At 56.3% G+C, this 125,474-nt stretch overlaps 1 protein-coding gene and 1 non-coding gene across 2 annotated transcripts; both read left to right on the forward strand.

The window, feature by feature from the left end:
- Nucleotides 1-2,593: 2,593 nt before the first annotated feature.
- On the forward strand, nucleotides 2,594-119,811 carry LDLRAD3 (low density lipoprotein receptor class A domain containing 3). The gene is given in 7 exon segments (XM_068166824.1): nucleotides 2,594-2,685; nucleotides 44,012-44,158; nucleotides 63,358-63,483; nucleotides 69,931-70,065; nucleotides 113,714-113,913; nucleotides 113,915-114,063; nucleotides 119,393-119,811. Coding segments are annotated over 7 exon segments (1,125 nt in total). The 5' UTR covers nucleotides 2,594-2,651; the 3' UTR covers nucleotides 119,727-119,811.
- On the forward strand, nucleotides 95,410-95,481 carry TRNAP-AGG (transfer RNA proline (anticodon AGG)). The gene has a single exon. It is a non-coding gene; the product is annotated as a tRNA-Pro (tRNA).
- Nucleotides 119,812-125,474: the final 5,663 nt, after the last annotated feature.

Genomic DNA, 125,474 nt, shown 5'->3' on the forward strand with positions numbered 1-125,474 from the left:
GAAACCGTTCCTCGGCCCCACTGCTGGAAACTGGTTCCCATGCTGACTTCCACGTGGGAATTAGCTATCAGGGACTTAAGAGGAGCTCACTCCAGATATTCAAAGAGAAGTCTTATTTCAAATAAAAAAAAATATTCAATTCCATCCTTCCAAATGCTGTGAAATCCTCACAGAGCAATCCTCTCCAGCTCCCGTGGCTGCATGAAATGTGCCTGGAAAGGATTCTGCTGGGAACGGTGGTTTTGTGCAGATTAGCTGAGCATGCTTTCAGAAAGTCATTCCACAGCTTTTTTTCCCTCTTACAAACCAGCTTTGATTCCTAGCTGCATTACCTCCTGCACTAAGCCTTCCTCTTCAGCTATTAAATACAGGCTGCAAGCTTTTTAGGGAGCTAAACCTTTATCCTGTAGCCATGCAGATCTACTGGGCACATGTACACAGGGGAATCATTTGCAACCACAAGGTACCACACGAGGAACAGACAGTGATTTCCCCATCAAAGCAGTGCAGCTGAGGTGGGTTTTCACACTTCTGGTCATTAGACACTGCCTAACAATGCTCCTTAAAACAAGGGCTGCTCCTCTTCCCATCACAGCCAAGTGGGAGCTCCTGGGCTGAAAATGCTTTCAGAGCTTTGCATGGATATGAAAACCCATGGGCTGGCTGCAATGAAAACATCACAAGGCTTCCAGTTGGAGAAGGAAGATGCATCAAAAGGAAAGGGAGGCTTTCAGAGAGCTAAATCCCCCCTTCCTTATTGCAGAATTGATTTAGTTGGGAGAGACCTTGAAAATAGAATAGAATAGAATAGAATAGAATAGAATAGAATAGAATAGAATAGAATAGAATAGAATAGAATAGAATAGAATAGAATAGGTTGGAAGAGACCTTCAAGATCATCCTGTCCAATCGAACATCCAACACCACCTAATCAACTAACCCATGGCATCAAGCACCCCATCAAGTCTCCTCCTGAACACCTCCAGGGATAGTGACTCCACCACCTCCCCAGGCAGCCCATTCCAATGGGCAATCACTCTCTCTGTGTAGAACTTCCTCCTAACCTCCAGCCTAAACCTCCCCTGGCACAGCCTGAGACTGTGTCCTCTTGTTCTGGTGCTGCCTGCCTGGGAGAAGAGACCAACCTCTCCCTTCAGGGAGTTGTAGAGAGCAATAAGGTCACCCCTGAGCCTCCTCTTCTCCAGGCTAAGCAACCCCAGCTCCCTCAGCCTCTCCTCACAGGGCTGTGCTCCAGACCCCTCCCCAGCTTTGTTGCCCTTCTCTGGACACCTTCCAGCAGCTCAACCTCCTTCCTAAACTGAGGAGCCCAGAACTGGACACAGGACTCAAGCTGTGGCCTAACCAGTGCAGTGTCCAGGTGCAGAATGACCTCCCTGCTCCTGCTGGCCACACTGTTCCTGATGCAGGCCAGGATGCCATTGGCCCTCTTGGCTGCCTGGGCACACTGCAGGCTCATGTTCAGCCTACCATCAACCAGCACCCCCAGGTCCCTCTCTGCCTGGCTGCTCTCAGCCACTCTGACCCCAGCCTGTAGCACTGCCTTGGGTTGCTGTGGCCAAAGTGCAGAACCTGGCACTTGGATGTGTTCAATCTCGACATCCAGTCCAACCATTCTCTAACTCTACCAAGTGTAGGGCTGACCCATGGCCCTCAGCACCACACATCCGCCTCTTTGAAACACCTTCACCAGCGATGGGGATTGAACCACTTCCCTGGGCAGCTTGTACCAGCATCTGAGAACCCTTTCGGTGAGGAAGTGTTTTCTAACATCCAGCCCCAACATGCCCTTGTTTAGAAGGGGCAGAGACAGCATTTGTGTGCCTCACGAATTACAGAATCAATGAGGCTGGAAAAGACCTCAGAGATCATCAAGTCCAACCTACTACCTAACACCTCCTGACAACTAGACTATGGGTTCAAGTGGCACATCCAATCCATTTTTTAACACCTCCAGGGACAGGGACTCCACCACCTCCCTGGACAGCACATTCTGGGCAGCACAGCTCTGACCCAGACTCTTCCAGGCATCACTAAAGGGCCCACGCCTGCTGCTGCAGGGCAAGGGGAGGATTCTTTACACGACATGCTGATGACACCGGGACCCTCCACGCCCCGCACAACCGGCCGTGGGTATCTGACGGGCAACTGGCTGGAGAAAGACGAGGACCGCAGCCGCGATTAGCTGCGGGCAGCCCGCCGCTAGTTCGCCAGCATCGCCCTGCCGGTGCCACCAGCCAGGCCGGCACAGAGCCGCCCGCAGGACCGGCGACAGCCGTGCGGCGAGAGCCCCGGGGCAGGCAGGGCCTGCGGGCGCTGCCCGGCAAGGACTAGGGCCGAGCTTCGCGGCTCGGGCTGCTGGCAACGCCCCGGTCACCGAAGATCGCGGCGGGACTGCCCGGCGGGCCCGGGCCCCGGCGTGGCTGGGGGCGCGGCGGAGCCGGCGGCGGCGCGGGAGGGCGGGGGGCGGTGGCCAGCAAGCGTGCACGGCGGCGGGGCGGGGCGGCGGCGGGCACCGCCCCCGGGCCCTGCGCTCCGCCCCCCACCCGCCCTCCGCCCCCGGCCGCAGGCTCCGTCGGGGCCGGAGTGGCGGAGCAGCTCCGAAAGTTTGCGGAGCGGCCGGCGCCGGGGCCATGTGGCTGCTGTGGCTGCTGCTGGGCTCTGCGGGTGAGTGCGGGCGGCGGCGGCGGCGCGGGGCGCTGCCCGGCAGCGAGGGGGGCGTGCTCCGCTGGGCGCGGGAGGGCGCCGGGGCCTCCTGCTTCCCCCCGCCTCCCCCCGGCAGCTCGGTGCGGGCCGGGCCGGGGGCCGTCGCCAGCCTCGCCTCCTCTCCCCTCCCCCTGGTGGGCCCTGCTCGGGGCACCGCCTGCCCCGCTGCGTGCTGGGTGGGCCGTGCCGAGCCGAGCCGAGCCGTGCCGGGTGGGAATGCCCGCGGCGAAGGCGGACTCGGCTGTCCGTTCTCCTCTCTCCCTCCCTTCGGGGTGGGCCCGGCGCCAGGCGAGCGGCTCGGAGGGTTCAGCGGGGCCGGAGGCGCCGGGGCGGCTGTTGGGGTCGGTCGTCCCTGGGCCGGAGCCGGGCGTCGAAATCGCGGCCGGGCCGAAGGCAGCATGGCGCCGCCGGTGCAGCCCGCGCCGGGCCCACCCGCGCCCCCTTCCCCCTCGCCGAGGCCTCTCCGGGGCGGAGCAGGCTGGGGGCAGGTTCTTGCACGGCTTCACCTGAGGTGCCGAAGGGGCACCTCCCGTTCTCGATTCGCACTCCCTGTGCAGAGCCTTCCCGGCCGTCGGCGCACGGCGGGCAGAGCCGGAGAGCCGCTGCCGCTCGGGCGGCTCTGCTGCAGGTGTGAATTGCCCCTGCCAGGCGATGCCATGCCGCCAGGCGATGCCATGCCGCCAGGCGATGCCATGCCGCCAGGCGATGCCATGCCGCCAGGCGATGCCATGCCGCCAGGCGATGCCATGCCGCCAGGCGATGCCACGCTGCCAGGCGATGCCACGCTGCCAGGCGATGCCACGCTGCCAGGCGATGCCATGCTGCCAGGCGATGCCATGCCGCCGGGCGCCGCTCCTGGCAGCGTGCGGAGCCCGCTGCCGTGGCGCCCCAGCCGCCGAGGCGGTGACACCCGGTGGGTACGGCGCGGATTAGCCATTGCAGGCGCTTTTCTTGCTTATTTCACCACACCTCCCCCACACCCCTCAGAGTGTTTGTTGTCAGGAGGAGCTGATAAGTTTCACGGCTTCCACGATAAAAGTTTGCGTGGATGGGAAGGAAGGTGAAGAGTAACAGGATCTGAACTGCTTTGAAATTCTGCCCCTGTGCTCAGCGCGGGTGAGGCCACACCTTGAGTCCTGTGTCCAGTTCTGGGCCCCTCAGTTTAAGCAGGTTATTGAGACTCTTGAAGGTGTCCAGAGAAGGGCAACAAAGCTGGGGAGGGGTCTGGAGCACAGCCCTGTGAGGAGAGGCTGAGGGAGCTGGGGTTGCTTAGCCTGGAGAAGAGGAGGCTCAGGGGCGACCTTCTTGCTCTCTCCAACTCCCTGAAGGGAGGTTGTAGCCAGGTGGGGGTTGGTCTCTTCTCCCAGGCAGCCAGCACCAGAACAAGAGGACACAGTCTCAAGTTGTGCCAGGGGAGGTTTAGGCTGGAGGTGAAAATTTCTTCCCAGCCAGAGAGATTGGCCACTGGGTTGTGCTGCCCAGGGAGGTGGTGGAGTCACCATCCCTGGAGGTGTTCAAGAAGGGATTGGATGTGGCAGTTGGAGCCATGGTTTAGCTGACAGGAGGTGTTGGGTGACAGGTTGGACTTGATGATCTCTGAGGCCTTTTCCAACCTTATTGATTCTATGAAATTGCCTAACTGCAAGCTTCAGCTGCCACGGCCATGAGTTTTGTGTGGATGTGGGTACCTTTAAGCCTTTTGGGTATCTTTTGGGTACCTCTTTTAACAGCTCTTTTTTTTTCTTTCTTTTTTTAATGAAAGCTTCCAGCCAAGCTCAGGTCCGTGAGGATTGTGTTGCCTTCTTCCTTTTCATTTCCATTTCACTGCCGAAATTCTACCTCGTTACTCTAAGCAAGGCACACATTCCCGTGTGCTGAGTGTGTCTGTTTGGAGTGTCACCCTCAGGTGAATAGAATAGAATAGAATAGAATAAACCAGGTTGGAAGAGACCTTCAAGATCATCAAGTCCAACCTATCATCCAGTACCACCTAATCAACTAAACCATGCAACCAAGCAGCCTATCAAGTCTCCTCCTGAACACTTGGTGCCATGGGTTAGTTGTTTAGGTGGTGTTGGATGATAGGTTGGACTCGATGATCTTGAAGGTTTTTTCCAACCTGGTTAATTCTGTATCCTATCCTATCCTCCAGTGATGGTGACTCCACCACCGCCCCAGGCAGCCCATTCCAATGGGCAATCACTCTCTCTGTGTAGAAATTCTTCCTAACCTCCAGCCTAAACCTCCCCTGGTGCAGCCTGAGACTGTGTCCTCTTGTTCTGGTGCTGGCTGCCTGGGAGAAGAGACCAACCTCTGCCTGTCTACAACCTCCCTTCAGGGAGTTGGAGAGGGCAATGAGGTCTCCCCTGAGCCTCCTCTTCTCCAGGCTAAGCAACCCCAGCTCCCTCAGCCTCTCCTCACAGGGCTGTGCTCCAAACCCCTCACCAACACGGAGGATTGTGTGCTACAAGCCCTGATCTTCACACAGGAAGGTTTCCCTGCCACCTACTCCCCTGCTCCACCTCAGCCTGGGGGCAGTGGCTGAGGAGCCCTTGTTTCTCCTGTGGACCCTGGGGCTTGCCCAGGGGCTGCCTGACGGGTATTGAAGACAGAGGCTCTGCCTTTGGGGCAGATTCAAAGAGTTTTCTGCCACTTTATGTTTTGTTTTCAGCTGTGTTCTGCTCTTCTTGCGAAGAATGGGGTCTTCAGGGATTTGGTGTTGTAAAGGTTGCTTCCTCTTGTATATTTTGGCAGCCCTGCACACTTCCCACAGGCAGAGTTGGTTTGTTTCTGCATGGCCTTCACTCTGGTTTGCATTTTGGTTCTGCTAACTCCTGCAAACACTTCTTTTCCTCTCCAGTCTTTTTTTGGGTACAGATGGGAAACCTTGAAACCTTGGGGATCAGTTTCAGCGAGCAGAAGCTGAACACTGCGTAGAGTCTCTGTCTAAACAGTTGCTCTGTTGCCCCACAGAAGGAACTCTTGCCTGGGATTGTGTCTGAAGATTTGCAAGGCAAAGTTCCCTGTTTTATTTGCATCTTTATTCCTAATATTTGGAGTTGGATCAAATAGTGCCTTCACTGCATGGGAAAGGTTTTATCTGCACCTGAGCTGCACAAATCCAGGCTGGGTGCAGAGTGGGTTGAGAGCAGCCCTGAAGAAAGAGACTTGGGGCTGTTGGGTGCTGAGCAGCTCCCCAGGAGCCAGCAGTGCACTCCTGCAGCCCAGCAGGCAGCTGTGTGCTGGGCTGCAGCCAGAGCAGTGTGGGCAGCAGGCAAAGAGAGGGGATTCTGCCCCTGGACTCTGCTCTGATGAGACCCCACCTCCAATCCTGCCTCCAGCTCTGGTGTCCCCAGTGTGAGAAGGACACAGAGCTGGTGGACAGAGTCCAGAGGAGGCCACAAAGATGATCCAAGGGCTGGAGCAGCTCTGCTGTGAGGCCAGGCTGGGGGAGCTGGGGGTGGTTAGCATGGAGAAGAGAAGGCTCCAAGGGGGACTTAGAGCTGCCTTGCAATACCTGAAGGGATCCTGCAGGAAGGCTGCAGAAGGATTTTCCATGAGGGTGTCTGGAGACAGGCCAAGGGGGAATGGTTTGAAGCTGAGGCAGAGCTGGGTTAGACTGGAGCTGAGGAAGAAGTTCTTCAGTGTGAGACTCTGGCACAGGCTGCCCAGGGAGGCTGTGGCTGCCTCCTCCCTGGGGGTGTTGAAGGCCAGGTTGGATGAGGCCTTGAGCAGCTCAGTCTAGTTGAGAGGTGTCCCTGCCTAGGGCAGGAGGTTGGAGGAGATGTCTCTGAGGTCCCTTCCAACCTGAGCCCTTCTGTGAGCTTGTTACGGCTGGCAGTGTGAACTTACACCAGCCTGGTTAGTTTCACTCTACCCTTGAATCCCGTGATGGATCAGGAGGAGACTGTGGCTCTGAAGTGTTAACCTCTGTTCCAGATGAGCTCCCTGCTTCCCTTGCTTCCCTCTTCCAGTCCCCACCTCGTTTCAAGTCTCATCAGGCTGTGGGGTGCATGCACACACATGCACACCCAGTGTCTTTCATCTCTCGGTGCTCTTGCCAGTGTAAGCAGGTCGTGCTCAGCTCTGATCCCCTCCTGCCGCCCTGCTTGTGCCCTGCTCTGACCCAGTGCCCAATGCTTTACTCTGGCTCGGTGTCAGCCCATCCAGGAGTTCCTGGACGTGGGCTAGGTCCTGCAAGGATTCCAGTTGGCAGCTGAGACTGTGACGTTGTTCTGGGGCTCAGGTGATGTGGGAGAAGGTTTGTCAGTCAGGAAAGAGGAGCTGGGTGTTTACCTGCCCGCGCAGTTTGTTGTACTTGAGCGCCGCCAGACGAGCTGTGTGCGGCCGGATCGCCCCGGGGCGCCGCAGGCACCTCGGAGCTGGGTGCAGCACTGGCACGTGAACAGGCCCTCAAAGAATGTCAATGGATCCATGTGCCAGTGGAGGCCAGGGGCAAGCAGAGTCCCTCAGGGATCAGTCCTGGGACCAGGCTTGTTCAACATCTTTGTGGGTGCCATGGACAGTGGCACTGAGTGCACCCTCAGCAGGGTTGCTGATGACACCAAGCTGTGTGGTGCAGCAGGCAGCTGGAGGGAAGGGATCCATCCAGAGGGACCTGGACAGGCTGCAGAGGTGGGCACAAGCCAACCTCAGGAGGTTCAACAAGAGCAAGGGCAGGGTCCTGCAGCTGGGTGGAGGCAATCCCAGGCACAAATGCAGGCTGGGCAGGGACTGGCTGGAAAGCAGCCCTGAGGAGAGAGCCTTGGGGGTGCTGGGGGAGGAGAAGCTCAGCAGGAGCTCTCAGTGTGCACTTGCAGCCCAGAAAGCCAACCAGATCCTGGGCTGCAGCAGGAGAAGTGTGGCCAGCAGGGCAAGGGAGGTGATTCTCCCCCTCTGCTCAGCTCTGGGGAGACCCCACCTGGAGTCCTGCCTCAGTTCTGGAGCCCCTATGACAAGAGGGATGTGGAGGTGCTGGAAGGTGTGCAGAGAAGGGGCAGGAGGATGAGCAGAGGGCTGGAGCACCTCTCCTGTGAGGACAGACTGAAGGAGTTGGGGCTGTTCAGTCTGGAGAAGAGAAGGCTCCCAGGTGACCTCATTGTGGCCTTCCAGGATCTGAAGGGGGCTCCAGGAAGGCTGGGGAGGGACTGCTCAGGATGTCAGGCAGGGATAGGACTAGGGGGAATGGAATGAAGCTGGAGGTGGGGAGATTCAGGCTGGAGGTGTTTAAGGCCAGGCTGGCTGAGGCTGTGGCCAGGCTGATCTAGTGTGGGGTGTCCCTGCCCATGGCAGGGGGGTTGGAGCTGGATGATCCTTGTGGTCCCTTCCAACCCTGACTGATACTATGATAGAAAAAGGAACCCCCTGACAGCCATGGTGCTGTGCTGTCACTGTGAGACAAAATGTTTGCCTTTGTTTTTCTTTGTTATTTGTGTTCAGAGAAACCCAAATCTAATGAATAGGTTTTGAACAGTTTAGAGAGCGGGAGAGAAGTCACACATCACAGAATGTGAGGGGCTGGAAGGCACCTCCAGAGATCATCTAGCCCAACCCCCTGCCACAGCAGGAGCATCTAGAGCAGGTCACACAGGAGCACATCCAGGTGGGGTACGAATATCTCCAGGGAGGGAGACTCCACAACCCCCCTGGGCAGCCTGCTCCAGGGCTCTGTCACCCTCACAGGGAAAAAACTTTTCCTCCTGTTTCCATGGCACTTCCTCTGCCTCAGCTTCCACCACTGCCCCTTGTGCTGGCATTGGGCAGCACCCAGCAGGTCACAGTATCACCAAGGTTGGAAGAGACCTTAGAGATCATCCAGTCCAACCTGTCACCACAGACCTCATGACCAGACCATGGCACCAAGTGCCACATCCAATCCCCTCTTGAACACCTCCAGGGATGGGGACTCCACCACCTCCCTGGGCAGCACATCCCAATGACCAATGACTCTCTCAGTGAAGAACTTTCTCCTCACCTCCAGCCTAAACTTCCCCTGGCACAGCTTGAGACTGTGTCCTCTTGTTCTGGTGCTGGGTGCCTGGGAGAAGAGGCCAACCCCCACCTGGCTACAACCTCCCTTCAGGTAGTTGGAGAGGGCAATGAGGTCTCCCCTGAGCCTCCTCTTCTCCAGGCTAAGCAACCCCAGCTCCCTCAGCCTCTCCTCACAGGGCTGTGCTCAAGGCCTCTCCCCAGCCTTGTTGCCCTTCTCTGGACACCTTCAAGTCTCTCAATGTCCTTCTGAAACTGAGGGGCCCAGAACTGGACACAGGACTCAAGGTGTGGCCTAACCAGTGCTGAGCACAGGGCACAATGACCTCCCTGCTCCTGCTGGCCACACTCTTCCTGATGCAGGCCAGGATGCCCTTGGCCCTCCTGGCTGCCTGGGCACACTGCAGGCTCATGTTCAGGCAGCTGGCAATCAGCACCCCCAGGTCCCTCTCTGCCTGGCAGCTCTCAGCCACTCTGACCCCAGCCTGTAGCTCTTCCTGGGGTGGTTGTGGCCAAAGTGTCCTTCCTGAAGACCTATGAAGTCCTCAAAACTCAGTGATAGGACAAGAGGCAATGGTTTGAAATGAGAGCAGAGCAGATTGAGATTGGATGTGAGCAACAAGTTCTGCACCAGGAGGCTGCTGGAGCCTTGCGAGGGGTTGCCCAGGGAGGGAATTGAAGCCCCATGCCTGAAGGTGTTCAAGGTGAGGCTGGAGAAGGCTGTGAGCAACCTGCTGTAGTGGAGGATGTCCCTGCTGAGTGCAGGGGGGGGATTTGGACTGGATGACTTCTGGAGGTCCCTTCCAAGCCAAACCATTCTGTGATTGAGGGCTTTTCCAACCAAAACAGTTCTGTGGGTTATGATTCTGTGGTTTGAACCTTAGGGTTTCTCTGTGTCCAGAATGATAGTTCTTAGACCTGTCATGTGGATTGGTGGTTGGGTTGGTTGGTTGGTTTCTTTAGTCGAGATCCTGACTGATGTTTTGCTCTCCCTGAGTGCCATACCCTGCTGTGCATCCCTGCTGTTGGGATGTAGCCATTCACCTGCTTAGTTGATTATTCCTCACAGCTCCTGGGGTGCGTGCTGGGGGCAGATTCCTGGCTCAGGGCTCTTTCATTGGAGGTTTTTAGATGGCAACCACAGAAGGGCTCAGGTTGGAAGGGACCTCAGAGACACCTCCTCCAACCTCCAGCCATGCCCAGGGACACCTCTCAACTGGACTCAGCTGCTCAAGGCCTCATCCAACCTGGCCTTGAACACCCTCAGGCAGGAGGCAGCCACAGCCTCCCTGGGCAGCCTGTGCCAGAGTCTCACCCTGAAGAACTTCTTCCTCAGCTCCTGTCTAACCCTGCTCTGCCTCAGCTTCAAACCATTCCCCCTTGGCCTGTCTCCAGACACCCTCATGGAAAATCCTTCTGCAGTCACGTCAGGTGAGGTAGCCTGTGTCAGACAGTGGCTTTGGAAGCTGCTGTCTGTGTTGGATGAATAGTTCAGCTTTCCTGTGAGGCTTTCTCTCTGGTTTTGTTAAAATGCTGTAAAGTTGTTGCGGCAAGGAGGCTGTGGTGCTGTTAAATGTAAAGTTGTGAAGCCAGGCTGCTGAGAAAGGCTTTGTGCTGAGATTCCTGCAGTCCATGAAGTCCTTGCCCTTGCTTTATGTGTTTTGCACAAAGGTAGCCCTCCAGTTGTTAAGGAGTCAGATGATGCTGATAGCTGCAGACAGAACACAGTGGCTTGCCAGATCACAGCTCACAGGATGTTAGGCATTGGAAGGGACCTCTGGAGATCATCCAGTCCAACCCCCCCTGCCAGAGCAGGAGCAGAGAACCCAGCACAGGTCACACAGGAACACATCCAGACAGGGCTGGGAAGGCTCCAGGGAAGGAGACTCCACAACCTCTCTGGGCAGCCTGCTCCAGGGCTCTGGGACCCTCACAGGGAAGAAGTTCCTCCTCATGCTGAGCTGCAACCTCCTGTGCTGCAGTTTATATCCATTGCCCCTTGTCCTATCCCAGGTGCAGCTGAGCAGAGCCTGTCCCTGTCCCCTCCCTCCTGACCCCCAGCCCTCAGCTATTGATAGACATTGATCAGATCCCTCTCAGCCTTCTCCTCTGCAGACTGAACAGCCCCAGGGCTCTCAGCCTCTCCTCCCCAGGCAGTGCTGCAGTCCCTTCAGCATCCTCGTAGCCCTCCCTTGGACTCTCTCCAGCAGATCCCTGTCCCTCTTGAAGTGGGGAGCCCAGAGCTGGATGCAATATTCCAGGTGAGGTCTCCCCAGGGCACAGCAGAGGGGGAGGAGAATCTCCCTGGCTCTGCTGGCCACACTCCTCTGAATGCAGCCCAGGATCCCCTTGGCCTTCTTGGCCCCCAGGGCACATTGCTCCATGACATTGATCCATGTCAGCTGAAGACTTGCACTGTGATGAGCAAAGATCTTCATGGTCTTCGTGCTCCATCCAAGTGCTCCTTTGTATCTTGTGTTTTGTAGCCGGTGCTTGGAGCTCTGGGCTGCAGGCATCTCAGCAGCTCCTTTGGCAGGCTGAAGGGACCTCATGTGGTCTGTTGTTACCCAGAGGTGTGGAAAGCTGAGTGCTAATGGGAGACCTGGAGTCACAGTATTACAGTATCACTAAGGTTGGGAGAGACCTAGAGGATCATCGAGTCCAACCTGGACTCGAGTCCTTAAGCACAGAGTCCCTGGATCGTTTGGGCTGGAAGGAACCTTTCAGGGTCATCAAGTCCGGCTTGCCTGCAGTCAGCAGGGACAGAACATGACAGGAAGAGCGAGGCAGCTCCTTGGGTGTTCTGAATTCATGCTAGTAGCTGTTTTTGCTTACTAGCATCTTCCTCTGAAGTGCTTAGAGGAGTCAAAGGTTGGTAGATGCATCATTGCTTGGAATCTTTGTCAATCTAAGCTGTACTTGGCTTTGCTCCTGAAGAGCTGACCTTACTTTGAGTATGCTTGGACAGAGTTGGGTTGTCAGGGTGCTCTTGCAGCCCAGAGCCAGCCCTGTCACAGTCTCACAGTGTCACTAAGGTTGGAAGAGACCTCAAAGATGATCCAGTCCAAGCTGTCACCACAGACCTCATGACTAGACCATGGCACCAAGTGCCACATCCAATCCCCTCTTGAACACCTCCAGGGATGGGGACTCCACCACCTCCCTGGGCAGCACATCCCAATGACCAATGACTCTCTCTGGGAAGAACTTTCTCCTCACCTCCAGCCTAAACCTCCCCTGGCACAGCTTGAGACTGTGTCCTCTTGTTCTGGTGCTGGGTGCTAGAGAGACCAACCCCCACCTGGCTGCAATCTCCCTTCAGGGAGTTGTAGAGTGCAATGAGGTCTCCCCTGAGCCTCCTCTTCTCCAGGCTAAGCAACCCCAGCTCCCTCAGCCTCTCCTCACAGGGCTGTGCTCAAGGCCTCTCCCCAGCCTTGTTGCCCTTCTCTGGACACCTTCAAGTCTCTCAATGTCCTTCTGAAACTGAGGGGCCCAGAACTGGACACAGGACTCAAGGTGTGGCCTAACCAGTGCTGAGCACAGGGCACAATGACCTCCCTGCTCCTGCTGGCCACACTCTTCCTGATGCAGGCCAGGATGCCCTTGGCCTTCTTGGCCCCCTGGGCACACTGCTGGCTCATGTTCAGGCAGCTGTCAATCAGCACCCTCAGGTCCCTCTGTGTTTGGCAGCTCTCAGCCACTCTGACCCCAGTCTGTAGCTCTGTCCTCCCAGAGCAGAGGCCAGGATGCTGCTGGCTTCCGGGATGCTGATGTTAGTCACATCCCTTAGTGAAGTGCTGGCTGGTTGTGAGGGCAGTAAAAGCCTGGATGGAGTTACAGGTAGAATTGCACAAGCCCCAGATGCTGTGAACTTACAGACATGTCACTCCCATTGCCATCAGCCCAAGGTGCTGAGTGTTGAGCTTGCTCTTTATGAAACCACATCCCTTTAGAATGCCTTCTGAGGAACGTTTGCTTGCTGGCCCTGCCCTGAAAGCTGAGATCTGCCTCTGCTCATGAACCCTTTGCAGCCTTCTGGATGCCCTGGCTTTGAACATCAGCAAGAGTGAAGATAAGAGAGAAGGGAAGCTGTGGAATATTTCTGCCTCTGAGCTCTGAAACAACTTCCAGCATCTCTGCTTTCACAGGCAGGTGGAGAGCTTCCCCCGAGGTCTGCAGGCGCTGTGAGGGCTTCAGCAGCCAGTTTTTGCTGCCCTGAAACAGAAGCCACCAGGTCAGCCTGGCTTCACCAAGGGCAAATCCTGCCTGACCAACCTGGTGGCCTTCTATGAGCAGGTGACAACATCAGTAGCTGAGGGGAGAGCAACTGATGTCATTTCCCTGGGCCTGAGCAAAGCCTTCGACAATGTCCCACACCACATCCTGGTCTGCAGGCTGGTGACACATGGGTGTGATGGGTGACCACCAGATGGATAAGGAACTGGCTTGGTGGCCAAAGAGTGGCTGTCCATGGGCCCATGTGCCAGTGGAGGCCAGGGACAAGCAGAGTCCCTCAGGGATCAGTCCTGGGACCAGGCTTGTTCAACATCTTTGTGGGTGCCATGGACAGTGGCACTGAGTGCACCCTCAGCAGGTTTGCTGATGACACCAAGCTGTGTGGGGCAGCAGACAGCTGGAGGGAAGGGATCCATCCAGAGGGACCTGGACAGGCTGCAGAGGTGGGCACAAGCCAACCTCAGGAGGTTCAACAAGAGCAAGGGCAGGGTCCTGCAGCTGGGTGGAGGCAATCCCAGGCACAAATGCAGGCTGGGCAGGGACTGGCTGGAAAGCAGCCCTGAGGAGAGAGACTTGGGGGTGCTGGGGGAGGAGAAGCTCAGCAGGAGCTCTCAGTGTGCACTTGCAGCCCACAAAGCCAACCAGAGCCTGGGCTGCAGCAGGAGAAGTGTGGCCAGCAGGGCAAGGGAGGTGATTCTCCCCCTCTGCTCAGCTCTGGGGAGACCCCACCTGGAGTTCTGCCTCCAGCTCTGGAGCCCCTATGACAAGAGGGATGTGGAGGTGCTGGAAGGTGTCCAGAGCAGGGCCAGGAGGATGAGCAGAGGGCTGGAGCACCTCTCCTGTGAGGACAGACTGAAGGAGTTGGGGCTGTTCAGTCTGGAGAAGAGAAGGCTCCCAGGTGACCTCCTTGTGGCCTTCCAGGATCTGAAGGGGGCTCCAGGAAGGCTGGGGAGGGACTGCTGAGGATCTCAGGCAGTGATAGGACTAGGGGGAATGGAATGAAGCTGGAGGTGGGGAGATTGAGGCTGGAGGGGAGGAGGAAGTTCTTCCCCATGAGAGTGGTGAAGCCCTGGACTGGGTTGTGCAGGGAGGTGGTTGGGGCCCTGTCCCTGGAGGTGTTTAAGGCCAGGCTGGCTGAGGCTGTGGCCAGGCTGATCTAGTGTGGGGTGTCCCTGCCCATGGCAGGGGGGTTGGAACTGGATGATCCTTGTGGTCCCTTCCAACCCTGACTGATGCTATGATACTATACTATGAATCTAGGTGGTGCTATGGGTGACCCTTTGCTGGCAGGGGGTTGGACTGGAGGATCTTCAGAGGTCTCTTCTCACCCCCACAGACCTTTCTGTGCCTCTGTGATTATAGGTCACAGAATTGTTTGGCTTGGAAGAGGCCTTTAAGGTCATTGAGTCCACCCTTCAAATTAAGACCACCATGGCCATTAAACCACATCCCAGTGTGCAGTGAGCATGCCAGGAGTCTCCTTCTGACCAAAGTGATCTGACTGGAGTGTAACAGTCCTTGAAAAATGAAAAGGACATGAAGAGGGGAAGGAGCTCAGGGTGTTTGTAACCAATACAAACCAGCAGTACCCTAAAAACCTGCTGTGAGAAGGGTTAAGCTACTGAGTTGCAAGCTTGAGGGCCTGTGGTGTCAGCTGCCTTTGGCTTTGGTTTTCCCCTGTAAGGGTTGGTGATGGCTTCACACTTTGGTTTTGAGACTTTCTTTTTCATTTCCACCTTTTCTCTTATAAAAAAACTTCTGAGTGTTCTGCTGAGCCCCTGTGAGCTCCTGCTGGCCTGTGGCCTGTGCTGCTGAGCCCCCTCCTGCTGGCCTGTGCTGCTCTGCTGAGCCCCCTCCTGCTGGCCTGTGCTGCTCTGCTGAGCCCCCTCCTGCTGGCCTGTGCTGCTCTGCTGAGCCCCCTCCTGCTGCCCTGTGCTGCTGAGCCCCCTCCTGCTGGCATGTGCTGCTGAGCCCCCTCCTGCTGGCCTGTGCTGCTCTGCTGAGCCCCCTCCTGCTGGCCTGTGCTGCTCTGCTGAGCCCCCTCCTGCTGGCCTGTGCTGCTCTGCTGAGCCCCCTCCTGCTGGCCTGTGCTGCTCTGCTGAGCCCCCTCCTGCTGGCCTGTGCTGCTCTGCTGTGCCCCCTCCTGCTGGCCTGTGCTGCTCTGCTGTGCCCCCTCCTGCTGGCCTGTGCTGCTCTGCTGAGCCCCCTCCTGCTGGCCTGTGCTGCTCTGCTGAGCCCCCTCCTGCTGGCCTGTGCTGCTCTGCTGAGCCCCCTCCTGCTGGCCTGTGCTGCTCTGCTGAGCCCCCTCCTGCTGGCCTGTGCTGCTCTGCTGAGCCCCCTCCTGCTGCCCTGTGCTGCTGAGCCCCCTCCTGCTGGCCTGTGCTGCTCTGCTGAGCCCCCTCCTGCTGCCCTGTGCTGCTCTGCTGAGCCCCCTCCTGCTGGCCTGTGCTGCTCTGCTGAGCCCCCTCCTGCTGGCCTGTGCTGCTGAGCCCCCTCCTGCTGGCCCGTGCTGCTCTGCTGAGCCCCCTCCTGCTGGCCTGTGCTGCTCTGCTGAGCCCCCTCCTGCTGGCCTGTGCTGCTCTGCTGAGCCCCCTCCTGCTGGCCTGTGCTGCTCTGCTGAGCCCCCTCCTGCTGGCCTGTGCTGCTCTGCTGAGCCCCCTCCTGCTGGCCTGTGCTGCTCTGCTGAGCCCCCTCCTGCTGGCCTGTGCTGCTCTGCTGAGCCCCCTCCTGCTGGCCTGTGCTGCTCTGCTGAGCCCCCTCCTGCTGGCCTGTGGCCTCTGCTGCTGCCCCCAACACAACAGGGACGTGGAGGTGCTGGAGAGGGTCCAGAGGAGGCCACCAACATGATCAGAGGGCTGTAGAACCTCCCCTGTGGGGAGTTGGGGCTGTTCAGCCTGCAGAAGAGAAGGCTCCAGGGAGACCTCAGAGCAGCTTCCAGTACCTGAAGGGGCTCTGGGGGAGCTGGGGAGGGACTTTGGACAAGGGCTGGGAGTGACAGGCCAAGGGACAATGTCTTTGAGCTGGGAGAGGAGAGACTGAGAGTGGAGATGAAGAAGAAATTCTTTAGAGTGAGGCTGGGGAGACTCTGGCACAGGCTGCCCAGGGAGGTTGTGGCTGCCTCCTCCCTGGAGGTGTTGAAGGCCAGGCTGGATGAGGCCTTGAGCAGCCTGGGCTGGTGGGAGGTGTCCCTGCCCGTGGCAGGGGGCTGGAACTGGCTGCTCTTGAAGGTCCCTTCCAGCCCAGCCCGTTCTGTGTATCTCTGAATAGCTCCAGCGACCTTACTTCATACTTCAGTTAGCGACTCTCTGATTCAGTGTTGTGTCCATTAAGGCTCAGAGCACCAGAGCCACTTTCCTGCCTCCTCCTAGTTTCCATGAAGTGTGGAAGCAATGTTTTGCCCTGCAGCTGGAGGGGACTTTGAGATGTCTGTGCTTTGGAGCAGCTGAGATGTACTGGTAGGCATTTCCTGGAGAACATTTGATTCAGAGGTCTTGAATGTAGGCTCCTTTGAGGTAGGGCCTGAAGTGTTTGTCTCTTAGTTCCACTGAGAGCCCACCCGAAGTCAGCAGGTCCTGGATGACATTGGTTTGCACCTTTTCATCCCCCTCCCTTTTCAGATGCAGGCTGGAAAGCTTTTGCTCTCCTTATGCAAAGCTGCACATGAGTGACAGCAGAGCTGCCCAGCCTCCCCTCCTGCAGCAGTGCTGATAACTTTCAAGCTTTCAAAGTGAAAGGCTCTCCACTTATTAATGACTTCAACGTGAGTTAGAGTTCAGTGTCTAATGAGATTGGGTACCCTTAAAACTTCTAATGGGATCCTTGAACATCTGCCAATGGACTGTGGAGGCTTCCTGATGAATTGTTTTAATGGAGCTCTGCCTTGCTATTTGGTTAAGGGTCCTCAGGGTAGCCTCAGGCTGCTTACTTTCCAATTTCCCTGTGTTATCTGTAGATAAATGTCCACCTTATTGGAGCCTAATGGCCAATTAGCTGAGTCAAATGAAATCTGAAAACACAAAAAGCAGCTCTGATCACTGGCAGGGTAGTCTTGGCCTAAGGGAGGCTGAATAGAGGGCTGCTGGCTGCCCCTGCTCCCTTCCTCAGCCCCTAAGGCACAGCTGAGCCAGATCCTCCCTGCACTCTGTCTGCTTCCTTTCTCTGCTCAAGGAAGGGGCAAAATGATGCAACCCATTTCTGGAAACACTTCCCCATTCAAGAAGCCTTCAGTGTAACTTCCTTTGGGGCTGTATCAGAGAGAGCCCTGTGAGCTGTGTCAGATCCTGCTCAGATGCAGGCCACCTGACTTGGACTTCTCCATCACCTGATGCTTCTCCCTGGACAGAAGCCTGTCTGACGTGGGGGACCTCACAAGGACAGCCACCTCTGGGAAGCCACTCCTGGCACCTTTCCCAGCCTGGCCCTTGATGGGACATGAGCTGGGTGTTGGCAAGCATGACCCTTCATGAGCTGCTTTCCACATCCTGTGAGGAAATCTTGGGCTGCATCCAAAGCAGTGTGGCCAGAGATGGAGAGAGAGGATTCTGCCCTCTGCTCTGCTGTGTGAGACCTCACCTGCAGGGCTGTGTCCAGCTCTGGAGCCCTCAGCACAGCAAGGACATGGACCTGATGGAGAGGCTCCTGAGGAGGCCACCAAGATGGTCAGGGGGCTGGAGCAGCTCTGCCAGGAGGCCAGGCTGAGGGAGCTGGGGGTGTTCAGGCTGGAGAAGAGAAGGCTCCAGGCAGCCCTAAGAGCAGCCTGCCAGGACCTGAAGGGGGCTCCAAGAAGGCTGCAGAGGGACTGTTGGCAAAGGCCTGCAGGGACAGGAGCAGGGGCAATGGTTTGGAATGAGAGCAGAGCAGATTGAGATTGGATGTGAGCAACAAGTTCTGCCCCAGGAGGCTGCTGGGACACTGCAAGGGGTGGCTTAGGGAGGTGGTTGAGGCTCCATGCCTGGAGCTGTTCAAGGTGAGGCTGGAGAAGGCTGTGAGCAGCCTGCTGTAGAGGAGGATGTCCCTGCTGAGTGCAGGGGGTTGGACTGGATGCCCTTTGGGGATTCCTTCCAACCCAACCCATTCTGAGAAGATAAACTTGGTACAGATTTAGTAAATATTGCAGTGCTGTTTACTTCAGTGTGGAAGGTCTCTGGGCTATTGTTCTAGAAGAAATGTGCCATTGAAATGCTGGAACAAATGTTTTGATCAGAGAACAGTTTGAGCTCAACTGTCAGAAGGAAGTCCTAGCTTCAGCAGCTGTACCAAGAGCTACTCATTGCGTGTTGCCAGGGCAGAGTCACTCTGGATGCCTTGAAATGCACAAATTCACCATCTGGTTTTAAAGAACCTTCCTAAATTGTTCAGCTTGAGGCTGGTGAGACTCTGGCACAGGCTGCCCAGGGAGGCTGTCCATGCCTCCTCCCTGGGGCTGGTCAAGGCCAGGCTGGGTAAGGCCTTCAGCAGCTGAGTGCAGCTGAGAGGCCTCCCTGCTTATGGCAGCAGGTTGGGGGAGAGGTTTTTTGAGGTCCCTTCCAACCTGAGCCATTCTGGGAAATAAGAGGACAGTTAATATCACAGCATCACAGAACTGTCAGGGCTGGAAGGGAGCTCAAGGCTCAGCCAGCCCCAACCCCCTGCCATGGCCAGGGACGCCTCACACCACAGCAGGTTGCTCACAGCCACCTCCAGCCTGGCTGCAAACACCTCCAGGCAGGAGGCTTCCACCACCTCCCTGGGCAACCTGTGCCAGGCTCTCACCACCCTCATGGGCAACTTCTTCCTCACATCCAATCTCAATCTCCCCACTTCTAGTTTTGCTCCATCCCCCCCAGTCCTATCCCTCCCTGACACCCTCACAAGTCCCTCCCCAGCTTTCTTGGAGCCCCCTTCAGATCCTGGAAGGCCACAATGAGGTCTCCTGGGAGCCTTCTCCTCTCCAGCCTGCACAATCCCAACTCTCGCAGGCTGTCTCCAGAGCAGAACAGCTCCAGCCCTCTGCTCCTCCTCCTGGCCCTTCTCTGGACGCCTTCCAGATCCTTCCTGGCACAGAGGCTCCAGAACTGGCCCCAGAGCTCCAGCTGTGGTCTCAGCAGAGTGGAGCAGAGGGGCAGAATCCCCTCCCTGGCCCTGCTGGCCACACTTCTCTTGCTGTAGACCAGGCTCTGGGCTGCAAGTGCTCACTGCTGGCTCCTAGGAGTCCCTCCCCAGCTTTCTTGTAGCCTCCTCCAGATGCTGGAAGGCCACAAGAAGGTCTCCTCTGAGCCTTCTAGTTATGTAGATTACTGAGTTGGGGACAGCTTGAAGAGAAGCCCTCCCCAGCAGGGCCAAGATGACACACTGCTCTCCTCCAGACTAGAGCCACCTAAGCAGATCCCTTCCTCACAGAGGCAGCAGAGAGAAATGCATCTTATCCTTCCTAACTGAGGATTGCATTGCTGCAACAGCAGCCTGAGGGCAACTTCATTTTTGGCTTCACAAACATATAAGACTGAAGGAATCATGCTCAGTGGCACAGGAGATAGAATAGGAGAAAATAAAGCAGGTTGGGAAAGACCTTGGAGAGCATCAAGTCCAACCTCTCACCCAGCACCACCTGATCACCTCAACCATGGCACCAAGCAGCCAGGCTCTGCCTAAACACCTCCAGGGATGGGGACTCCACCACCTCCCTGGGCAGCACATCCCAGTGGCCAATCTCTCTTGCTGGGAAGAACTTTCTCCTCCAGTCTCAGGCTGCACCAAGGGAGGTTTAGGCTGGAGGTGAGGAAGAAATTCTACACAGAGAGAGTGATTGCCCATTGGAATGGGCTGCCTGGGGAGGTGGTGGAGTCCCCATCCCAGGAGGAGACTTGATGGGGTGCTTGGTGCCATGGGTTAGTTGATTAGGTGGTGTTGGATTGGTTGATGGGTTGGACACCATGATCTTGAAGGTCTCTTCCAACCTGGTTTATTCTATATCTATTCTATAACTACCTAAAAGGTGGTTGTAGCCAGGTGGGGGTTGGTCTCTTCTCCCAGGCAGCCAGCACCAGAACAAGAGGACACAGTCTCAAGCTGTGCCAGGGGAGGTTTAGGCTGGAGGTCAGGAGACAGTTCTTCACTGAGAGAGTCATTGGTCGTTGGGATGTGCTGCCCAGGGAGGTGGTGCAGTTGCCGTCCCTGGAGGTGTTCAAGAGGGGATTGGATGTGGCACTTGGTGCCATGGTCTAGTCATGAGGTCTGTGGTGACAGGCTGGACTCGATGGTCCTCGAGGTCTCTTCCAAGCTTGGTGGTACTGTGAGGCTGTGATACATCAGTTATGGATGCCTGGGGCGGCCCCGCGGGGTAGGGGGCATTAGCAATCATTAACAGAGAAGGGACACCACAGCCGCGGGAAGCAGTGTAATGTGATCTTGTGAGACATCTGTGGCCGGCCCCAAGGCTCTCTGCTCTCCTCCGGTTCCCCCCACCCCCTGCTCCATATTGCTGCCCTTGCCCAAGGGATCCTGCCTGCCGGCTGGGCTGTGGCACAAGTGCTGCTCCCGGGGCCCAGGCTGCCGGCCCTGAGCCAGGCTGCTCTCTGACCTGGGGCTCTGCTGGGCTCCTCCAGGGGGGTGACACAGGGCTGCCGGTTTGGAGGGCTCAATCTGGGACTACCTCAACTCTGAAGCCAGCATCTGAGGTGCAGGGCAGTCACAGGCTCACAGGGTGTTAGGGGTTGGAAGGAACCTTCAAAGATCTTCCAGTCCAACCCCCTGCCAGAGCAGGAGCATGGAATCCAGCACAGGTCACACAGGAACACATCCAGACAGGGCTGGGAAGGCTCCAGGGAAGGAGACTCCACAACCTCTCTGGGCAGCCTGCTCCAGGGCTCTGGGACCCTCACAGGGCAGAAGTTCCTCCTCACGCTGAGCTGGAACCTCCTGTGCTGCAGTTTCTATCCATTGCCCCTTGTCCTATCCCAGGGTGCAGCTGAGCAGAGCCTGTCCCTGTTCCCTCCCTCCTGACCCGCAGCCCTCAGCTATTGATAGACATTGATCAGATCCCTCTCAGCCTTCTCCTCTGCAGACTGCACAGCCCCAGGGCTCTCAGCCTCTCCTCCCCAGGCAGTGCTGCAGTCCCTTCAGCAGCCTTGCAGCCCTCCCTTGGACTCTCTCCAGCAGATCCCTGTCCCTCCTGAGCTGGGGAGCCCAGAGCTGGATGCAATATTCCAGGTGAGGTCTCCCCAGGGCAGAGCAGAGGGGGAGGAGACCCTCCCTGGCTGTGCTGGCCACACTCCTCTGAATGCAGCCCAGGATCCCCTTGGCCTTCTTGGCCCCCAGGGCACATTGCTGTCCCATGCAGACCTTGCTGCCCAGCCAGTCAAGGTTTCCGTGCTTGTAGGCAGCCTGCAGGGCTGTCCACTTGGTAATCTTGCTGAGGAGTGTGGTAGGGACAGGGCAGCTAATACAGAGTGGAGTGGTCCTGGCCTCCCCTGGCTGCTTGTCTCACTGTGAAGAGCTGATGGCATAGGTGGGAATTCCAGGTGTGAAGGACGAATTCTTTCCCCTAAGGTGGCTTTGCTGCATTAGGGATGGGAACTGTGCCTGTGTGGTGTTACTGACAGCCCTGAGTGGCTAGCAAGAGCCTTCTAAACCCAAGCCTGAGTCCCTTGGCTTTCACAGTCTCACAGTATCACCAAGGTTGGAAGAGACCTCAGAGATCATGGAGTCCAACCTGTCACCACAGACCTCATGGCCAGACTATGGCACTAAGTGCCACATCCAATCCCCTCTTGAACACCTCCAGGGATGGGGACTCCACCACCTCCCTGGGCAGCACATCCCAATGACAAATGACTCTCTCAGTGAAGAACTTTCTCCTCACCTCCAGCCTAAACTTCCCCTGGCACAGCTTGAGACTGTGTCCTCTTGTTCTGCTGCTGGGTGCCTGGGAGAAGAGACCAACCCCCACCTGGCTGCAACCTCCCTTCAGGGCTGCAAGCTCACACTGCTGGCTCCTGTCCAGCTTCTCCCCCACCAGCACCCCAAGTCCTTCTCTGCAGGGCTGCTCTCAATCTCATCCTCCCCCAGCCTGGACTGATCCCTAGGATTGCCCTGAGCCAGGTGCAGGACCTTGCCCTTTGCCTTGTTGAACCTCCTGAGGTTCTCCTCAGCCACCTCTCCAGCCTGGCCAGGTGCCTCTGGATGCCTCCATCCTGTCCTTCAGACTTAGCAACTGTCCAAAACCCTGAGTGCTTCAGGTCTTGGCTTTCCAGGTTACAGCCTGTGTGGTGCTTGAATGTGTGCAAAGGAATTGCTTAGGAAGCTGGGGGAATGGGAAGGGGCCTGCTGCTGCCCCATTCATCCCTTTTAGAGGGATTAGAAGTGTCAGTGGAATGAGTTGTGTTTATTCATGGAGCTTCCCACTCCTGCCTTTGCAAGGACCATTCCTTCCAACAAAAGAGCAGTACTGCTGCCTAAGCAGAAAGCAAAGGCAGCTGAAGTCCTTTCCACCTGAGGCAGAGCTGGACAGATGGTTTCTCCTGCAAGCACTCCAGTTTCATGGCCAGTAGCAGTTAAATTATTGATGAAGTATTGCTGAAAGAAGCAGATCTTGACCACTGGCTATCCTCTTTCCTCTCTGCTGGTCACCATGGTCACAGGAGGAGGGGAGAAGGTGAATGAAATCCAACAAGGACAAGAGTAGAGCCTGGCATCTGTGAAGGAACAACCCCATGGAGCAGTGGAGGCTGGGGGCTGACCTATGGGGAGCAGCTCTGGGGAAAGGGCCCAGGGGGTCCTGGTGGACAGCAGGATGCCCATGAGCCAGCCATGGGCACTTGTGGCCAAGAAGGCCAAGGGCATCCTGGGCTGGATTAGAAGGGCTGTGGTGCACAGCTCCAGAGAGGTTCTCCTGCCCCTCTACACTGCCCTGGTCAGGCCACATCTGCAGTACTGTGTCCAGTTCTGGGCCCCTCAGGTCAAGAAGGACCTCAGGGAACTGCTTGAGAGAGTCCAACCCAGAGGCACAGAGCTGCTGCAGGCAGTGCAACATCTCCCTGTGAGCACAGGCTGAGGGAGCTGGGGCTTGGAGCTGGGAGCACAGGAGCCTGAGGGCTGCCCTCAGTGCTGGGGATCAAGATGTGCAGGGCAGTGCTGGAGGACAGAGCCAGGCTCTGCTCAGGGGTGGCCAAGGGCAGCACAAGGGGCACTGGGGGCAAGCTGGAGCAGAGGAGGTGCCAGGGGAACAGAAGGGAAACCTTTGTGGCTGTGAGGGTGCTGGAGCCTGGAGCAGGCTGCCCAGAGAGGTTGTGGAGTCTCCTGCTCTGGAGCCTTTCCAACCCCCCCCGGCTGTGTTCCTGTGTGAGCTGCCCTGGGTGCTCTGCTCTGGCAGGGGGCTTGGACTGGGTGATCTCTGGAGGTGCCTCCCAACCCCTAACATTCTGTGAGGCTGTGATGCTCCTTGCATGTGAAGCAGTGTGAGATGCAGGCTCCTGTCCAGCTTCTCCCCTCCCAGCACCCCCAGATCCTTCCCTGCAGGGCTGCTCTCAATCTCATCAGGCAGCCCAAGCTGTTTCTGATGTTTGCTAGCTCTCCCTCTCTTTTTTGTCCTCATGTTCTTCACTGGGTCATGCACCCTGAGTTAAGGTTCCACCTGCCTGGGGGCCCTCTCTGTGCCCAGGCAGCAGTGCTCTGGGCTGGAGCCTCTGTGGAGCAGGGAACCAGATTTGGTGACACTGCCCTGGTGCTCTCGCTGCAGCATCAGCCCTGCCCTGCCTCTCCCCAGCAGCATCTTTCCCCTTGACAGAAGGCTTTTGTGCTCTTGATTTGCTTGCAGCAAGCAGCATCAGGGGCAGGCATGCAGCACGCCCTGGGTCACTTCATCCTCTGTGCAGAGGTTTATTATTACTGTGTAAAAGCACATCCAAGGGCTGGGGGTGAGTGGGAGGGGGAAAGCAGGCTGCAGGGAGGGAGGTGGCTATAAAAGCTGTTATTTTTTCACTTGAGGTGATTACTTCCTGGGGTTCTGGTGGTGATTGTGGGAAATTCCTGCCTTCCAATAAACAACCATCTGTGTTGAGTGCAGGGGGTTGGGCTGGATGCCCTTTGGAGCTCCCTTCCAACCCAAACCCCTCTAGGGTTCTGTGATCTTTCAGCATATTTACTGCTGGGTTCAGGGTGAGAAGACCTCTGCAGCTCAATGAGTCTGCTGGAGACCTGTGCTGCCTTTGCTCTGTGTGCACTGTGCCTTCTGTGGCAGGATTGGCTGGGTGCATGCAGTGCCCCTGGGTGTGCATTTCACCCTTACCAAGGAGTTAAGCTCAACCACTAAGGAGCTGAGAAATGCCAGCACAGCCATGGGAGCAGTTCAGAAGAGTGAGTGGGGTGGGGAAGGGGTTAGGTGGTTGAGGCCCTGTGCCTGGAGCTCTCCAAGGTGAGGCTGGAGAAGGCTGTGAGCAGCCTGCTGTAGTGGAGGATGTCCCTGCTGAGTGCAGGGGGTTGGACTGGATGCCCTTTGGAGCTCCCTTCCAACCCAAATTATTCCATCATCAGCAGTGATCTCCAACACACAGTTGAGATCTAAAGGCTGCACTGTGGCTTTTTGTGTTCTCAGTACTGGGTGGATGAAAACTGGCTGATTTTAACCCACCCTGGTGAGCCTTGGGAATCAAAGCTTGTTGAAAGTTGTTGTTCTGCAGCTCTGCTATGTCCATGTCTCTCTTACTGCAGATGGAGGAGGACTGGCTCCCTTTCCACTGGAAAACTCAGAGGTGCTCTGAGTTTGCTCTGCTCTGTGTTTTGTCAGAGAATCACAGAATCAGCCAGGTTGGAAAAGACCTCAGAGCTCATCCAGTCCAACCTCTCACCCAGCACCTCCTGACAACTAAACCATGGCTCCAAGTGCCACATCCAATCCCCTCTTCAACACCTCCAGGGATGGGGACTCCACCACCTCCCTGGGCAGCACATCCCAATGGCCAATCTCTCTTGCTGGGAAGAACTTTCTCCTCACCTCCAGCCTAAACTTCCCCTGGCACAGCTTGAGACTGTGTCCTCTTGTTCTGGTGCTGGTTGCCTGGGAGAAGAGACCAACCCCCACCTGGCTACAACTTCCCTTCAGGGAGTTGGAGAGAGCAAGAAGGTCTCCCCTGAGCCTCCTCTTCTCCAGGCTAAGCAACCCCAGCTCCCTCAGCCTCTCCTCACAGGGCTGTGCTCAAGGCCTCTCCCCAGCCTTGTTGCCCTTCTCTGGACACCTTCAAGTCTCTCAATGTCCTTCTGAAACTGAGGAGCCCAGAACTGGACACAGGACTCAAGGTGTGGCCTAACCAGTGCTGAGCACAGGGCACAATGACCTCCCTGCTCCTGCTGGCCACACTGTTCATGATGCAGGCCAGGATGCCATTGGCCTTCTTGGCCCCCTGGGCACACTGCTGGCTCATGTTTAGGCAGCTGTCAACCAGCACCCCCAGGTCCCTCTCTGCCTGGCTGCTCTCAGCCACTCTGACCCCAGCCTGTAGCTCTGCCTGGGGTTGCTGTGGCCAATGTGCAGCACCTGGCACTTGGATGTGTTCAATCTCCTGCCCTTGGCCTCTGCCCATCTGTCCAGCCTGGCAAGGTCCCTCTGCAGAGCCTCTCCACCCTCCAGCAGATCAACTCCTGCCCCCAGCTTGCTGTCAGCTGCACATTTACTGATGACTGACTCAATGCCCTCATCCAGATCATCATTCAAGATGTTAAAGAGCACAGGGCGCAGCACTGATCCCTGGGGCACAGCACTGGTGCCTGGCTGCCAGCTGGCTGTGGCACCATTCACCACCACTCTCTGGGCTCAGCCTCCAGCCAGTTCCTAACCCAGCTCAGAGTGCTGCTGTCCCAGCCAGGGGCTGACAGCTTGGCCAGCAGTTTGCTGTGGGGGATGGTGTCCAAGGCCTTGCTGAGGTCCAGGCAGACCACATCCACAGCCTGCCCCACATCCACCAGGCAGTGCTCTGGGCATGGAAGGAGATCAGGTTGGAGAGGCAGGATCTGCCCTTCCTAACTCCATGCTGGCTGGGCCTGAGCCCTTGGCCATCCTTCAGGTGCAGTTATTGCCCCCAGGATAATCTGCTCCATCACTTTCCCTGGCACTGAGGTCAGGCTGCCAGGCCTGGAGTTTCCAGCTTCCTCCATCCAACCCTTCTTGTGGATGGGGACCACCTTGGCCAGTTTCAGTCACTTGGGACCTCTCTGGTGAGCCAGGGCTGGAGGGAAATGCTGGAGAGGGCTTGGCAGCTCATCTCTCTCCGCTCGGCCTTGGCTCCCATTGTCCTCTTCCAAGGCTTCTCCTAATTTTAACTGTTGCTTTGGTGTGTTGTTTGGGAAAACATTCTTGTTCCTCTTCCAAGATTTTTTTGGCTTGTTTAGGAGCCTCAGGAGAGAGGTTTCAGGCCTTGGTTTGTGTTCCTAGGGCAAGACTTCAAAGCAGGAGCTGAGCTGCCTTGCCGGGGCAGGGAGCCTGCAGATCTGCCTGTTGCTGACCCGATTGACGTCGTGGTTATCTGTCAGCCATCTCCTCTCACTTGGAAATCAGCTCAGTGCTGCTGAGTGAGGGGTGAGGGCTGTTGTTGTGTGTTGTTCAGAACATTGTTGCTGTTGTTTATGTTCCCTTGGCCTGCATCCTGGCCTTGCTTGGCCTCGGCCCTTTCACAGAGCCTCGCATCCCAGCTGCGTTTTGCTGGCTCCTTCCGAGGTGTGGCCTTTCCATGCAGGCACGGAGCCCAGGCTGTCCCCTTGGTACCAGCACCACAGCTTGCATCCCTTTCCTGATGTGCTCTGCCCACATGCAGCCAGCCCCTGGTGCAGAGCTTACTCTCCTGATCTCCTCAGGAGGGTTCTGTTAGCTCCCCTGGTTGTGTTGTCTCCGCTGTGCTGCCGTGTTTCCAGAGCCCTGTGCCTTCTGTCTTCAGCAAACCTTTCCAGTGGGCAATCAGTGGCAGGGCAGCAGTGTGGGACACCAGCCTTCACCACCTACACACTTGCTGGGCCACACAGCTGGCTCTGACAAGCAGCTTCCCTTGCTGGGGAGGACTTTGATATGCAGCTGCCAAGACAATTGTTGCTCTGGAAAGCTTCCCTGTGCTGCTTGAAGGAGGAATTGTGGCCCAGCTGTGTCTGAGTGATGTCTTCTGGAGGTGAAGATGGCAGGAGTGTTGGAGCTTTAGCTTATCTGGTTGAATCATAGAGTGGATTGGGCTGGAAGGGACCTCCAGAGCTCATCCAGTCCAGCCCCCTGCACTCAGCAGGGACATCCTCCACTACAGCAGGTTGCTCACAGCCTTCTCCAGCCTCACCTTGAACAGCTCCAGGCATGGAGCCTCAACCACCTCCCTCCCTGAGCAACCTCTTGCAGTGTCCCAGCAGCCTCCTAGTGCAGAACCTGTTGCTCACATCCAATCTCAATCTGTTCTGCTCTCATTTCAAACCATTGCCCCTGCTCCTGTCCCTGCAGGCCTTTGCCAACAGTCCCTCTGCAGCCTTCTTGGAGCCCCCTTCAGGTCCTGGCAGGCTGCTCTTAGGGCTGCCTGGAGCCTTCTCTTCTCCAGGCTGAACACCCCCAGCTCCCTCAGCCTGGCCTCCTGGCAGAGCTGCTCCAGCCCCCTGAGCATCTTGGTGGCCTCCTCAGGAGCCTCTCCATCAGGTCCCTGTCCTTGCTGTGCTGAGGGCTCCAGAGCTGGAGGCAGGCTGTTTGTCTTTTCTTCCCTCCTTATCAATGAGCCGTTCAAGAGCAGTGCTCAGACTTCTTCCTGTTGAAGAGAGCAGATAAGATTCCACTTGGAAATCTTATCACTGGGTGGATGTTGGCCATGAGTGCATTTCTCTTCCCCTCTCTTATCAGCAGAGTAAGCAGTGAGATGAGGCTGCTGGAGGAAGGGTTTCAGCACTGGGAGCTGTTGTAGCTAGAGGACTGTAAACATCTCCCTGGCTGTCATTGGTGTCCTTTTAAGTTTCCAGTCAGCTCCCTGATGAAAAATGATTTGGTTGCTGCAGTGGCTCAAGCCCAGCAGGCAGAGCTGCTGTGGCAGCCCTCAGCAGTCCTGTTTGTTAGAGAGCATTGCAGGTGTCTCTGTTGGCAGTAGGCTTCCCTGCAGCAGCTCTGAAAGTTGAGTGCTGCTCCTCTGCCAGGGTGGTGGCAGGTAGCAATCTGAGCATGGGCTCTGCACATCCAGGATCTTCTGCAGTCACACCTGGAGCAGGGTTTGATGGAAGGATTTCAAGCTGGTGCTAGCCTGGGAGGTGAGGCACAAACCTGAGACTGTTTGCTTTCTTGTTACTCTCTTTGGGCCTTGTGGAGAGTTCCAGCTGAGTCTCCAGGTGACTGGTACCAAGTGACCCAACAGGGAATAGAACAGGATTAACCAGGTTGGAAGAGACCTTTGAGATCATCCAGTCCAACCTCTCACCCAACACCATCTGATCAACTCAACCATGGCACCAAGTGCCTCATCCAGGCTCTGCCTAAACACCTCCAGGGATGGGGACTCCACCACCTCCCTGGGCAGCACATCCCAATGGCAAATCTCTCTTGCTGGGAAGAATTTCTTCCTCACCTTCAGCCTAACCTCCCCTGGCACAGCTTGAGACTGTGTCCTCTTGTTCTGGTGCTGGGTGCCTGGGAGAAGAGACCAACCCCCACCTGGCTACAACCTCCCTTCAGGGCGTTGGAGAGGGCAATGAGGTCTCCCCTGAGCCTCCTCTTCTGCAGGCTAAGCAACTCCAGGCCCCCCAGCCTCTCCTCACAGGGCTGTGCTCCAGACCCCTCCCCAGCTTTGTTGCCCTTCTCTGGACACCTTCCAGCAGGTTCAGGCTGTGAGAGGTTGGAGAGATGCAGCAGTGCTGTCTAGGGGAGGACAGCTGCTGCTCTGGGTCATGAGTTTTAGCAGAGCCAAGTTAAGCCTCCTTCCCTTGCTTAAAATGAGGCTTTGGAGGCACAACTGTCAGCCTCATCTGAGGCTCTTCCTGGTGTCAGACACTCGTGCTTTTGTTCTCCTGACACTAGTTATGGGGTTACTTGGTTTGCTGTCTCTTCAAAGCATGCTCTGAATCTGTCCAAGAGGAGGATAATTACTTAACTGTATCACAAGGGTGCTGCAGAGAAATCCATCCCCAGAGGCAGCCAAACCTCTGTTCTGAGATGCTAAACCCAGTGCCCTGTTCTGTCCTCTGTAGGTGTCTGTAGTTTGTGAGGTGCCCTCTGAGGTGACTTCCTGATGTACTTTGCTGTGGGGTAGTTGGGCTGAGCTGATGTCTCACATCCTTGTTTCATGAAGAATCACAGAGTGGTCTGGGTTGGAAGGGACCACCAGAGGCCATCCAGTCCAACTCCCCCTGCACTCAGCAGGGACATCCTCCACTACAGCAGGCTGCTCACAGCCTTCTCCAGCCTCACCTTCAACAGCTCCAGGGCATGGGGCCTCAACCCAAATCTGCATCTGCTTGTTTCAAGTCCTCACCCTGTCCCTGGTGCACCCCAAACTGACAGCATGCCCTGCAGTCTGCTGTGTTAGCTATGCAGGGGCAATGGTTTGGAATGAGAGCAGAGCAGATTGAGATTGGATGTGAGCAACAAGTTCTGCCCCAGGAGGCTGCTGGGACACTGCAAGGGGTTGACCAGGGAGGTGGCTGTGGTCCCATCCCTGGAAGATATCCAAGGTGAGGCTGGAGAAGGCTGTGAGCAGCCTGCTGTAGTGGAGGATGTCCCTGCTGAGTGCAGGGGGTTGGACTGGATGGCCTCTGGAGGTCCCTTCCAACTCAGACCACTCCATGGTTCTATGGCTTGTCTAAGCAGCCCATTCTGTTTCTCTCCTCATCCTGCTCTCAAACACATCCCTGGCTTGCAGCTGCACAGCAGCTAAGGTGGTGAAGAATCTGAGTGTGGAGCTGATGTGGAGATGGTAACTGGCCAGCTTTCCCCTGTGATGTCTCCAGGGGCTCCCTGTGGTGGTGGTGGTGGTGAGCAGGCTGCCTGCTGTTCAGCTGCAGTCCTGGGGGTGCTGGGGCCTTGTGTGTGGAAGATCAGAAGGACAGTGGCAGGCAGCAGGCCAGGTGAAATGATTAGAGCAGAGCCACTGCTCAATAACCTGTCAGCCCCAGCTGTGGGATGTGTTCTTTGTGTTTCAGAGTTCCATTCTGGACTGCATTAACTTTCTCTTGGAGCACCTGGAGATAAGAGCCCAGCTCTTCTGAGAGTGAGGAGCTTGTGGTTAGGGAGAATGTTTCCATCCCAGAGGCTGTTCCTTGTTGGCAGCTCTGTGTCAGTGCCTGCTCCCATTCAGAGCAGAGCAATGGTGTCCATGCTCTGCTGAAGACTGCTGAGGGGGGAGGAGCTGGAGAGCAGTTCTGGCTTTGGAGTCTCATTCTTGCTGTAGGGGTTGGGTGGATGAGTCAGTCTGAGCTGCTCTTGTGCTGGGAGTGATCTTCAGAGGGGTGAGGACAAGCAGGAGGGGGAAGCTGTTGTGTGAAGATAGCCATTGCCTGATGTGGCCATTCCAGTCAAGAGGAAGAGGCTGGGGGGCATGCACTGGCTGCTTTGGCCATGAGCAGTCCAGGAATGGCTACTAACCAAAACTAGGGGCTGACTCCCCTGCCTTGGGAAGGACCCTAAAACATCACTCCCCAGAGGGTAAAAAGGGCTGAGGTCCATCCTGCCTTTGTTCTTCCCTGGAGCAGCCCAGGTGCTGCTTGGAGCCAACTGCTTGCCTCCTTCAAGGAAGGAATCAGACTCATCCTTGCTGCTGCCAGAGTTCATGCATGAGCTCTGCATTCTTCAGCCAGTGTCAGCTTGGCCTGCTCAGGAGGCTGGAGCAGTGTGTGAGGCACAGGAGGTCATCTCCTCCTTTGCCCCTACCCCTGTTTGATTTCTGTGTAACCACAGCTCCTGGTAGCAAGCAGTTGCAGGGATATTCATAGTCCTTGTGGCTGCAAAAGCCCTTCCACATCCTCCACTCCAACCATTCCCTAGCTCTGCCCAGGCTGATGCTAAGCCATGGTCCTCAGCACCACTCTCTGCCTCTCTGAAATACCTCCAGGGATGGGGATTGAGCCACCTCCCTGGGCAGTCTGTGCCAGGCTCTGTGAACCCTTTGAGTGAAGAAGTTTCTTCTAATGGCCAACCTCAACCTCCCCTGGGGCAACATGAGGCCATTTCCTCTCCTATCACTTGTCCATGCAGGAGAAGAGACCAATCCCCATCTAGCTCCAGTCTCCTTTCAGGGAGCTGTAGGGAGCAGTGAGGTCTCCCCTCAGCCTCCTTTTCTCTCAGGCTAACCAACCCCAGCTCCCTCAGCTGCTCCTCTCCAGCCCTGCTCTCCAGACCCTTCACCAGCTTCTCTGTGCCACTCAATGTCCTTCTTGTACTGAGGGCCCCAAAACTGAACCCAGGACCCAAGGTGTGTCCTCAGCTGTGCTGAGTACCTGGGGACAATCCCTGCCCTGATCCTGATGGCCAAACAATTCCTGATCCGGGCCAGGCTGCTGGTGGCCTTCTTGGCCACCTGGGCACACCTGGCTTACCTTCAAGGGCTGTTGACCAGGCCTTTCTCTGCTGGGCACTTTGCAGCCACTCTGCCCCAAGCCTTCCTGGGGTGGTTGTGACTCAAGTACCGGACCCAGCAGAGCCTGGGACCAGGAAGACTTTATTCTGTCCCACTGAGGTCAGCCTGCCCTCAGTGCCAGGCAAGGCTATGGAGCAGTCATCCTGAGTGCAATCACACAGCACTTACAGGATGGCCAAGGGCTCAGGCCCAGCCAGCATGGAGTTAGGAAGGGCAGCTCCTGCCTGACCAACCTGATCTCCTTCCATGCCCAGCTGACTGCCTGGTGGCTGTGGGGCAGGCTGTGGATGTGGTCTGCCTGGACCTCAGCAAGGCCTTTGCCACCATCCCCCACAGCAAACTGCTGGCCAAGCTGTCAGCCCCTGGCTTGGACAGCAGCACTCTGAGCTGGATTAGGAACTGGCTGGAGGCTGAGCCCAGAGAGTGGTGGTGAATGGTGCCACAGCCAGCTGGCAGCCAGGCACCAGTGGTGTGCCCCAGGGAGCAGTGCTGGGCCCTGTGCTCTTTAACATCTTCATTGATGATCTGGAGGAGGGCATTGAGTCCATCATCAGCAAATGTGCAGCTGACAGCAAGCTGGGGGCAGGAGTTGATCTGCTGGAGGGTAGAGAGGCTCTGCAGAGGGACCTTGCCAGGCTGGACAGATGGGCAGAGGCCAAGGGCAGGAGATTGAACACATCCAAGTGCCAGGTGCTGCACACTGGCCACAGCAGCCCCAGGCAGTGCTCCAGGCTGGGGTCAGAGTGGCTGAGAGCAGCCAGGCAGAGAGGGACCTGGGGGTGCTGGTTGATGGTAGGCTGAACAGGAGCCAGCAGTGTGCCCAGGTGGCCAAGAAGGCCAAGGGCATCCTGGCCTGCATCAGGAACAGTGTGGCCAGCAGGAGCAGGGAGGTCATTCTGCCCCTGTACACAGCACTGGTTAGGCCACACCTTGAGTCCTGTGTCCAGTTCTGGGCTCCTCAGTTTAGGAAGGAGGTTGAGCTGCTGGAAGGTGTCCAGAGAAGGGCAACAAAGCTGGGGAGGGGTCTGGAGCACAGCCCTGTGAGGAGAGGCTGAGGGAGCTGGGGTTGCTTAGCCTGGAGAGGAGGAGACTCAGGGGAGACCTCATTGCTCTCTCCAACTCCCTGAAGGGAGGTTGTAGCCAGGTGGGGGTTGGTCTCTTCTTCCAGGCAAGCAGCACCAGAACAAGAGGACACAGTCTCAAGCTGTGCCAGGGGAGGTTTAGGCTGGAGGGGAGGAAGAAGTTTGTCATAGAGAGATTGGCCACTGGGATGTGCTGCCCAGGGAGGTGGTGGAGTCCCCATCCCTGGAGGTGTTTAGGCAGAGCCTGGCTGAGGCACTTGGTGCCATGGTTGAGTTGATCAGGTGGTGCTGGGTGAGAGGTTGGACTTGATGCTCTCCAAGGTCTTTCCCAACCTGCTTTATTTTCTCCTATTCTATCTCCTGTGCCACTGAGCATGATTCCTTCAGTCTTATATGTTTGTGAAGCCAAAAATGAAGTTGCCCTCAGGCTGCTGTTGCAGCAATGCAATCCTCAGTTAGGAAGGATAAGATGCATTTCTCTCTGCTGCCTCTGTGAGGGAGGGATCTGCTTAGGTGGCTCTGGTCTGGAGGAGAGCAGTGTGTCATCTTGGCCTTGCTGGGGAGGGCTTCTCTTCAAGCTGTCCCCAACTCAGTAATCTACATAACTAGAAGGCTCAGAGGAGACCTTCTTGTGGCCTTCCAGCATCTGGAGGAGGCTACAAGAAAGCTGGGGAGGGACTCTTAGGAGCCAGCAGTGAGCACTTGCAGCCCAGAGCCTGGGCTGCAGCAAGAGAAGTGTGGCCAGCAGGGCCAGGGAGGGGATTCTGCCCCTCTGCTCCACTCTGCTGAGACCACAGCTGCAGCTCTGGGGCCAGTTCTGGAGCCTCTGTGCCAGGAAGGATCTGGAAGGCGTCCAGAGAAGGGCCAGGAGGAGGAGCAGAGGGCTGGAGCTGTTCTGCTCTGGAGACAGCCTGAGAGAATTGGGGTTGTGCAGGCTGGAGAGGAGAAGGCTCCCAGGAGACCTCATTGTGGCCTTCCAGGATCTGAAGGGGGCTCCAAGAAAGCTGGGGAGGGACTTGTGAGGGTGTCAGGGAGGGATAGGACTGGGGGGGATGGAGCAAAACTAGAAGTGGGGAGACTGAGATTGGCTGTGAGGAAGAAGTTGTTGCCCATGAGGGTGGTGAGAACCTGGCACAGGTTGCCCAGGGAGGTGGTGGAAGCCTCCTGCCTGGAGGTGTTTGCAGCCAGGCTGGAGGTGGCTGTGAGCAACCTGCAGTGGTGTGAGGTGTCCCTGCCCATGGCAGGGGGTTGGGGCTGGCTGAGCCTTGAGCTCCCTTCCAGCCCTGACAGTTCTGTGATTTCTTCCTCCTCTCCTATTGCTGTTTAAGTTTGTGCTAGGTTGGAGTCCTCTTCACTCTCTGCTGTTTCTCTCCCCTCCTTCTGGCTGTGCTGAGAGCCTGCAGACCTAGGGGATGTATTTTTGGTGTGTGCTCTAGCAGCTGCACTTGGAGACAAGCAAATGTGGGGGCTTTAGTGAAATGCCCAGGCCCCCAAATATAGACTGCAGCCAGGCAGGCTGGGGGCTTCAAGGGAGCCCGTGCCTGGCTGGCCTGCTGCCCATGGTGCTGCAAGGAAAGAGCAAGTGGTGGCTGGGGTGACTGAGGGGATTAGCTTCAGTGCAGGCTCTTGCAGGGCTGGGTTCAGAAGTGCATAGCTGGGGGATTTAGAGGAAAGGGAGGACAGCAGGAGCTGGAGAGCAGGGTAGGGCATTTGGGGGAAGAGATCCTTTCCCTGTGGTGGTATTTGGAGAGTCACAGAAACAGGCAGGTTGGAGAAGCCCCTCAGGATCCCCAGGTCCTACCCAGAACCCTGCTCTGCAAGGCTCACCCCTAAGCCATAGCCCCAAGCAGCACAGCCAAACCACCTTGAAACACAGCCAGGCCTGGGGACTCCACCACCTCCCTGGGCAGCACTTTCCAATCCCTGACCACTATGGATGGGAACAAGTTTTCCCTACTGTCCAGTCTGAACCTCCCCAGGGGCAGCTTGAGGCCATTCCTCTTGTTCTGTCACTAATTCCCTGTGAGCAGAGACCAGCAGCAGCCTCTCCACAGCCTCCTTTCAGGGAGCTGTAGGCAGCCAGGTCTCTTCCAACGAGAATCACAGAATAGAATCATAGAATCAATGAGGTTGAAAGAGACCTCAGAGCTCATCAAGCCCAACCTGCACCCAGCAGCTCCTGACTACTGAACCATGGCTCCAAGTGGCACTGTGACACTCCCACCTCACTTGTTGGCACTGCCCCTTGTCCTGTCCCTACAGGCCTTTGTAAGCAGGGCATTGACTGCACAGTTGAAGCTGATGGAGTGGAAGCTGGAGGGTGAGCAGCTCCTTGGCTGTAGGCTGCTTTGCCTGCTGTCTCAGTGCAGGAGCACTTGGAGCACCTGCACTGCAGTGGGGCTGTCAGCCTGCCCATGCCACTAGCCCTCCGAGCTTCTCATGTTGCAGAAGCAGGGCACTGCTCAGGCAGTCTGAGTGAGGGGAGGGGATGATGGGGCTTAAAAGTGTTCAAGGAGATTTCAGTTGTCAGATGGCACTTGCATCAGGAACAGTGTGGCCAGCAGGAGCAGGGAGGTCATTCTGCCCTGTGCAAAGCACTGCTTAGGCCACACCTTGAGTCCTGTGTCCAGTTCTGGGCTCCTCAGTTTAGGAAGGAGGTTGAGCTGCTGGAAGGTGTCCAGAGAAGGGCAAGAAAGCTGGGGAGGGGTCTGGAGCACAGCCATGTGAGGAGAGGCTGAGGGAGCTGGGGTTGCTTAGCCTGGAGAAGAGGAGGCTCAGGGGAGACCTCATTGCTCTCTCCAACTCCCTGAAGGGAGGTTGTAGCCAGGTGGGGGTTGGCCTCTTCTCCCAGGCAAGCAGCACCAGAACAAGAGGACACAGTCTCAAGCTGTGCCAGGGGAGGTTCAGGCTGGAGGTGAGGAAGAAATTCTTCCCAGCCAGAGAGATTGGCCATTGGGATGTGCTGCCCAGGGAGATGGTGCCTGGAGGTGTTGAAGAGGGGATTGGATGTGGCACTTGGTGCCATGGTCTAGTCATGAGGTCTGTGGTGACAGGTTGGACTCGATGATCTCTGAGGTCTCTTCCAACCTTGGTGATACTGTGAGACTGTGATAATCACTGTCAGGTGTCCTTTGCTTGTGACAGATGCCTTAGGTGCTTTGTTGTATCCTCTGCTACATCCTGGAGGGATGCTTTTCCTCTCTGCTGGCATGGCACTGTTCATGGAATCACAGGATTGTTTGGGTTAGAGGAGACCTCCAAGTTCATGCAGCCCAGCCATCAGCCCCACACCACCATGGCCCAGGTGCCATGGCCACACATGGCACCAGGCACGCTGGCTCCCCACCTGCCTGGGCAGGCTTTGCCAATCCCTCACCACCTTTGCAGGGGAGAAATTTTGTCTGATCTCTGGCCTGAACCCCTCCTGGTGCAGCCTTTGGCTATTTCCCCTCATTCTGTCACCTGATCACCCGAATCACAGAATCACAGAATCAATAAGGTTGGAAAAGACCTCAGAGATCATCAAGTCCAACCTGTCACCCAACACCATCTGATCAACTAAACCATGGCTCCAAGTGCCACATCCAGTCCCCTCTTGAACACCTCCAGGGATGGGGACTCCACCACCTCCCTGGGCAGCACATCCCAGTGGCCAATCTCTCTTGCTGAGAAGAATTTCTTCCTGACCTCCAGCCTAAACTTCCTCTGGCACAGCTTGAGACTGTGTCCTCTTGTTCTGGTGCTGGCTGCCTGGGAGAAGAGACCAACCCCTACCTGGCTACAACCTCCCTTCAGGGAGTTGTGGACAGCAAGAAGGTCTCCCCTGAGCCTCCTCTTCTCCAGGCTAAGCAACCCCAGCTCCCTCAGCCTCTCCTCACAGGGCTGTGCTCCAGACCCCTCCCCAGCTTTGTTGCCCTTCTCTGGACACCTTCCAGCATTCTGACCCCAGCCTGTAGCACTGCCTGGGGTTGTTGTGGCCAATGTGCAGCACCTGGCACTTGGATGTGTTCAATCTCCTGCCCTTGGCCTCTGCCCATCTGTCCAGCCTGGCAAGGTCCCTCTGCAGAGCCTCTCGACCCTCCAGCAGATCAACTCCTGCCCCCAGCTTGGTGCCTGCTCCTGTTCAGCTTCTCATCCATCAGCACTCCTGAAGAACCTGAAAGTGTTCAAGTCCATGGGACCCAAGGGGATACACCCATGGGTGCTGAGAGAACTGGCAGAGGAGGTTACTAAACCCCTCTCCATTGTATCCCAAAAGTCCTGGCAGTCTGGGGAAGTCCCCACAGACTGGGAAAGGGTAAGAAGGAGGAACCAGGGAACTCCAGGCCAGTCAGTCTCACCTCTGTGCCTGGGAAGATCATGGAGCAGATCCTCCTGGAGGCACTACTGGCTCAGAAGAATAGTGAAGAGGTGATTGGGAACAGTCAGCATGGCTTCACCAAGGGCAAATCCTGCCTGACCAACCTGGTGGCCTTCTATGAGCAGGTGACAACATCAGTAGCTGAGGGGAGAGCAACTGATGTCATTTCCCTGGGCCTGAGCAAAGCCTTCGACACTGTCCCACACCACATCCTGGTCTGCAGGCTGGTGACACATGGGTGTGATGGGTGACCACCAGATGGATAAGGAACTGGCTTGGTGGCCAAAGGGTGGCTGTCCATGGGTCCTTGTCCCAGTGGAGGCCAGGGACAAGCAGAGTCCCTCAGGGATCAGTCCTGGGACCAGGTTTGTTCAACATCTTTGTGGGTGCCATGGACAGTGGCACTGAGTGCACCCTCAGCAGGGTTGCTGATGACACCAAGCTGTGTGGGGCAGCAGACAGCTGGAGGGAAGGGATCCATCCAGAGGGACCTGGACAGGCTGCAGAGGTGGGCACAAGCCAACCTCAGGAGGTTCAACAAGAGCAAGGGCAGGGTCCTGCAGCTGGGTGGAGGCAATCCCAGGCACAAATCCAGGCTGGGCAGGGACTGGCTGGAAAGCAGCCCTGAGGAGAGAGCCTTGGGGGTGCTGGGGGAGGAGAAGCTCAGCAGGAGCTCTCAGTGTGCACTTGCAGCCCAGAAAGCCAACCAGAGCCTGGGCTGCAGCAGGAGAAGTGTGGCCAGCAGGGCAAGGGAGGTGATTCTCCCCCTCTGCTCAGCTCTGGGGAGACCCCACCTGGAGTCCTGCCTCCAGTTCTGGAGCCCCTATGACAAGAGGGATGTGGAGGTGCTGGAAGGTGTGCAGAGAAGGGCCAGGAGGATGAGCAGAGGGCTGGAGCACCTCTCCTGTGAGGACAGACTGAAGGAGTTGGGGCTGTTCAGTCTGCAGAAGAGAAAGCTCCCAGGTGACCTCCCTGTGGCCTTCCAGGATCTGAAGGGGGCTCCAGGAAGGCTGGGGAGGGACTGCTGAGGATCTCAGGCAGGGATAGGACTAGGGGGAATGGAATGAAGCTGGAGGTGGGGAGATTGAGGCTGGAGGGGAGGAGGAAGTTCTTGCCCATGAGAGTGGTGAAGCCCTGGAATGGGTTGTGCAGGGAGGTGGTTGGGGCCCTGTCCCTGGAGGTGTTTAAGGCCAGGCTGGCTGAGGCTGTGGCCAGGTTGATCTCAGTTGTCAGATGGCACTTGCATCAGAAAGAGTATGGCCAACAGGAGCAGGGAGGTCATTGTGCCCTGTGCTCAGCACTGGTTAGGCCACACCTTGAGTCCTGTGTCCAGTTCTGGGCTCCTCAGTTTAAGAAGGACATTGAGAGACTTGAAGGTGTCCAGAGAAGGGCAACAAGGCTGGGGAGAGGCCCTGAGCACAGCCCTGTGAGGAGAGGCTGAGGGAGCTGGGGTTGCTTAGCCTGCAGAAGAGGAGGCTCAGGGGAGACCTTCTTGCTCTCTCCAACTCCCTGAAGGGAGGTTGTAGCCAGGTGGGGGTTGGTCTCTTCTCCCAGGCACCCAGCACCAGAACAAGAGGACACAGTCTCAAGCTGTGCCAGGGGAAGTTTAGGCTGGAGGGGAGGAAGAAATTCTTCCCAGCCAGAGAGATTGGCCACTGGGATGTGCTGCCCAGGGAGGTGGTGGAGTCCCCATCCCTGGAGGTGTTTAGGAAGAGCCTGGCTGAGGCACTTGGTGCCATGGTTTAGTTGATCAGATGGTGCTGGGGGATAGGTTGGGCTGAATGCTCTCTGAGGTCTTTCCCAACCTGGTTTAATTCTATTCTATTCTATCTTTCTATACAAACTAATGATTCTGGGTAGCTGCTGGAGGTTGAACTCCCCTCATAACCATGAATGGCTTCTGCCTTGCATTTCAGTGCTGTGGCTTCTTAGCCAAGTGCACTGAAGTCTGCTGTGACCTTGCTGACAGCATCCTTCTGTTGGCCTTCTGCTGCCTGCACTGCTTAACCTGAAGTTCATAAGTAAAGAATAGTGAAGTTCAGTAAGGCAGAATGCAAGGTCCTGCAACTGGGTTGGGACAACCCTAGATCACAGTCCAGGCTGGGGGAGGATGAGATTGAGAGCAGCCCTGCAGAGAAGGACTTGGGGTGCTGGTGGATGAGAAGCTGGACAGGAGCCAGCAGTGTGAGCTTGCAGCACAGAAGGCCAAGGGCAGCCTGGGCTGCATCCAAAGCAGTGTGGCCAGAGATGGAGAGAGAGGATTCTGCCCTCTGCTCTGCTGTGTGAGACCTCACCTGCAGGGCTGTGTCCAGCTCTGGAGCCCTCAGCACAGCAAGGACAGGGACCTGATGGAGAGGCTCCAGAGGAGGCCACCAAGATGGTCAGGGGGCTGGAGCAGCTCTGCCAGGAGGCCAGGCTGAGGGAGCTGGGGGTGTTCAGCCTGGAGAAGAGAAGGCTCCAGGCAGCCCTAAGAGCAGCCTGCCAGGACCTGAAGGGGGCTCCAAGAAGGCTGCAGAGGGACTGTTGGCAAAGGCCTGCAGGGACAGGAGCAGGGGCAATGGTTTGGAATGAGAGCAGAGCAGACTGAGATTGGATGTGAGCAACAAGTTCTGCACCAGGAGGCTGCTGGGACACTGCAAGAGGTTGCCCAGGGAGGTGGTTGAGGCTCCATGCCTGGAGATATCCAAGGTGAGGCTGGAGAAGGCTGTGAGCAGCCTGCTGCAGTGGAGGATGTCCCTGCAGGGGGTTGGACTGGATGGCCTCTGGAGGTTCTTTCCAGCCCAAACCATGCTGTGATCTGGAATTTTTTTAGGCTCAGCTTTTGAATTGCTCTTCTGGGTGCATGATCTGCATTGGTAGCTATCTGTGATGTGGATGTGGAGTGAGTCAGATGTTGCATGTCAACAGGAAGGAGCATGATAAGGTAACTGTCCTCAGTGGCTGGACCTGCAGGAGCTCCAGGCCCCGAGTGTCAGCAGTGCTAAAGAGCTGTGCAGCCTCTGAGGAACACAGCCTTGTCGCATCCTCCCAGCCACTTAGCAGGGCTCTCTGCTGGCTGCTGGGGTGGCAGAGGAGGGGCAGAAGTGTTTGCTCACGTCTGCTGTCACCACTCTGCCTTCTTTCAGCTGCTGGGCAAACACTGGCAGGTCCAGGAGGTGATGCAGAACCCAGCTCCTGCCTGTTCCTGGTCCCTCTGATTCTGTTTCCACAACACATTGCAGATTTGAGGAGAGTGAGAACACATCCCTGATGTGCTGGAAGCAAACCTGGGGTGGGTTTGCATGTGCTGAGGGGATCAGGAGAGAGAATGAATTCATTCATTGCAGTGAGGAGCAGGCTGTGTGCCTCCTGTGTCGGGGGCTGACTGAGTGCCCCTCTGGCCTCCCAGCTGCTTACCAGCCTGCAGCAAAGTCCTTCTCTTCACAGCTGGAAAGCCTTAAGCCACAATCCATTGCAAGTATCCAGTGGGAGATGTCAGGATTCCCACAGGAAGGATGCCAGAGGTTTGGCAGTGAAGAGTTCACACTTCCTCCTTGGCAGTGGATCCTCCTTGCAGGGAGACTGAAGGCACTCATGAGGGCAAGGAGCATGGAAGGCTCTCATCCTTCCTGCTCCAGACCTTGGGCAGGGGCACTGCCTGCTCTCAGTGCTTCACATTCTGGTGAGGAGGCAGCAGTGTTCCCAGGGTGCTGCTTCATGATGTGCAGTTCTCTGCTGTTCTTTCAAGGCTGATGGAATAGAATAGAATTAACCAGGTTGGAAAAGACCTCAGAGCTCATCCAGTCCAACCTCTCACCCAGCACCATCTGATCAACTCAACCATGGCACCAAGTGCCTCAGCCAGGCTCTTCCTAAACACGTCCAGTGATGGTGACTCCACCACCTCCCTGGGCAGCACATCCCAATGGCCAGTCTCTCTTGCTGGGAAGAATTTCTTCCTAACATCCAGCCTAAACCTCCCCTGGCACAGCCTGAGACTGTGTCCTCTTGTTCTGGTGCTGGTTGCCTGGGAGAAGAGACCAACCCCCACCTGGCCACAACCTCCCTTCAGGGAGTTGGAGAGAGCAAGAAGGTCTCCCCTGAGCCTCCTCCTCTCCAGGCTAAGCAACCCCAGCTCCCTCAGCCTCTCCTCCAGGGCTGTGCTCCAGACCCCTCCCCAGCTTTCTTGCCCTTCTCTGGACACCTTCCAGCAGCTCAACCTCTTTCCTAACCTAAGGGGCCCAAAACAGAGATCCTTGAGCTGCTTTGCTGAATGCAGTGTGAAGTGCTCAGACTGCCTTCTCCTTTGCTGTGTTCCCCCTGATCCTGTTTCAGTGAGTATTAAATATTCAGGAGCTGACGTTTCCTGGAAGTGGCTGCTCCAGCAGATGGATTTCCCTTGCTCAGTCCCCATCAAAGTGAAACACGAGCCCCTGTGCTTTATTCAGCCCAGATGGCCTGCTGCTTCAAGTGAGCAAAGTGTGGCAGTGAGCATGGGCCATTTCCTTCCCCTCCCTGCCTATTTAACTGAGCACAGCCCCGTGGCTGAATGCAGCACGGGTCAAGGAGCCTGCAGGGTACATGTGTCAGCTCTTGGGAAGCCAGCGCTGCTGGGCTGAAGGGAATTCTGGCCCTGCCAACAGGCAGCATTGCAGGATGGCTGCACAAAGCCTGACAGCTCCCTGAGCCTTACTGGAGAAGCAGGCAGGGACCATAGTATCACTGTATCAGTCAGGGTTGGGAGGGACCACAAGGATCACCCAGTTCCAACCCCCCTGCCATGGGCAGGGACACCCCACACTAGATCAGCCTGGCCACAGCCTCAGCCAGCCTGGCCTTAAACACCTCCAGGGACAGGGCCCCAACCACCTCCCTGCACAACCCAGTCCAGGGCTTCACCACTCTCATGGGGAAGAACTTCCTCCTCCCCTCCAGCCTCAATCTCCCCACCTCCAGCTTCATTCCATTCCCCCTAGTCCTATCACTGCCTGAGATCCTGAGCAGTCCCTCCCCAGCCTTCCTGGAGCCCCCTTCAGATCCTGGAAGGCCACAAGGAGGTCACCTGGGAGCCTTCTCTTCTCCAGACTGAACAGCCCCAACTCCTTCAGTCTGTCCTCACAGCAGAGCAGCTCCAGCCCTCTGCTCATCCTCCTGGCCCTTCTCTGGACCCCTTCCAGCACCTCCAGATCCCTCTTGTCATAGGGGCTCCAGAACTGGAGGCAGGACTCCAGGTGGGGTCTCCCCAGAGCTGAGCAGAGGGGGAGAATCACCTCCCTTGCCCTGCTGGCCACACTTCTCCTGCTGCAGCCCAGGATCTGGTTGGCTTTCTGGGCTGCAAGTGCACACTGAGAGCTCCTGGTGAGCTTCTCCTCCCCCAGCACCCCCAAGTCTCTCTCCTCAGGGCTGCTTTCCAGCCAGTCCCTGCCCAGCCTGGAGTTGTGCCTGGGATTGCCTCCACCCAGCTGCAGGACCCTGCCCTTGGTCTCGTAGGGTTGAGCTGGATTGGTGCTTTCCATATCTGTCTTGTGCATGTCCATGATGCTGCTCCTCCTCAAGGGTGTGCACAGGGCACACACTTAGGCATGCAGCAAGCTGGGTGCCAAGGGGCAGGAACATCTCGTTCCTGAGTGGTGGCAGCTTCACAACACCCTCATGAAGGCTTCAGGCTTGGGGCAGAGTGGCTGGAAACTGCCCAGCAGGGAAAGAACTGGGGGTACAGGTTGACAGCTGGGTGGAGATGAGGCAGCAGTGTGCACAGGTAGCCAAGAAGGCCACCAGCACCCTGCCCCAGTGCAGCAATGGTGTGGCTGGACCAGGGCAGGCATTGTCCCCTCTACTGGGTGCTGGTGAAGCCACACCATGAGTACTGGGGCCAGTTTTGGGGCCCTCACTCCAGGGACATTGAGGGGCTAGAGCATGAACAGAGAAGGGCAACCAAGCTGGTGAAGGCTTGGGGTAACAGGGCTGGTGAGGAGCAGCTGAAGGACCTGGGGTTGTTTAGTGTGGAGAAAAGGAGGCTGAGGGGAGACCTCATTGCTCCCTACAGATCCCACAGATTCTCTACAGAGGAGAAGGTTCCAGGGAGACCTCAGAGCAGCCTGCCAGGACCTGAAGAGGGCTACAAGAAGGCTGCAGAGGGGTGAAGGCTGCAGAGGGATGATGAGGTTGAGAGCAGCCCTGCAGAGAAGGACTTGGGGTGCTGGTGGGGGAGAAGCTGGACAGGAGCCAGCAGTGTGAGCTTGCAGCACAGAAGGCCAAGGGCAGCCTGGGCTGCATCCAAAGCAGTGTGGCCAGAGATGGAGAGAGAGGATTCTGCCCTCTGCTCTGCTGTGTGAGACCTCACCTGCAGGGCTGTGTCCAGCTCTGGAGCCCTCAGCACAGCAAGGACAGGGACCTGATGGAGAGGCTCCAGAGGAGGCCACCAAGATGGTCAGGGGGCTGGAGCAGCTCTGCCAGGAGGCCAGGCTGAGGGAGCTGGGGGTGTTCAGGCTGGAGAAGAGAAGGCTCCAGGCAGCCCTAAGAGCAGCCTGCCAGGACCTGAAGGGGGCTCCAAGAAGGCTGCAGAGGGACTGTTGGCAAAGGCCTGCAGGGACAGGAGCAGGGGCAATGGTTTGGAATGAGAGCAGAACAGATTGAGATTGGATGTGAGCAACAAGTTCTGCAGCAGGAGGCTGCTGGGACACTGCAAGAGGTTGCCCAGTCTGAACACCCCCAGCTCCCTCAGCCTGGCCTCCTAGCAGAGCTGCTCCAGCACCCTGAGCATCTTGGTGGCCTCCTCTGGAGCCTCTCCATCAGGTCCATGTCCTTGCTGTGCTGAGGGCTCCACAGACGGACACAGCACTGCAGGTGAGGTCTTAGCAGAGCAGAGGGGCAGATTCCCCTTCTCCTGCGTGGGAAAGAAGTAAAACACTAACTCAGGAAACAAGAAGTGGTGCCAGGCACCCTGCTCAGCACCCTGACAGCCTGAGGACAAAGCAGCCTGGGCCAGCACCGCTCGGTCTCCCCCTCCTGCCGCTGGTCACCGGCTCAGCGGCCCCCGTCGCTGCCTTGTGCTGCAATGCCCTCTCACCTTCCCTCTCTTTCTCTCTTTGTCACAGAGAGCCAGCTGCTGCCTGGGAACAACTTCACAAACGAATGCAACATCCCTGGGAACTTCATGTGCAGCAACGGGCGCTGCATCCCCGGGGCCTGGCAGTGCGACGGGCTGCCCGACTGCTTCGACGACAGCGACGAGAGGGAGTGCCGTAAGTCATGGAGCCAGCAGGGCTGGAAGGGACCCCAAGGGACAGCCAGGCCCAACCCCCTGCCATGGGCAGGGTCACCTCACACCACAGCAGGTTGCTCACAGCCACCTCCAGCCTGGCTGCAAACACCTCCAGGCAGGAGGCTTCCACCACCTCCCTGGGCAACCTGTGCCAGGCTCTCACCACCCTCATGGGCAACAACTTCTTCCTCACAGCCAATCTCAATCTCCCCACTTCTAGTTTTGCGCCATCCCCCCCAGTCCTATCCCTCCCTGACACCCTCAAAAGTCCCTCCCCAGCATGACCACTGGAACAGGTTGCCCAGGGAGGTGGTCAAGGCTCCTTCCCTGAAGATTACAGAATCATAGAATCAATAAGGTTGGAAAAGACCTCAGAGATCATCAAGTCCAACCTGTCACCCAACACCATCTGACCAACTAAACCATGGCTCCAACTGCCACATCCAATCCCCTCTTGAACACCTCCAGGGATGGGGACTTCACCACCTCCCTGGGCAGCACATTCCAATGGCCAGTCTCTCCTGCTGGGAAGAACTTTCTCCTCACCTCCAGCCTAAACCTCCCCTGGCACAGCTGGAGACTGTGTCCCTTTGTTCTGGTGCTGGGTGCCTGGTAGAAGAGACCAACCCCCACCTGGCTACAACCTCCCTTCAGGGAGTTGGAGAGAGCAATGAGGTCTCCCCTGAGCCTCCTCTTCTCCAGGCTAAGCAACCCCAGCTCCCTCAGCCTCTCCTCACAGGGCTGTGCTCCAGACCCCTCCCCAGCTTTGTTGCCTTTCTCTGAACACCTTCAAGTCTTTCAATGTCCTTCTTAAATTGAGTGGCCCAGAACTGGGTATTCCAGGTGAGGCTGGAGGAGGCCCTGGGCAGCCTGATCTAGCTGGGGATGTCCCTGCTGACTGCAGGGAGCTCAGACTGGATGAGCTTTGGAGGGCCTTTCGGCCTGGACCATTTTATGTTCCTCTACCAAGCAGATTCCTTGCCCCTTGTCCTTTCATGCCTTCCCTCTTCCCCTATTCCTTTACTCCCTTTGCTGTCTCCTCTTTGCAAGCCCATCTCTGTTAACAATCTCCCTTTGCTTGGGGGCTTTTCCTTGCTCTCCCACGCTTGCCAGCATCCCTTCCATCTGTCACCATGCCTACATCCTCGGTGCCCTGACCCCCCCATGGCTTCAGCACTCCTCCTGCCAGCTGTCTGGGTGCTGCTCAGTGCACAGAACACTTCTCCTGCTCCTGCCTTCTGCTGTGGCAATGTGATGACAGAGGAGCTTTATCCAATTTTATCTGAGGAGGAAGGTTGAGGGAGGGAAGAGGCTGACCCAGTGCCTTCTCCTTGCTGCAGTAAGAACTCTGTCTTCTCAGAGCATCCCCTGGGCTTTTCTCCCAAGCCAGTTAAGTGAGCTAGAAAAACAGAAAAGAAATGAAATTGCCCATGGCAGAGCTTCTGGTTTGTGTTTGCAGCTCCCTCTGGTTTGGGTAATCTGCTCTCATCATTGAGTCATTGGTGCCACAGCCAGCTGGCAGCCAGTCACCAGTGGCATCCCCCAGGGATCAGTACTGGGCCACATCCTCTTTAACATCTTCATTGATGATCTGGAGGAGGGGATTGAGTCAGTCATCAGCAAATGTGCAGATGACAGCAAGCTGGGAGCAGATGTTGGTCAGTGAGAGGGCAGAAGGGCTCTGCAGAGGGACCTTGCCAGCCTGGACAGATGGGCAGAGGCCAACAGGATGGCATTCAACAAGTCCAAGTGCCAGGGGCTGCACTTTGGCCACAGCAACCCCAGGCAGTGCTACAGGCTGGGGTCAGAGTGGCTGAGAGCTGCCAAACAGAGAGGGACCTGGGGTGCTGACTGACAGCTGCCTGAACATGAGCCAGCAGTGTGCCCAGGTGGCCAAGAAGGCCAAGGGCATCCTGGCCTGCATCAGGAAGAGTGTGGCCAGCAGGAGCAGGGAAGTCATTGTGCCCTGTGCTCAGCACTGGTTAGGCCACACCTTGAGTCCTGTGTCCAGTTCTGGGCTCCTCAGTTTCAGAAGGACATTGAGAGACTTGAAGGTGTCCAGAGAAGGGCAACAAGGCTGGGGAGAGGCCTTGAGCACAGCCCTGTGAGGAGAGGCTGAGGGAGCTGGGGTTGCTTAGCCTGCAGAAGAGGAGGCTCAGGGGAGACCTCATTGCCCTCTCCAACTCCCTGCAGGGAGGTTGTAGCCAGGTGGGGGTTGGTCTCTTCTCTCTAGCAACCAGCACCAGAACAAGAGGACACAGTCTCAAGCTGTGCCAGGGGAAGTTTAGGCTGGAGGTGAGGAGAAAGTTCTTCACTGAGAGAGTCATTCATCATTGGGATGTGCTGCCTGGGGAGGTGGTGGAGTCCCCATCCCTGGAGGTGTTGAAGAGGGGACTGGATGTGGCACTTGGTGCCATGGTCTAGTCATGAGGTCTGTGGTGACAGGTTGGACTTGATGATCTTTGAGGTCTCTTCCAACCTTAGTGAGACTGTGAGACTGTGACTCTCCCAACATGGAGAACCCTTCTGTAGTTCAGTCCTGCTGGCTCTGCTGGATTGCTCAGCAGCCCCTGGAGCCCAGTGGCTGTCAAGCAGGCTGCTTCTAAATGTAAGTGGCCTTTTAGCTCCTAGTGCTGTTGTTTAGCTGGCAGATGGTTGGTGATGCTGTGCTGCTGGGGAACATGATTTGGCATCAGGCTTGGTAGAGTTCAGTGAGGGGTGGATTTGTCCCACCAAACTGAGTTGTGATGCTGGTGGATTCCATGTTTCTAATGGCAGCTGAGGCTTCTCTGGGCAGTTGGGAGAATCTTTAACAGCAGGACTTTCTAAGGCCTCCTAAATCCTGCTCTGGTGGTGTACCAGGCACACCTGAGGTTACTGCTTGAACTGATGGAGGCAGAAGCTGCATGCTGTCAGCCACTCTCATCTCTCTTATCATGTGGGGAAGAGCCAGAATGGCACAGAATCACAGACTCACAGAACTGTCAGGGCTGGAAGGGAGCTCAAAGCTCAGCCAGTCCCAACCCCCTGCCATGGGCAGGGACACCTCACACCACAGCAGGTTGCTCACAGCCGCATCCAGCCTGGCTGCAAACACCTCCAGGCAGGAGGCTTCCACCACCTCCCTGGGCAACCTGTGCCAGGCTCTCACCACCCTCATGGGCAACAACTTCTTCCTCACAGCCAATCTCAATCTCCCCACTTCTAGTTTTGCTCCATCCCCCCCACTCCTATCCCTCCCTGACACCCCAGAGCAGAGGGGCAGGATCCTCTCCCTCCACCTCTGGCAATGGGCACTGGCAGCCCAGAAGGCCAAGGGCAGCCTTCTGGGCTGCCAGTGCCCATTCCTGGCTCCCTGTCCCAGGCCTGATTTCTGCCCCCTTAGAGGTGTCCCAGACCCCTGTCCCTCCCTGACACCCTCACAAGTCCCTCCCCAGCTTTCTTGGAGCCCCCTGCAGATCCTGGAAGGCCACAATGAGGTCTCCTGGGAGCCTTCTCCTCTCCAGCCTGCACAACCCCAACTCTCTCAGGCTGTCCTCACAGCAGAGCAGCTCCAGCCCTCTGCTCCTCCTCCTGGCCCTGCTCTGGACACCTTCCAGCCCCTCCAGATCCTTCCTGGCACAGAGGCTCCAGAACTGGCCCCAGAGCTGCAGCTGTGGTCTCAGCAGAGTGGAGCAGAGGGGCAGAATCCCCTCCCTGGCCCTGCTGGCCACACTTCTCTTGCTTCAGCCCAGGCTCTGCTTGGCTCTCTGGGCTGCAAGAGCTCCCTGATGGCTCCTGCTGAGCTTCTCCTCCCCCAGCACCCCCAAGGCCTTTTCCTCAGGGCTGCTCTCAAGCCAGTCCCTGCCCAGCCTGTATCAGTGCCTGGGATTGCCCTGAGCCAGCTGCAGGACCTTGCCCTTGCTCTTGTTAAACCTCATGACTCTGGCTTGGGCTCCCCTCTGCAGCCTGTCAAAGTGCCTCTGGATGGTTCCTTTCCCTCCAGCCTGTCAGCTGCACCACACAGCTTGGTGTGGCTGCTGGACTTGCTGAGGCTGCCTCAATGCCACTCTCCTTGTTGCCAACAAAGATGTTAAAGAAGCCTGGTCCCAGTACTGATCCCTGAGGGAAAAGACAGGAACCTGAATGGAAAGAGCCTAGAAATGTGTGCTTGCATGATGGAAAACACTGAGGCAGTGGCTTGCCTTGGCTGCTGACCTCTGATTCCTTCCTGCTGCTGTATTCCTTTGGGGCCAAGAGCTGCAGACCACTTCTGGCAGGGCTCTCTCCTTGTGATTCAAGAGTGGGCTGGCAGTGTTCTTAGTGAAGCTCATCAGTCACTCTGTCATCTTTGTTTGCTCTTTTCTTTGCTCTTTCTCCATCTTTCTATTAGATTACTCCAGGAAGAACAATGTGAAGGCTGAAGATGGCTTTTGTCAGCTAATGAGCAACAGCTAGTGGGGAGATGGCATGTTGCTGCCTTTGTCAGCTAATGAGCAGCAGATGGAGGGGATTCAGAGCATGGCACATCATCCCTGCTAAGTGCCTGGCATGACAGCAGCCAGAATCACAGGCACACCAAATGCCCAGAGCTCTGCATTGCCCTTCCTGGCTCTTCTGAGAGCCATTTCTTCCACCCCACGTCTGTGTGGCCAGCTGTGAGCATCTGGTGGCACCCAGCAGAGTAGCTGTGCCCATCCAAGAGCTGAAGGCTAGGAGAAACCCTGGGCAAGGATGGCCTTGGGCTGCTGTGTTCTCCGGGTAGCAACGTCTGCCTCTCACAGGTTCCTGGTTGCTGCAGTTGCTCATTCAACTCAAACCAGAAGGTCAAGCTGGGTTCTGAGGCAGAGCTGAAGGCTGTGTGAGGGCAGAGTGTGGGGGGTTGAGCACCAGGGCACCAGCCAGGCCTGCAGGAACATGCTGCCAGCAGCCTGCTGCACTGGCCAGAGCCAGCTGGCCTCTGCAGGAGCAGCTGCAACTCAGGTAGCAAAAAGTTCATTTTGTTAGCTGCCTCTCCCTGGTGTCACTGGGGTCAAGAGAAAGGAAACAGCCAACCAAGCCCAAGAGAAACCCTCTGCTGGTTGAGCATAGAGCCCTACAATCATAGAACAGTTTGGGCTGGAAAGGACCTCCAAAGGGCATCCAGTCCAACCCCCTGCACTCATCAGGGACATCCTCCACTACAGCAGGTTGCTCACAGCCTTCTCCAGCCTCACCTCCTGCACCATCACTGGGCAACCTCCTGCAGTGTCCCAGCAGCCTCCTGGGGCAGAACTTGTTGCTCACATCCAATCTCAATCTGCTCTGCTCTCATTCCAAACCATTGCCCCTGCTCCTGTCCCTGCAGGCCTTTGCCAACAGTCCCTCTGCAGCCTTCTTGGAGCCCCCTTCAGGTCCTGGCAGGCTGCTCCTAGGGCTGCCTGGAGCCTTCTCTTCTCCAGCCTGAACACCCCCAGCTCCCTCAGCCTGGCCTCCTAGCAGAGCTGCTCCAGCCCCCTGACCATCTTGGTGGCCTCCTCAGGAGCCTCTCCATCAGGTCCATGTCCTTGCTGTGCTGAGGGCTCCAGAGCTGGAGGCAGGATGTTTGTCTTCTTCCCTCCTTATCAATGAGCCATTCAGGAGCAGTGCTCAGACTTCTTCCTGTTGAAGAGAGCAGATAAGATTCCACTTGGAAATCTTATCACTGGGTGGATGTTGGCCATGTCCTTTCTATATTGAGGGCTCCAGAGCTGGACACAGCCCTGCAGGTGAGGTCTCACACAGCAGAGCAGAGGGCAGAATCCTCTCTCTCCATCTCTGGCCACACTGCTTTGGATGCAGCCCAGGCTGCCCTTGGCCTTCTGTGCTGCAAGCTCACACTGCTGGCTCCTGTCCAGCTTCTCCCCCACCAGCACCCCAAGTCCTTCTCTGCAGGGCTGCTCTCAACCTCACCATCACATTGTTCCCTCTCCCCGTTTGAGAACTCCTCACCAGACAAATGTTTCCTGCTCCCTCTGGTGTTCACTTGCAGCAGGTTTTACTCCAGGCTCTCAGGGTGGAGGGTGGGTGGGAGAGCCTGTGGGAAGGTGTTTGTAGCAAGCACTTAGGTGCAGTTGTGGGTGAGATACAAAGGGGCTGTTCAGAAGCATGCCAAATGAAACCCACACTCTGCAATTAGCAGCCTGAGCTTCCTCCCTGAGTCTTTTCCTGTGCTCTAAAACCTTTCAGCTGAGAAACTGAAGCTCTTGCAGCACAAAGGCAGGTTGGGTTGGTTTTCATCTTCAGCCTGGTGCTTCAGGTGCACTTGGGGTGATTTCATTACAGCCAGTTTCCTCAAAGGAGGTGCTTTGGAAACAACTCTGTCTATTAAAAGCTCCACAGCCCCCTGGAAGTGAAGTCATGGGAGAAGCTCTTGAGAGCAAGAGCTCTGCAGTGCCCTGCAGGAAGAAGGATTCCAGTGAGGCCTGCATGGCCTTCAAACTCCTGTCATGTGCCTAGAAAGCTCTGATGAGGGCTTGCAGACTCCCTTGCCCTGCCCTCTTTCATGTGGGGTAGATTTCAGAAGGCAGCCTTTGGGTTTGCTGCTGCTCACTGCTTGGAAAACAGTGAAACTTGCCCTGGTGTCTGCCCTTGCTCAGGGGCTGCACCTCTGTGAGGTCCTGAGCTGCACATACAGAGAGGCACATTCTGGAGCCATGCTTCCCCCTTAGGAAGTCACTCAGTTAAAATGCACAGGATTTATCAATCAGTCTCAAATGGTAGGGGTTGGAGGGCACCTCACAGTCTCACAGGATCACCAAGGTTGGAAGAGACCTCAAAGATCATCCAGTCCAACCTGTCACCACAGACCTCATGACCAGACCATGGCACCAAGTGCCACATCCAATCCCCTCTTGAACACCTCCAGGCATGGGGACTCCACCACCTCCCTGGGCAGCACATCCCAATGGCCAATCTCTCTTTCTGGGAAGAACTTTCTCCTCACCTCCAGCCTGAACCTCCCCTGGCACAGCTTGAGACTGTGTCCTCTTGTTCTGGTGCTGGGTGCCTGGGAGAAGAGACCAACCCCCACCTGGCTACAACCTCCCTTCAGGGAGTTGGAGAGAGCAATGAGGTCTCCCCTGAGCCTCCTCTTCTCCAGGCTAAGCAACCCCAGCTCCCTCAGCCTCTCCTCACAGGGCTGTGCTCAAGGCCTCTCCCCAGCCTTGTTGCCCTTCTCTGGACACCTTCAAGTCTCTCAATGTCCTTCTGAAACTGAGGAGCCCAGAACTGGACACAGGACTCAAGGTGTGGCCTAACCAGTGCTGAACACAGGGCACAATGACCTTCCTGCTCCTGCTGGCCACACTGTTCCTGATGGAGGCCAGGATGCCCTTGGCCTTCTTGGCCACCTGGGCACACTGCTGGCTCATGTTCAGGCAGCTGTCAATCAGCACCCCCAGGTCCCTCTCTGGTTGGCAGCTCTCAGCCACTCTGACCCCAGCCTGTAGCACTGCCTGGGGTTGCTGTGGCCAAAGTGCAGCCCCTGGCACTTGGACTTGTTGAATGCCATCCTGTTGGCCTCTGCCCATCTGTCCAGGCTGGCAAGGTCCCTCTGCAGAGCCCTTTTGCCCTCTCACTGACCAACATCTGCTCCCAGCTTGCTGTCATCTGCACATTTACTGATGCTGGACTCAATGCCCTCCTCCAGATCATCAATGAAGATATTAAAGAGCACAGGGCCCAGCACTGCTCCCTGGGGCACAGCACTGGTGCCTGGCTGCCAGCTGGCTGTGGCACCATTCACCACCACTCTCTGGGCTCAGCCTCCAGCCAGTTCCTAACCCAGCTCAGAGTGCTGCTGTCCCAGCCAGGGGCTGACAGCTTGGCCAGCAGTTTGCTATGGGGGACGGTGTCAAAGGCCTTGCTGAGGTCCAGGTAGACCACCAGGCTCAACAGGATCAGAATCACAGTGTCACCAAGGTTGGAAGAGACCTCGAGGATCATGGAGTCCAACCTGTCACCACAGCCCTCATGACCAGACCATGGCACCAAGTGCCACATCCAGTCCCCTCTTGAACACCTCCAGGGATGGGGACTCCACCCTGGGTAGCCTATTCCAATGGCTAATGACTCTCTCAGGGAAGAACTTTCTCCTCACCATTACAAGGCAGAACAACAGAGCACAGGACAGAACTCAAAGCTCATCTATACATCTGCAGTCCCATTAACTCTTTTGAGCAACAACACAGCCCCAGGGCTCTCAGCCTTTCTTCCCTAAAGAATCCTCCAGACCTCCCAGCATCTTTGTGGTCCTCCACTGGACTGCTCCAGTAGTTCCCTGTCCCTCTTGAGCTGGGGAGTCCAGAACTGGACAAAATGCTGCAGTTCCAGGCTCACCAGGGCAGTGTAGAGGGGGAGGAGACCCTCCCCTGACCTGCTACCCGGACTCTTCTTACAGCACCACAGAAACCATTGACCTTTCTGTCCATGAGGGCACATTGCTGGCTCCTGGGGAACTTGCTGTCCACCAGCACTCTCAGGTCCTTCTCCCCAGAGCTGCTCTCCAGGACTGTTCTCTGCTGTTAACCAAACTCATTCTGGTGAGGGTCTGACTGGAGGTGCTTGCTCCCACCTTTCCTTATGCTCTGCTGTGAGTGCAGCCCAGTTTGTGCCTTCCACACACCTAGGAATAAGCAACCAGATCTGGCAGCCACTTAGAGAGACAGAGGAAAGGTCTTGCAGAGACAATGAGCTGCCAGCCTCTCCTAGCTGTGCAATGACTGCACAGCTGTTGAGCTGAAGGTGTCCTGCCTGGGCAGAGTTGGTCTAATGAGCAGCTTCCATGTCCAGGAGCAAAGGGCACACAGGGGCTCTGCCTGCTGCCCTTTTACCAAGGAGTTCCAGACTCCAGAAGCAGAGCTTCATGCCCTGAGGCATTCCTCATGCAGTGGGGCTGCCCAGTTCACAAGGGATTGTCTTGACCACTTCAGATCTCCTAGAAAGACAGAAGTGGGACAGGACCCACAGTGGGACTAATTCCACTGGTTTGGAATGAGAGCAGAGCAGATTGAGATTGGATGTGAGCAACAAGTTCTGCACCAGGAGGCTGCTGGGACACTGCAAGAGGTTGCCCAGGGAGGTAGTTGAGGCCCCATGCCTGGAGCTGTTGAAGATGAGGCTGGAGAAGGCTGTGAGCAACCTGCTCTATGGGAGGCTGTCCCTACTGAGTGCAGGGGGTTGGACTGCATGAGCTTTGGAGCTATTCTAGCAGAGCTTGCACCCTGCAAGGACCATGGCAAGGAAAAGCTGCAGTCAAAGCAGCTGTTGGGTGTTTCACAGAATGCTTGGGCCTGGAAGGGACCTGGAAAGCTCATCCAGCCCAAGCCCCCTGCCAGAGCAGGAGCACCCAGAGCAGGTCACACAGGAACTCATGCAGGCAGGTTTTGAGTATCTCCAGAGAGGGAGACTCCACAACCCCCCTGGGCAGCCTGCTCCAGGCCTCTGTCACCCTCACAGGGGAAGAACTCTTCCTCCTGTTCCCATGGCACTTCCTCTGCCTCAGCTTCCACCACTGCCCCTTGGGCTGGCATTGGGCATCCCCCAGCAGAGCCTGGCTCCAGCCTCTGGGCACTCAGCCTGCACAGCTTTGGCAACAGCAAGGAGGTCACCCTCAGGCTCCTCCTCTGCAAGCTCCAGAGCCCTCAGCATCCTCAGGCTCTCCTCACAAGGAAGATCTTCTACTCCACTAATCATTTTTGTGGCTCTGTGCTGGACTCTCTCAAGCAGTTCCCTGAGGTCCTTCCTGAGCTGAGGGGCCCAGATCTGGACACAGTACTCGAGGTGTGGCCTAACCAGTGCTGAGTCCAGGGGCACAATGACCTCCCTGCTCCTGCTGGCCACACTGTTCCTGATGCAGGCCAGGATGCCATTGGCCCTCCTGGCTGCCTGGGCACACTGCAGGCTCCTGTTCAGCCTACCATCAACCAGCACCCCCAGGTCCCTCTCTGCCTGGCTGCTCTCAGCCACTCTGACCCCAGCCTGTAGCACTGCCTGGGGCTGTTGTGGCCAATGTGCAGCACCTGGCACTTGGATGTGTTCAATCTCCTGCCCTTGGCCTCTGCCCATCTGTCCAGCCTGGCAAGGTCCCTCTGCAGAGCCTCTCCACCCTCCAGCAGATCAACTCCTGCCCCCAGCTTGCTGTCATCTGCACACTGACTGATGCTGGACTCAATCCCTTCACCCAGGCCATCAGTTTAGGTATATGTGGTGTTGTACATAAACCAGGGGAAGAGCTCTGGGCAGAATTCTGCTCATAACTTATCTTCACTGAGTGCTTTTAAGTTGTCTCCTTTTTGTTCCTCTTCTCTCCTTGCAGGCCAGGACATTTTATTGTGGGTAGGGGACTGAGAGGGGGTTTAATCAATGTCTGTAAACCTCTGAGGGCTGGGGGTCAGGAGGGAGGGGACAGGCTCTGCTCAGCTGCACCCTGGGATAGGACAAGGGGCAATGGATATAAACTCCAGCACAGGAGGTTCCAGCTCAACATGAGGAGGAACTTCTTCCCTGTGAGGGTCCCAGAGGCCTGGAGCAGGCTGCCCAGAGAGGCTGTGGAGTCTCCTTCCCTGGAGCCTTCCCAGCCCTGTCTGGATGTGTTCTGTGTGACCTGTGCTGGACTCTATGCTCCTGCTCTGGCAGGGGGTTTGGACTGGATCATCTTCGAAGGTCCCTTCCAATCCCTAACACCCTGTGAGCTGTGATCAGAGTTCTTAAGCAAAGCTGAATATTAAAGAGTGCTTGAAAGGAGCCTCTGCATCAATGGGAGAGGCACTTGCAGGCAGCTGCTGATCTCTTTGTCACTTCCTCAGCTGGCTCTCAAAGGTGGCATGGCACACCACAATCCCCTCTTGTTTTCACTGCTGCTTAAGCACCCAAATACTTCGTGGTTCTAATGAGATTCCTAATGAGGTGACCTGTGCCTCTTTGATTGCAGAGGTTTCCACAGGAGCAGTGGCAGTGCAGGAGCCACTTACAGCTGATAGCTTTTGAGACAGGAGGATCGAGAGCCTTTGTGGTGCTAATTAGTTACTGCTCTTGATGGGCTTCTCCAGATGGGGGTCACTAAATAGCTGGGTTGAAGAGCCTGGAATCAGACAGGTTTAAGAGCTGCATGCAATCAGTGGCAGAATCAAAAGATCAGGCAGCTGGCAGGCCAGGCTGGGGTGAGAGCTGAGAGCCCATCAGGTGCAGTGGAATGGGTTGGGTCGGAAGGGACCTCCAAAGGATAGCCAGTCCAACCCCCTGCAGGCAGCAGGGACATTAGAGCAGGTTGCCCAGAGCCCTGTTGAGCCTCATCTTAAATATCTCCAGACATGGGGCCTCAACTCCCTTCATGAGCAACCCCTTGCAGTGTCCCAGCAGCCTCCTGGTGCAGAACTTGTTGCTCACATCCAATCTCAATCTGCTCTGCTCTCGTTTCAAACCATTGCCCCTGGTCCTGTCCCTCACCATCCCTGGAGGTGTTTAGGAAGAGCCTGGCTGAGGCACTTGGTGCCGTGGTTGAGTTGATCAGATGGTGCTGGGGGATAGGTTGGACTGGAGGATCTGTGAGGTCTTTCCCAACCTGGTTTAATTCTAGTCTAGTCTATTCTATTCTGCCCCAGGGCTGTCCTGCCTCTGAGCAGCCTGAGGAGATGCACAGCTCCTGAAGCTGTGCTTCAGTGCTGTGGTGCAGCTGCTGGTGTGGAGTTTGTCTCTTTGGAAGCTGTTATTTTTCTCCAGCTTGCTGAAGGAGCAGTAATTTCTAAACCAATACTTCCCTTGGGGAATCTCTTCACTGGGTGGCTGAGGCTGAATGTTTGTTCCTGGGCTCACTTCTGCCTGTCTGATCTCCTTTCTGATGATGTTGAAGGACTGAAGTGAAGCTTTCTAGGCTGGGGAAGCTTCCTTTCATGCCTTTCTCTCTGGCCACTGATGCACAGCAGTGTAACTCTGAGGTGCTTTCTCTTTCTGTCCCTTTCAGGGGATGCACTTTCCTCTTCATGGCATCAGACTCCATTGGCTCTTTCCTTTCAGCTTTGCCCTTTCTCTCTTGCTGTGACTGTGGTGTAAATCCTGCCCAGGGATGGCTGATGGTTTGTGGCTTTGGGTGTTTCCAGTGGGGCTGATTTTGCTGCTTTGAACAAACCAGCTGAAACTTGCTGCCTTGCAAATGCAGCTCTTCTTAGGCTCACTGGCTCAGAGTTTACACTAACAGCTCATGGTGAGCAGTTCTTTCACCTAAGGAGTTAAACAGAGAGCAGAGAGTGTTCCAAGGAGTTGTTGTAGGTGCAGTGAGGGCTCTGCAGCTGCCTCTTTTGGATCAAAACTTACTGCATTGAGTAGTTGGTTTGTAGGTCTGCAAAAACGCTGAGGAGAGCAAAGCATCCCTTGATGAGGAGAGGCTGAGAGCCCAGGGGCTATTGAGCCTGAGGAAGAGCAGCCTGAGAGGGGATCTGAGCAATGCTGAGCAAGAGCTGAAGGGAGGAGATCTTGGGGCTGGGCTTGTTCATTGGTGCCCAGTGACAGGACAAGGGGCAGAGGGTATAAACTGGAACCTGGGATGTTTCAACTGAACAGTGGGAGAAGCTGCTTTGGTGTGAGGGTGCTGGAGCCCCTGGAGCAGGCTGCCCAGAGAGGTTCATAGTAGTATCAGTCAGGGTTGGGAGGGACCACGAGGATCATCCAGTTCCAACCCCCCTGCCATGGGCAGGGACACCCCACACTAGATCAGCCTGGCCACAGCCTCAGCCAGCCTGGCCTTAAACACCTCCAGGGACAGGGCCCCAACCACCTCCCTGCACAACCCATGCCAGGGCTTCACCACTCTCATGGGCAAGAACTTCCTCCTCCCCTCCAGCCTCAATCTCCCCACCTCCAGCTTCATTCCATTCCCCCTAGTCCTATCACTGCCTGAGATCCTGAGCAGTCCCTCCCCAGCCTTCCTGGAGCCCCCTTCAGATCCTGGAAGGCCACAAGGAGGTCACCTGGGAGCCTTCTCTTCTGCAGACTGAACAGCCCCAACTCCTTCAGTCTGTCCTCACAGGAGAGGTGCTCCAGCCCTCTGCTCATCCTCCTGGCCCTGCTCTGGACACCTTCCAGCACCTCCACATCCCTCTTGTCATAGGGGCTCCAGAGCTGGAGGCAGGACTCCAGGTGGGGTCTCCCCAGAGCTGAGCAGAGGGGGAGAATCCCCTCCCTTGCCCTGCTGGCCACACTTCTCCTGCTGCAGCCCAGGATCTGGTTGGCTTTCTGGGCTGCAAGTGCACACTGAGAGCTCCTGCTGAGCTTCTCCTCCCCCAGCACCCCCAAGGCTCTCTCCTCAGGGCTGCTTTCCAGCCAGTCCCTGCCCAGCCTGCATTTGTGCCTGGGATTGCCTCCACCCAGCTGCAGGACCCTGCCCTTGCTCTTGTTGAACCTCCTGAGGTTGGCTTGTGCCCACCTCTGCAGCCTGTCCAGGTCCCTCTGGATGGATCCCTTCCCTCCAGCTGCCTGCTGCCCCACACAGCTTGGTGTCATCAGCAAACCTGCTGAGGGTGCACTCAGTGCCACTGTCCATGGCACCCACAAAGATGTTGAACAAGCCTGGGCCCAGGACTGATCCCTGAGGGACTCTGCTTGTCCCTGGCCTCCACTGGCACATGGACCCATGGACAGCCACTCGTTGGCCACCAAGCCAGTTCCTTATCCATCTGGTGGTCACCCATCACACCCATGTGTCACCAGCCTGCAGACCAGGATGTGGTGCGGGACAGTGTCGAAGGCTTTGCTCAGGCCCAGGGAAACGACATCAGTTGCTCTCCCCTCAGCTACTGATGTTGTCACCTGCTCATAGAAGGCCACCAGGTTGGTCAGGCAGGATTTGCCCTTGGTGAAGCCATGCTGACTGGTCCCAATCACCTCTTCACTATTCTTCTGAGCCAGTAGTGCCTCCAGGAGGATCTGCTCCATGATCTTTCCAGGCACAGAGGTGAGACTGACTGGCCTGGAGTCCCCTGGTTGTGGAGTCTCCTGCTCTGGAAAGATTCCAAACCACTCTGGGCCTTGTGGCCCTGCTGTGGGTGACCCTGCTTTAGCAGGGGGCTTGGACTGGGTGATCTCCAGAGGTCCCTTCCAACCACCTCCATGCTGTGATTCTGTCTTGAACTGAAGACTGTTGGGTGGATTTCATCCTGGGAATAGAATTTAAGTAGATAGGAAAAAGCAAGCAGAGGAAGTGGTGTTCCCCATGACACCCTGTGAGAAAGGCCTGGGAAGCCAGCTCCCTGAGCCAGCAAGAGATGCATTTGCCTTCCCTACTCAGCTAACTGAATGCCTGCAGTTGGTGCTGCATTTCCCTGTGAGAGCTGAACTGAAAGTACTGTGGGGTCCAAACAGCAATTAACAGCACAAGCTTGGAGCACAGCCCTGTGAGGAGAGGCTGAGGGAGCTGGGGTTGCTTAGCCTGGAGCAGAGGGAGGCTCAGGGGAGACCTTCTTGCTGTCCACAATTCCCTGAAGGGAGGTTGTAGCCAGGTGGGGGTTGGTCTCTTCTCCCAGGCAGCCAGCACCAGAACAAGAGGACACAGTCTCAGGCTGTACCAGGGGAGGCTTAGGCTGGAGGTCAGGAAGAAATTCTTCCCAGCAAGAGAGATTGGCCACTGGGATGTGCTGCCCAGGGAGGTGGTGGAGTCCCCATCCCTGGAGGTGTTTAAGAAGAGCCTGGCTGAGGCACTTGGTGCCATGGTTGAGTTGATCAGATGGTGCTGGGTGAGAGGTTGGACTGGAGGATCTCTGAGGTCTTTTCCAGCCTGGTTGATTCTGTATTCTAACTAGCCCCAAATAACTGTTAGTATTAACTAGGCTAGGACTTAGCTCAGCTGTTGGCCTGAACAGGATAATATCTTGCATTTATCCTGCTTGTATTCCATAGTGTTATGATGTGAGCAACAAGTTCTGCACCAGGGGGCTGCTGGGACACTGCAAGAGGTTGCCCAGGGAGGGAATTGAAGCCCCATGCCTGGAGGTGTTCAAGGTGAGGCTGGAGAAGGCTGTGAGCAACCTGCTGTAGTGGAGGATGTCCCTGCTGAGTATTCAGTATTCAGTATGCCTAAGGTTGGAAGGGACCTCAAAGATCATCGAGTCCAACCTGTCACCACAGACCTCATGACTAGAGTAGGGAGGACACTACTGCCCACTGCAGGCTTGAACTCACAACCTTCCCATTAAGGGTCTTAATGCACTACCAACTGAACCATCGTGCAGGGGGTTGGACTGGATGCCCTTTGGAGCTCCCTTCCACCCCAAGCCTGTCTGTGATCCTGGTGTACATTTGTGTTACCTGTGAGGGTGCTGAAGACCTGCAGAAAATGGATGTGTAGAGAGCATCAGCTGGGCTCCTTGCAGAGGGGGAAGCTGCCTTTTTGCTCAGGAAGAAATGAATTCTTGTGCTTTCCATAGGAGCTTTAGGAGTAATGACTAAACAAGACTTGCTTGAAGGGCTGGGGAGGGCTGTGCCAGAGGAGAGGGAAGATGATGTCACATGGAAAATAAAGCAGAAGTCCCCCAGTGGAGGTCTGCAGGGCGGAGGGGACGTGCCTTGGACTCAGCCATGCCTGCTTGCTCTTGTTCCCTGCATTCATGCTCACCATGTGAGAAATGCATCTGTCTGGAATTGGAGCTTGGAAGAGAGAGTCCTGCTGGGGAGTCAGCCTTGGCTCTGCTGAGCAGCCAGGGGCGCAGGCAGCCAATCACTGCGCCTCGGAAAGGCCCTTCTGGCTTCCTGGCTGCCACTGCCAGTCTGGACTGCCATGGGGTTGTGCATCAATCATGGCTGTCCCAAACAGGCAGAGCTGCAGCTGGCTTTCCTTTGGTTTTCTCCTGGACAGCGTGGGGGAGCTGGGGGTGTTCAGCCTGGAGAAGAGAAGGCTCCAGGCAGCCCTAAGAGCAGCCTGCCAGGACCTGAAGGGGGCTCCAAGAAGGCTGCAGAGGGACTGTTGGCAGAGCCTCAACCTTTGCTGGTGTTTAGTGTTTGTGGCCTCAGCATGACACAGAGCTGCAGGTTGAGGGTCAGCTATGACTTCTCCAGCTAGACCTTTGCCTCTGCGAGTTGTCTGCTGCCTCAGGACTCGCTGAGGTGTCTACCTCCTGGACTTATGGAATGGAATGGAATGGAATGGAATGGAATGGAATGGAATGGAATGGAATGGAATGGAATGGAAATAGAATAAACCAGGTTGGAAGAGACCTTCAACATCATGGTGTCCAACTTATCATCCAACCCCACCTAATCAACTAACCCATGGCACCAAGCACCCCATCAAGTCTCCTCCTGAACACCTCCAGGGATGGGGACTCCACCACCTCCCTGGGCAGCACATTCCAATGGGCAATCACTCTCTCTGTGTAGAACTTCCTCCTGACCTCCAGCCTAAACCTCCCCTGGCACAGCCTGAGACTGTGTCCTCTTGTTCTGGTGCTGGCTGCCTGGGAGAAGAGACCAACCCCCACCTGGCTCCAACCTCCCTTCAGGGAGTTGGAGAGAGCAATGAGGTCTCCCCTGAGTCTCCTCTTCTGCAGGCTAAGCAACCCCAGCTCCCTCAGCCTCTCCTCACAGGGCTGTGCTCCAGACCCCTCCCCAGCTGTGTTGCCCTTCTCTGGACACCTTCCAGCAGCTCAACCTCCTTCCTAACCTGAGGAGCCCAGAACTGGACACAGGACTCAAGGTGTGGCCTAACCAGTGCAGTGTACAGGGGCAGAATGACCTCCCTGCTCCTGCTGGCCACACTGTTCCTGATGCCATTGGCCCTCCTGGCTGCCTGGGCACACTGCAGGCTCCTGTTCAGCCTACCATCAACCAACATCCCCAGGTCCCTCTCTGCCTGGCTGCTCTCAGCCACTCTGACCCCAGCCTGTAGCACTGCCTGGGGTTGCTGTGGCCAATGTGCAGCACCTGGCACTTGGATGTGTTCAATCTCCTGCCCTTGGCCTCTGCCCATCTGCCCAGCCTGGCAAGGTCCCTCTGCAGAGCCTCTCTACCCTCCAGCAGATCAACTCCTGCCCCCAGCTTGCTGTCATCTGCACATTTACTGCTGATGGACTCAATGCCCTCCTCCAGATCATCAATGAAGATGTTAAAGAGCACAGGGCCTGGGGCAATGATGTTTGGAATGTCTTCTGTGCCCAGGGGAGTCAGACACTCTTGGGTTTTGTGACCCTCTGCTTTAGTATTTTCCCTCCCCCATTTCTAAGTTAGTGAAATTCAGGTGGACCTGTAAGGGACAGTTCCAAGTAATTGCTTGTGAAAAGTACAGACTTGTACTCCAGAGCAGAGAGCAGTTTAGTTCTGGTTGGAGAGGAAGTCTGACTGGTTTGAAGTTTGAAAGGTTCAGGGTTGGGAGGTGGAAGGTTTGAGGGGTTGGGAGGTGGAAGGTCTCAGGGGTTGGGAGGTGGAAGGTTTGAGGGGTTGGGAGGTGGAAGGTCTGAGGGGTTGGGAGGTGGAAGGTTTGAGGGGTTGGGAGGTGGAAGGTCTCAGGGGTTGGGAGGTGGAGGGTTTGAGGGGTTGGGAGGTGGAAGGTCTCAGGGGTTGGGAGGTGGAAGGATTGAGGGGTTGGGAGGTGGAAGGTCTCAGGGGTTGGGAGGTGGAAGGATTGAGGGGTTGGGAGGTGGAAGGATTGAGGGGTTGGGAGGTGGAAGGTCTCGGGTTGGGAGGTGGAGGGTCTCAGGGGTTGGGAGGTGGAAGGTCTCAGGGGTTGGGAGGTGGAAGGTTTCAGTCACTCTGGAAGCCCTACAGAACTGGAGGAAAGCTCAGCCTAGGTAAGGTGAAAGCTCGCAGACACCCGGCAGCAGTTGAATGCAGAGCTTGCAAGGCCCCCTCTGCTGCTGCCCCCCAGCCTGTCCTGCTACCAGAGCATCTCTCTGGTGGGTTGAAAGTTTCCCCCAGCAGGCACTTGGCAGAGCAGCTCAGCTGGAAGCAAATGAAGCTGTATTTACAAGCACAATCTGCAATGGACTGCAATGAGTATGTCCAAAATACACAATATCTGCAGACACTTACAGCTGTTTACAGTCTATAGACAGCACTGCACCCCCCTGGACAAACCAGGGGTGCCAGCAACAGCTTCCCCTCCCTGCTCCCCACCCTCCTGTTCACCATAGAGCAGAGTTGTTGTTTGTTGGTACTTAGCCAAACCCAAGCAATGCAGCCAAGGTCAGCCAAGAGCCAGCAGAAGCACCAGCCAGGGGGAGGGAGTCCAAAAGAGGGAGAGTTAGTTCACCAGCTTGTGTTTGTTATCCCTCCAATGGGATTGTTTAGAGCTCATCATCCTTTCCCTTGTGGCACCCAGTGGGGATTTGTTTACATTCTACTACTTTCCCTTCAAGATCTGTGCAAAACTTTCAAGGCACAGCTTGTTGGCCACAGCAACCCCAGGCAGAGCTACATGTAGGCTGGGGTCAGAGTGGCTGAGAGCAGCCAGGCAGAGAGGGACCTGGGGGTGCTGATTGACAGCTGCCTGAACATGAGCCAGCAGTGTGCCCAGGGGGCCAAGAGGGCCAAGGGCATCCTGGCCTGCATCAGGAACAGTGTGGCCAGCAGGAGCAGGGAGGTCATTGTGCCCTGTGCTCAGCACTGGTTAGGCCACACCTTGAGTCCTGTGTCCAGTTCTGGGCCCCTCAGTTTCAGAAGGACATTGAGAGACTTGAAGGTGTCCAGAGAAGGGCAACAAGGCTGGGGAGAGGCCTTGAGCACAGCCCTGTGAGGAGAGGCTGAGGGAGCTGGGGTTGCTTAGCCTGGAGAAGAGGAGGCTCAGGGGAGACCTCATTGCCCTCTACAACTCCCTGAAGGGAGGTTGTAGCCAGGTGGGGGTTGGTCTCTTCTCCCAGGCAGCCAGCACCAGAACAAGAGGACACAGTCTCAAGCTGTGCCAGGGGAGGTTTAGGCTGGAGGTGAGGAGAAAGTTCTTCCCAGAAAGAGTAATTGGTCATTGGGATGTGCTGCCCAGGGAGGTGGTGGAGTCCCCGTCCCTGGAGGTGTTCAAGAGGGGACTGGATGTGGCACTTGGTGCCATGGTCTGGCCATGAGGTCTGTGTTGATAGGTTGGACTTGATGATCCTCGAGGTCTCTTCCAATCTTGGTGATACTGTGAGACTGTGAGACTGCCAGAATCTCTGATCCCTGTAAATGATTTCCCTCACCTCTGCCTTCTCCTGTCTCCTCTTCCCCCAGCAAAGGCCAAGTCCAGGTGTGGTGCCACGTTCTTCCCCTGCGCCAGCGGGATCCACTGCATCATCGGCCGCTTCCGCTGCAACGGCTTCGAGGACTGTCCCGACGGCAGCGACGAGGAGAACTGCAGTGAGTGCCAGCTGCCTGCACTGCAGCTCCCTGTGTGCCCACTTCTGGGCCTCTCTGCTTAAGAAAGATGTTGAGATGCTCAGATGTGTCCAGAGAAGGGCAACAAAGCTGGGGAGGGGTCTGGAGCACAGCCCTGTGAGGAGAGGCTGAGGGAGCTGGGGTTGCTTAGCCTGGAGAGGAGGAGGCTCAGGGGAGACCTTCTTGCTCTCTCCAACTCCCTGAAGGGAGGTTGTAGCCAGGTGGGGGTTGGTCTCTTCTCCCAGGCAAGCAGCACCAGAACAAGAGGACACAGTCTCAAGCTGTGCCAGGGGAGGTTTAGGCTGGAGGTGAGGAAGAAATTCTTCCCAGCAAGAGAGATTGGCCACTGGGATGTGCTGCCCAGGGAGGTGGTGAAGTCACCATCCCTGGAGGTGTTCAAACAGAGACTGAGGCACTTGGTGCCATGGTTTAGTTGATCAGATGGTGTTGGGTGATAGGTTGGACTTGATGACCTCAAAGGTCTTTTCCAACCTGGTTAATTCTGTGATCCCCTCTAATCCCCCTTGGAAAGGAAGCCCTCCTCAGCCTTTAGTCTGCCAGTCACATCTTCCCCCTGTGCTTCTCACCTTGTGAGGGAGGCTGAAGAGAGGTGGGGGTTGGTCTCTTCTCTGTAGTAACAAGCAATAGTAAGAGAGGAAATGGCCTCAGGTTGCACCAGGCGAGGCTCAGGGTGGCCATTAATAGGAACTTTTTCACTGGAAGGGTTCTCAAAGCCTGGCACAGGCTGCCCAGGGAGGTGGCTATTCGAATCCCCATCCCTGGAGGTGCTTCAGAGAGGCAGAGATGTGGTGCTGAGGGCCCTGGCTTTGCACCAGCCTGGAGGTGTTTAAGAAGAGACTGGATGAGGCACTTAGTGCCATGGTCTAGCTGGTTAGATAGGGTTGGGTGACAGGTTGGACCTGATGATCCTGGAGGTCTCTTCCAGCCTGCTTGATCCTGTGATTGTGCTGGGGTTTGCTGCGAGGTGCAGCTCAGCCTCCTTTTGTATGTAACATCCATGGGATACTTCTTCAAGCCCCTTTGTAACTCTGAAATGAGATTTAGGCTGCTTGGATGCTTTGCACAGCTTCTCTGTACTCCAATCTACAGCTCCCTGAAAGGAGGTTGTACTGAGCTGGGTGATGGTCTCTTCCCCAAAGCCGAATCACAGAACTGTCAGGGCTGGAAGGCACCCCAAGGCTCAGCCAGTTCCAACCCCCTGCCATGGCCAGGGACACCTCACACCACAGCAGGTTGCTCACAGCCACCTCCAGCCTGGCTGCAAACACCTCCAGGCAGGAGGCTTCCACCACCTCCCTGGGCAACCTAACCAGTAACAAGTGAGAGGGAAGGTTTAGGTTGGCTATTGGAAGGAGTTGTGAGGCACTGGAGCAGGCTGCCCAGGGGGTCTGGTGGAGCCTACATCTCTGGAGGTGTTTAGAGAACATGGAAATGTGACACTATGAGCCATGATTTAGTGGGCAGGATGGTGCTGGGTCAGTGGATGGACTTATCTCTTCCAACCTTTAATGATTCAACTTGGGCAAATGTTAAATAGGACTTTAAATGGTTTAGGTTTTCTTTAGCTGTTCCCTGTCACTGAAGAATATGAGTGGAGCCCTCAGCACAGCAAGGACATGGACCTGATGGAGAAGCTCCAGAGGAGGCCACCAAGATGGTCAGGGGGCTGGAGCAGCTCTGCCAGGAGGCCAGGCTGAGGGAGCTGGGGGTGTTCAGCCCGGAGAAGAGAAGGCCTCAGGGATGACTCCCACAGCAGGCAAAGGTCACCTTCCATCCAGGGGCACTGCTGCCCTTTGCACAGCTCAGCCTAGCATGGGGCTGGAGGCAGAAGCTGGCAGCAAATACTTGCTCATCCTCTTGTTGGAGCAGGCTGATTTTTTTTCCTCTTAACGACATTTTAAAGGTCAAGAGGAGGACAACAGACACCAGCTTTCAGATAGAACAAGAGGGGTGATCTTTACAGTGATCTATCACAGCTGCTTCTGGGAGGACTTCCTTTGGTGGTGGTGTGCTTTTGCCTGCAGCATCCTGCCCTGGATTAGCAATGGTGTGACCAGCAGGAGCAGGGCAGGGATTGTCCCCCTGTACTCATAACTGCTGAAGCCACACCTTGAGTCCTGAGGTCAGCTGTGGGGCCCTCACAGGTCCTCAAGAAGCACACTGAGGTGCTGGAGCATTTCCAGAGATGGACAGTGAGGTTGCTGAAGGGTCTGGAGAGCAGGACTGGTGAGGAGCAGCTGAGGGAGCTGGGGTTGGTTAGCCTGAGAGAAAGGGAGGCTGAGGGGAGACCTTCTCACTCTCTACAACACCCTGAAAGGAGGAGGCAGCCAGGTGGGGGTTGGTCATTTCTCCCTAGGAACAAGTGATAGGAAGAGAGGAAATGGCCTCAAGTAGCCCCAGGGGAGCTTAGGGTTGGAGATTAGAAGAAACTTCACTGAAAGGGTTCTCACAGGCTGCCTGTGGAGGTGGCTGAATCCCCAGCCCTGGAGGTATTTCAGAGAGGCAGAGATGTGGTGCTGAGGGCCCTGGCTTAGCACCAAGCTGGGTACAGCTAGAGGATAGTTGGGCTCAGTGGTGTGAAAGGGTTTCTTCAACCAAAACCATTCTGTGCCTCTGTGAACACTTTTTGAAGGCACCATCAGTTGTGGGCCTAGAGAGTCTGGTTTGGCCCCTGGGGAGAGCATGGAAGGAGAGAACCTCTCTGTGAAGCCAGTGGAGCTAGAGAGAGATGACTGAAGGCTAAGGGAATGACTGGTGTCTCATCCAGCTGGCAGCCAGGCACCAGAGAGGGACCTGGGGGTGCTGGTGAACAGCAGCTGAACATGAGCCTGCAGTGTGCCCAGGCAGCCAAGAGGGCCAATGGCATCCTGGCCTGCATCAGGAACAGCAGGAGCAGGGAGGTCATTGTGCCCCTGTGCACTGCACTGGTTAGGCCACACCTTGAGTCCTGTGTCCAGTTCTGGGCTCCTCAGTTTAGGAAGGAGGTTGAGCTGCTGGAAGGTGTCCAGAGAAGGGCAACAAAGCTGGGGAGGGCTCTGGAGCACAGCCCTGTGAGGAGAGGCTGAGGGAGCTGGGGTTGCTTAGCCTGGAGAAGAGGAGGCTCAGGGGAGACCTCATTGCTCTCTCCAACTCCCTGAAGGGAGGTTGTAGCCAGGTGGGGGTTGGTCTCTTCTCCCAGGCACCCAGCACCAGAACAAGAGGACACAGTCTCAGGCTGTACCAGGGGAGGCTTAGGCTGGAGGTGAGGAAGAAATTCTTCCCAGCAAGAGAGATTGCCCATTGGAATGGGCTGCCTGGGGAGGTGGTGGAGTCCCCATCCCTGGAGGTGTTTAGGAGGAGACTTGATGGGGTGCTTGGTGCCATGGGTTGGTTGATTAGGTGGTGTTGGATGATAGGTTGGGCACGATGATCTTGAAGGTCTCTTCCAACCTGGTCTATTCTATTCTACTTGGGGCTATGCTTCAGCAAGACAGACTTTGGCAGAAGTGCTTTAAGCCTCCTTGAGGTGGTGGCCTGAGAAGTGGCAGGGCTCAGGTGGCAGTGCTCATGAAGCTGGTTATAAATGGCATCATTTCTCATCAGCTTGTAAGGGTGGAGCTCCAAGAGGACCTTACAGCTGCTGCCGCTCTGCTCCCCATTTCTCTTGCTGTTTCCTGGCATGTCCAACTGCTGTGCTTAGGCAGAGGAACTGCAGGTCCTGAAGTGACCTGGGAAATGAAGGTGCAGTGCTCCTGGGCAGCAGTGGGAGCCCAAAGGAGGTTCATCAGGGTCATGATAGACATGGCTCTGTGGAGCTGGAGGAGCTGGGTCTGTGTTTGTCACACAGGTTGTGTGCTTTAAAGGTTGATGGTGTGTTTTAAAGACTCTTTAAAGGCAGACCTTCCTTTAAGGAATGAAAATCAGGGAGGCAGTTGGTGTTTGGGAGCTGTAATCCCCTTTGTTAGTGTGGCAGAGGAGCACTTTGAAGCAGCCAAGGCATCTCAGCAGCTCCTTTTGAAGGTCCCCGAGTGGAAAGCTGGGTTCTGGTTCAGTCGCCTCATTAACAACGCTGGCAGGAGCTCACAGCACAGTGCCAGAAGTGATGAAGGGACAAAGAGACTGATTGGTGAGGAGATACTAGAAACTGCTGAATTATGCACCTCTCAGCTGAACAAGGGCTCTCTTGGAAGGTGTGCTGCACTGGGAGGGTGCAAACATTGCTCAGGGAAGGATTACCCAAAGCAGCGTGGCCAGCAGATGGAGAGAGGGGATCCTGGCCCTCTGTCTGAGAGGCCTCACCTGCACTGCTGCGTCCAGCTCTGGACAGGAAGGACAGGGGACCTGATGGAGAGGCTCCAGAGGAGGCCACCAAGATGAACAGGGGGCTGGAGCAGCTCTGCCAGGAGGCCAGGCTGAGGGAGCTGGGGGTGTTCAGCCTGGAGAAGAGAAGGCTCCAGGCAGCCCTAAGAGCAGCCTGCCAGGACCTGAAGGGGGCTCCAAGAAGGCTGCAGAGGGACTGTTGGCAAAGGCCTGCAGGGACAGGAGCAGGGGCAATGGTTTGGAATGAGAGCAGAGCAGATTGAGATTGGATGTGAGCAACAAGTTCTGCCCCAGGAGGCTGCTGGGACACTGCAGGAGGTTGCCCAAGGAGGTGGTTGAGGCCCCATGCCTGGAGCTCTCCAAGGTGAGGCTGGAGAAGGCTGTGAGCAGCCTGCTGTAGTGGAGGATGTCCCTGCTGAGTGCAGGGGGTTGGGCTGGATGCCCTTTGGAGCTCCCTTCCAACCCAAACCCCTCTAGGGTTCTGTGATCTTTCAGCATATTTACTGCTGGGTTCAGGGTGAGAAGACCTCTGCAGCTCAATGAGTCTGCTGGAGACCTGTGCTGCCTTTGCTCTGTGTGCACTGTGCCTTCTGTGGCAGGATTGGCTGGGTGCATGCAGTGCCCCTGGGTGTGCATTTCACCCTTACCAAGGAGTTAAGCTCAACCACTAAGGAGCTGAGAAATGCCAGCACAGCCATGGGAGCAGTTCAGAAGAGTGAGTGGGGTGGGGAAGGTGGGGGGAGGGGGAAAGAGAGAAGAAGAGGTAAAATCAATCACTGCCTGGCAGTTCTCAGCTGAGGTTGTTGGCTTAGAAGGGGAAATTTCAGCTCAGCTGAGTTTCCTGTAAGTGGGGAGCACCAGGCAGCATTGGTGGCAGGCAGTGCTCCCTTCCATATGCCTCCAGCATCAGCAAATGCTCAGCACCCAGCAGTCATCCTGGCAGGGACTCATGCAAGTGAACAGAAGGCTTTCACAACTGTGGGTGGACTGAGTCCCTGCTAATGGTGATGGATCTTGCAGGCATTAGGAGCTTCATGTCTCCCTGTTTAGAGAGACAGGGTGGGTTTGGTTGCCAAGCAGGCTCAGGAATGCTGACCAGCAGCTGAGTTGTGACCTGCTGCTCATTGCCTAAGGGCTGTTTCCCTGCCTGGGTGAGAGAAGTGCTGTTCAACATCTTCATCAGTAACATTGATGAGGGGACAGAGAGTCTGCTCAGCAGGTTTGCTGATGATCCCAAACTGGGAGGCTTGGCTGAGACAGCTGAGGCTGTGCAGCCATTCAGAGAGACTTGGACAGGCTGAGAGCTGGGCAGAGAGGAACCTCATGAGGGTCAACAAGGATGAGAGCAGAGTCCTGCACCTGGGGAGGAAGAATAAACTGCAGCAGGACAGGCTGGGAGGGGATCTGCTGGAGAGCAGCCCCCTGGAGAAGGACCTGGGAGTGCTGGGGGGCAGCAAGTTCTGCATGGGACAGCAATGTGCCCTGGGGGCCAAGAAGGCCAAGGGGATCCTGGGCTGCATTCAGAGGACTGTGGCCAGCAGAGCCAGGGAGGTTCTGCTCCCCCTCTGCTGTGCCCTGGGGAGACCTCACCTGGAATATTGCATCCAGTTCTGGGCTGCCCAGTTCAAGAGGGACAGGGATCTGCTGGAGAGAGTCCAAGGGAGGCTCCAAGGCTGCTGAAGGGACTGCAGCACTGCCTGGGGAGGAGAGGCTGAGAGCCCTGGGGCTGTTGAGTCTGCAGAGGAGAAGGCTGAGAGGGATCTGATCAATGTCTATCAATAGCTGAGGGCTGGGGGTCAGGAGGGAGGGGACAGGGACAGGCTCTGCTCACTGTGCCCTGGGATAGGACAAGGGGCAATGGCTATAAACTCCAGCCCAGGAGGTTCCAGCTCAGCACGAGGAGGAACTTCTTCCCTGTGAGGGTCCCAGAGCCCTGGAGCAGGCTGCCCAGAGAGGTTGTGGAGTCTCCTTCCCTGGAGCCTTCCCAGCCCTGTCTGGATGTGTTCCTGTGTGACCTGTGCTGGATTCTCTGCTCCTGCTCTGGCAGGGGTCTTGGACTCATCCTCAAAAGTCCCTTCCAACCCCTAACCTCTGCCTTTCTCTCTGCAGCAGCAAACCCCTTGCTGTGCTCCACTGCCCGCTTCCACTGCAGGAATGGTCTCTGCATTGACAAGAGCTTCGTCTGCGACAGCCAGAACAACTGCCAGGACAACAGCGACGAGGAGAGCTGCGACAGCCCCCCAGGTAGGACAGGGCCCCTGCCCTCCTCACACACCCAGCAGCCTCAGGAGCAAGTCTGACTGCTTGTGTTGGCTTGCTGGGTGCTGGCTGGAGCTGGGTGCTGGTTGGAGCTGTAACTGAAGTCTAAAAGCCCCAGTGGCAGCAGATTGAGATTCTTCCCCTTCCCTTTCATGGTAAAGGAAACCAAAGAGCAGGTAGGGAAAAGGAGAGGAAAATTAATGAAAGAAATGCTCTGGAATCAATTTGGAAGTACAAGATAATAGAATAGAACAGGATTAACCAGGGTGGAAAAGACCTCAGAGAACATCCAGTCCAACCTATCCCCCAGCACCATCTGATCAACTAAACCATGGCACCAAGTGCCTCAGCCAGGCTCCTTTTAAACACTTCCAGGGATGGGGACTCCACCACCTCCCTGGGCAGCACATCCCAATGGCCAGACTCTCTTGCTGGGAAGAACTTCTTCCTCCCCTCCAGCCTAAACCTCCCCTGGCACAGCTTGAGACTGTGTCCCTTTGTTCTGGTGCTGGGTGCCTGGGAGAAGAGACCAACCCCCACCTGGCTACAGCCTCCCTTCAGGGAGTTGGAGAGAGCAATGAGGTCTCCCCTGAGCCTCCTCTTCTGCAGGCTAAGCAACCCCAGCTCCCTCAGCCTCTCCTCACAGGGCTGTGCTCCAGACCCCTCCCCAGCCTTGTTGCCCTTCTCTGGACACCTTCAAGTCTCTCAATGTCCTTCTGAAACTGAGGAGCCCAGAACTGGACACAGGACTCAAGGTGTGGCCTAACCAGTGCTGAGCACAGGGCAGAATGACCTCCCTGCTCCTGCTGGCCACACTGCCACTGGCTTTGTTGGCCCCCTGGGCACACTGCTGCCTCATGTTCAGCCTACTGTAATTTTTTAACATAGTTTTTTTTAACAAAAAGAAAGGTGATTATTTAATCAAACCTTCACACAGCAGCAGCAGGTTAGGTTTACAAAGGTAAAGGAGAAGGATAGATAGGAAAACATACAAAACCAAGCCCAGATGGCCTTGTATTACCTGGATGCAAGTGGATTCAGTTCCTTAGAAGAGCCTGGATGCAGCTTGGACAGTCTCACAGTATCACTAAGGTTGGAAGAGACCTCAAAGATCATCGAGTCCAACCTGAGGTAGGCCACCACCATGTGGGCAAATGCAGGAGGCAGCAGCAGCAGATCAACTCTCTCTTGAGCAGGTGATGCAGGGCAAAGAGAGAGCAGTAAAAGAGCAAGTGCCAGGTGCTGGACTTCAGTCAGAACAACCCCAGGCAGTGCTACAGGCTGGGGTCAGAGTGGCTGAGAGCAGCCAGGCAGAGAGGGACCTGGGGGTGCTGATTGACAGCTGCCTGAACATGAGCCAGCAGTGTGCCCAGGGGGCCAAGAGGGCCAAGGGCATCCTGGACTGCATCAGGAAGAGTGTGGCCAGCAGGAGCAGGGAGGTCATTGTGCCCTGTGCTCAGCACTGGTTAGGCCACACCTTGAGTCCTGTGTCCAGTTCTGGGCCCCTCAGGTTAGGAAAGATGTTGAGCTGCTGGAAGGTGTGCAGAGAAGGGCAACAAAGCTGGGGAGGATTCTGGAGCACAGCCCTGTGAGGAGAGGCTGAGGGAGCTGGGGTTGCTTGGCCTGGAGAAGAGGAGGCTCAGGGGAGACCTTCTTGCTCTCTTTGACTCCCTGCAGGGAGGTTGTAGCCAGGTGGGGGTTGGTCTCTTCTCCCAGGCACCCAGCATCAGAACAAGAGGACACAATCTCAAGCTGTGCCAGGGGAGGTTCAGGCTGGAGCTGAGGAGAAAGTTCTTCCCAGCAAGAGAGATTGCCCATTGGAATGTGCTGCCCAGGGAGGTGGTGGAGTCCCCATCCCTGGAGGTGTTCAAGAGGGGATTGGATGTGGCACTTGGAGCCATGGTTTGTTTGTCAGGAGGTGCTGGGTGAGAGGTTGGACTGGATGAGCTCTGAGGTCTTTTCCAACCTGATTGATTCTATGGTTCTGTGTCTGCGTCTGCCCTTTGGACAGGCTTGCTGGGCAGGATGGGGGGGAGTGGAATAGACTACCTCTGACCCAGGGGACTGCTCCTCCTGCGAGGAGGTTCTCTCACTCTACCCACCTGGATCAAGTTTGGTTTGTGCACCTGGGGCCTGGGTTCTTTGAGCCTCCATGGAGGATGGGTGTAACCCAGCACAGGCTGGGCCTCCCTCAGCCTGCAGACAAGGAGGGTGAAGCATGGGGAGTGTGAATGCATTGCCCACTGTGCTGAGCAGACAGCTGTGCTGTGCAGGGCAGGGAACATGCCTCACTGACTGAATGCCTTCCCCAAGAGAGAGATTGGACCTGGAGGGTCAATAGTAAACCTGCTTCAGCAGCCTGTCTGGCTTCCAGTCAAGTAAATCCATGTGGAGCCAAGGATGAGGAGGAGAACAACATTTTGTGTTTGGCAGTTGCTCCTCATTGAGTCCTGTGAAAGGGCTCAGGACAAAATCCCTGACTTGTTTTTTCTTGTTGACTTCTGCTGGAAGTCTGCCTGCAGTGCTCCTCAGCTTGCTTTTCTGTTCTCAGTGCCATGGTGCTTTAAAAAGCCTGAGCCACCTGAGCTTAGCCCCTTCTGTGTGGTGGGCATCACCTGCTGGAGCTGCCTGAGAGACTACTGAGAGGTCTGAGTAGGCAGAGGCACAGCAGGATGCTGCTGGCATGAACAGACAGGATCAGGCTGGTTGGTGACTCAGGGCTTGGGAGGGCTGGAAAACAACCTGCAGACCACTTGCCATGTGTGCTGGGCCTGATTTCTCCAGGTTGAGGGAGGCTGTCCAGCCTGTGTGGCTGAGAACTGGCAAAGCCAAGGCAACCTTGAGTCCTCATGTCTCAGGTAGGTCAAAAAGAGTTGCTGGAGGGAGAGGCAGGGAGTCTGCTTGTGGCATCTGTGTCAAGGACTTGCATTTCTTCTGGCTTACTAGTCAGGAGGTGTTGGGTGACAGGTTGGACCTGATGATCTTTGAGGTCTCTTCCAGCCTTATTGATTCTGTGCTTCTAAAAAGTAGGGGTGGGGGCTGTTTGCAGGGGAGATGCCATGTGCTTGGGCCTAGGAGAGGAAGCTGCTGGAGAAGAACAGAGGAGACATGAGGAAGAAATCCTTGACACAGAGAGGGCAGGGAGACACTGGAACAGGCTGCCCATGGAGGTCATGGATGGCCCCTCCCTGGAGGTGTTCAAGACCAGGCTGGATGAGGCCTTGAGCAACCTGGGCTGGTGGGAGGTCCATTTGTCTATCAGCAGCTCTGCTTCCCTATCTTTGAGATCTCACATGACTCACACAGGGTTTCTTGTCAGTTCAGTGCAAGCTGGCTGAGGCTTCCACATCTCCAGCAGCCTTAATAGCTTCCCAGACCTGACTTGTTCAAAATGCTGTTCAGACATGGCCTGCTTAATCCTTCCAACGTTTCCCTCAGGTATTTAGCATATCTAAGTAGTGTTGCAGAGGTGAACAAAGAACTCATAGCACTTCATTTATTGCTGAACATTGCTGCAGAGGGCTTTGAGCTGGATGGGGGGAGGGTGAGACTGGAGACAAGGAAGGCGGTGAGGGTAGAGAGACACTGGCACAGGTCGCCCAGGGAGGGCTTGTGGGTGCCCCCTGCCTGGAGGTGTTCAGGGCCAGGGTGGATGAGGCCTTGAGCAACCTGGGCTGGTGTGAGGTGTCCCTGCCCATGGCAGGGGGTTGGAACTGGGTGAGCTTTAAGGTCTCTTCCAACCCAACCCGTTCTGTGACGAGAGAGAAAGCAGGGTGTGAAGGAAGGAGAAATTGGGGAAGCTGAAGGAGAACTATTTTAATATATAGCTGCAGTGATGATTTGGTCCTTTGTGGAAGAGAACATGATTGTGAGCTTAACAGGACAAGAAAGGCTCTTGACAGCTCTGAGGGGGGAGAGGGAAAGCACAGCACAGCAATGCCACCAGAGCAGAGCTGTTGGCAGTGTGATCTCTCACTCTCCTGTGCCACTCTGCTGCCAAGCTCAGGAGCTTTGGCTCCACAGGGAAGGGCTGAAAGGGTCACCCTGCTGAATTGTCTAGGAATACATAGAATAAACCAGGTTGGAAGAGACCTTCAAGATCACCGTGTCCAACCCATCAACCAATCCAACACCACCTAATCAACTAACTCATGGCACCAAGCACCCCATCAAGTCTCCTCCTGAACACCTCCAATGATAGTGACTCCACCACCTCCCCAGGCAGCCCATTCCAATGGGCAATCACTCTCTCTGTGTAGAACTTCTTCCTAACCTCCAGTCTATACCTCCCCTGGCACAGCTTGAGACTGTGTCCTCTTGTTCTGGTGCTGGCTGCCTGGGAGAAGAGACCAACCCCCACCTGGCTACAACCTCCCTGCAGGGAGTTGGAGAGAGCAAGAAGGTCTCCCCTGGGCCTCCTCTTCTGCAGGCTAAGCAACCCCAGCTCCCTCAGCCTCTCCTCACAGGGCTGTGCTCCAGACCCCTCCCCAGCTTTGTTGCCCTTCTCTGGACACTTTCCAGCAGCTCAACCTCCTTCCTAAACTGAGGGGCCCAGAACTGGACACAGGACTCAAGGTGTGGCCTAACCAGTGCAGTGTCCAGGGGCACAATGACCTCCCTGCTCCTGCTGGCCACACTGTTCCTGATGCAGGCCAGGATGCCATTGGCCCTCCTGGCTGCCTGGGCACACTGCTGGCTCCTGTTCAGCCTACCATCAACCAGCACCCCCAGGTCCCTCTCTGCCTGGCTGCTGTCAGCCACTCTGACCCCAGCCTGTAGCACTGCCTGGGGTTGCTGTGGCCAATGTGCAGCACCTGGCACTTGGATGCGTTCAATCTCCTGCCCTTGGCCTCTGCCCATCTGTCCAGCCTGGCAAGGTCCCTCTGCAGAGCCTCTCTACCCTCCAGCAGATCAACTCCTGCCCCCAGCTTGCTGTCAGCTGCACATTTACTGATGCTGGACTCCATCCCCTCCTCCACATCATCAATGAAGATGTTAAAGAGCACAGGGCCCAGCACTGATCCCTGGGGCACACCACTGGTGCCTGGCTGCCAGCTGGCTGTGGCACCATTCACCACCACTCTCTGGGCTCAGCCTCCAGCCAGTTCCTAACCCAGCTCAGAGTGCTGCTGTCCCAGCCAGGGGCTGACAGCTTGGCCAGCAGTTTGCTGTGGGGGATGGTGTCCAAGGCCTTGCTGAGGTCCAGGCAGACCACATCCACAGCCTGCCCCACATCCACCAGGCAGTCACCTGGGCATAGAAGGAGGAGGACCAAAGATCTACTCCTGTCAGAGCCTTGGAGAGGGAGGTGTGCCTGCCCCTGCCCCCTGGGTAGCCCCTGGGCTGCTCGGTGGGCTCCCCGGGGCCGGTGCTGGCACGGGGTCTGGGGGGGTGTTGGTGGTGCCTTGCTTTTCAGGGGCTTGGCTCCCAAAGCTTAAAGCAGCAGTGTTCTCTTGCAGAGCTGTGCTGGCTGCTTCCTCCCCAGACTCGTTGGCTGGCTGGCCTCCAGGCTGGTTGTTGTCATGACAATCTGCTGCTGGAAGGGCCTGTCAGGCTCCGGGGGGGAGAGGGCTGGGCTGGGGGGAGCTGTCACTTCTGCCTTTGTCTTGGGGCCTTCTGGAAAAGTCAGATCAGGAAGAGGGTTAGGCAAAGGAACTCTGGCTCATGCTCTACGAGCCCCAGACAAGGACAAAGGAGCTCTCTCTAATCAGGGTTGGTTTGGGGGCCTTTGCATTAAAAAGAGCCCCAAACCAAAGCAAGAGAGCAAGGAGAGGGTTGGGCAGCAGAGGTGCCCAAGGGGAAAGGCAGCTGTGGGCAGCAAGCCTGCTTTGCACTCTGGCAGCTCACAGCCTTCCTGCTGCCTGTAAGTGCACACTGCTGTGTAGCTCACAGAGAGGATTAAACAGCCTCATGTGCTCAGCTTCCCATGGGAATGGGAATGACCATTCCCTCTGGAGTTTGCAGAGCTGGGGATCTCTGTCCTGCCTCCTAAACACACCAGCTCCTTTGTGTTCCTGGGGAAGTAGAGGCTCCCCTGGACAGTCTTTCATTCCTCACATTCCTTCCTGGAGCAGATCTAATTACTGTAATGAAAATGAGCTCTGTGTTAAGGCAGTACCCAAGAATGCTGGTGGTGGACCAGGAGGGGCTGGGGACTGACCTGTTGGAGGGCAGTTCTGGGAGAAGGCCCTGGGGGTCCTGGTGGACAGAAGGATGCCCACGAGGCAGCCATGGGCACTTGTGGCCATGAAGGCCAATACCATCCCAGGATGAATTGGAAGGGCTGTGGTGAGCAGGGCCAGAGAGGTTCTCCCACTCCCCTGCCCTGGTCAGGCCTCATCTGGAGTACTGTGTCCAGTTCTGGGCCCCTCAGGTCAAGAAGGACCTCAGGGAACTGCTTGAGAGAGCCCAGCCCAGAGGCACTAAGCTGCTGCAGGCAGTGGAACATCTCCCTGTGAGCACAGGCTGAGGGAGCTGGGAGCAGAGGAGCCTGAGGGCTGCCCTCAGTGCTGGGGATCAAGATGTGCAGGGCAGTGCTGGAGGCCAGAGCCAGGCTCTGCTCAGGGATGGCCAAGGGCAGCACAAGGGGCACTGGGGGCAAGCTGGAGCAGAGGAGGTGCCAGGGGAACAGAAGGGAAACCTTTGTGGCTGTGAGGGTGCTGGAGCCTGGAGCAGGCTGCCCAGAGAGGCTGTGGAGTCTCCTGCTCTGGAGCCTTTCCAACCCCCCCTGGCTGCGTTCCTGTGTGAGCTGCCCTGGGTGCTCTGCTCTGGCAGGGGGCTTGGACTGGGTGATCTCTGGAGGTGCCTCCCAGCCCCTAATACTCTGTGAGTCTGTGATTAATTAGAAGTGTGTCTAGTTAGGGACAGAGCTGAGCACCTCTGCAGGGTACTCTCAAATCAAGACAGAGGTTTTCTCCCCCCAGGCTGTGTTCCTACCCAGTGTGGTAGCTGTAGTTCAGTGTATTCCACTGCAGTCTGATTGCCCTTGCCTGCTATTTTCCTGCCTAAACCTGTGGTGATTGAGCAACCACTCAGCTTCTGAAGCACTCTATGGTAGTGTCATTATCTCCATTTAACAGAAGGGGAATAAGGGGCATTGCATTGGCTAAATGAGGTGCTCCCAGAAGGGAGACATCCTGGCTAGCAGGAGCAGGACTTCATCTCCTGGCTTGGAGAGCAGCACTCTGAGCTGGAGGCTGAGTCCAGAGAGTGGTGGTGAATGGTGCCACAGCCAGCTGGCAGCCAGGCACCAGTGGTGTGCCCCAGGGAGCAGTGCTGGGCCCTGTGCTCTTTAACATCTTCATTGATGATCTGGAGGAGGGCATGGAGTCCAGCATCAGTAAATGTGCAGCTGACAGCAAGCTGGGGGCAGGAGTTGATCTGCTGGAGGGTAGAGAGGCTCTGCAGAGGGACCTTGCCAGGCTGGACAGATGGGCAGAGGCCAAGGGCAGGAGATTGAACACATCCAAGTGCCAGGTGCTGCACATTGGCCACAACAACCCCAGGCAGTGCTACAGGCTGGGGTCAGAGTGGCTGAGAGCAGCCAGGCAGAGAGGGACCTGGGGGTGCTGGTTGATGGTAGGCTGAACATGAGCCTGCAGTGTGCCCAGGCAGCCAGGAGGGCCAATGGCATCCTGGCCTGGATCAGGAACAGTGTGGCCAGCAGGAGCAGGGAGGTCATTCTGCCCCTGTACACAGCACTGGTTAGGCCACACCTTGAGTCCTGTGTCCAGTTCTGGGCCCCTCAGTTTAGGAAGGAGGTTGAGATGCTGGAAGGTGTCCAGAGAAGGGCAAGAAAGCTGGGGAGGGGTCTGGAGCACAGCCCTGTGAGGAGAGGCTGAGGGAGCTGGGGTTGCTTAGCCTGGAGAAGAGGAGGCTCAGGAGAGACCTCATTGCTCTCTACAACTACCTAAGGGGAGGTTGTAGCCAGGTGGGGGTTGGTCTCTTCTCCCAGGCACCCAGCACCAGAACAAGAGGACACAGTCTCAAGCAGTGCCAGGGGAGGTTCAGGCTGGACGTGAGGAGAGAGTTCTTTCCAGCAAGAGAGACTGGCCATTGGGATGTGCTGCCCAGGGAGGTGGTGGAGTCCCCATCCCTGGAGGTGTTTAGGAAGAGCCTGGCTGAGGCACTTGGTGCCATGATTTAGTTGATCAGATGGTGTTGGGTGACAGGTTGGACTGGATGATCTCAAAGGTCTGTTCCAACCTGGTTTGTTCTATTCTACTCTGCTCTGCTCTGCTCTGCTCTATTCATCTCTGCTTGTCTGCTGCAGGGAGATGTCCTGTGAGCTAGTGCTGGCAAACTGTTTTGAGCTGCTCTGATAACATGTGGAGTAGAAGTGTTAATTATTGATTGGTGCTTTGCTCTGCTCCTGCTCTGGAGTATACTGACAAGCTTTTTAAATTAACACTTCCCTCTGCTCCTCCCTGACCTTCACAGGGCCCCCTCTGTTCTGCTTGTCCTTACTGGAATGCTCCTCTAGCATTTCAGTTCGGTTTGTGTCAGGCACTCCTCCATGCATGAAGATCCTTTCCATCCAGAAGAGTCACTCTGCAGCCTAGGAAGAGAATCACAGTCACAGAATGGTTTGGGATGGAAGGGACCTCGAAAGGGCATCCAGTCCAACCCCCTGCACTCAGCAGGGACATCCTCCCCCCAGACTCTGAGGGCTTTGCCTGGAGTCTCTGGAGGGGCTGTGAGGCTGCTGTGCACACAGCCTGTGTGAACACCACTGTTAGGAGGACACCAACAAAGAAACTGCTGCCCAGGGCCAAGCCCCTTGGACAACACCAGCTGCTTCTTCCTGAATCTTAACTAATAACAGAGAACATTTTCTCCTGCCCCTGTAATAAACTCAGCTGAGAGAACCTCAGTGCTGCCTCTGAGCCTTCCTTCCTGCTCTGGCTCTTGCCAGGGAGTTACAGCCTAAAGGTCCTCTTTCTATAGCCAGAGAACCATAGAATGGTTTGGGCTGGAAGGGATCCCCAAAGGGCATCCAGTCCAACCCCCAGCACTCAGCAGGGACAGCCTCCACTACAGCAGGTTGCTCACAGCCTTGCCCTATTCCCCTTGGATATCTCCAGGGATGGGGCCTCAACCACCTCCCTGGGCAACCTGTGGCAGTGTCCCAGCAGCCTCCTGGTACAGAACTTGTTGCTCACATCCAGTCTCCATCTGCTCTGCTCTCATTGCCCCTGGGCCTGTCCCTGCAGGCCTTTGCAAACAGTCCCATAACACTTTTTTTGCTCTCCCTGTACTGATCATTCACAACAGCTGCTGCTGGGGCCTGCCTGTGCCTGGGAGGATTTCCTGCTCTGGACAGGAATCCCCCCCAATGGAAAGGAGCTCCTGCTGCTTCATGTTTCTCAGCAGCCATGGAAATTTGTTCAGCTCTAGGCCTGGGTTTAATTTATTCTCTTAATGTGCCTTCCCAGTGCCTCTTCACAGTCTCACAGTATCACCAAGGTTGGAAAAGACCTCAAAGATCACCAAGTCCAACCTGTCACCACAGACCTCATGACTGGACCATGGCACCAAGTGCCACATCCAATCCCCTCTTGAACACCTCCAGGGATGGGGACTATAGCATCCTGGCCTGCATCAGGAACAGTGTGGCCAGCAGGAGCAGGGAGGTCATAGTGCCCCTGTACACTGCTTTGTTTAGGCCACACCTTGAGTCCTGTGTCCAGTTCTTTGCCCCTCAGTTTAAGAAGGACATCGAAACACTTGAATGTGTCCAGAGAAGGGCAACAAAGCTGGGGAGGGGTCTGGAGCACAGCCCTGTGAGGAGAGGCTGAGGGAGCTGGGGTTGCTTAGCCTGGAGAAGAGGAGGCTCAGGGGAGACCTCATTGCTCTCTACAACTCCCTGAAGGGAGGTTGTAGCCAGGTGGGGGTTGGCCTCTTCTCCCAGGCAGCCAGCACCAGAACAAGAGGACACAGTCTCAAGCTGTGCCAGGGGAGGTTTAGACTCGAGGTGAGGAGAAAGTTCTTCACCGAGCGAGTCATTCGGCATTGGGATGTGCTGCCCAGGGAGGTGGTTGAGTCATCGACCCTGGAGGTGTTCAAGAGGGGATTGGATGTGGCACTTGGTGCCATGGTCTGGTCATGGGGTCTGTGTTGATAGGTTGGACTCGATGATCCTCGAGGTCCTTTCCAACCTAAGTGATACTGTGTGATACTGTGATACTCCACCACCTCCCTGGACAGCACATCCCAATGACCAATGACTCCCTCAGTGAACAACTTTCTCTTCACCTCCAGCCTAAACCTCCCCTGGCACAGCTTGAGACTCTCTCCTCTTGTTCTGGTGCTGGGTGCCTGGGAGAAGAGACCAACCCCCACCTGGCTACAACCTCCCTTCAGGGAGTTGTAGAGAGCAAGAAGGTCTCCCCTGAGCCTCCTCTTCTGCAGGCTAAGCAACCCCAGCTCCCTCAGCCTCTCCTCACAGGGCTGTGCTCCAGACCCCTCCCCAGCTTTGTTGCCCTTCTCTGGACACCTTCCAGCAAGTCAACCTCCTTCCTAAACTGAGGGGCCCAGAACTGGACACAGGACTCAAGGTGTGGCCTAACCAATGCTGAGCACAGGGCACAATGACCTCCCTGCTCCTGCTGGCCACACTGTTCCTGATGCAGGCCAGGATGCCATTGGCCTTCTTGGCCCCCTGGGCACACTGCTGGCTCATGTTTAGGCAGCTGTCAATCAGCACCCCCAGGTCCCTCTCCGTTTGTCTTCCTTTAGTCTCTCCTGCATTCTGTGCTTTGGAAAGCTTGAACACCAACACAAGCATGCTGGATGGTTTAAGCTAAACTCATTTGCCTTTCCTGGCCCTTTCTTCTTTCCTGCCAAGTTTGCTAAATACCTTCATTAGCTTTAGCTCTGTTGCCTAGGAAAGGGAGTTTGTTGCTGTGAGCCTCTATTCACTCAGCTGCTGAGAGGCTGCCTATTGGCTTTACTCATGCTCCTACAGCTCCAGCTCTGCACTTGTTAGTAAACTTCACAACTGAGCTCATTTCTACACCAGGTGATTTGCACAGGTCCTGAACTTGATTCCTGCTTTGTGTTTCTACTGTCTGTGTGATGACCACAGAGGGGTTTGGGTTGGAAGAGATCTCCAGAGGTCATCCAGTCCAACCCCCTGCACTCAGCAGGGACATCCTCCACTACAGCAGGTTGCTCACAGCCTTCTCCAGCCTAACCTTCAACATCCCCAGGCATGAGGCCTCAACCACCTCCCTGGGCAACCCCTTGCAGTGTCCCAGCAGCCTCCTGGGGCAGAACTTGTTGCTCACATCCATTCTAAATCTGCTCTGCTCTCATTCCAAACCATTGCCCCTGGTCCTGTCCCTGCAGGCCTTTGCCAACAGTTCCTCTACAGCCTTCTTGGAGCCCCCTTCAGGTCCTGGCAGGCTGCTCTTAGGGCTGCCTGGAGCCTTCTCTTCTCCAGGCTGAACACCCCCAGCTCCCTCAACCTGCTCTGCTCTGGAGACAGCCTGAGAGAGTTGGGGTTGTGCAGGCTAGAGAGGAGAAGGCTCCCAGGAGACCTCATTGTGGCCTTCCAGGATCTGCAGGGGGCTCCAAGAAAGCTGGGGAGGGACTTGTGAGGGTGTCAGGGAGGGATAGGACTGGGGGGGATGGACAAAACTAGAAGTGGGGAGATTGAGATTGGATGTGAGGAAGAAGTTGTTGCCCATGAGGGTGGTGAGAGCCTGGCACAGGTTGCCCAGGGAGGTGGTGGAAGCCTCCTGCCTGGAGGTGTTTGCAGCCAGGCTGGAGGTGGCTGTGAGCAACCTGCTGTGGTGTGAGGTGTCCCTGCCCATGGCAGGGGGTTGGGGCTGGCTGAGCCTTGAGCTCCCTACCAACCCTGACAATTCTGTGATTCTAAGTGCCATGTTTGGGGTTTTTCTCACCTGTGCAGAACTGCAATCCCAGCTCCTGGCAGTTGTGTGCAGACCTTTGAACCTTCAATCTGTGGCACTTGTGCCCAATTAGCTGTTCCAGAAGTGTTGGTGATGTGACTGTCTACTGCCTCTGCTTCAGCAGCAAGAGTTAGGGAGTCATGCTGGAGGAAGAAAAGCCCCTTCTTCCAGCACTGATTAAACTCTCCTGAGTAAAAAGCAGGTTCTTTCAAGTGTCACAGTCTCACAGTCTGACAGTATCACCAAGGTTGGAAGAGACCTCGAGGATCATCAAGTCCAACCTGTCACCACAGACCTCATGACCAGACCATGGCACCAAGTGCCACATCCAATCCCCTCTTGAACACCTCCAGGGATGGGGACTCCACCACCTCCCTGGGCAGCACATCCCAATGACAAATGACTCTCTCAGTGAACAACTTTCTCCTCCCCTCCAGCCTGAACCTCCCCTGGCACAGCTTGAGACTGTGTCCTCTTGTTCTGGTGCTGGCTGCCTGGGAGAAGAGACCAACCCCCACCTGGCTACAACCTCCCTTCAAGGGGCTGTAGATGGTGACCTAACCACTTCTGTTGCAGTGCTTGGTCAGGTAGGAGTGACAGAGAAGGAGCTGGCTGATCTCTCTGCACCGCAGACACTCTTGCTTCAGTGCTGCTGAGCATCAGGATGGTTCCTCCAGCTCCTGCCCACCTTTGTGGCCCCTGGCACTTGGACTTGTTGAATGCCATCCTGTTGGCCTCTGCCCATCTGTCCAGTCGGTCGAGGTCCCTCTGCAGAGCCCTTCTGCCCTCTCACTGACCAACATCTGCTCCCAGCTTGCTGTCATCTGCACATTTGCTGATGACTGACTCAATGCCCTCCTCCAGATCATCAATGGAGATGTTAAAGAGGATGGGGCCCAGCACTGATCCCTGGGGCACACCACTGCACAGAATTTTACCAAGGTGTAGGTGGCTGCAGTACACCACCAGTGCTGGCTGCTGACCTGCATTACCTTCTCATGGCTGTCAGTGCCATTCACTCCTGCAGAAGGCTCCTGGTGCTGGGCCATGGGTACCAGGCCCCAGGTTTTTTTGAGGGAATCCAAATGAGAATCCTGTACTGGTGTTAAGCTTTGACTTGATGGAAGCCAAACTGAGTCCCAGGGAAGGTGGGCAAGTGCCTGTTTCTACAGTTGGGGTGGAAAATCATAGAGTCCTAGAATGGTTTGGGTTGGAAAGGACCTCCAAAGCTCATCCAGTTGAACCCCCTCACTCAGCAGGGACATCCTCCACTAGGGGAGGCTGCTCACAGCCTTCTGCAGCCTCAGCTTGAATTCCTTCAGGGATTGGGGCTTCAACTCCTTCCATGGGCAACCTCAGGTGAAAATTCATCTCGTGTTCTGTATCTGGCTCTGGAGGCCTCCACACAGCAAGGACATGGACCTGATGGAGAGGCTCCAGAGGAGGCCACCAAGATGGTCAGGGGGCTGGAGCAGCTCTGCCAGGAGGCCAGGCTGAGGGAGCTGGGGGTGTTCAGCCTGGAGAAGAGAAGGCTCCAGGCAGCCCTAAGAGCAGCCTGCCAGGACCTGAAGGGGGCTCCAAGAAGGCTGCAGAGGGACTGTTGGCAAAGGCCTGCAGGGACAGGAGCAGGGGCAATGGTTTGGAATGAGAGCAGAGCAGATTGAGATTGGATGTGAGCAACAAGTTCTGCAGCAGGAGGCTGCTGGGACACTGCAGGAGGTTGCCCAGGGAGGGAGTGGAGGCCTCATGCCTGGAGGTGTTCAAGGTGAGGCTGGAGAAGAGACCTCAGTTTAGGAAAGATGTTGAGCTGCTGGAAGGTGTCCAGAGAAGGGCCACAAAGTTTGGGAGGGGTCTGGAGCACAGCCCTGTGAGGAGAGACTGAGGGAGCTGGGGTTGCTTAGCCTGCAGAAGAGGAGGCTCAGGGGAGACCTTCTTGCTGTCTCCAACTCCCTGCAGGGAGGTTGTAGGCAGCCAGGTGGGGGTTGGCCTTCCAACCCAAACCATTCTGTGACTCAGCTGCTTGCACAGTGAGCTCCAGGTCTTTCCTTTCTTGTTGTTTAGCATCTGGGCTGTTCATTTTGTGCAGCAGTGGAACTGAAGAGCAGTTCAGCTGCTCAGGGTGGGAGAACTAGATCCCCTGATCTCATCTTCCTGCGGGTTGGAGTTTGGGGTAGACTTTTTTAACCTCCTTTTGGTCTCTCCCCTTGCAGCTGCCAGGTTGGAAGATGTCAGGCTGCAGCTCCATCCCCAGCTGAAGCAGTTCAGCAGATGTTGGCAATCTGCATCTTTTCACCAGTTCAGCTGTATCTGGGAATAATCTGTGGCCTGAGCTCTGCCAGAGCTTGTGTTGTGTTCCCATTCAGACACGGAGCCCCAGGCAAACCCAACGTGACCAGGTGGCTAAGTGTCTCTGCTCAGATGTTGTGGCAGTGGCATGCAAGATCAATTATGTAATTGACCTCCAGGTGCATGTATTCAGGGCAGACATTCCCCTGGGGCAGGCTTACCAAGGCCTGTGGAAATGTTTGACTGACATCTGCTCAGCAAGACTGCCTGCAGTGACTCCAGGTCAGCCAGATGTCTGTGGCTGCAGGCTTTGCTGGTGCACAGCACTTGACTCCAGGAAGGGAATCAGCCAGGAATGCAGAACTGCCCTCAGCAATGGTTGTAGCCAGGTGGGGGTTGGTAGGATAGGGTAGGATAGGATAGGGTAGGGTAGGGTAGGGTAGGATAGGATAGGGTAGGATAGGTTGGAAAAGACCTTTGAGATCATACAGTCCAACCTCTCACCCAACACCATCTAATCAACTAATCCATGGCACCAAGTGCCTCATCCAGGCTCTTCCTGAACACCTCCAGGGATGGGGACTCCACCACCTCCCTGGGCAGCACATCCCAATGGCCAATCTCTCTTGCTGGGAAGAACTTTCTCGTCACCTCCAGCCTGAACCTCCCCTGGCACAGCTTGAGACTGTGTCCTCTTGTTCTGGTGCTGGGTGCCTGGGAGAAGAGACCAACCCCCACCTGGCTACAACCTCCCTTCAGGGAGTTGGAGAGAGCAATGAGGTCTCCCCTGAGCCTCCTCTTCTCCAGGCTAAGCAACCCCAGCTCCCTCAGCCTCTCCTCACAGGGCTGTGCTCCAGACCCCTCCCCAGCTTTGTTGCCCTTCTCTGGACACCTTCCAGCAGCTCAACATCTTTCCTAAACTGAGGTCTCTTCTCCAGCCTCACCTTGAAGATCTTCAGGGTTGGGGCCTCAACTCCCTCCCTGGGCAACCTCCTGCAGTGTCCCAGCAGCCTCCTGGTGCAGAACTTGTTGCTCACATCCAATCTCAATCTGCTCTGCTCTCATTCCAAACCATTGCCCCTGCTCCTGTCCCTGCAGGCCTTTGCCAACAGTCCCTCTGCAGCCTTCTTGGAGCCCCCTTCAGGTCCTGGCAGGCTGCTCTTAGGGCTGCCTGGAGCCTTCTCTTCTCCAGCCTGAACACCCCCAGCTCCCTCAGCCTGGCCTCCTGGCAGAGCTGCTCCAGCCCCCTGACCATTTTTGACATGTCAGTGAGTACTTAACACAGAACTGGAACAGGGCACAGAACTGGACTCCTACACCCAAACTCTCCTGCTCTTCAGCTTGCTGCCTCCCTTAACTCCCTGTGCCTGCTCTGACATTGGAAGGTACTGAAGCCCCTTTGTGGCCCTGTGCCATCTGAACTCCCCCCCCACTTTCTCTGCAGGTTCTGTTGTTTGCACAGACTCTGTACCACAAACAGAAAACTCATTACTGAGCTTCTCCTTCCCTCTGCATTTGATGTTTAAGGGATTGCAATCTCCCTAATGGCTTTGTCTTCCCCATCCCTCAGCAGTGTGGGGTTTGGGACACAGGGCTGTGCAGCAGATGAGCAGAGGGTGCCTGCTGCTGTGGGAGGGGAGCCTGAGGAGGAGCAGCACTCAGGCTGCAGGCTGGCCTGATGGCTCTCATCACTCCCCAGTTTTCAGCATCCCCTGGTGGTGCTCAGCTTCCCAAGGCAGCCTGCTCACACCCTGGCACATCAGCTGCCAGGAAAGAGCAGCAGAGGGGAGAATGCTGGAGGGCAGCAGCTTAGCTTTGTCCTTCCCAGGCTTACAGGGAGCCAAACGCTCTGCTGAGGCTGAAGCTCAGCTTCCTCTCAAGCCTGGCAAGAAACTCTTCTTTGTGGTAATCCAGTTGCTTACCACAGGTCCTTGCCAGGCTCACAGGATGTTAGGGGTTGGAAGGGACCTCAGGAGATCATCAAGTCCAACCCCCCTGCCAGAGCAGGAGCAGAGAATCCAGCACAGGGCACACAGGAGCACATCCAGTTCTGGGCCCCTCATTTTCACCAAGGACCTCAGGGAGCTGCTTATGAGAGTCCAGCACAGAGCCAGAAAATGGTTAGGGGAGTGGAAGATCTTCCTCAGGAGGAGAGCCTGAGGGAGCTGAGGGCTCTGGAGCTTGCAGAGGAGGAGCCTGAGGGTGAGCTCATTGCTGCTGCTAAAGCTGTGCAGGCTGAGTGCCCAGAGGCTGGAGCCAGGCTCTGCTGGGGGATGCCCAATGCCAGCCCAAGGGGCAGTGGTGGAAGCTGAGGCAGAGGAAGTGCCATGGAAACAGGAGGATTTTCTTTTCCCTGTGAAGGTGCTGGAGCCTTGGAGCAGGCTGCCCAGGGGGGTTGTGGAGTCTCCCTCTCTGGAGATATTCCAACCCCACCTGGATGTGTTCCTGTGTGACCTGCTGTGGGTGCTCCTGCTCTGGCAGGGGGGTTGGACTGGCTGAGCTTTTGAGGTCCCTTCCAGCCCCTAACACTCTGTGATGACATGAGGTCTGGCAGACACAACAGGGTGTTATAGTATCACCTCAGCTGGCAAGTGTCCCCTCCAAAATTCATTTTTCCACACTCTTATTTCTCCTGTAAGATGACTGAGTGCCCCCTCAGCAGGTGTGCAGATGCCCTGAGCTGAGTGATGTGCTTGGGAGGGCTGGAGGACAGGATAGGTGCATCCAGAGGTGGTACCACGAGCAGGGGTCACAGCCTGACACCTTTGCAAGCCATGCAGCCTGTCTGGGGTGGAAACCAAGCCACGTGGAAAACCACTGTGAAATGAGTTAACATTGGAGTAATGGATTTCCCAGGGAGGCCCAGGAATGCTTTTGGTCTGTGCCTTGCTTGCCTGCTCATCAGTAACCCTGGCAGCTTTACATGCAGCAGGGAGAGCACTGAGCCTCTTCCCCTGCTCTGCCATTCAGCAGTTTGCCTGCTTCTCCTCCTCTCCTCTTTCCCTCAAGCAGTTGTATTAAGTTTTTGTTTGTAAAGCAATTAGGTCAAATTTGTGCTTAGCACAGAATGGTTCAGGCTGGAAGGGATCTCAGAGCTCATCCACTCCAACCTCCCAGCCATGCCCAGGGAACCTCTCAACTGGACTCAGCTGTTCAAGGCCTCATCCAACCTGACCTTGAAACACCCCCAGGGAGGAGGCAGCCACAGCCTCCCTGGGCAGCCTGTGCCAGAGTCTCCCCAGCCTCACCCTGAAGAACTTCTTCCTCAGCTCCAGTCTGACCTTGCTCTGCCTCAGCTCCAAACCATTCCCCCTTGGCCTGTCTCCAGACACCCTCATGGAAAGTCCTTCTGCAGCCCTCCTGTAGGATCCCTTTGAGTATTGGAAGGGCAGCTCTAAGGTCCCCTTGGAGCCTTCTCTTCTCCAGGCTGAACACCCCCAGCTCCCTCAGCCTCTCCTCATAGCAGAGCTGCTCCAGCCCCCTGAGCACTTTCATGTCCCTGCTCTGGACCTGCTCCATCAGGTCCAGGTCCTTCCTGTGCTGAGGGCTCCAGCCCTGCACCCAGCACTGCAGGTGAGGTCTCCCCAGAGCAGAGCAAAGTGGCAGAATCTCCTCTCTGGCTCTCTGGCAATGCTGCTTTGGATGCAGCCCAGGCTGCCCTTGGCCTTCTGTGCTGCAAGCTCACACTGCCTGCTCCTGGCCAGCTTCTCATCCCTCGGCACCCCCAAGTCCTTCTCCTCAGGGCTGTTTTCTATCCCCTCCTCCCCCAGCCTGTACTGATAGTGAGGATTGCTCCAGCCCAGGGGCAGAACCCTGCACTCGCTCTTGTTGAACCTCATGAGGTTCACCTGGGTCACCTCCCCAGCTTGTCCAGGTCCCTCTGGATGCCATCCTGTCCCTCTGGGGTATGGACAGCACCACTCAGCTTGGTGTCATCTGCACACTTGCTGATGGTGTCCTCGATCTTACTGAGTCATAGAATCACAGAATGGTCCAGGCTGGAAGGGGGCTCCAAAGCTCATCCAGTCTGCATCATTGATAAAAGTATTGAGCAGCACAGGTCGCACTATGGACCCCTGAGGGACCCCACTGTCACTGCTCTCCAGCTGAACTTCAAGCCATTGAGCACCACCCTCTGGCTGCAACCATCCAGCCGATTCCTTATCCACTGGAGGGTGAATTGAGCCGCCGGAGCCGGAGGAGGGAGGCGCTGAGCTGGGCGGAGCGGAGCGCAGGCTGCCGCCAGCGGCTGGCTGGGAGCCTTCCGGCCGAGCCCTCAGCAGTACCTCGAAGAAAAGCCTCCCCTGGGCTTTGGAATGCTTGTCAACCACGAGCTTTTTTCCTTTGCAGCAGGGTGGAGTGCCGTGCAGTGCCCTCCCCCAAGCTTTGCAGTTGGGGGAGCTGAGTGAGGAGAGAGGGGAGGGATTAAGAACGCAATCAGATGTCTTCAGCTGCTGCCTCTGCAGGGGCTGCAGAGCTGCCTCCCCAGCAGGATTGTCTTACCCTCACAGCACCCACCTGCAACTCCAGTCACAGCACATCCTGCCTCCCTCTCCTCCTGCTGGCTGGAAGGGCCTCCTTCAGCTGTTGCTGTGTTTTCTCTCCTCTCTTCCAAACCCCCTGCCCTTCTGCTTTCACAAGGCAGTGAGAGTGCCAGGGAAAGGAAGGAGCTGCTGCACACCTCTGCCCTTCTCCCACAGAGGATTGAGTCACAGAATCACAGAATGGTCCAGGCTGGAAGGGACCTCCAAAGCTCATCCAGCCCAACCTCCCTGCAGTCAGCAGGGACATCCCCAGCTAGAGCAGGCTGCCCAGGGCCTCGTTGAGCCTTACCTTGAATATCTGCAGGGAAGGAGCCTCAGCCACCTCCCTGGGCAACCTGTTCCAGTGTTCCACCACCCTCATAGTGAAGAACTTGTTCCTAACATCCAATCTAAATCTTCTCTGCGCTACTTTGAAGCCATTGACTCTCATCCTGCCCCTGCAGGTCTTTGCAAACAGTCTCTCTCCATCCTTCCTGTAGCCCCCTGCAGGTACTGGCAGGCTGCTATTAGGTGTCCCTGGAGCTTCCCTCAAGGTGGGGCTCAACAAGGCCCTGGGCAGCCTGATCTAGCTGGGGATGTCCCTGCTGACTTCAGGGAGGTTGGACTGGATGAGCTTTGGAGCTCCCTCCGGCCTGGACCATTCTATGATTCCATCTCAGCTGCTGGGTGAGAGAGCTCTGCCTTGCACTGGGCTGCTTCTGCCTGTGATGTGCCTGTGCTCCCTGCTCATTTAAGCACAACTCCACCCCTTCTGCTTTTTCATGGAGATCTCCTGGACCAGTTGTTGCTGAATCTGGCTAAGGAGCTCCCATGCAAGAAGCTCCTCCTTGCTCTGAAACAGGATCCTGAGCTCACCTTCCAGCTTGTTGCTTGCCCAGCAGTTGGACTATGCTGACTTGAGGCCAGTTCTGTCATTAGGACCTTGTTAAACTAACTGCTCTGTGGTTTCCTCTTGAAACCCTGACCTTGCGGTGGCACTCTGTGGTAGTTCAGCCTGCCCTGATTCCTTTTCCCCTCTGCTGTATCTGCTGCAGGCTGTTTAACTCCCCTAAAGCCTGGTGTGTTTGCATAGGTGCAGCACTGCAGAAGGGCACAGGAGGGCTGCAGCTGCTCTGACTTCATTTGTTTTCATCATTTATTATCATGTTTGGGCTGGTCTTGATCTCTGGAACTCAAAACAATGATCAAATAAGGATTCTCTGTCACTGCTCTTGGCACTAGTGCCTCTCTCCGTGGATGGAAGTGGCCGAGGCTGGGTCTCAGCAGTCCTCATGAATCCATCCTCAGTGCAGCTGCATTCATCTCCCATTCCTGGTGTTGCTGGGCCTCAGTTTCTCAGCTTTTCTTCTGCCCTGCATCATTTGCTTTGATGTTCCAGCCTCAAGTGTACCTTGGGCAACAAAGCTGGGGAGGGGTCTGGAGCACAGCCCTGGGAGGAGAGGCTGAGGGAGCTGGGGTTGCTTAGCCTGCAGAAGAGGAGGCTCAGGGGAGACCTTCTTGCTGTCCACAACTCCCTGAAGGGAGGTTGTAGCCAGGTGGGGGTTGGTCTCTTCTCCCAGGCACCCAGCACCAGAACAAGAGGACACAGTCTCAAGCTGTGCCAGGGGGGTTTAGAGCCCAGAACTGGACACAGGACTCAAGGTGTGGCCTAACCAGTGCCATGTCCAGGGGCAGAATGACCTCCCTGCTCCTGCTGGCCACACTGTTCCTGATGCAGGCCAGGATGCCATTGGCCTTCTTGGCCCCCTGGGCACACTGCAGGCTCCTGTTCAGCCTACCATCAACCAGCACCCCCAGGTCCCTCTCTGCCTGGCTGCTCTCAGCCACTCTGACCCCAGCCTGGAGCACTGCCTGGGGTTGCTGTGGCCAATGTGCAGCACCTGGCACTTGGATGTGTTCAATCTCCTGCCCTTGGCCTCTGCCCATCTGTCCAGCCTGGCAAGGTCCCTCTGCACTTCAAACTGTTCTGGGTGCTGCTTCCTGTGGCAGGTCCCTCTGCAGAGCAGTTTATGTGCAGCCTCAAAGTAGTCACCCTGCTTAAAACCCAAAGTTCAGGACCCTGATTAGCTTGGGAAACCTTCTGGACTTTCTTCTTTTTGTGCTTTAATACACTTCAGAGCTATTTTCTGTGGTGAGATCTCAGAGTGGCATTTCTGCCACTGCTCTGGCTGTGCAGCTGGGCTGTCACCTGCTCCAGAGCTGTGTAAGCTGCCTGCTGGTAGGTTTTGTTGTTATGCTTTCAGGACAACTCAGCTGATGAGATAAAGTTGGGGGCTGAAGGTGCAACAGCCAGGTTTGAAAGCCTTGAAAGGAAAGGGTGCCACATCACCAAGCATTGTGTGGGTCTAAGAGGGAAGCCACAGGGGTCTGCTTCCCTGGTGTGGAGCACCTGGCTGTGCTGCATGGGTCATGAAGTCATGGAATCCCAGAATGGCTCAGGCTGGAAGGAGCCTCAGAGCTCATCCACTCCAGCCTCCTGCCACGGCCAGGGGCACCTCTCAACTAGATTCAACTACTCAAGGCCTCATCCAGCCTGGCCTTGGATCACCCCCAGGGAGGAGGCATCCACAGCTTCCCTGGGCAGCCTGTTCCAGAGGCTGGAGGAGATGATCTCTGAGGTCCCTTCCAACCTGAGCCATCCTCAGATTCCATGATTTTAGCAGCCTGTAATTACAGTTTGAGTGAACAGGTCTGCAGCCACTGGCCTGTAGTTGCCATATCACAGAAGCACAGAATGTTAAGAGCTGGAAGGTGCCTGCAAAGCTCATCCAGTCCAACCCCCCTGCCAGAGCAGGAGCACCCACAGCAGGTCACACAGGAGCACATCCAGGTGGGGTTGGAATATCTCCAGAGAGGGAACTCCACAACCCCCCTGGGCAGCCTGCTCCAGGGCTCTGCCACCCTCACAGGGGAAGAATTCTTCCTCCTGTTCCCATGGCACTTCCTCTGCCTCAGCTTCCACCACTGCCCCTTGTGCTGGCATTGGGCATCCCCCAGCAGAGCCTGGCTCCAGCCTCTGGGCACTCACCCTGCACAGCTTCAGCAACAGCAAGGAGGTCACCCTCAGGCTCCTCCTCTGCAAGCTCCAGAGCCCCCAGCTCCCTCAGGCTCTGAGGAAGATGTTCCACTCCCCTAATCACTTTTGTGGCTGTGTGCTGGAGGGGATGAGTCTGTCTGCTCTTCAGATCATGTCCCCAAAAGTCAGGTGCTGGTCTGGAGCTCAGCAGCAGGGCTGAGCCAAGGGGGCCCAGTTCAAAGCTCTTTAGCTTGCCAAGAGGAGCTGGGTCTGTGTCACTTGGATTCCTTCTCCTGCTCAGGATGTAGTGGGAGGCTGACTTGCCTTCCTGCACTGATCACTTGTGTCAAGGAGAGCTGCTGACCCAGGCTGTTTTCAGGCATGAATGGTGCAGACAATATCCTCTCAAATATTTTTCCTTTCAGCCTTTTTGGGGGGGGCTTTTTAGCTCTTTTCCTCTCTTCTTTTGGCACCACATCAGGTTAACACCCAGCACGCTGTGTCTGCATCCCTTGGCTCTAGGGGATTCTTTGCATGCCTGGGGATGACTGTCTATGCAAACCCTGTGGTGGCTGAGTATTTCTGTGCTCCCTTTTGCTTTTGTTCTCTGATGGAAAGGGATAATCCTGCCTCTGGACTGGAGGAGAAGTTCTGCAAGTACCCAGAAGCTTGCTAAAGGAAAACAAAAAACAATCCCAGGACAAAATCCCAGCCTTAAAACACTCAGAAAAAAACAAACTCTCTGTTTCTGAGCCCCAGAGAGGCTGAAATCTCAAATCCAAAGCCCCTGCACCATGTTATGCAAAGTCCTAGCTGGGGTAAGAAATGGATTAGTAGTAGTATCAGTCAGGGTTGGAAGGGACCACAAGGATCAGCCAGTTCCAACCCCCCTGCCATGGGCAGGGACACCCCACACTAGATCAGCCTGGCCACAGCCTCAGCCAGCCTGGCCTTAAACACCTCCAGGGACAGGGCCCCAACCACCTCCCTGCACAACCCAGTCCAGGGCTTCACCACTCTCATGGGCAAGAACTTCCTCCTCCCCTCCAGCCTCAATCTCCCCACCTCCAGCTTCATTCCATTCCCCCTAGTCCTATCACTGCCTGAGATCCTGAGCAGTCCCTCCCCAGCCTTCCTGGAGCCCCCTTCAGATCCTGGAAGGCCACAAGGAGGTCACCTGGGAGCCTTCTCTTCTCCAGACTGAACAGCCCCAACTCCTTCAGTCTATCCTCACAGGAGAGGTGCTCCAGCCCTCTGCTCATCCTCCTGGCCCTGCTCTGGACACCTTCCAGCACCTCCACATCCCTCTTGTCATAGGGGCTCCAGAGCTGGAGGCAGGACTCCAGGTGGGGTCTCCCCAGAGCTGAGCAGAGGGGGAGAATCACCTCCCTTGCCCTGCTGGCCACACTTCTCCTGCTGCAGCCCAGGCTCTGGTTGGCTTTCTGGGCTGCAAGTGCACACTGAGAGCTCCTGGTGAGCTTCTCCTCCCCCAGCACCCCCAAGGCTCTCTCCTCAGGGCTGCTTTCCAGCCAGTCCCTGCCCAGCCTGCATTTGTGCCTGGGATTGCCTCCACCCAGCTGCAGGACCCTGCCCTTGCTCTTGTTGAACCTCCTGAGGTTGGCTTGTGCCCACCTCTGCAGCCTGTCCAGGTCCCTCTGGATGGATCCCTTCCCTCCAGCTGTGTGCTGCCCCACACAGCTTGGTGTCATCAGCAACCCTGCTGAGTGCTGAGCAACCCTACTCAGTGCCACTGTCCATGGCACCCACAAAGATGTTGAACAAGCCTGGTCCCAGGACTGATCCCTGAGGGACTCTGCTTGTCCCTGGCCTCCACTGGCACATGGACCCATGGACAGCCACTCTTTGGCCATCAAGCCAGTTCTGTACCCATCTGGTGGTCACCCATCACACCCATGTTTTTCAGAAACCATGATTGAAGATAAGCAACTGACTGTGTCTGAGGACTTGGTGCTGAATGGGCTTCATTTTCAGTACCATGTGCCCAGGTGGCCAAAAGGCCACCAGCATCCTGGCCTGCATCAGCAGTAGTGTGGCTAAGCAGCACCAAGGATTTGCCCCCCTGTGCTCAGCACTGCTGAGGCAGCACCTTGAGTCCTGGGTTCAGTTTTGGGCTCCTCACTCCAAGGAGGACACTGAGGGGCAACAAAGCTGGTGAAGGGTCTGGAGAACAAGTAGGGGTTGGCCTCTTTTTCCTGGTAACAAGTGATAGGGCATGACCTGAAGTTGCTCCATTGTAGGTTGAGGTTGGAGAGTAGGAAAAATTTCTTTCCTGCAGGAGTGGTGAGGGATTGGAACAGGCTGCCCAGGGAGGTGATGCAGTCCCCATCCCTGGAGGTGTCCTCCTAGCAGAGCTGCTCCAGCCCCCTGATCATCTTTGTGGCCTCCTCCTCCTTCTGCCTGAGTGGAGGGCTCCAGAGCACTCCAGGCTCTGCTAGGAGGGCAGGCTGAGGGAGCTGGGAGTGTTCAGCCTGGAGAAGAGAAGGCTCCAGGCAGCCCTAAGAGCAGCCTGCCAGGACCTGAAGGGGGCTCCAAGAAGGCTGCAGAGGAACTGTTGGCAAAGGCCTGCAGGGACAGGAGCAGGGGCAATGGTTTGGAATGAGAGCAGAGCAGACTGAGATTGGATGTGAGCAACAAGTTCTGCACCAGGAGGCTGCTGGGACACTGCAACAGGTTGCCCAGGGAGGTGGTTGAGGCCCTGTGCCTGGAGCTATTCAAGGTGAGGCTGGAGAAGGCTGTGAGCAGCCTGCTGTAGTGGAGGATGTCCCTGCTGAGTGCAGGGGGTTGGACTGGATGCCCTTTGGTTCTCTCTTAGGTTCTCTGGCTATAGAAAGAGGACCTTTAGGCTGTAACTCCCTGGCAAGAGCCAGAGCAGGAAGGAAGGCTCAGAGGCAGCACTGAGGTTCTCTCAGCTGAGTTTATTACAGGGGCATGAGAAAATGTTCTCTGTTATTAGTTAAGATTCAGGAAGAAGCAGCTGGTGTTGTCCAAGGGGCTTGGCCCTGGGCAGCAGTTTCTTTGTTGGTGTCCTCCTAACAGTGGTGTTCACACAGGCTGTGTGCACAGCAGCCTCACAGCCCCTCCAGAGACTCCAGGCAAAGCCCTCAGAGTCTGGGGGGAGACCCACATGCTGTGCAGGGTGTAGGGATGAGGGACTCCTTGCTTGGTGATGATCTGTCCAGTGATGGAGGTGCTCCTGTCCCCATTCAGCTTGACAAAGATGAGTTCTTCTTTGTGTGCTTGGCTCACAGCAACCCCATGGAGGCTGCAGGCTTAGGGCAGAAGGGCCATAAACTGCCCAGCACTGGGGATGGTCATCAACAGCTGGCTTACCATGAGCCACAGTGTGACCAGCTGGCCAAGGCTGCCAGCGGCCTTGCCTGGATCAGTAATGGTGTGGCCAGGAGGAGCTGGGAAGGATTCTCCCCCTGTACTCAGCACTGGTGAGGACACCCCTGGAATACTGAGGCCAGTTCTGGGCTCCCCAGCTCAAGACAGAGAGCTGCTGAGAGAGTGCAGCAGAGGCTATGGGCGGCACCCAGGCAGCTGTGGCTCGTTGGTCTAGGGGTATGATTCTCGCTTAGGGTGCGAGAGGTCCCGGGTTCAACTCCCGGACAAGCCCTGCTTTTAGCCTGCACAAGAGGAGGCCCAGGGGAGACCTCATTGCTCTCTACAACTCCCTGAAGGGAGGTTGGAGCCAGGTGGGGGTTGGCCTCTTCTCCTGGGCACCCAGCACCAGAACAAGAGGACACAGTCTCAAGCTGTGCCAGGGGAGGTTCAGGCTGGAGGAGAGGAAGAAATTCTTCCCAGCAAGAGAGATTGGCCATTGGGATGTGCTGCCCAGGGGAGGTGGTGGAGTCCCCATCCCTGGAGATGTTCAAGAGGGGATTGGATGTGGCACTTGGAGCCATGGTTTAGTCATCCTGAGGTGTTGGGTGATAGGTTGGACTTGATGAGCTCTGAGGTCTCTTCCAACCTTATTGATTCTATAATGAAGGGACTTGAACATCTGGGCTGTGAAGAGAGACTGAGAGCCCTGGGGCTGTTTAGTCTGGAGAAGAGAAGGCTGAGAGGGATCTGATCAATGTCTATCAACAGCTGAGGGCTGGGGGGCAGGATGAAGGGGCCAGGCTCTGTTTGGTGGTGCCCAGTGACAGGACAAGGCACAGCAGGGTACAAGCTGGAACCCAGGAGGTCCTACCAAGCACACACACAGACACTTCTGTATGCTGAGGGTGCTGGAGCAGGCTGCATAGGGAGGCTGTGGAGTCTCCTGCTCTGAAGCCTTTCCAACCCCCCCTGGCTGTGTTCCTGTGTGAGCTGCCCTGGGTGCTCTGCTCTGGCAGGGGGCTTGGACTGGGTGATCCCTGGAGGTGCCTCCCAACCCCCTACCATTCTGTCCCACTGCAGCATCAGGCTGCCACCGAGTGCCGCTCGGTGTGAGAGGGTTCGTTGTCAGAGCGTGTCAGCAGGCCTGAGATTGCTTTGTTGCTGACAGAAAGCTAAAGCAAACAAGCCCCAAACCCCGAGGAGAAGCAGAAAGGAATGCCTGAGCAGCTGGAATTGCTTTGGAAAGGCTGCTGAGCTGCCTTCTCCCAGGCTGGCTGCCCTGGGGGGATCAGCGGTGGGGTTGTCAGAAGGCGAAGGACTTGATCTCAGCGCATAACATATTCCCTTCCCAGTGGAGAGTAAATCATCTGCTGCTGGAGCAATTGAGACGGTGTGAATGAGATTAAAATCAACATCAGATTAGTGGCTAATTGGAGGCGTCTGATTGGGGGGCGGGATGGCTCCGGGGGCTGGGGAGAAATTCCCATGGCCAATTCTGCTGTGCAAATGCTTTCCTTTGTTCTCTGCCGTGTTTGCTGCTGTGCAAGCTCTCCTGCTGGAGAGTGGAACCGAAGAGCTCTCTCGGGGAGGGGGAGAGGGCTTCTCAACTGTCCGCTGAGCTCTGCATGGAGAAGATAAACCTGAGCCAGGGGGTTGTGGAAATCTGTGTTGTTATGGAGGGGTTGCAGAGCTCAGAGTTTCCTGCCTAACGTTGGTAGAGTTGAGATACAGTTTCTTAGAATGGTTTTATGTTGGACCTTAAAGATCACCCAGTTCCAACCCCCCTGCCACGGGCAGGGACACCTCCCACCAGCCCAGGCTGCTCGAGGCCTCATCCAGCCTGGCCTTCAACACCTCCAGGGAGGAGGCAGCCACAGCCTCCCTGGGCAGCCTGTGCCAGAGTCTCCCCAGCCTCAATGCAAAGAATCTCTCCTCTCCCAGCTCAAAGCCACTGTCCCTCATCCTGGCACTCCCACCCTTGTCAAACGTCCCTCCCCAGCTCTCCTGGAGCCCCTCCAGGTTCTGGAAGGCTCCCTGGAGCCTTCTCTTCTCCAGGCTGCACAGCCCCAACTCTCTCATCCTGTCCCCACAGGGGATGTTCTCCAGCCCTCTGATCATCTTGGTGGCTTCCTCTGGACCCTCTTCAGCAGTTCCATGTCCCTCTTATGCTGGGGGTCTTGGAACTGGAGGCAGTGCTGCAGGTGGGGTCTGAGCAGAGCAGAGAGGCAGAATCCCCTCCCTTGTGCTGCTGCTCTCCCTGCTCTGGCTGCAGGATGCATATTCATTCACCTTGCAAACCTCAGCTTTGCCTGCCTCGTGTGAGTGCAGCTGAGCTGTCTTCTCCCTGCTCTTTGTGCAGTCCCCACTCTGCCTGGGTTCCCCCCGGGCTTGCTGTGTTGTGTGCTGTTTGCACTGGGGGCTGCGGTGCAGCTGGCTGGCAGGGGAGGAGGGGATTGCATTTGCTGTCCTTTGAACAAACCCTGGTAATTAGAGTGCCTCCCACCGGGCTTGCAGTTGGCTGTAAGCAAGCACTTATCATTAGCTTTCATAAAACCAACAGCCTCCTTCAGCTTAGTATTACATTAAATTTCAGCATGAGTGAGGAGGCAGAGGGGTAGCCCCCGGGGCACAGCAGCTGAACCTGCACACCCCGAGCTGGGTGGCCCACAGCAGGAGGTGGGCTGTGCTGGGTGGAAAAGAAGGGGGAGAAAGGTAATTTCTCTCAACTTTTTAATTGGCAAAGCAGGTTAATGGTTTAACCAGAGCAATCCAGCAGGAACACTTCATAGAGGCCTCTCAGATGTGCTCTTTTTATCTGCCGGTGCATGGCAGACAGGGAGGGGCTGGAGCAGGTCCAGGGAAGGGCAGCCAAGCTGGGGAAGAGGCTGGGGAGCAGGGCTGGGGAGGAGCAGCTGGGGGTGTTGAGCCTGGAGGAGGCTGAGGGGAGACCTCCTTGCTCTCTACAGCTCCCTGAGAGGAGGCTGGAGCCAGGTGAGTCTCTGCTCCCCAGTAACTGCCCTGGGTTAGAAACTGGCTGGAGGCTGAGCCCAGAGAGTGGTGGTGAATGGTGCCACAGCCAGCTGGCAGCCAGGCACCAGTGCTGTGCCCCAGGGAGCAGTGCTGGGCCCTGTGCTCTTTAACAGCTTCATTGATGATCTGGAGGAGGGCATTGAGGCCATCATCAGTAAATGTGCAGATGACAGCAAGCTGGGGGCAGGAGTTGATCTGTTAGAGGGTAGGAGAGCTCTGCAGAGGGACCTTGCCAGGCTGGACAGATGGGCAGAGGCCAACAGGATGGCATTCAACAAGTCCAAGTGCCAGGGGCTGCACATAGGCCACAGCAACCCCAGGCAGAGCTACAGGCTGGGGTCAGAGTGGCTGAGAGCTGCCAAACAGAGAGGGACCTGGGGGTGCTGATTGACAGCTGCCTGAACATGAGCCAGCAGTGTGCCCAGGTGGCCAAGAAGGCCAAGGGCATCCTGGCCTGCATCAGGAACAGTGTGGCCAGCAGGAGCAGGGAGGTCATTGTGCCCCTGTACACTGCACTGGTTAGGCCACACCTTGAGTCCTGTGTCCAGTTCTGGGCTCCTCAGTTTCAGAAGGACATTGAGAGACTTGAAGGTGTCCAGAGAAGGGCAACAAGGCTGGGGAGAGGCCTTGAGCACAGCCCTGTGAGGAGAGGCTGAGGGAGCTGGGGTTGCTTAGCCTGGAGAAGAGGAGGCTCAGGGGAGACCTCATTGCCCCCTACAACTACCTGCAGGGAGGTTGTAGCCAGGTGGGGGTTGGTCTCTTCTCCCAGGCACCCAGCACCAGAACAAGAGGACACAGTCTCAAGCTGTGCCAGGGAAGTTTAGGCTGGAGGTCAGGAGAAAGTTTTTCACTGAGAGAGTCATTGGTCATTGGGATGTGCTGCCCAGGGAGGTGGTGGAGTCCCCATCCCTGGAGGTGTTCAAGAGGGGATTGGATGTGGCACTTGGTGCCATGGTCTGGTCATGAGGTCTGTGGTGACAGGTTGGACTCGATGATCTTTGAGGTCTCTTCCAACCTTGGTGATACTGTGAGACAGGTGACAGTAAGCAAACAATGTCAATGCCTGGGTGTTGCTCAGAGCCACTCTCTGCCCCTGACACAAAGGCTTTTGAGGTTCTTGGTGCAGAATCAGTGCAGGAAAGAATGAAGATGGAATCATAGAAGGGTTTGGGTTGGAAGGGAGCTCCAAAGGGCATCCAGTCCAACCCCCTGCACTCAGCAGGGACATCCTCCACTACAGCAGGTTGCTCACGGCCTTCTCCAGCCTCACCTTGAATAGCTCCAGGCATGGAGCCTCAACCACCTCCCTGGGCAACTATCTTCAGTGTCCCAGCAGCCTCCTGGGGCAGAACTTGTTGCTCACATCCAATCTCAATCTGCTCTGCTCTCATTTCAAACCATTGCCCCTGCTCCTGTCCCTGCAGGCCTTTGCCAACAGTCCCTCTGCAGCCTTCTTGGAGCCCCCTTCAGGTCCTGGCAGGCTGCTCTTAGGGCTGCCTGGAGCCTTCTCTTCTCCAGGCTGAACACCCCCAGCTCCCTCAGCCTGGCCTCCTGGCAGAGCTGCTCCAGCCCCCTGAGCATCTTGGTGTCCTCCTCTGGAGCCTCTCCATCAGGTCCATGTCCTTGCTGTGCTGAGGGCTCAGAGCTGCACACAGCACTGCAGGTGAGGCTGCCCAGGGAGGTGGCTGAGGCTCCATGCCTGGAGCTATCCAAGGTGAGGCTGGAGAAGGCTGTGAGCAGCCTGCTCTAGTGGATGATGTTCCTGCTGAGTGCAGGGGGTTGCACTGGGTGGCCTTTGGAGGTCCCTTCCAACCCAAGCCATCCTCTGATTCTATGAGCTAGGCACCTGGAGTCTCCCTTGCAGGTAATTCCCAAGTGTGGAATGAAAGCCTGGAATTGCAGCAGAGGAAAGGTGCAGGGTCCAGCAGGAGGTGGAGGATGCCCCAGGAAGCACTCTCTGTTCCTGTACCTCTGCAGTGCTATGCCCAGCAGGAGCAAAATGAAGAGGAGAAGGCCTTGGGCTAAGAGGCTTTTAGCCCTGCTGACCAAGAGCTCTGGAGCCCTGTGTGCCCAGCAGGGTTTAGCTGCAGGCAGCCCGTGGAAGCAGGCAGCTGCACTCCTGGTCTGCCTCACTGCTCAGCTGCACGTGGTGAGGAACAGGGACTCCTGTCCCCCTTGCTGGGGAAATCAGCAGTCCCTGCTCCCTGCCTGCCCCAGGGGGGCCTGCTCAGAACCCCCCTGGTCAGGAGCAGAGAGGTGGCTGCCAGGCTCAGCAGCTGCCAGCCTGCTGGGCTGGTTTGCTGTGCAGGGGGAGGCAGCTCTCACCACAGCACTCAAAGTGCTGCTTTGGCTTTCCCAGGCTCTTGGCTTCCAACACTTCTGCTTTTTAATTGCCTTTTTAATTACTTCACATCCACCCTGGGAACTGACTGTTGGCTCTGCACTCAGGAGTGCTGAGGTGAAGAATTCCTCCTGGCTCTGAACTTTCCATCCTCCTTGCAGTAGCAGCTCTGATGGTCATGAAGTGCATCCCCTCTTCGCCTGCTGGAAGTCCCTTTCGGTCCCTCACTGGAGAGGAGCTGCAAGGCAGCTTAACCTTGTACCTTGTCCTACAGCTTTCCATTGCTCAAGCCTTCAGAGAAGGCTCCAGGCAGAGCTCAGAGCAGCCTGCCAGGACCAGGAAGGGGTACTGTGTCTGGTTCTGGGCTCCTCAGGTTAGGAAAGATATTGAGCTGCTGGAAGGTGTCCAGAGAAGGGCAGCAAGGCTGGGGAGGGGTCTGGAGCACAGCCCTGTGAGGAGAGGCTGAGGGAGCTGGGGTTGCTTAGCCTGGAGAAGAGGAGGCTCAGGGGAGACCTTCTTGCTCTCTCCAACTCCCTGCAGGGAGGTTGTAGCCAGGTGGGGGTTGGTCTCTTCTCCCAGGCACCCAGCACCAGAACAAGAGGACACAGTCTCAAGCTGTGCCAGGGGAGGTTCAGGCTGGAGCTGAGGAAAAAGTTCTTCCCAGCAGGAGAGATTGGCCATTGGGATGTGCTGCCCAGGGAGGTGGTGGAGTCCCCATCCCTGGAGGTGTTCAGGAAGAGCCTGGATGAGGCACTTGGTGCCATGGTTTAATTGATTAGATGGAGCTGGGTGATAGGTTGGACTTGGTGATCTCAAAGGTCTTTTCCAACCTGGTTAATCCTATCCTATCCTATCCTATCCTATCCTATCCTATCCTATCCTATCCTATCCTATCCTATCCTATCCTATCCTATCCTTTCCTATCCTATCCTATCCTATCCTATCCTATCCTATCCTATCTACAAGAAGGCTGCAGAGGGACTGTTGGCAAAGGCCTGCAGGGACAGGACCAGGGGCAATGATTTGGAATGAGAGCAGAGCAGCTTGAGATTGGATGTGAGCAACAAGTTCTGCACCAGGAGGCTGCTGGGACACTGCAAGGAGTTGCCCAGGGAGGTGGTTGAGGCCCCGTGCCTGGAGCTCTCCAAGGTGAGGCTGGAGAAGGCTGTGAGCAACCTGCTGTAGTGGAGGATGTCCCTGCTGAGTGCAGGGGGTTGGGCTGGATGCCCTTTGGAGGTCCCTTCCAAGCCAAACCCACTCTCTGGTTGTGTGACTAGGGTTGAAAACTTCCAGTTTTCAATTAAGTGTTGAAAGGGCCAAGTGCCAAATGAACTAACTGGCAATTAATTTCACTCCTAATTGTGTTAGGGAAAAAAAGGAAGAGGAAAAAAGGAAGCATGCAGGTTTCTGGAGGGTGAGGAGTGGGGCATAATTAGCTGTGGAGGTTTTTTTCCTGCTGTAATTAGGGTGATGAATATGCATGAGGCTGCCTGGGGAAGGGAAGCATGGCAAACAATTGTACTTAATTACACTTTGAGCTGGAGTGCTTGTGGAGGCTCTGCTGGCTTGGTGAGTCCCTGCAGAACTGCTGTGCAGCTCCTGCTGCAGGCTAGGGACACCCGGGAGGCTGGGAGGGACAGTTTAGGATCTCTGTTTCTTTGGGAGAGGTCTCTCAGGTCATTTGTCTCTTCATGAGTCTGAGGGCAGCACCTTTGTGTTTCAGCTTTCCACCTCTGCAGAGTGCTGCCTAAAGCCCAATCAAAGCCAATGGCAGCGTTTATCGGTTTGGTATTGAAAGGGACAGAGAGAACGATGAGGGCCACAAAGGTGGGCAGGAGCTGGAGGAACCATCCTGATGCTCAGCAGCGCTGAAGCAAGAGTGTCTGCAGTGCAGAGAGATCAGCCAGCTCCTTCTCTGTCACTCCTACCTGACCAAGCACTGCAACAGAAGGGGTTAGGTCACCATCTACAGCCCCTTGAAGGGAGGTTGTAGCCAGGTGGGGGTTGGGCTCTTCTCCCAGGCAGCCAGCACCAGAACAAGAGGACACAGTCTCAAGCTGTGCCAGGGGAGGTTTAGGCTGGAGGTGAGGAGAAAGTTCTTCCCAGCAAGAGAGATTGGCCACTGGGATGTGCTGCCCAGGGAGGTGGTGGAGTCCCCATCCCTGGAGGTGTTTAAAAGAGACTGGGTGAGGCACTTGGTGCCATGGTTTGGTTGATCAGATGGTGCTGGGTGAGACCTTGGACAAAATGATCTCTAGGAGGTCTTTTCCAACCTGGTTAATTCAGTGATCCCTGGAGGGGATGTAGACATGGCACTTGAGGACATGGTTTGGTGGCCATGATGGTGTTGGGATGACATTTGGACTTGATGGTTAGCCTGGGATTGTTAAGCCCTAAGAGCAGCCTGCCAGGACCTGAAGGGGGCTCCAAGAAGGCTGCAGAAGGACTGTTGGCAAAGGCCTGCAGGGACAGGAGCAGGGGCAATGGCTTGGAATGAGAGCAGAGCAGATTGAGATTGGATGTGAGCAACAAGTTCTGCACCAGGAGGCTGCTGGGACACTGCAAGAGGTTGCCCAGGGAGGTGGTTGAGGCCCCATGCCTGGAGCTGTTGCAGGTGAGGCTGGAGAAGGCTGTGAGCAACCTGCTGTAGTGGAGGATGTCCCTGCTGAGTGCAGGGGGTTGGACTGGATGCCCTTTGGAGCTCCCTTCCAAGCCAAACCATTCGGTGGTTCTGTGATCCTGGCTGGTTGGTTTTAGCCCTGCAGCTGGAGGTGGCTCATTGGGTTAACTGAAACCTTGTCTTCAGGTTAAGAGCTGTCTGCTTGAGCTGCTGCAGTGTTCCTGTGATGTGGTTGTTACTACTTGAAGAAAGAGTACTGTAAGAGAGATTGCATAGTTAGCTCTGTGCATCCAGGCAGTAAAGGAGCAGAGTAAATGGGGCTTTTAGAGTGGATTTAGAACAGAATAGAATTAACCAGGTTGGGAAAAACCTGTGAGATCATCCAGTCCAACCTCTCACCCAACACCATCTGATCAACTCAACCATGGCACCAAGTGCCTCAGCCAGGCTCCTCTTGAACACCTCCAGGGATGGGGACTCCACCACCTCCCTGGGCAGCACATCCCAATGGCCAGTCTCTCTTGATGGGAAGAACTTTCTCCTCACCTCCAGCCTAAACCTCCCCCGGCACAGCTTGAGATTGTGTCCTCTTGTTCTGGTGCTGGCTGCCTGGGAGAAGAGCCCAACCCCCACCTGGCTACAACTTCCTTCAGGGAGTTGTAGAGAGCAATGAGGTCTCCCCTGAGCCTCCTCTTCTCCAGGCTAAGCAACCCCAGCTCCCTCAGCCTCTCCTCACAGGGCTGTGCTCCAGACCCCTCCCCAGCTTTGCTGCTCCCTCTCTGCAGGGAGGTAAAGCCTGCAGCTTTTTTCTTTTAGCAGTGGTTTCAAGAATTGCTGCAGCTGCTCTCCTTTCTGTGCAGGGCACCTTGGCTCAGCTCTTACAAAAGCTGCTTCTGCCTAGAAGCTTTGCCCACATGCTGTGGGTATTCCCCAGGACAGATGCTGGGTGGTCACCCAGCTTTTGTTGAAATACAGTCATGGAGTTATGGAATGGGTTGGGTCGGCAGGGACGTCCAGAAGCCATCCAGTCCAACCCCCTGCACTCAGCAGGGACATCCTCCACTACAGCAGGTTGCTCACAGCCTTCTCCAGCCTCACCTTGGATATCTCCAGGCACAGAGCCTCAACCACCTCCCTGGGCAACCTCTTGCAGTGTCCCAGCAGCCTCCTGGTGCAGAACTTGTTGCTCACATCCAATCTCAATCTGCTCTGCTCTCATTCCAAACCATTGCCCCTGCTCCTGTCCCTGCAGGCCTTTGCCAACAGTCCCTCTGCAGCCTTCTTGGAGCCCCCTTCAGGTCCTGGCAGGCTGCTCTTAGGGCTGCCTGGAGCCTTCTCTTCTCCAGCCTGAACACCCCCAGCTCCCTCAGCCTGGCCTCCTGGCAGAGCTGCTCCAGCCCCCTGAGCATCTTGGTGGCCTCCTCTGGAGCCTCTCCATCAGGTCCATGTCCTTGCTGTGCTGAGGGCTCCAGAGCTGGACACAGCCCTGCAGGTGAGGTCTCACACAGCAGAGCAGAGGGCAGAATCCCCTCTCCATCTCTGGCCACACTGCTTTGGACATAATCACAGGACATCATTTCACCTCTTTTCCTTTTTGTCTATGAAGTGGATCATTGGATTTGTCCTGCACCCCTTGTGCCCTGTAGTTCTGGTTTGCCCAGTAAGCTTAAAGTAACCCCCTGAGCTTCATGTGTATAACCCATGGCTATCAGAAACTCTTCCCTCCTGTCTCCTCTTCATTACCTTACTGAGGACTAAATAAATCCTGCTTTTTTCCCCCTCTCTGCATATTTAAACCTTCTTTCCCCATTCATCATCTTTTTTTTTCCATCCCCCTTTCTACCTGCTGTACTCTCAGCAGACTAATATAGGCCTGTCAGCCTGCCCTCAGTGCCAGGCAAGGCTATGGAGCAGTCATCCTGAGTGCAATCACACAGCACTTACAGGATGGCCAAGGGATCAGGCCCAGCCAGCATGAATTTAGGAGGGGCAGGTCCTGCCTGACCAACCTGATCTCCTTCCATGCCCAGGTGACTGCCTGGTGGATGTGGGGCAGGCTGTGGATGTGGTCTGCCTGGACCTCAGCAAGGCCTTGGACACCATCCCCCACAGCAAACTGCTGGCCAAGCTGTCAGCCCCTGGCTGGGACAGCAGCACTCTGAGCTGGGTTAGGAACTGGCTGGAGGCTGAGCCCAGAGAGTGGTGGTGAATGGTGCCACAGCCAGCTGGCAGCCAGGCACCAGTGGTGTGCCCCAGGGAGCAGTGCTGGGCCCTGTGCTCTTTAACATCTTCATTGATGATCTGGAGGAGGGCATTGAGTCCATCATCAGTAAATGTGCAGCTGACAGCAAGCTGGGGGCAGGAGTTGATCTGCTGGAGGGTAGAGAGGCTCTGCAGAGGGACCTTGCCAGGCTGGACAGATGGGCAGAGGCCAACAGGATGGCATTCAACAAGTCCAAGTGCCAGGGGCTGCACATAGGCCACAGCAACCCCAGGCAGAGCTACAGGCTGGGGTCAGAGTGGCTGAGAGCTGCCAAACAGAGAGGGACCTGGGGGTGCTGATTGACAGCTGCCTGAACATGAGCCAGCAGTGTGCCCAGGTGGCCAGGAGGGCCAATGGCATCCTGGCCTGCACCAGGAACAGTGTGGCCAGCAGGAGCAGGGAGGTCATTGTGCCCTGTGCTCAGCACTGGTTAGGCCACACCTTGAGTCCTGTGTCCAGTTCTGGGCTCCTCAGTTTCAGAAGGACATTGAGAGACTTGAAGGTGTCCAGAGAAGGGCAACAAGGCTGGGGAGAGGCCTTGAGCACAGCCCTGTGAGGAGAGGCTGAGGGAGCTGGGGTTGCTTAGCCTGGAGAAGAGGAGGCTCAGGGGAGACCTCATTGCTCTCTCCAACTCCCTGAAGGGAGGTTGTAGCCGTGTGGGGGTTGGTCTCTTCTCCCAGGCACCCAGCACCAGAACAAGAGGACACAGTCTCAAGCTGTGCCAGGGGAGGTTCAGGCTGGAGGTTAGGTGGAAGTTCTACACAGAGAGAGTGATTGCCCATTGGAATGGGCTGCCTGGGGAGGTGGTGGAGTCACCATCCCTGGAGGTGTTCAGGAAGAGCCTGGATGGGGTGCTTGGTGCCATGGGTTAGTTGATTAGGTGGTGTTGGGTGATAGGTTGGACACAATGATCTTGAAGGGATCTTCCAACCTGGTTTATTCTCTCCTCTCCTCTCCTCTCCTCTCCCTCTCCCTCTCCCTCTCCCTCTCCCTCTCCCTCTCCCTCTCCCTCTCCCTCTTCCTCTCCCTCTCCCTCTCCCTCTCCCTCTCCCTCTCCCTCTCCCTCTCCCTCTCCCTCTCCTCTCCCTCTTCCTCTCCTCTTTTTCTCCTCTTCCTCTTCTCTTCTGTTGTATTCCAATCCTGTCTCTCTTCCCAGAAGCTGGCCAAAATGGGATGCCAGCCTTCAAACCTGCCTTCCTGAGGGCTTTGGAGGACCATGCCACAATGTGCTTAATACCCTTGGCTTGTGATAAGCCAGGTTTTCATTAACCTCCTCCCCCACTGCCATGCATCAGGCCAAGCTTCTGTCAATAAAGGCTCCTTTTCCTGTGACACAGGAGCTAATTCAGAGCCCTTTAAACTGTGCTTAGCTGTGCTAATCGTTATTTGCTTCCAGCCTTCCCACTCAGAATGGGAGCTGGGGGGCTGCTTGCAGAGGTCTCTTCACTGGGCCTTGCCTGCAGCGCTGATCCTGACAGGGTGATCGATACTGATGCTTCTTGCCTCTGAAAGGCAAACTGTAAAGTGCATTTCTCTTTCCTGCCTTACAGCCCCTGCCTTTCCTGTTGAGAGCTGCACCTCCCAGCAAGGCTCCTGCAGCCAGGCAGCCAGGGTCAAAGGCACAAGAAATCACAGGCAGAGAATGTGAGGGGCTGGAAGGCACCTCCAGAGCTCATCCAGCCCAACCCCCAGCCCCAGCAGGTCACACAGGAACACATCCAGGTGGGGTTGGAATATCTCCAGGGAGGGAGACTCCACAACCCCCCTGGGCAGCCTGCTCCAGGGCTCTGCCACCCTCACAGGGGAAGAATTCTTCCTCCTGTTCCCATGGCACTTCCTCTGCCTCAGCTTCCACCACTGCCCCTTGTGCTGGCATTGGGCAGCCCCCAGCAGAGCCTGGCTCCAGCCTCTGGGCACTCAGCCTGCACAGCTTCAGCAACAGCAAGGAGGTCACCCTCAGGCTCCTCCTCTGCAAGCTGCAGAGCCCTCAGCTCCCTCAGGCTCTCCTCCTGAGGAAGATCTTCCACTGCCTTCAGCATCTTTGTAGTTCTGTGCTGGACTCTCTCAAGCAGCTCCCTGAGGCCCTTCCTAGACTGAGGGGCCCAGAACTGGACACAGTACTCCAGATGCAGCCTCAGCAGGGCAGAGCAGAGGGGGAGGAGAACCTCTCAGTCTCTGTGGAAACAAAAAGCAAGGCTGCATCTTCATAGGCCAGCGAGCAGTGGTGTCCCTCAGGGGTCTGCACTGGGACCAGTGCTGTTTAACATCTTTGTCAGGGACAGGGACAGTGGGACTGAGGCATCCTCAGCAGCTCTGGAGATGACACCAAGCTGTGTGGTGTGGTTGACACTGCAGGGAAGGATCCATCCAGTGTGACCTGGACAGGCTGCAGAGGTGAGCCCAAGCCAACCTCATGAAGTTCAACACAGCCAAGGGCAAGGTCCTGCAGCTGGGTTGGGGCAATCCCAAGCACACATCCAGGCTGGGCGAGGAGTGGCTGAGAGCAGCCTGCAGGAGAAGGCCTTGGGGATGTCAGGTGGTGACAAACTCCCCAGGAGCCAGCAGTGGTCCCTGGCAGCCCAGAGCCAGCTGAGTGCTGAGCTGCATCCAGAGCAGGGAGAGCAGCAGCACAGGGAGGGGATTCTGCCCCTCTGCTCTGCTCTGCTCAGCCCCCACCTGCAGCACTGCAGCCAGTTCTGGGGGCCCCAGGACATGGAACTGATGGAGAGGCTTGAGAGGAGGCCACCAAGATGATCAGAGGGCTGCAGAGCCTCCCCTGTGGGGACAGGCTGAGAGAGTTGGGGCTGTTCAGTCTGGAGAAGGCTCCAGGTAGACCTCAGAGCAGCCTTCCAGTACCTGAAGGGCACCAGTAGAGCTGGGAGGGACTTGTGACAAGGGCTGGGAGTGACAGGATGAGGAACAATGGCTTTGAGCTGGGAGAGGGGAGACTGAGAGTGGAGATGGGGAAGAAATTCTTGACAGTGAGGCTGGGGAGACTCTGCCACAGGTTGCCCAGGGAGGCTGTGGCTGCCTCCTCCCTGGAGGTGTTGAAGGCCAGGCTGGATGAGGCCTTGAGCAGCCTGGGCTGGTGAGAGGTGTCCCTGCCCATGGCAGGGGGGTTGGAGCTGGCTGAGCTTTAAGGTTCCTTCCAGACCAGCCCATTGTGTGAACTCTGTGTGCTCAGAGGGAGCCCAGCCTGGCACTCTCCCATCCCTCAGGCTCTTTGGCACTGCTCAGCAGCAGCCTGGCCTCAAGTGCTGCAATTTTCTGCCTTCTCCAATAAAAGATTTTTTTGGGCTTAATTTATTTGTATAAAAACTTGCTGAAGCAGGACCAAAATTTGTCTAATGCATGTTTCAAAAGGAGGAAGGGTGGTGCTGGAGAGAGTCCCAGGGCCTGCAGGACCTTGAGTGACTGCCTGAAAGGTTGTGCTGAGTCCATCCACAGCAGGAGGCTCTCCAAGTTTCCTCTGCAAGTTCCAGGAGGACGTGAGCCTCTTCTTCAGGAATGCCTGGCTGCCTTCTAAGGCTTGCAGAGGTAGAATCACAGAATCAGCCAGGTTGGAACAGACCTTTCAGATCATCCAGTCCAACCTATCACCCAACACCATCTAATCAACTAACCCATGGCACCAAGTGCCTCAGCCAGGCTCTTCCTAAACACCTCCAGGGATGGGGACTCCACCACCTCCCTGGGCAGCACATCCCCATGGCCAATCTCTCTTGCTGGGAAGAACTTCTGCCTAACATCCAGCCTAAACCTCCCCTGGCACAGCTTGAGACTCTGTCCTCTTGTTCTGGTGCTGGGTGCCTGGGAGAAGAGACCAACCCCCACCTGGCTACAACCTTCCTTCAGGGAGTTGGAGAGAGCAAGAAGGTCTCCCCTGAGCCTCCTCTTCTCCAGGCTAAGCAACGTGAGAAATGAGAGCAGAGCAGATTGAGGTTGGATGTGAGCAACAAGTTCTGCACCAGGAGGCTGCTGGGACACTGCAAGAGGTTGCCCAGGGAGGTGGTTGAGGCCCCATGGCTGGAGCTATTCAAGGTGAGGCTGGAGAAGGCTGTGAGCAGCCTGCTGTAGTGGAGGATGTCCCTGCTGAGTGCAGGGGGCTGGACTGGATGCCCTCTGGAGGTCCCTTCCAACTCAGACCCCATAATCCCATGCTGCTAGGCTGGTCTAGGATGCTGCTAATTCTCATTGGTCTTGGCAGGAGCACCAGAGGCAGGAGGAAGACAACACAATGCTTCTCTTCTTGCTTTATTGTCCAAGCTTGGTCCACCAAAGAGCCTTTCAGTGGTGCTGCTGTGTGAGATTTTCATGCCTGGAGCTTGGAGCGCATCAGACTCTTGCTGAGTGGTCCTAAAACGTTCTGAGCAGTGTACAGCAACTGCCTTCCACCTTCAAAGGGGACAAAGAGGAGACAAACAGAAGGCACAGCCTCTCTCTCTGTAGAGAAGCAGACTTTTGTTCTGGGCCCCTCGGGTTAGGAAAGATGTTGAGCTGCTGGAAGGTGTCCAGAGAAGGGCAACAAAGCTGGGGAGGGGTCTGGAGCACAGCCCTGTGAGGAGAGGCTGAGGGAGCTGGGGTTGCTTAGCCTGGAGAAGAGGAGGCTCAGGGGAGACCTCATTGCCCTCTCCAACCACCTGAAGGGAGGTTGTAGCCAGGTGGGGCTTGGTCTCTTCTCCAAGGCAAGCAGTATCACAGTATCACCAAGGTTGGAAGAGACTTCAAAGATCATCAAGTCCAACCTGTAAAGCAGCACCAAAACAAGAGGACACAGTCTCAGGCTGTGCCAGGGGAAGTTTCAGCTGGAGGTGAAGAAAAAATTCCCAGCAAGAGAGATTGGCCATTGGGATGTGCTGCCCAGGGAGGTGGTGGAGTCACCATCCCTGCAAGAGTTTAATATAGCCTGGCTGAGGCACTGGGTGCCATGGTTGAGTTGATTGGATGGTGCTGGGGGAGAGGTTGGACCTGATTCTCTGAGAGGCCTTTTCCAACCACATTGACTCGATGATCCTATAAAGTGAATCCTCTTGGTGGCCTGCCTCTGCTTTTGGCATGGTTTGTGTTCTGCTGGGGAACTGGTGGGGTTGCAGTGCCAGCTCTCACGTGCTTAGATCAGTGTTGGAGTGGTCCTGGCTTGCAGCTGGCTAACACTTTAATTTCCTCCCTGGCCACCATCCAGCCTGGCCCTTTTGTTTCCATACTTGATGGCAGGTCTGGGCTCTGCAGGTTTTCACATTGCTGCCAGGCTCATTTTAGAAGTTCAGCTGCCAAGGCTCCTGCCAACTCCTCCTTAGTTCTCTACTAATTTGCTCAGTTTGCTGCTCTCCTTGGTGGGTTTGGGGCTTTGTTGGTTTTTGTTTTCCAAGTATTTTAATCCAGGATGTGTGAAGTGCATGCAGCAACTACCCTGCCCTGCAGAAGATAAAGAGGAGGCCATTGATGATCTGGATAAGGGCATTGAGTCAGTCATCAGCAAGTTTGCAGATGACAGCAAGCTGGGAGCAGATGTTGGTCAGTGAGAGGGCAGAAGGGCTCTGCAGAGGGACCTTGACCCACTGGACAGATGGGCAGAGGCCAACAGGATGGCATTCAACAAGTCCCAGTGCCAGGGGCTGCACTTTAGCCTCAGCAACCCCAGGCAGAGCTACAGGCTGGGGTCAGAGTGGCTGAGAGCTGCCAAACAGAGAGGGACCTGGGGGTGCTGATTGACAGCTGCCTGAACACGAGCCAGCAGTGTGCCCAGGTGGCCAAGAAGGCCAAGGGCATCCTGGCCTGCATCAGGAACAGTGTGGCCAGCAGGAGCAGGGAAGTCCTTGTGCCCTGTGCTCAGCACTGCTTAGGCCACACCTTGAGTCCTGTGTCCAGTTCTGGGCCACTCAGTTTAGGAAGGAGGTTGAGCTGCTGGAAGGTGTCCAGAGAAGGGCAACAAGGCTGGGGAGGGGTCTGGAGCACAGCCCTGTGAGGAGAGGCTGAGGGAGCTGGGGTTGCTTAGCCTGGAGAAGAGGAGGCTCAGGGGAGACCTTCTTGCTCTCTCCAACTCCCTGCAGGGAGGTTGTAGCCAGGTGGGGGTTGGTCTCTTCTCCCAGGCAGCCAGCACCAGAACAAGAGGACACAGTCTCAAGCTGTGCCAGGGGAGGTTTAGGCTGGAGGTGATGAAGAAATTCTTCATGGAAGTGAACTACCCAAATCACACATTGAGAGAACCACCTGAAGCACCTCGATGGCAAAGAAGGGCTGCTGGAAATCTCCTCTGTGGTTCTGAGCAGGTGATACAGGTTTGGTTATTCTGCTGCTGGAAGCATTTGTCAGTGGCTCAGTTCCAGTTCTCAGTGACTAGAAAGCAGTTTTTTTTCCATGGGTGAGAGAAAGGAAAGTTGTATCTAAGATCTGCTGCCCCAGTGTTCTGCAGCAGGAGATGAAGGCTTTGTACTTGTGTGGATTTTGGAGGTCAGGTTCTGTTTGGGTTTTTTTCCCCATCCTCTCCTTTTTCTTGAGGTGGATGGATGTCTTGTATCAGAAGAGCCTTGTTCTTGTTGAGGCTTTGAGGAGTTACAGCCTGCAGAGAGACAGCAATTTTCCCCAGAGAGAGAACACAGCCCTCAAGGGCTGCATGACCCTCTGAGCAGGGAGCTGGAGTGGAGCTGGGGGCAGGTGGCCCTGTGATGCTGACACCAGCCCTGAGCCTCACCAGTGTGTTTGAAGCTGGTTTGCTTCTCCAAGTCTCTTTCCTCCTTTCCTGTTGCTGCCTGGTGTTGTCTTTTCTCCCAAGATCTGCATTGCAGTTCAAGATCTGTTCAGATGCTTTCCAAAGTCATTAATCTGTTCCCTTTTTTGCTTCTCCAGGCCCCCAGTCTGGGCAGAAATTTATTCTGAGCAAATAGCCAGGTGGGGGTTGGTCTCTTTCCCAGGCTCCCAGCACCAGCACAAGAGGACACAGTCTCAAGCTGTGCCAGGGGAGGTTCAGGCTGGAGGTGAGGAAGAAATTCTTCCCAGGAAGAGAGATTGGCCATTGGGATGTGCTGCCCAGGGAGGTGGTGGAGTCCCCATCCCTGGAGGTGTTTAGGAAGAGCCTGGCTGAGGCACTTGGTGCCATGGTTTAGTTGATCAGATGGTGATGGGTGAGAGGTTGGACTTGATGATCTCAAAGGTCTTTTCCAACCTGGTCTATCCTACCCTATCCTATCCTATCCTATCCTATCCTATCCTATCCTATCCTATCCTATCCTATCCTATCCTATCCTATCCTATCCTATCCTATCCTATCCTATCCTATCCCTGCTCCTTGCCACTCTGTGGTTGTTTTCAACCATTCCCTCCACCATTTCCACCTCAAACTGAAGCTCAGCTTGGGTGATCTTTCCTGACCTCAGCCCAGCTGGTGTTTTTCTCTTCCTCTCTTGTTCAATACAACCTCAGCTGGCTGATCCTTTATACATCTCCATGTCAAATGTAGGTATTTCAGTGTGAAGGGATGAGATGGGGAAGATGGTACCAGAGTCAAGGGAAAATGGTCACAGAGGGGTTGGAAGGGACCTCTAAAGATCATCCAGTCCAACCCCCTGCCGGAGCAGGGTCACCTAGGGTCACACAGGAACACATCCAGGTGGGGTTGGAAAGGCTTCAGAGCAGGAGACTCCACAGCCTCCCTATGCAGCCTGCTCCAGCACCCTCAGCATACAGAAGTGTCTGTGTGTGTGCTTGGTAGGACCTCCTGGGTTCCAGCTTGTACCCTGCTGTGCCTTGTCCTGTCACTGGGCACCGCCAAACAGAGCCTGGCCCCTTCATCCTGCCCCCCAGCCCTCAGCTGTTGATAGACATTGATCAGATCCCTCTCAGCCTTCTCTTCTCCAGACTCAACAGCCCCAGGGCTCTCAGTCTCTCTTCACAGCCCAGATGTTCAAGTCCCTTCATTATAGAATCAGTAAGGTTGGAAGTCTGTCTTCAGAGCAGAGATCTTCAAGTCCCTTCATCATCCTCATAGCCTCCCTCGGACTCTCTCCAGTAGGTCGCTGTCTCTCTTGAGCTGGGGAGCCCAGAACTGGACACAGTATTGCAGGTGTGGTCTCAGCAGGGCAGAGTGGAGGGGCGGAGAACCCCCCCCCAGGTGGTGGTGGTGCTGTGGCAGGGAGGTTGGACTGGAGGAGCCCTGCCCCGGGGGGCGGCAGCCAGGCGGTCTGTGCCTGCCAGCGGCTGCGTGTGCACCGCCCCGAGGAGCGCTCTGCAGGGGCTCAGGGCCTCAGCCCCGGCTTTCCCCCCTTGTCTTGCAGAGGCAGGCAGCGGCCAGGACTACGTCAGCTCGGAGACGCAGCTGCTCTACTACCCCAGCATCACCTACGCCATCATCGGCAGCTCCGTCATCTTCGTGCTGGTGGTGGCCTTCCTGGCGCTGGTGCTGCACCACCAGCGCAAGCGCAACAACCTGGTGGCGCTGCCGGTGCACCGGCTGCAGCACCCCGTGCTGCTCTCCCCGCCTGGTGGTCCTCGACCACCCCCACCGCTGCAGCGTCGCCTACAACGTGGGCTCCGGCGGCGTGCAGTACGTGCCCGGCCAGCCCTACCCCCGGCCCGCCGACCTCGACTCCCCGCCCTCCTACTCCGAGGCCGTCCTCGACCAAAGGTAGGGATGGGTCAGCAGCCGCGGGGCCCTGCCCGCCCCGGGGGCACGCTGCTGCTCGGAGCTCGCTGCGCCTGGGCTCCCACCCCCTGCTGGGGAGGCTCCGTCGTCTGCCTGGGGCCGCAGGATCACACCACAGGGTGTTAGGGGCTGGAAGGGACCTCTGGAGATCTTCCAGTCCAAGCCCCTGCCAGAGCAGGAGCATGGAATCCAGCACAGGTCACACAGGAACACATCCAGACAGGGCTGGGAAGGCTCCAGGGAAGGAGACTCCACAACCTCTCTGGGCAGCCTGCTCCAGGCCTCTGGGACCCTCACAGGGAAGAAGTTCCTCCTCATGCTGAGCTGGAACCTCCTGTGCTGCAGTTTATATCCACTGCCCCTTGTCCTATCCCAGGGTGCAGCTGAGCAGAGCCTGTCCCTGTCCCCTCCCTCCTGACCCCCAGCCCTCAGCTATTGATAGACATTGATCAGATCCCTCTCAGCCTTCTCCTCTGCAGACTGAACAGCCCCAGGGCTCTCAGCCTCTCCTCCCCAGGCAGTGCTGCAGTCCCTTCCGCATCCTCATAGCCCTCCCTTGGACTCTCTCCAGCAGATCCCTGTCCCTCCTGAACTGGGGAGCCCAGAGCTGGATGCAATATTCCAGGTGAGGTCTCCCCAGGGCACAGCAGAGGGGGAGCAGAACCTCCCTGGCTCTGCTGGCCACACTCCTCTGAATGCAGCCCAGGATCCCCTTGGCCTTCCTGGCCCCCAGGGCACATTGCTGTCCCATGCAGAACTTGCTGCCCCCCAGCACTTCCACGCCTGAGCTCCTCCTGCCTGTGTGTGGTGGGTTGAGGAAATTCCCCCTGCAACATTAATTTGGAGAAAATTACCCCCCAAAATAAGTGGCCAGAGCAGCTCAGGTTGGGATGGAAGCAAGTTAAGCTCTACTTGCAAGCAAACTAAACTCCAGAGATATGAAATGCAATGAGTGTGTACAAAATATACCATACATGTGCAATTTAAAAGCAGCACAGAAGCTCCTCAGACCCCTCCTGGATGGATCCAGGGGACCTGTTCACCTCCTCCCCCACTGCCTCCCTCTTTTCAAAGTACCATAGTATCAGTCAGGGTTGGAAGGGACCACAAGGATCATCCAGTTCCAACCCCCCTGCCATGGGCAGGGACACCCCACACTAGATCAGCCTGGCCACAGCCTCAGCCAGCCTGGCCTTAAACACCTCCAGGGACAGGGCCCCAACCACCTCCCTGCACAACCCATTCCAGGGCTTCACCACTCTCATGGGCAAGAACTTCCTCCTCCCCTCCAGCCTCAATCTCCCCACCTCCAGCTTCATTCCATTCCCCCTAGTCCTATCACTCCCTGAGATCCTGAGCAGTCCCTCCCCAGCCTTCCTGGAGCCCCCTTCAGATCCTGGAAGGCCACAAGGAGGTCACCTGGGAGCCTTCTCTTCTGCAGACTGAACAGCCCCAACTCCTTCAGTCTGTCCTCACAGGAGAGGTGCTCCAGCCCTCTGCTCATCCTCCTGGCCCTTCTCTGGACCCCTTCCAGCACCTCCACATTCCTCTTGTCATAGGGGCTCCAGAACTGGAGGCAGGACTCCAGGTGGGGTCTCCCCAGAGCTGAGCAGAGGGGGAGAATCACCTCCCTTGCCCTGCTGGCCACACTTCTCCTGCTGCAGCCCAGGATCTGGTTGGCTTTCTGGGCTGCAAGTGCACACTGAGAGCTCCTGGTGAGCTTCTCCCAGAGTAGTCAAAGCAGAGATCCCCATCAAAGCCACAGGAGAGAGGGAGGGAAAGGGCTTGCAAGCAGAAGCAACAGAAGAAGAAAAGAGAGCAAGAACTGTTTGTGCCTCTGCTCCATATCCCCATCAGCACTCCAGTGAATTCTGTAGGCCTTATCATTATTCTCCTTTTGCATCCAACAGTCATTGATTTTACCTTCAGGCTGCAGTCAGGGACTAGGCTGAAGTTCCCCCTTCAAACTGGAGTGCTATGAAAAATCCATGCTTGGACCAGATGATCCTTGAGGTCCTCTGGCAGGCTCTGAGTCTGTGGTCCTCAGGTCTCCTTCCTGTTACTGGCCTTAAAGGCATTTAAGACAAACTTGAGTCCTGCTGTCTCAGCATGTGCCCTTAGGAGGAGGATTTTGAGGACAGCAAACGAATGTGCCACTTGCCCAGCAGTGCTGTCCCCTGCCAGGCTGCAACCCAAACATCAAGGCTGGAGTTTTGTCTGGAAAACACCTAGGCTGTAGGTCATACTATTAAAATAAGCCCATAATAATTACCCTGGGCATATGTGGAGGCCCATGGCTGGTGGTTTTCCCCAGGGATAGGAACTGGGAGCAGTAGCTGCCACCCCCTCAGGCCATGCTGCTCAGCCAGACCTGCTCAGGCTGAAAGGCTGGGCAGAAGAAACCTCCTTCAGTTCAACGAGGGCAAGAGCAGAGTCCTGGGGAGGAACAATCCCTGCACCAGTACAGGTGAGGGGTGTCCTGCTGCTCTGTGGAGATGGGCCTGGGAGTGCTGGGGGACAAGTTCCCCATGAGCCAGCCAAGAAGGCCAGTGGTGTGCTGGGGGGCATTAAGAAGAGGGTGGCCAGCAGGTGGAGGGAGGCTCTCCTGCCCCTCCACTCAGCCCTGGTGCAGCCACATCTTGAGTACTGGGTCCAGCTCTGGGCTCCCCAGTTCAAGAGAGAGGGAGCTACTGGAGAGAGTCCAGTGGAGGCTGCAATGTTGCTGAAGGGACTGGAGCAGCTCTGTGAGGAGCCCTGGGGCTGCTGAGCCTGAAAAAGAGCAGTCCTAGAGGGGATCCTGTTCATGCTGATCAATAGCTAAAGCATGAGTGTCAGGAGGATGGGGCTGGGCTCCTCTCAGTGTTGCCCAGTGAAAGGGCAAAGGGCAGTGACACACACTGGAACCCAGCAAGCTCCATGTAAACATAAGGAAAACATTCTTCACTGTGAGGGTGGCAGAGCCCAGAGCAGGCTGCCCAGAGAGGCTGTGGAGTGTCTGCCTCTGGATGTGTTCCTGTGTGATTGCCTCTAGCAGGGAGCTTGGAGTGGATGAACTCCAGAGGTCCTTTCCAACCCCTTCCATTCTGTGATTCTGTGCTCAGTGCATCAAGGTGAGGAGAGGCCTTCTCTCTGCATAAAGGAGTGGTGTGGTGCCTCTGCCCTGTCCTGCCCTGCCTGCCCTTCCCCAGGAACCAGAGCTCCCACCCAGGAGGCTCTGGGTCTCATTAGCTGGGAGTGCTTTGAAGCTCTGTGGGTGACCCTGCTCTGCCTTGCCATGTGTTTGTAGCACTGCTGTTAATTGTAGCTCCCTAACCTTCATTTAACCTCTGTAACTCTTTCCAAGCAAAGCTGCCAGGCTGAAACCTCTGAAGGTGGACAGGAGACACTGGCACCTGTGAGGATCCAGATTGTGCCCAGTTGGGTTTGCTCAGTAGGAAGGTTAGGATCAGAGCATGGGAGCCTGATCCTTTACACTGCTTGGCTGTGCTGCTGTGGCTTTCATCAGGAAGAGAACTTCTTATTGGGTAGGACAGCTAAAGGGGCAGCTCTCCAAGTGGTCATCTGCATCCAGCTCTGGAGCCCTCAGCACAGCAAGGACAGGGACCTGATGGAGAGGCTCCAGAGGAGGCCACCAAGATGCTCAGGGGGCTGGAGCAGCTCTGCCAGGAGGCCAGGCTGAGGGAGCTGGGGGTGTTCAGCCTGGAGATGAGAAGGCTCCAGGCAGCCCTAAGAGCAGCCTGCCAGGACCTGAAGGGGGCTCCAAGGAGGCTGCAGAGGGACTGTTGGCAAAGGCCTGCAGGGACAGGAGCAGGGGCAATGGTTTGGAATGAGAGCAGAGCAGATTGAGATTGGATGTGAGCAACAAGTTCTGCCCCAGGAGGCTGCTGGGACACTGCAGGAGGTTGCCCAGGGAGGTGGTTGAGGCCCCATGCCTGGAGATATCCAAGGTGAGGCTGGAGAAGGCTGTGAGCAACCTGCTGTAGTGGAGGATGTCCCTGCTGAGTGCAGGGGGTTGGACTGGATGAGCTCTGGAGGTCCCTTCCAACCCAAACCATTCTGTGAGTGTATGATTCTTGCCTGGGCTAACACAAACCAGAGCTGCTGCAGAGCTGATTGCTGCCAGGACCTGCTTTCAGTCTGCTAAATCCTTTACTTCTTTACTGTCAGAACCAAACCCCACTCTTCCTGACCCTTGAACTCACCTTGCCTGTGCCCACTGAGCAGCTGTTCTGCATGTGGTAGCGTGGAAGCAGTCCTGCCCTGTCCTGTGAGGAGCTCAGGTGGTTGTTCAGTGCTAGGTCCCAAGCCATTCATCTCTGTCACTGGGTGGAGGTTTCCTCAGAGCTTGCTTGTGTTCACATCATTGCCTGCAGGGGTAAATCCACTGCTTCCCTTGTATCCTTTTCCAAGCTGTGTAGATGTTGTACAGGGAGGTGTCTGGCCTCTTGCAGCTATCCTTAAGGGTAGATGGAGGCCTTCCTGGAAGTGCATGTCCATTCAATTCAGAGTGCAGGGTGTTAAGCAGGATGTAATATAGCTGTAGAATCATGGAATGGTTTCGTTTGGAGGGGGCCTTGAAGATCATCCACCTCCCACTCTTGAACTGTTCCAGGGAGGGGGCATCCATGGCCTCCCTGGGCAGCCTGTTTCAGTGTCTCACCCCACTCACTGGAAAGAATGTCTCAGACTGCTCAGAGCCCCATCTGACCTGGCCTCCAACAGAGCCAGGGAGGGAGCATCCACAACTTCATCCACCCTCAGAGCAAAGACTTTCCTCCTGATGATCTAAACTTCCCCCCTAACTGATCTAAACCCATCCTCTTCCTTTTTAACTCCATTACCCTCACCCTGTCACTGCACTCCCTGGTAGAGTCCCTCCCCATCTTGCCTTCAAGGGCTGGAAGGTTGCTCTTGGGTCTGCCTGGAGCCTTCTCTTTTCCAGACTGAACACACTCAGTTTCCTCAGCCTGTCTTCACAGGGAAGGTTCTCCAGCCCCTTGATCACCTTCCTGGCCTTCCTCTGGCCCCACTCAAGCAGGTCCACGTCTTTCTTGCTCTGGGGGCCCCAGAGGTGGACGCAGCAAGGTGAGCAGAGGAGCAGAGCAGGTCACAGGAGCAGAGTGGCGCTTCCTGCCCAGGCGCCTCGGTGCCAGCGCTGGTGTGGGTGCTTTGGAGCGACTTGGGTAGCGTAGGCAGGCCTGTCAGGGAGCTGTTGGGTGTCTTGGTGGCAGAGCCAAGGAGTACCGTTGGGATTTTCATGACTGATACTTTCTGTTCTCAGTAACCTCTTACTCTGTTGTGTATCTTGCAGCCGACCGCCTTGGTTCGACCTTCCTCCACCCCCCTACTGCTCCGAGCCCGACGCCTCTCACCAGCCAGACCTGCCTCCTTACCGCTCTCGGATGGGCAGCCTGGGCAGCACAGACACCCCCAGGGCAGGCAGCCTGCTGGGCAGCACAGACACCTCCAGGGCAGGCAGCCTCCTGGGGAGCACAGACACCCCCAGGGCAGACAGCCCCCTGGGCACAGCCGGCACTTGGACAAGAGACATCCATGCCGGCGTGGATGGCCACAGAACTCTTCTGGAGAGGACAGCAGATCAAAGTGACTCTCTGGTCAGCCACACTGCTGAAAGAGAAGTGTAACTGCTGCAGTGCCTGGGATGGACAGGAGGCCTTTGCTCTGTCAGGTCTGCGTGGGCTGATCTGCCGTGGCCAGCGGGCTCAGGGGCACCTGTGCCTCAGGGACGACTTGCTGCGAATCCACGCTCGGCTCGTGTTTGAATTCAGCGTTTGGGGCTCAGCAGGGACACAGCTGTGAGAGCTAAACCTGGAGCCACAGCCACTCTCCACCACCCTTCTGTGACCAAGCTGCAGCTCAGAGCAGCAGGAGGAGCATCAGTGGACTGATGCCAGGGGGCTCTTCTCTGCACAGTCTGCACACAGAGCCGCGCCAGAGGGGCTCTGGTTCTCAGACTGCCTCCTGGCCTCTCCGCACCTCAGCTCGCTCTTCTCACTGCCCGCTGTCAGCTGATGGTAGATGAAGCAGGAGAGGCAGTCCTGCTGGGAGCTCTGGTGCCCAATGCTAGCCCACTGCCAGTGCTCAAACTGCAGAAAGCAGCCTGCTTGACCCCTCTCTTCGTGGCCTGGAATATCCTCACTCTGAGTGCAGCTGTCCAAGCTGAAGCTTATGAGGATGCAGCAGCAGAGCAAACGAAGGCTCTGTCCCAGATGCTGATATCTAGGCCAAATCTGCCTGGGTTTTCTCAGGAACACCACTAAGGTTGTCTTATCTGTCAGACTTCAAGGCTGAGCACAGAGGCTCTGAAGCCTCTCACAAGCTAGTGCAATGCTTCCTTCTGAAGCATGGTGAAACATCACTCTGTGTGTTTCTGCTTCCTAAAGGCAAACACAACCAGACAACAAAACCACAACAGCCCCACCCCTCAACCAAAAACCCCAGACTGTCTCAGCTCAGTCTTGAGCACCAAAGCCAGCCTGAGAACCACAGCTCACAGGATGTTAGGGATTGGAAAGGACCTCCAAAGATCATCGAGTCCAAGCCCCCTGCCAGAGCAGGAGCATGGAATCCAGCACAGGTCACACAGGAACACATCCAGACAGGGCTGGGAAGGCTCCAGGGAAGGAGACTCCACAACTTCTCTGGGCAGCCTGCTCCAGGCCTCTGGGACCCTCACAGGGAAGAAGTTCCTCCTCAGGTTGAGCTGGAACCTCCTGTGCTGGAGTTTATATCCATTGCCCCTTGTCCTGCCAACACCCATGCTGGGAAGCTCTAGTGTGAACCACTGGGCGTGGGGGTGTTTCTCAGGTCCCTGAAGGCAGGCTGTGGGTCCTGTCAGCCCTGCCTGCAGCATGTGTCCATCCCTGGGTGGGGACCCAGGGCTGAACTGTGGGCATGGCTGTGCTGGGGGGGATTGCATGGCTTCATAAGTTCATGGAATGGTTTAGGTTGGAAGGCACCTTGAAGGTCATCCAGTTCCAGCCCCCTGCCATGGCCAGGGACCCCTCCCACCAGCCCAGGCTGCTCAAGGCCTCGTCCAGCCTGGCCTTCAACACCTCCAGGGAGGAGGCAGCCACAGCCTCCCTGGGCAACCTGTGGCAGAGTCTCCCCACCTCACTGTCAAGAATTTCTTCCTCATCTCCAGTCTCAATCTGCCCTCCTCAAGCTCCAAGCCATTGCCTCTTGCCTGGCTGTGGGTTCTGTTCCAGCCTGTCGTGGCTGTCCTGTGCTGGGCTGCCGCTGGCAGCGCAGACCCTGAGGGAACATTGTGGAGTGGTGGCCCTGACCCATGGGGTGAGTGCCTGTTTGCTGGGAGGTGCTTGGATGCTTTGCTGCCCTTCCCACAGCCTGCAGAGCTGCTGCTCACACACTCACTAGCAGCTGGCTGCCCCCATCCCTGCGCCCCAGCATTCCGCTCCCACCATCCTCACATCCCACACGCAGCCTAAGGCGGGCAGAGCAGCTCCTTACCTACCAACCCTGGGCTCCCACACTCCAGCGCTGCAGGCCCTTGTCCCTTCCTGGATTTCTTGTAGCCCCTTCAGGTCCTGGCAGGCTGCTCTTAGTTCTGCCTGGGGCCTTCTCTTCTCCAGCTGAACACCCCCAGCTCCCTCAGCCTGGCCTTGTATGGCAAGCAATAATCCAAGCTGGATTCCCAAGAGGCTCACCCAGGCTCCTCTCTTTACCTCCTGTAGCCACAGTTGCTTTCTTGGAGTCATACACATTTACCTGCAGCCTGCCAGGACCTGAAGGGGGCTCCAAGAAGGCTGCAGAGGGACTGTTGGCAAAGGCCTGCAGGGACAGGAGCAGGGGCAATGGTTTGGAATGAGAGCAGAGCAGCTTGAGATTGGATGTGAGCAACAAGTTCTGCAGCAGGAGGCTGCTGGGACACTGCAGGAGGTTACCCAGGGAGGTGGTTGAGGCCCCACGCCTGGAGCTGTTGAAGGTGAGGCTGGAGAAGGCTGTGAGCAACCTGCTGTAGTGGAGGATGTCCCTGCTGAGTGCAGGGGGTTGGACTGGATGCCTTTTGTAAGTGCCTTCCAACCCAAAGCAGTCTGTGGAGTGGTTTGAGCCTCTTGGAGGTGCAGCTTGGGTTCTTCAAAAGCAAGTGGCTGTGTTTCAGGGGGTTAAGTGTCTGCAGCTTCTGCTGAAGCCCAAGTGCTGTGTGCTTGTGGTGAGGCCCCTGGTGAGCCCAGCTGCTCCTCACCTGCAGTCCCTTGCCAGCAGGTTGCAGTTCAGCTCTCTGGGGCTGTCCTGATGGAGGAATTGGCTGCAGGGCTTTCAGAGGGGAGTGCCTGGGCTGGTGGCTGTGGTGGCAGGCATGGCAACTCCGACTGCACTGCCGCTCCTCAGTGCCTCTGCCCTCCCACCTCCTCCCCTTCTAGTTCAGCTCAGTGGTTATTTACACCAGAGGATCACCACAGGATGTTAGGGGTTGGAAGGGACCTCTGGAGATCACAGTATCACAGTATAACTAAGGTTGGAGGAGACCTCAGGGGTCATCAAGTCCAACCTGTCACCACAGACCTCATGACTAGACCATGGCACCAAGATCTTCCAGTCCAAGCCCCCTGCCAGAGCAGGAGCATAGAATCCAGCACAGGTCACACAGGAACACATCCAGACAGGGCTGGGAAGGCTCCAGGGAAGGAGACTCCACAACCTCTCTGGGCAGCCTGCTCCAGGGCTCTGGGACCCTCACAGGGAAGAAGTTCCTCCTCATGCTGGGCTGGAACCTCCTGTGCTGCAGTTTCTATCCATTGCTCCTTGTCCTATCCCAGGGTGCAGCTGAGCAGAGCCTGTCCCCTCCCTCCTGACCCCCAGCCCTCAGCTATTGATAGACATTGATCAGATCCCTCTCAGTCTTCTCCTCTGCAGACTGAACAGCCCCAGGGCTCTCAGCCTCTCCTCCCCAGGCAGTGCTGCAGTCCCTTCAGCAGCCTTGGAGCCTCCCTTGGACTCTCTCCAGCAGATCCCTGTCCCTCCTGAGCTGGGGAGCCCAGAGCTGGATGCAACATTCCAGGTGAGGTCTCAGCAGGGCACAGCAGAGGGGGAGGAGAACCTCCCTGGCTCTGCTGGCCACACTCCTCTGAATGCAGCCCAGAACCCCCTTGGCCTTCCTGGCCCCCAGGGCACATTGCTGTCCCATGCAGGACTTGCTGCCCCCCAGGAGGACTTCACTCTGAGACAGCTGGTGGTGAGAGGGCAGGGGCTGGGGGGGGGCCGGAGCCTCTGGTTCAATTACCGCTGCTTGGTAATCCTCTGCTGCTTTGCTCCTTTGGCATCTTAGGAGAGACAAATGGTTTTAGTAGATAAGAGGAACTATTAATGATGAAAAGGACAGAGGACTGCCAGCCCTGGGTTTCATTTGCAATGAATATTTCAGGCTGTCTGGATGAAGAGAGGAACTCAGCGCGGCGAGGCCGATGGCAAGCTGCCGCCGGTCACCTCGGGAGCTGCCGTGCAGAGGCTGCCTGGAGCTGCAGTGCTGATTGAAGGGCTCTGCCACCTCTGCCTGGGGCTGGAATAGTCGGGGTTGTTTGATCAGCACTGAGCTGTGCTGCACCCACGGGCTGCAGGAAGGATGTCCCTGCCCTGCTGCGACCTGCCTGCACCCCGCGGCAGGGCTGCGGCCTTCCCCTCCCCTGGCTTTTTATAGGCTGGGGGGGGTTGGCAGCTTGAACTGCAGGGGAGCTTGAGGGGAGGCTTGCTGCTGAAACCCAGCCTTGCCTGGAGCTTTTGTAAACTGGGACTGTGTATTGCTGGATGAGGTTGGTGTAATACTGCTGGCAGGCAGGGAAGGTGTCCCCCGCCTCACGAAGGGGCTCAGCTGTCTCACAGCCTCCTACGTCAGGCTTCTTCCACCTCCTCCTGCATTCAGTTTCACGTTTTGTGGCCTTTAAACCTTGTTTTCAGAGGCAGTCGTCCCTGGGAAGGCAGATGTCCAGCTGTGTGTGAGGATAGCCTGATGCTTTTGTCTCCATATTTGTACAAATAAAACTTGCTTCCTCTCCTGAGCTCTCCCTTTGCTCCTTGCTTCGTGCTGTCTGAGACACAGCTCTGTCTTCACAGGGGCAAGACTTGGAAGGCACCTCCAGGGATCATCCAGTCCAAGCCCCCTGCCAGAGCAGAGCACCCAGGGCAGCTCACACAGGAACACAGCCAGGGGGGGTTGGAAAGGCTCCAGAGCAGGAGACTCCACAGCCTCTCTGTGCAGCCTGCTCCAGCACCCTCACCATACAGAAGTGTCTCCTCGTGTTGAGGTGGAACCTCCTGGGTTCCAACTTGTACCCTGCTGTTCCTTGTCCTGCCACTGGGCATCGCCAAACAGAGCCTGGCCCCTTCACCCTGACCCCCACTCCTCAGCTATGGATAGACATTGATCAGATTCCCTCTCAGCCTTCTCTTCTCCAGAACCCCAGAGAAAGGTTTCAGTTGGACAAGCCCTTTCAGCTCACCCACTCCAACCATTCTCTAACTCTACCCAAGCTGGTGCAAAGCCATGGCCCTCAGGACCACAGCTCTGCCTCTTGGAAACACCTCCAGGGATGGGGATTCAGCCAGCTCCCTGGGCAGCCTGTGCCAGTGCTTGAGAACCCTTACAGCAAAGAATTTTCTTCTGATGTCCAACCTGATCCTCGCCTGTGGCAACCTGAGGCCATTTCCTCTCTTCTGCTTGTGTGTTAATAGATGACCAACAACCCCCCCCCCCCCCCCAGCCTCCTTTCAGGGAGCTGTAGAGAGCAATGAGCTCTCTCCTCAGCCTCCTGTTTTCTCCAGGCTGACCAACCCCAGCTCCCTCAGCTGCTCCCCAGCCCTGTTCTCCAGACCCTTCCCCAGCTTTGCTGCCCTTCTCTGGCCCTGCTCCAGCTCCTCCATGTCCTTGGAGTGAGGAGCCCAAAACTGTACCCAGGACTCAAGGTGCTGCCTCACCACAGCTGAGCACAGGGGGACAATCCCTGCCCAGGTCCTGCTGGCTGCACCATTGCTGATCCAGGCCAGGCTGCTGGTGGCTGCCTTGGCCACCTGGGCACACCCTGGCTCACCTGACAGCTGTCAATGCAAAGCCCTTTAGGCAGCCCAAAGTGGCACAGCAAACTGCAGAGAGAGGAGAGCAACCTGGCTGCCTTTTGTGCTGGAGAAGGAGCTGAAGGAGGTGCTTTGAAGGGCGGCTTGGTAATCCTGTTTGGGAAAGAAATGAATCATTAATAGTCCCACTTTCATTTCTGGATTCAGTGCTGAGGTGGTGAGGTGTGGGGGGAGAGGGGTTTGCAGTGGCTTTTGGAGAGGCTGGGTGGTTGTTATCCCTTTGAAAATGCAGGGGAAGTTAATTATGGAGTGGCAGCAGCCTCTGCTCTGAAGCAGCTGCTTTC

Source organism: Melanerpes formicivorus, unplaced genomic scaffold, assembly GCF_026170545.1.
Source record: "Melanerpes formicivorus ecotype bairdi unplaced genomic scaffold, bMelFor1.0.p_v2 SCAF_108, whole genome shotgun sequence".
Taxonomy (NCBI): domain Eukaryota; kingdom Metazoa; phylum Chordata; class Aves; order Piciformes; family Picidae; genus Melanerpes; species Melanerpes formicivorus.